At 35.6% G+C, this 108,101-nt stretch overlaps 18 protein-coding genes and 1 long non-coding RNA gene across 31 annotated transcripts; 14 read left to right on the top strand and 5 right to left on the bottom strand.

Annotated features, from left to right (window-relative positions):
- The first annotated feature begins 743 nt into the window (after positions 1-743).
- On the top strand, positions 744-2,466 carry LOC104747444 (uncharacterized protein At4g02000-like). Its single transcript, XM_087489638.1, has one exon. The coding sequence runs from the start codon at positions 903-905 to the stop codon at positions 1,983-1,985; it is 1,083 nt and encodes a 360-aa protein (XP_087345764.1). The 5' UTR covers positions 744-902; the 3' UTR covers positions 1,986-2,466.
- Positions 2,467-3,175: 709 nt separating this feature from the next.
- Positions 3,176-6,123, top strand: LOC104747443 (arginine decarboxylase 1, chloroplastic). The gene has a single exon (XM_010469075.3). The coding sequence runs from the start codon at positions 3,817-3,819 to the stop codon at positions 5,941-5,943; it is 2,127 nt and encodes a 708-aa protein (XP_010467377.1). The 5' UTR covers positions 3,176-3,816; the 3' UTR covers positions 5,944-6,123.
- Positions 6,124-7,452: 1,329 nt separating this feature from the next.
- On the bottom strand, positions 7,453-9,384 carry LOC104748749 (uncharacterized). Its single transcript, XM_010470346.2, has 4 exons — positions 9,256-9,384; positions 8,869-9,034; positions 8,109-8,157; positions 7,453-7,921 (listed from the first exon to the last, which is right to left on the bottom strand). The coding sequence occupies exons 2-4, from the start codon at positions 9,009-9,011 to the stop codon at positions 7,661-7,663; spliced, it is 453 nt and encodes a 150-aa protein (XP_010468648.1). The 5' UTR covers positions 9,012-9,034; positions 9,256-9,384; the 3' UTR covers positions 7,453-7,660.
- A 6,350-nt stretch (positions 9,385-15,734) lies between these two features.
- Positions 15,735-24,326, top strand: LOC104748748 (zinc finger CCCH domain-containing protein 19). The gene is made up of 10 exons (XM_087488098.1): positions 15,735-17,981; positions 18,078-18,157; positions 19,280-19,464; positions 19,880-20,735; positions 20,817-20,944; positions 21,154-21,213; positions 21,314-21,364; positions 21,649-21,719; positions 21,904-22,055; positions 22,172-24,326. The coding sequence occupies exons 1-10, from the start codon at positions 16,012-16,014 to the stop codon at positions 23,995-23,997; spliced, it is 5,379 nt and encodes a 1,792-aa protein (XP_087344224.1). The 5' UTR covers positions 15,735-16,011; the 3' UTR covers positions 23,998-24,326.
- Positions 24,327-24,665: 339 nt separating this feature from the next.
- On the top strand, positions 24,666-25,061 carry LOC147927162 (putative F-box/kelch-repeat protein At3g24610). The gene has a single exon (XM_087487333.1). It carries the CDS (start codon positions 24,666-24,668, stop codon positions 25,059-25,061), a length of 396 nt encoding a protein of 131 aa, XP_087343459.1.
- An 803-nt stretch (positions 25,062-25,864) lies between these two features.
- On the top strand, positions 25,865-27,006 carry LOC147927161 (uncharacterized). Its single transcript, XM_087489637.1, has 4 exons — positions 25,865-26,081; positions 26,201-26,371; positions 26,467-26,629; positions 26,739-27,006. The coding sequence occupies exons 1-4, from the start codon at positions 25,941-25,943 to the stop codon at positions 26,861-26,863; spliced, it is 600 nt and encodes a 199-aa protein (XP_087345763.1). The 5' UTR covers positions 25,865-25,940; the 3' UTR covers positions 26,864-27,006.
- A 9,181-nt stretch (positions 27,007-36,187) lies between these two features.
- On the bottom strand, positions 36,188-37,950 carry LOC104747440 (B3 domain-containing protein REM14-like). Its single transcript, XM_010469073.3, has 5 exons — positions 37,816-37,950; positions 37,431-37,713; positions 37,187-37,299; positions 36,677-37,060; positions 36,188-36,594 (listed from the first exon to the last, which is right to left on the bottom strand). Exons 1-5 carry the CDS (start codon positions 37,867-37,869, stop codon positions 36,346-36,348), a joined length of 1,083 nt encoding a protein of 360 aa, XP_010467375.1. The 5' UTR covers positions 37,870-37,950; the 3' UTR covers positions 36,188-36,345.
- Positions 37,951-40,305: 2,355 nt separating this feature from the next.
- Positions 40,306-41,810, top strand: LOC147927160 (uncharacterized). Its single transcript, XM_087487331.1, has 6 exons — positions 40,306-40,444; positions 40,583-40,813; positions 41,069-41,194; positions 41,279-41,363; positions 41,459-41,591; positions 41,664-41,810. The coding sequence occupies exons 1-6, from the start codon at positions 40,306-40,308 to the stop codon at positions 41,808-41,810; spliced, it is 861 nt and encodes a 286-aa protein (XP_087343457.1).
- Positions 41,811-43,679: 1,869 nt separating this feature from the next.
- LOC147927159 (uncharacterized) lies at positions 43,680-44,592 on the bottom strand. Its single transcript, XR_015581531.1, has 3 exons — positions 44,398-44,592; positions 44,169-44,239; positions 43,680-43,857 (listed from the first exon to the last, which is right to left on the bottom strand). It is a non-coding gene; the product is annotated as an uncharacterized LOC147927159 (long non-coding RNA).
- Positions 44,593-46,446: 1,854 nt separating this feature from the next.
- On the top strand, positions 46,447-49,025 carry LOC104747439 (protein FMP32, mitochondrial-like). 3 transcript variants are annotated; one of them, XM_010469072.2, is made up of 7 exons: positions 46,447-46,880; positions 47,071-47,202; positions 47,303-47,362; positions 48,090-48,175; positions 48,307-48,363; positions 48,513-48,579; positions 48,672-49,025. In XM_010469072.2, exons 1-7 carry the CDS (start codon positions 46,701-46,703, stop codon positions 48,789-48,791), a joined length of 702 nt encoding a protein of 233 aa, XP_010467374.1. In that variant the 5' UTR covers positions 46,447-46,700; the 3' UTR covers positions 48,792-49,025. The 3 variants fall into 3 exon arrangements, 2 of the variants coding, with proteins under 2 accessions (XP_010467374.1, XP_087342954.1); XR_015581453.1 differs by lacking the exon at positions 48,672-49,025 and having other exon boundaries at positions 48,090-48,227; XM_087486828.1 differs by lacking the exons at positions 48,307-48,363; positions 48,513-48,579; positions 48,672-49,025 and having other exon boundaries at positions 48,124-48,208.
- Positions 49,026-49,643: 618 nt separating this feature from the next.
- On the top strand, positions 49,644-50,487 carry LOC109129158 (uncharacterized). The gene has a single exon (XM_019236812.2). The coding sequence runs from the start codon at positions 49,778-49,780 to the stop codon at positions 50,303-50,305; it is 528 nt and encodes a 175-aa protein (XP_019092357.1). The 5' UTR covers positions 49,644-49,777; the 3' UTR covers positions 50,306-50,487.
- Positions 50,488-50,756: 269 nt separating this feature from the next.
- Positions 50,757-55,179, top strand: LOC104748747 (DNA replication licensing factor MCM4). Of its 2 annotated transcripts, none has more exons than XM_087489629.1 (18): positions 50,757-50,897; positions 50,984-51,664; positions 51,751-51,879; positions 51,956-52,037; positions 52,119-52,251; positions 52,331-52,402; positions 52,498-52,620; positions 52,711-52,824; positions 52,914-53,126; positions 53,233-53,331; positions 53,456-53,616; positions 53,725-53,821; positions 53,914-54,075; positions 54,179-54,259; positions 54,346-54,424; positions 54,533-54,669; positions 54,782-54,841; positions 54,954-55,179. In XM_087489629.1, exons 1-18 carry the CDS (start codon positions 50,861-50,863, stop codon positions 55,026-55,028), a joined length of 2,535 nt encoding a protein of 844 aa, XP_087345755.1. In that variant the 5' UTR covers positions 50,757-50,860; the 3' UTR covers positions 55,029-55,179. The 2 variants fall into 2 exon arrangements, with proteins under 2 accessions (XP_087345755.1, XP_087345756.1); XM_087489630.1 differs by having other exon boundaries at positions 50,800-50,897; positions 54,179-54,263; positions 54,350-54,424.
- A 2,275-nt stretch (positions 55,180-57,454) lies between these two features.
- On the top strand, positions 57,455-60,476 carry LOC104747438 (purple acid phosphatase 10). The gene is made up of 8 exons (XM_010469071.3): positions 57,455-58,166; positions 58,611-58,811; positions 58,903-59,014; positions 59,106-59,335; positions 59,458-59,596; positions 59,692-59,912; positions 59,991-60,112; positions 60,200-60,476. The coding sequence occupies exons 1-8, from the start codon at positions 57,942-57,944 to the stop codon at positions 60,396-60,398; spliced, it is 1,449 nt and encodes a 482-aa protein (XP_010467373.1). The 5' UTR covers positions 57,455-57,941; the 3' UTR covers positions 60,399-60,476.
- Positions 60,477-62,171: 1,695 nt separating this feature from the next.
- Positions 62,172-65,201, top strand: LOC104747436 (external alternative NAD(P)H-ubiquinone oxidoreductase B4, mitochondrial). The gene is made up of 6 exons (XM_087489631.1): positions 62,172-62,619; positions 62,976-63,264; positions 63,364-63,815; positions 63,892-64,216; positions 64,333-64,593; positions 64,677-65,201. The coding sequence occupies exons 1-6, from the start codon at positions 62,531-62,533 to the stop codon at positions 65,004-65,006; spliced, it is 1,746 nt and encodes a 581-aa protein (XP_087345757.1). The 5' UTR covers positions 62,172-62,530; the 3' UTR covers positions 65,007-65,201.
- Positions 65,202-65,324: 123 nt separating this feature from the next.
- On the top strand, positions 65,325-69,135 carry LOC104747437 (uncharacterized). Of its 7 annotated transcripts, none has more exons than XM_019237421.2 (13): positions 65,325-65,681; positions 66,006-66,260; positions 66,376-66,485; positions 66,606-66,675; positions 66,783-66,933; positions 67,028-67,165; positions 67,425-67,564; positions 67,690-67,737; positions 67,836-67,946; positions 68,170-68,345; positions 68,448-68,569; positions 68,674-68,750; positions 68,855-69,135. In XM_019237421.2, exons 2-13 carry the CDS (start codon positions 66,066-66,068, stop codon positions 68,966-68,968), a joined length of 1,452 nt encoding a protein of 483 aa, XP_019092966.1. In that variant the 5' UTR covers positions 65,325-65,681; positions 66,006-66,065; the 3' UTR covers positions 68,969-69,135. The 7 variants fall into 7 exon arrangements, 6 of the variants coding, with proteins under 6 accessions (XP_019092966.1, XP_087345761.1, XP_087345759.1 ...); XR_015582975.1 differs by having other exon boundaries at positions 65,388-65,681; positions 67,832-67,946; XM_087489635.1 differs by having other exon boundaries at positions 65,388-65,681; positions 67,028-67,178.
- A 1,925-nt stretch (positions 69,136-71,060) lies between these two features.
- Positions 71,061-73,820, top strand: LOC104747433 (BEL1-like homeodomain protein 7). Of its 2 annotated transcripts, XM_010469062.3 has the most exons (6): positions 71,061-71,540; positions 71,666-71,722; positions 71,927-72,535; positions 72,612-72,991; positions 73,078-73,138; positions 73,229-73,820. In XM_010469062.3, exons 3-6 carry the CDS (start codon positions 71,978-71,980, stop codon positions 73,682-73,684), a joined length of 1,455 nt encoding a protein of 484 aa, XP_010467364.2. In that variant the 5' UTR covers positions 71,061-71,540; positions 71,666-71,722; positions 71,927-71,977; the 3' UTR covers positions 73,685-73,820. The 2 variants fall into 2 exon arrangements, with proteins under 2 accessions (XP_010467364.2, XP_010467366.2); XM_010469064.3 differs by lacking the exon at positions 71,666-71,722 and having other exon boundaries at positions 71,221-71,540.
- On the bottom strand, positions 73,728-78,859 carry LOC104747435 (protein CHROMATIN REMODELING 35). Of its 2 annotated transcripts, XM_010469065.3 has the most exons (6): positions 78,038-78,859; positions 77,005-77,702; positions 76,700-76,870; positions 76,181-76,339; positions 74,109-75,865; positions 73,728-74,023 (listed from the first exon to the last, which is right to left on the bottom strand). In XM_010469065.3, the coding sequence occupies exons 1-6, from the start codon at positions 78,072-78,074 to the stop codon at positions 74,020-74,022; spliced, it is 2,826 nt and encodes a 941-aa protein (XP_010467367.2). In that variant the 5' UTR covers positions 78,075-78,859; the 3' UTR covers positions 73,728-74,019. The 2 variants fall into 2 exon arrangements, with proteins under 2 accessions (XP_010467367.2, XP_019092837.2); XM_019237292.2 differs by lacking the exon at positions 73,728-74,023 and having other exon boundaries at positions 74,105-75,865; positions 78,038-78,282.
- A 6,676-nt stretch (positions 78,860-85,535) lies between these two features.
- On the top strand, positions 85,536-88,596 carry LOC104747432 (uncharacterized). Of its 2 annotated transcripts, none has more exons than XM_010469060.3 (8): positions 85,536-85,740; positions 86,063-86,864; positions 86,957-87,097; positions 87,287-87,526; positions 87,640-87,728; positions 87,816-87,897; positions 87,998-88,096; positions 88,185-88,596. In XM_010469060.3, the coding sequence occupies exons 2-8, from the start codon at positions 86,064-86,066 to the stop codon at positions 88,245-88,247; spliced, it is 1,515 nt and encodes a 504-aa protein (XP_010467362.1). In that variant the 5' UTR covers positions 85,536-85,740; position 86,063; the 3' UTR covers positions 88,248-88,596. The 2 variants fall into 2 exon arrangements, with proteins under 2 accessions (XP_010467362.1, XP_010467363.1); XM_010469061.3 differs by having other exon boundaries at positions 85,590-85,740; positions 86,963-87,097.
- An 11,309-nt stretch (positions 88,597-99,905) lies between these two features.
- Positions 99,906-103,731, bottom strand: LOC104747431 (phosphatidylinositol/phosphatidylcholine transfer protein SFH7). Its single transcript, XM_010469059.3, has 13 exons — positions 103,460-103,731; positions 103,230-103,264; positions 102,888-103,131; positions 102,419-102,518; positions 102,037-102,303; positions 101,869-101,946; positions 101,646-101,797; positions 101,422-101,521; positions 101,238-101,330; positions 101,013-101,127; positions 100,532-100,899; positions 100,384-100,458; positions 99,906-100,277 (listed from the first exon to the last, which is right to left on the bottom strand). Exons 2-13 carry the CDS (start codon positions 103,246-103,248, stop codon positions 100,263-100,265), a joined length of 1,626 nt encoding a protein of 541 aa, XP_010467361.1. The 5' UTR covers positions 103,249-103,264; positions 103,460-103,731; the 3' UTR covers positions 99,906-100,262.
- Between the last annotated feature and the right edge of the window lie 4,370 nt (positions 103,732-108,101).

The raw sequence follows: 108,101 nt of genomic DNA, 5'->3' as shown, positions 1-108,101 counted from the left end.
AAATTCTCTTGGGAATGTCCTCTTTCACAGTCGAAGATCTTTTGCTCAAGTAGGATCCGTTTTTGAGGCTAAGATTAAAAGTTGGGATTGGGCTCATGAAAGCATGAGTAGTCTGCATTTTGATCATGTCACCTTTGCTGCTACGACTATGGATATAATCAAAGCTCTTCACAAACCTTGTCAATGGCCAGCGTTTACAAGTCACATTTCTCCTCTCCTGACTTTAGCCACTGATAAACCTCACTGGTTTATTCTCTTTGAACCAAAGAGATGCAACCTTGGTGCCTTTTTGATTGCTGACAGTGTCACGAATGACATCAGGTTAAGTTCTTATGTAGCCAGAGGCTCTCCTGTGTGGCTGAAAGGTTTCTTTGAAACTGAGACATGCTACATTGGAGAATCTTTCATCCTTAGATAGATATTTTGGGTTCTCACTATTCCAGTTTTCTATCTCTTATTTTGTAAGCTGGATAAGTATTTTTGCAATTTGTCTTTTTGAAGATATGAAAATCTAAAGTCATTGGTTTCTGGGTTTTTTTATGTGGTGATCATGCTTTTTGATCATCACCTTCCTTGGGCTTGTTTGCTAAGTTTCTTTTTGACTTCTCCATAATATCTTTCTTATCCCTTGTTTAAAATTATTATCTTTTCCTTTCCTTGCTACCAAGAAAGTTTATAAAATAATTATCGTTTAACACAAGACAAAGTTTTTGATTGAACCTTAAGCGGTGATTAATTTTATAAACTTTATCTCTTGGTTTTCTCCCATCTATCGTCATCCTTGATTTCTTCCTTATGGTGATATAGACTTTCCTTCCTCCTTATATATAGTAGTCCTCTGTGCCTTCTTCCCCTTACCTCTGTCTCTTTTCTTTTTTTCTATAATTGCTCTTGCTCCCATCATGGCTCATGAACTGTGGGATGACCTCCAATACATGGTTTTGGGTCGAGATGACCCAGAACTGCTCATACCACATACTGCTTACGCTGGAGTTATGGCTAGGAATCGAATAAGTCTGATTGGCAAACCCCTTAACTTGAACGATCAACCGCTAAAGCTTGTGATACAGGAACTACCACGACTATGGGGCTTAACTAAGAAAGTTCATGGACGTATACTGGATGATAGCTATGTGCAGTTTCGTTTTCAACAAGAAGAAGATATGGTTTCGGTGCTGAGACAACAACCATGGTTGGTTAATGATTGGTTCGTGGCGCTACAAAGGTGGGAAGACTTCCCAGGTGAGAAATTTCTGACGTATATAGACCTCTGGGTTCAGTTACATGGAATTTCCTTACCTTATGTTTCTGAGAGGACAGTCAGATACATCGCTAACACTTTAGGGGATGTTGTTGCACTTGACTTCAATGAAGACACTACACCTCAAATTGATTTTCTTAGGGTAAAAGTTCGAATTATCTTCACAAATAGGCTCCGTTTCTTTAGGAGGGTTAGGTTTCAGTCCGGGGAACGTGCTATGGTGGGTTTTGAATATGAAAAACTTACAAAAATCAGCAGAAACTGCAGCCGCATAAACCACCACTCTCGATCTTATCCTTTTCTGGCTCTGCTAGTTGTCCCTGCAGAAGATGATGAGGAACTTTTGGTTCCGGTGTGGGAGGAAGGACAACGGTCTCATACTCCTAGTCGAGGAACGGGTAACCGGAGTTCAGAAAGCTCGGATATATCTTCGTACTCACCTATCTCTCAACCTCCTCGTTACCCCTCTCCTTTACACAACGACTTCCAGACAGCTACAGAGCAACCTTTTCACAATATGGTGGCCACAAACCTTAAGGGTAAACAGGAGTCTACGGGATCCAACGTTGTCAGAGATTCCCATGTCAATCACCGTTTTGAAGTGGGAGAGAGCTCTAAGAGAAAGAAAGGCAAACAAATTGCCTCAGATCAGGAGAGGAATACTAGCCCTCGCAGGAAAGAGATGGGAGTCAAGTTTTACACGGTACCCTCAGAACCTCCTTGAATCTCTTATTTTGTTGACAACCATCAGAGATAGATGCTTCTGATCTCTGATTAGGCCTTCATACCTTTTGGTTGTTAAAAAACTAGAGAATAAAGTTCATTGTATGGATATAGGGCTGTTTGAATTTTTGGTTGTACATGAAGAAAGATAGATGTTTGAACAAAAAGGAAGCATGATGTTCTTCCGCTGACTACTTTTTGAAGACATTCGGCTACTAATTCTCTGAAAGATGCAGCTGTGATGAGTAAGATCCTATCATACTCCAAGCAAATGTTCGAAGCTCTAAGCTCAACTCTAATCTCAGATTGGATGTTTGGTCTTATTGAGAGAGATATGATGTCTGGTTTCTTAACATTTTGCATCGATTTGCATTGGAAGTTGAATGTCTTAGTACTTATGTTGTAATCTTCAGTTTAGTGTTTGATACAGTTTTAATTTCAAGTTGTTTGGTTTGTGGAGCTATCCACTCATGTATATTGTGCAACTTTCATCTTGTAACTTACTATGTTATATATAAAATGAAAGTTTAAGGAAAAAAAAAAAACCATATTACAAGATAATGGTTTAGAAAAACATACTATAAAGCTGATTATTTAGAGTATAAATGACATTTTAATTTACAAATCACTTTGCACCTATAAATAAATACTAATCTCACTCATATATATCTCAAAACCAATTCTGCAATTTTTTTTCTCCCAATCTCCATTAAACTTTTACTTATACTTTCTAAACATATCATAAATTCTAAAATCACTAAAGTTTTCAGTCTAAAACAAAACGTAATTTTCAAATAGTTAATTTAGTAATATTGTAGTCATGAAGTTTCATATTTGAAAATTACGTTTTGGTGGCTATGAAATTTTTTTTTTATTTTCTTTTTTGTTTGGGTCAAATATGATATATTTTTCTTAACAGAAAAAATTTCAATAAAAATACAAATAAAGGTTATTATTATTTTATTTTTAATAATAGTAATAATAACATTTATTTTTCTTTTAAAAAGGTTATAATTATTATTATTTTATTTTTAAATAGAGAAAATCACAAATATTTGGCTACAATATTTGGTCGGATGGATTGATCGGCAAGTACGAGATCAGCTCTTGGCGATTGGACAGTCGGGCGATCATCGGTATGAAGAGGCGTTTCAAGTGTGGCCACAAGCGTGTCTTTAGATTTCACTTATAGCTAAACTCTGTTTAAACTTTTAAAATGTTCAGTTAAAAACATTCAGCTAATATAATTAACATTAAATTAAAAAAAAAAAAGAATCACAAATAGGGCCCAAGCCCAAATCCAACCTCATCCGAATCTCTCCGCTTTCTCTCCCACCAACTCTCTCCTCTCCTATATAACGAAGCTTCCTCCCACATGCAATTCTAGCTTCATCCCTTCACCAATCTCTCCTTCTTTCACGACTCTCCCGAGAAAATTCCCATTCTCATTTTTTCCCGAGAAAATTCCCATTCTCATTTTGTTTCGTTGTTGAACTCAGATTTGGAAAATTCCTTTTTCTGTTTTAACCAAATTTTCAAAAAAAAAAAAAAGAAAAAAAACTTCCTTCTGAACGTTCATAGTGGGGAATTTCGGGTCGGGTCGGGTCGTAAAAGGCGGGTTTCACGGTGGTGATAGATTCACCTTCTGCTTCTTTTGAGGGGGTTAGCCCCGAGGCTCTTCGCCTCGGCGGGTTTCAAATTCCCCCAATTCCTTCTAACATTTTCACAGATTCATTTTTTTCTTTTCTGTCGAAAAAAATTTTGATTTCACAAAATTTTGTTTTACGAAACATTCATTTGTAACCGTTCGTTGAAGGAAGAAGAAGAAGAAGATGCCTGCTCTAGCATGTGTTGATACTCCCATCGATGCCTTCTCCGTTGATTGCTCCGGCGTCTTTGTTCCGTCGTCTACCACCGCCGCCGTTGTTGACGGTTCTTGCCATTGGTCACCGACGCTCTCCTCCTCGCTTTACCGTATCGACGGATGGGGTGCTCCGTATTTCTCAGCTAATACCTCGGGGAACATCTCCGTTCGTCCTCATGGCTCAAACACTTTGCCTCACCAAGACATCGATCTGATGAAGGTTGTGAAGAAGGTGACAGATCCGAAAACCTCCGGTGGTTTGGGATTACAGCTTCCGCTTATCGTTCGTTTCCCTGATGTTCTGAAGAATCGTCTCGAGTGTCTTCAGTCAGCGTTTGATTACGCGGTTCAGACTCAAGGCTATGGTTCTCATTACCAAGGTGTGTATCCTGTGAAATGTAATCAAGATCGGTTCGTTATCGAAGATATTGTTGAGTTCGGATCGAGTTTTCGATTCGGGTTGGAAGCTGGTTCGAAGCCTGAGATACTTCTTGCTATGAGTTGTTTGTGTAAAGGTAACCCTGATGCTTTTCTTGTGTGTAATGGTTTCAAAGACTCTGAGTATGTCTCGTTGGCTTTGTTTGGGAGGAAACTTGAGTTGAATACTGTGATTGTTCTTGAGCAAGAAGAAGAGCTTGATTTGGTTATTGATTTGAGTCAGAAGATGAACGTTAGGCCTGTGATTGGGTTAAGAGCTAAGCTGAGAACCAAGCATTCTGGTCATTTTGGGTCTACTTCTGGTGAGAAAGGCAAGTTTGGATTGACTACGATTCAGATTGTTCGTGTGGTTCAGAGGCTTCGTCAAGTTGGTATGCTTGATTGTCTCCAGCTTCTGCATTTTCACATTGGTTCACAGATCCCGTCAACGGCTTTGTTATCCGACGGTGTGGCTGAGGCTGCGCAGCTTTACTGTGAGCTTGTCCGTCTTGGTGCTCATATGAAAGTTATTGATATTGGTGGTGGATTGGGGATTGATTACGACGGGTCTAAATCAGGGGAGTCGGATCTCTCTGTTGCTTACACTCTTGAGGAGTATGCCGCAGCTGTTGTGGCGTCGGTGAGGTTTGTTTGTGATAAGAAATCTGTGAAGCATCCGGTGATATGCAGCGAGAGCGGTCGAGCCATTGTTTCACATCACTCGGTGTTGATCTTTGAAGCTGTTTCAGCTAGTAAACAACATGAAACCCCAACTGATGTTCAGTTTATGCTTGAAGGGTACTCTGAGGAAGTCCGAAATGATTACGAGAATCTTTATGGTGCTGCGATGCGTGGTGATCATGAAAGCTGCTTGCTTTATGTTGATCAGCTGAAGCAGAGATGTGTTGAAGGGTTCAAAGAAGGTTCATTGAGCATTGAACAGTTAGCTGGTGTTGATGGATTATGCGAGTGGGTGATTAAGGCAATTGGCGCATCGGATCCGGTTCTGTCTTACCATGTCAATCTATCGGTTTTCACTTCGATTCCTGATTTCTGGGGGATTGATCAGCTGTTTCCTATAGTTCCAATCCATAAACTTGATCAAAGGCCCGTGGCGAGAGGGATCCTATCAGATTTGACCTGTGACAGTGATGGAAAGATCAACAAGTTCATAGGCGGAGAATCGAGCTTGCCATTGCACGAGCTGGACAACAATGGCTGCAGCGGGGGTAAGTACTATTTGGGAATGTTCCTGGGCGGGGCATATGAGGAAGCTCTCGGTGGAGTCCACAATCTGTTTGGTGGACCAAGTGTAGTCCGAGTCTTGCAGAGCGATGGACCTCACGGATTCGCAGTGACACGTGCTGTGATGGGCCAGTCCTCTGCAGATGTCCTCAGAGCGATGCAGCACGAGCCTGAGCTCATGTTTCAGACTCTTAAACACCGAGCCGAGGAGCAGAGGAACAACAACAAAGCTGGTAGTGATAAGGGAAACGACAAACTAGTAGCCGCAACGTGTCTTGCTCGTTCATTCAACAACATGCCTTATCTTTCCATGGAAACGTCCACAGACGCTCTCACCGCAGCGATCGACAACCTCGGTGTTTATTACCAGGACGAAGCTGCAGCTGGTGGCGACGGCAAGGGCAAGGATGAGAAATGGGCTTATTTCGGTTGATTGAGACTTGAGAGAGAGACTTGGCATCCTCTTGTCTTTTATCTTCACCGTACGATTCTAGTTCTTATTTGTCTGTAAAATTCAGTTTTTAAGTTTAAGTTGTTTCCTTGTAATAATGAGACAAACTCTTAACAAATTTTAATAATATTATCATCGACCACTATATTAACAATTAACAAACCATGTCAATGAGCAAAATTTAAGTCATTTTCCTAAAAAAATGGGATAATGCATTTGGACCATTGGAGAGCTTTTAGAATAAAAACAAAGATGTGAAGACTACTGAGACGAGACAATTTGGGAATTGCCAAGTAAACGTGACGACGCCGGACCAAGAGTAAAAGTGAAGGATGTGGTTGTTAGCCGTAGAATGTGACACCACAAACACTCACACACACACGCACATGGACACATAGAATAGGATTCTTATTTTGTGGCTCTCCTCCATTTGAGTTTTTGGGAGGACAATTTTGGACCTTCCGTGAAAAAGAGGCATATTTTGATACTAAAACTTTGAAGGTTCGGATTTTGTGGTTATATTATGGATCACGTCTCCATGTGCACATCTACTTCGGTTATACAGTAAAACCTCTATAAATTAATAATATTGGGACCATGAAAATGAAAATCTATTAATTTATAGAGGTTTTAATTTATCGATTTATTAATTTATAGAGAGAATTTCCTAATTTGGTAAAACAAAAAAATAAGATTTAATTGTTATAAATAATATTTTTATAAAATCAATTACAAAGAAAATAACAATTATCATGTTTTGAATATAACGCTTAAAGATGTTTATATAGTAAGAAAATTAAAAATGAACTCTAATAAAAATTAATATGTACATATATAAATATATATAGATAGTTTTATATAATTAATAATTTATATTATTGATGGGACCATATATTTATAAAGAATTTTCAAAAAAATTATTATCTTATTATATTATCGAACTGTGTCCAAAATTATACTAGTCCCAACTTGAGACTTGAAAAAATTATTAACTTATAGAGATTATTAATTAATCGAGTATTAATTTATAGAGGTTCTATTGTATATAGATTTTTTCCAACATTTGAAAAATCTAATTTATGATCTCTTGTGGACTAGTTTCCATTTTATTAGGAGATTTTTATTATTATTTTAGTAGTTCCTTTTATTAGAGGATTTTTTTTCTATTTTATTTATTCCCTATATTAGAAGATTCTCATCATTCCCCCATATTATATAAAAATTTAAATATTTTTCTCCTAAAAAACGATACACACTTGTTATTTTCATTGTTGTCAAACATTTATACCATCAATGTTTTTTCTTGTTGTTAATGTTTGAACAACAAGAAAAACATAGACTATATGTATCTTGATGACAATGAAAATAACATTAACACAAGATTTTTTTAACATATTAAGTCTGTATAAAATAATACAAAGAAAGTGGACTCAACGAAAATATGAAAAGTGGAGAAGAAGCTTCGTCAATTACAAGAAGGACAAAAACTCATAATTAAAAGATAATTAAAATTAAGATATTGAGTAATTGTTACATGACTATGAATTTTGGGTCAAACATTTCGACATAGTTTTTTAGAGAGAAAAGTGATTAAGCATACATTTAATCTTAGATGTGGAGAAACAACATAAACGTAAAAATTAAAAAAAAAAAAAAAACAAGAAAAGATAGAACAAAAGAACTAGCCAACTAGAGATCACTAGGTGAGGTTTCCACGACCGCCTGAGCCTCCGCAACCACGACCACCTGAGCCTCCGCAACCACGACCACCTCGGCCTCCACCACCAAGACCTCTTCGGGCTCCACCACCAAGACCTCTTCGGGCTCCACCACCACGACCTCTTCGGCTACTACTTGCACGAGTTAGGAAAGTATACTGTTTTGGATCTATCCACGAGTATGCCTCAGCCTCCTCATTGTCGCTATCTCGGTCAGAGAGTACTTCATCAAGTGTCATTGGCTTTGTAACAAAATAAACATGCAGGTTTTTTGGTTAGTGACTATAAAACGGAGACAACATGGACACAACTAACCAATATTCAAAATTGAATGGGACCAATTAAGTATATAAAAAAAGTTCATGGGAAATATCATAAATTGCAAGTCAAAGAATATTCAAAAGAAGTTGGTAAAGGAACTCGAATCACCTGACCGGTGTGAGAGTGATAGAATTGGCGTCTAGGAAGAGGTAAGTGGCTGCAAAAACATTTTTACCCGGTTAATATATAAATGCAGTTCATAAGATTGTAAAATAAAATAACAGCATGTATGATTAGAACATTTCCATGACCGTGGGTGGACACCTAAGGCAAGATTCAAAATGGGAACCCTAGATTTATTAGCTTTTGAACAAAACTTCAAAGAAAGAAAAAAAATACAAAAACTAATGATAAATAGATATATGAAGATTGATGATTAAATATTGAAATGTAATATAATAGTGTTATAAGGGATATAATATTTTTTTTTGTCTATACCACTATACCAAAAATAACAAATAAAGACATTTAAGATTGTGTTATCTATAAATGATTTGTTTATTCAAATACATCGAATCTAATAACTGTAAAGTTTTAAAAATATAAATAAAATGAATTATGGAAATTGTATCTTAAATAAAATAAAAATGAGATTTTTAGAAGAAGATTTTTTTTTTTCAAGATTAAAAATAAAAAGGGAAAAATTGATATTCAATAAGAAACAATGTTAAAACGAAGAAAGAGCAATATATTAGACTAGGCTACCCTAAAACAAATTTTAGAAAATCATTCTTGGAGTCAAAACCATAGAGACCCATAATATACAAAATTTTGAACAATATAGAGACATGAAATTGAGGATCTAAAGTTCAGTTTCAAAAGCGGGGTTTTTAGAACACCATAATCCCACATCTATAAATCAACAAACCTTGTAGTCTTTGCTCGCTTAGCAGGGGTGACCTTAGCTTCTGCTGTGACCGTGGTGATAGGAGGGGCGACCGCAGCTTCTGTTGTGACCATAATGGTGGTAGGGATGACCTCAGCTTCTGTTGTGATCGTAAGGGGATCCATTATAATCACAAAAGACGTTGTATCTACAAGATAAATATTTTTAATTTATATTATTATATCTGAAAATGAGAAATCAAGATGTAAGAGGGAAATTAAAATTGAATATAATATTGTATTATTATGATGAAATTTTAAAAATAAAATGAACAAATGAAACGAACTCATGCTACGTACGTTAATGTGGACGCTATATTTGCTAATGTAACATGAAATTGTGAATAGATGTGCATAAATAAGTTGTGACCTGATTGGTAAGAGTAGATGCACCGGAGAACAGAGAGATACTCTCTGAAAGCTTAGGAGGAGGAGGAGGAGTCAAAAATTCTCCCTTTTTTATTTTATTTTTTAGGTTTCTCACCAACTTTTGTTATCTACACATCAAAGCATAGCTCACCTTATATATACAAATTTATTTGTTATATAAGGTATTCAAATATTCAAAAATAAAAGTAATCTATATAAGTTAACAATGTTTTGGATCTATGACTAATAATATTTTTTGGAAAATATGTAAGTTAGATTCGTCGAACCGATGAGTCAGATATGTTGGATCTAGATGGCTTAAAAGAGAGCATTTCAACTTTAAGGAGCATAGAGAGCTTTGTCATCTGTAAACTACAAGGTTGTGCCTTTAGATAGTATGCTACTAGAAAGAAAAATAAAAATAAAGCGTACAAAAACCACTCTCACTTGATACGGAGGCATCCTTATTGATGAGGGCGAGTTAGGTCCTAAAAGAACAACATTTATTAAAAACAGAAATGAGACTTAGCTTTGTTTTCTTGAACATTATTTGTTTCTCAAGTCATACTGAAAATAAGCCCATACAATTAGTCAAATTAAGAATCTAATGCTCAAGAAAGAGAGTGTCAAGTACTTATGGAGATTAAGATTAATGTTTGAGTAAACTAAGTAGAGTTTAAGGCGTAGAGACATTGACACATTTCGAAAAGCATGTATGCCCAGATTGACATGAGCCATGCCAAAAGTAATGGTCAGATGGATGATAAACGGAACAAGAATCTAGTTAGACATCGTATGTCATGTATGGCCGTGTGGGGGAGACACAAATGTATGTAACATAAGAAAAGTATCGTCCTCCCCTTTTCTAGATCCATCAAAGGGATATTTACAGTAAATACTTGAGGGAAACTTTTATATTATAGTATTGAGGACCGTTCGATATTCGGATCAATTTGTCCAAGCTAGTTATTGGATCCTGAGCAATTGACTACATAATGCTTTTGGAGTACAAAAGATGACTTGTAACTCTGGCACTGCTTGCCGCTTATTAACACGTCACATACTCAAAATCTCTCACATCTATCAAGATATAGTGCAGTTAGCATTCATAACCTAAAGCATATACATGTTAACTACAATGTAACATCTTTCTGTACCACTGTTTTGGTCGGTTCCACATAAAGCATATACATGTTAATAACAGCTATTTTGAATGATTAAAAAAACAAATTTTTATTATTTACTAATAAGTGTTTTCAATGATAATATTAGAAAGAAATAAATTAAACTGTTTTAGTGTTTTTTAAATAGTTCAACAGTTTATAAGAAATAAACTATACTCGATTTCGCTTAGGGCTTCCATATTGGCTGACTTTGAGATAAAACGACTATGTTGAATTAAAGTCGATTTCGCTAGGGCAGCAATCAAACTATTAAAAAATTTCCTAATTTAATGTGTACATTATTTAATAGTTTCAAACGGATTTAGGAAGGCGTGAGATGAGTTATAAAAGTGAGCGGCGGTACAAATAGTAATAATATATTCTCCCTAGTTTAAATTAAGTGTCCTGTAAAGTTTTTGCACACATATTATGAAAATAAACAAATTTTATGGTTTACCCCCTTTATTAATATATACTTTACAAACTTTCTCATTGGTCAATATACATTATTTTTTAACTTTTTATCAAAAAAAAATTAATGTTATATTATAAAATAAAATAAGTTCACAAATAACACTTAATTTAAAATGAAAGAAATATAACATTTTTTATTTTGGTACTATTTATGATACCCCGGTTTGCGAAGAAGTTTAAAAAAATTGATTTGACCACCTATGTCACCAAAGTGCAATTATATTTTTGGTCAAAGGTCCTGAGAGAACTCCAGAGTAAATCGTGTTTATGCTGAAGTACTTTCAGGAAATTGTTGAAGACAATTTTTGATAGTGAAGTGAAGACAAAACACAGAAAAAGATCAAGTGGTGATTTGTAGAGTCGGTAAACAAATTTTTAAAACCTCTCTGATGTGGCAAAGCGACCGTAGGATATGGATGGATCCATAGGTCGGGAGTGGGTGTGAGACCCACTAAGCGAGATGGACCCATGGTCCGGGAATGGACATGAGTTCCACTAAGCAAGGTGGCAGTTGGATAGGTTACACTATTTAAATATTTTTTTGTATTTTTCCAACTATTGCTATTTAGACCCTACTTAATATTATTTAGTTGTCATTATAACATTTCTTATACTTGTTGTCATTATAATATTTCTTATATTTGACCACAATATTAAAAACCCATTTGCATAATCAAAATTCAAAAGGCTTTTTAAAGGTTTTTCTTTTTGTTGACTTAAAATTTATATTGTAATTGAGGCAAAATGAATTTACATATTTTCTTCTATTTCATGAACATTGACCAAAATAGGAATCCAATATTTCTGTAAATATTTATTCCCTTCAGATTTTTTTCTAAATATAAATAATTGACCAACCTAAAGATTTATGGTATATAATAGTGTAATTTTTATTATATTATTATCACATCCTACTATATTAATTGGGAAGTACAAATATAAAACTAACCTTAAAATGGGTAAAAAATTACATTCAATTGCCATTAGAAAATTTTAATTAAGCTTAACTAATTAATTAAATAAATATAATTAATTTTTTTTTTAAAAACACTCACAGATAAAATATAAAATATCTAGAAAAATATATTTTCTCTCTCCAATAAATTATGGACGAAATTACTAAATATTTTTTTTTTAAAATAAATAAACCAATCAGAATTTTAAAAACTAAGATTTTATATCCAAATATACAATATAATTTGTTTTTAATAACTAAATTTCGAAAATTTTGTTAAAATTTCAAAATATGATTCTCCTATCATCTTTATTTTATTTTATTTACAAATTGTTTGGAATTTTTATATAATATTTATGATTAATAAAGTACAGAATTTTTTCTGCATTTGTTGTGATTTGAATTTTTAAAAAACGAAAATATATTAATTAATCTATGAAAAATGTATGTTTTGCTTTCTACATTGGCGGGATGGTAAAACTAAATTTATATAGATGATATTAATAATTTTTATTTGCTCACAATTATAATATTAAAATTACTACTTTATATTTCACAAAATAATGAATCAAATACAAGAAACAAACAATATAAAACTGCAATATAAGTTAATAAAAAAATAGACTAATTGATTTACAGAACAATTAAAAATAAATATTATCTCAAAAAATTTTTTTTTAAAAATATGTAACAATAAATTTTATTATTATATTAGAAATTTTTTAAAAAATGTTGACCCGTGCTTAAAGGACGGGGTATCTCCTAGTGATTTGTAATTGAGCAGGCAATTTTTTGGTAAAAAATATATTACTTTCTCTCTCTTTTTCGTATTTTCCTTAATTATATGTTCAATCCTAAAATTTGTAATTCTCTTGCTACACTTAGGCCGTGGCTAATTCGGTTTTTGTTTTGTTTTTATGTCTGCATACTTATTATCATACTAATATTAAAAGAGTGCACATTATAATAAAGTAACATATAAGAATTTTATTAGGTGTAGAAAAAATCCAAAAAAAAAGAAATCATTGTGAGTATATATGTCTTAAAATCAGATATATTAATCTCACTATCAAACATTCTCTTCAAATTTCATCCTACTACCAGTGTAACCAAATAATTTTACAATAGTTTATGGGCTTCAAATATGTATACTTAGAAACAAAATCTTTCTAAAAAGTATTTCACTATTTTCTTCAAATTTGTTTACAGAATTTAAAACAATATTTGTTTGTTTTTGTCAACCACATGTTGATTAAAATAAACTTTCGTGGTTGATTACCCAAACACGAGGAAAAGAGTTTACAAAATTCAAAACGAATCTAAATGTGAGAAGATGAAATTAAAATATTTCTCTCCGATCCAAATATGTATGCCTAATAAAAATGACAAATCATAAAAAAAAAAATTCTAGATATGCTTTTAGAAATAATCAATCTTTTATCTAAATATGAAATAATAAAATACAAAAAAGTTAGTACATTTTGAGGATCGTAAAATTAAGTGTATAACATCATGTACTATTCAATAAATTGTAGTCTTACCATAACTTAACAGAAAATAATACATAAATATTAATATATATTTTTAACCATAACTTTTAAAATAACAAGCTTTGTATACAACTTTCACAAGGAGCTTTTATTATATACTAGAATTTGTACCCGCGCAAGCGCGGGATTTTAATTTAAATATTTTTATATTAATATAAATTCTAGAGCTCGAATATAATTATATAAAGTTTCGAGGGTAAATCTTTATAAATATATGTCATGTGGTAATATTAGGAAAAATAAACGACATTGATGACTACTTCAAGATCTTTTATCATTAAGAGAGTTTATTTCTTATTCATATATTTCATTAAAAGTATTTTTAAAGGCTTTGATGTTGATAGATTGTTGATCTAATTGTATATATTATTTATGATTAGATGTTGATACTAACATAATATTATCCTGTATAAATTTGAATATACCGAATCTCATAAATACTGCTTAAAGGTAAAATATAATATCATATCGTTATAACATCTTTATCGAGCTTGCTTTACCCATCGAAATAATTGCATCGTACCATAAACAACCAATTCATGAAAGTGCATATGTTATCCCACTTTCCATGATTATATGACCAAACTGTTAAACCTGACTTAGGATCTAATAATCTATTTAATAATATATATCATTTATTTTTCTACAAACTCATTCGTTTCACACAATTAATGAGATGCTAGAGATTTTAATTTAGTCATGAGTCATTGTGTATTCCCTATTATCTTTTCAAGTTTTACTAATTCATTTTCAAACACTTTTAACTTTAATTATTTTGTCATTATTGATGATGCACTCCTTTTGACATCTACTTTTTTCCACCTTCTATTGGATCACATATAACACATATTAGACTGTAAAATATTTTTCAAGATATATTATAACTATTTTCTCTTTAATTACTATCTTTCAATACTTAAATTTGGATTAGAAGAAATTGATTCAATTACGAAACATCAAATTTTTTTTCCTTTTTGATCATGTTATAAAATAATATTTCACTTTTAATTTTATTTTTCCTATTTAAAAATTTATAAATACAATTACAGAATTTTTTTTAATTCTTCCATAATTTTAAATTTTACTTCCATTCTACAACTCAATAATACACAGTTACATAATTTTTTTTATTCTATCATAAATTTAAAATTTACTTCCATTCTAAAACTCAATAATACATTTATAATTTTAATTATGATCAGTTTAATAGACAATTTTAATTATATTATTACCACTAATAAAAAATTATAGTATTGTTTTCTTATTTTTACATTTTATTTATTTTACTAATTATATTTTTTATTTAAACTTTCTATTAATTATAATTAACATAAATATGCTCTAAATGAATATTTTAAATTTATTTTAAAGTAAAAAAAAATGCTTAGGTGATATATAATTACAAGATCAATGGAGATTCTAATCATACTTCTTGTCTTCTTGCTAAGAACATATTTTATTTGTCTCTTATAATTATGTGTCTTAACCATATGATGCACGTATATGTAAAAGAACTAAGCATAAACGATAAATGAAAAGTTAGGTACGAATAGGTAATAATATTATTTCAAATTCAGTATTTTATTTCATATATATCGGGTATATGCTCTATTCTTTTCTTTCGTTTCTAATTTTTATGGTTGAATAATAAAATTAGAGTTGCATTTACACCGCTGAACTTTGGATGAATGAAATACTATCAGGTTGAATCCACATGATTTAAAAGTAGTGTTGGACTTACAGATTTCGGATGAAATAGTATTGGGCTTATAGACTTTGAATTAAATCTAGTAGATCAGTTTGTCATTTGTATAATTGTTGAAAGGCCATATTAAAATCTGTAAGGCCCACAAAAATTAAAGAGAATATAACTGACATGGCAGCACCAGAAGTGAATAAAGTGAACTTTATATATATATATTTTGTATAAAACTTTCATTACACCACCTAGATTGTTGATTAACTATTTTTCTTACCTATTTACAAATTAATGAGAGTTACCTAGTTAGATGCTAAAAAAAAAAATTAATATAATTTTTTATAAAAGGCATTTTTAATAAACTCTCGTTTAATAATGCTTTTCAAAAAATCATGTTTACGACGAAAATTAACCTTAAATATTTAGAGATGCATTTGACACCCAAAAAAAAAAATGGAAACAAAATTGATAACGTGATGTTGCTAGAAGAAAAAAAAAAAAAAACAAAAAAAAAAAAAAACATGAAACATATTAACCGACTTGAATCGAACACGGGACTCAATGGAATAATAGACACGTCTAAGCTGAACCAACTGACCTACATGGAACAACTGTAATTTAAAGAGTATAAACAATTATATATCAATATGTCTGATGAAATAGCTGCACCTGGTAATGTTCTTGTCCTCTCTCCTCTCCCACCTCTTTCAGTCTTTTGTTAAAAAATTAAAAAAAAAAAAAAAACAGTTTTGATCCATTTTATCACCGAAAACAAAATCATCCTCAAAACCCTAAGCTTCAAAAGCTTTCAGATCTTTCTAGGGTTTTCTCGATTTTGTTCTTAATTTGTGAAATTTTTAATTTTTATGGACGAGTGTTGTATCCTGCGAAGAAGCTGATCCCTTTTTCTCGCCTCATGGATTCTGACTCGCCGAGAGCTTCTCTTGAGTCGGTTAAGGATGATTCTGAATGTGCTCATGTTTCCAACGAACCTAATCTCGAGGGAACGTGCGTTTTTGGTGATTCGTCTGTTGGTGGCGAAGGAGTTAGGGATGTGAATTCGTCCGCCGCTGCGTCGGAGCTCGTGCCTCCGGAGCCTGTCTCGGCGGATGGGAATGGAGAAGGTGCGGGTTTGAATTCCGTACCTGAGATCAGTGATGTGGTTGAAGGGGGAGCTCCTGTTGATGTCGTCGTTTCCTCGGAGCTGTCTCCAGTGGTAGGTGGAGGAGGAGAAGAAATTGCAGCTTTTGATGTTCAGGAGATGGATTCGGTTGGTGGTGAAGCTACGGCGGTGGAACTTTCTTCGGTGGTTGCTGAAGGAGGAGATGAGGAAGGTGCGGCTTCAATCGTCAAAAGAGGGGATTTTTCGGCTGAAGGTAGTGATTCACAAGGTAATTTTGCAGGAGATAGGCTTGAGGAAAACAAAGAAGTTTCCATGGAAGAAGAACCTCCATCACATGAGCTTTCAGGTTATGAGGTAAACGGAGTTGATTCTCTGAATGCTGAGGTAAAGAGAGAGGAAGGTGCACAGGTAGTTTGTGGAGGCGTTGCTGGTGAGGATAGTAGTCAGGTGATAGAGAGTGAGTTAGGGGAGAATACAGAGTCCGAAAAGGAAAAGGTAGATTTGATGGAGGAGGAAACTGCAGCGCAAGCTGCCTCCTTGGTTAATGACATAGAAATTCCTGATGATAAAGAGGTAGCTTGCGTCGCTGGGTTTACGGAAATTCCCTCTCAAGATACTGTGTTAGATGATTCAGTAGGGAACTCAGGAAGTGAATTTGTAGAGGAAGAGCCTGTGAAAGAGGAGTTACAAATAGGGGAAGGAGCTAAGGATCTGACAGATGGAGATGCAAAAGAAGGTGTGGATGGCATAGACGATGCAATGGACATACAGGTATTGAAGAAATCAGAGGAGGAAGAAAAGCTTGATGGTGCTGCTGTATCGGAGATTGAAACTAATCCCCAAGAGGTGGATGATGTGGCTACGGTGGTGTCTGAAAAAACTGCGGTTCCAGCGGATATATCATCAGCTGTTGTTACTCAGTTTGCTGGGGAAACAAGTAATGATAAGGAAATTATAAAGAATGATGTTAAAGAAGATGCTGAGAACGATTCAGAAGCTGATATGTCACTGGAAATACATGTACCAGAGGCTGCAGAAGAAGTAGAAACAGATGTTAAGTATGGTGATGGGATAGAGAAAGAAGGCGATGGGTTAGGTGGTGCGGGAAAAGCAGGGCAGACAGTTGATTTGGACGAATCTCGAGAAGAAAACCAAGAACTATCTCAGGAAGTGGCTAAAGTAGATGAAACGAAGATTTCTGAAGTGTCAGAAGAAACAGAGCCAATGATTGGAGATGCGGATAAGGAGAAAGATGACGACATGACTGATTTGGCAGAGGATGTGGAAACCCATGGAGACTCCTCAGTAGCTGATATTGAGCAGGGAAGGGAAGATCATGAAGATATGGGACTTACAGAGATGACAGAGACACAGGAGGAAACTGCTATGGGTAAAGTAGACGGAACAAAAATTGCTGAAGTGTCAGAAGAAACAGAGACAAGGATTGAAGATGGGGATCAGGGGAAAGATGATGTGATGACTGATGTGGCGGAGGATGTGGTAACACATGGAGACTCCTCACTAGCTGATATTGAAGAGGGGAAGAAAAATCATGAAGATATTACAGAGACACAGGAGGAAAGTGTTACGGCTGAGATGGGTGATGAAGATCCTGAGGATGTTGATGAAGAAAATAAGAGTGCTGGAGGAAAGAGGAAGCGGGGGAGAAATACAAAGACAGTAAAAGGGACGGGAAAGAAGAAAGAAGAAGATGTTTGTTTCATGTGCTTTGATGGGGGTGATCTTGTCCTTTGTGACCGCAGGTGAACTTGTAATTTCTGTGACTTTACAGTTGGTCCCTTCCCCTTAACAGATGATAATTTTTGTTGTTTTGAATGTATGATATTGTTGGCTTGCAGGGGATGCCCAAAAGCTTACCACCCATCCTGTGTAGATCGAGATGAGGCTTTCTTCCAGTCAAAGGGTAAATGGAACTGTGGTAAGTTTTTTCTGCTATGCTCTCATTAAGTGTCTGCTTGAATTAAATCTAGTTTGGAACAACATGATACATCATCTGCTAAGCACATATTTTATTTCAGTAGTGTATGTAGTGGTGAATACTTATGTAGTGGTGAATACTTTTTAGTTTTTACCATAGATATATATAGTGTCTTTTAACATTGCATATGTTTTTTGAACCTTTAGTTGAAAGTTATGTCAAAGCTTTTTCTATTGCTTTGCACGCCATCTTTATTTCGTGTTGTTCCTTATTGATTCTTACTTTAGTCTCAGGCCTGTTGTACCACTGTCCAATGCTACACTGGCAATGACAGTTTTTGGACTGTTTGTGAAATGGATAAGTCTGATTACTATCAAGGCTATGCTAACCCTTTTTTTGTGTACAGTCATGACTGTTTCCACAAGAACTTGTCAACGGTAGCTTTTAGTTGATTCTCCGTTGTTCAACGTAAATACCAAGTAGCAGCAGTGGGATCTGCTGTGTCATTTATTTAGTATATAAACTCTGAATTGTAAATTCACTGGCATTGATGCTTTTATATACTTTGGTAGTTTCTGTCCTTGACTATTGGTTTGGCGTGGTGACACCATCCAATTTTTTCATACTATAAATATACACCATTTAAACTTGGTAATATAAGATTGTGATATAATGAGAAAGATTGATTCTTAGCTATCTTCTAGGCACCATTTAATGGTTCTCTCTAAGCTATTTTTGTGCTGCACCGATTTGTAGATGATTCTTGCATTTAGCGAATCATAATTATTTTTGGTACATATGGTAATAAATTACACAAACTAATGAGATGCAGGAGCCCAAAAACACTGTAGAGCCTCTTAGTATAATACTACTGTCCCTCCTACTTTAGAAGACATGTTTCAAACTTTCAAGATAGTACACAGTTTGAAGGTCCCCCAAGTTTCTTCAAACTAGAATTAATTGGCACTCTGCTTCGGTTATGCTGTATTTTCAGTTTCTCTCTGTGCATGGTCATATTTTTCTCTGGTTACCTCTCTCTGTGTATGTATGTATTCTGTGAGCTTTCATCATTTTCATGTCTTTCTTGTAGAACCTTACATGATTTTTCATTTTTGTGAATAGGATGGCACCTGTGTAGCAAATGTGAGAAAGCTGCAACCTACTTGTGTTATACATGCATGTTTTCATTATGCAAGGGCTGCGCCAAGGATGCTGTCTTCTTTTGCATCAGAGGTAATAAGGGTTTGTGTGAGACATGCATGGAGACAGTCAAGTTGATAGAAAGAAAAGAACAAGAAAAGGAGCCGGTATGCCTGACATACTCTTGTAGTTTTTTGCTTACCGAAGTTTTCTTCTTTTCTTGTGATAATGAGCTGATAAACTGATCATGTTGCAGTACCTCGTGATCTTATTTTTCCTGTTTCTCTCATAAAACATGTTGTGTACTAAGCATAAAAAGTCTGATGATCAGCCTTCTATTGTTTCTCTTTTCTCCGTTACGATTGCTCTATAGCATGATGCACATGTTTATGAACTTTCAACCTGCCTGACGCATGATAAGCTTACATTTCTTTGTTTTCACTTTGTAATGTCACTAACTGATTATGACTTTGGTCAGTGTCCCACGCTGGATAGTTGATTTTCACTTCTGCCTTAGTTTCCACTTGTCAAATGACGGTGTTCTTTTCTGATCTCTCCCTTATGTCGTTTTGTCTCTTACAGGCGCAGTTAGATTTTGATGACAAGACCAGCTGGGAATATCTCTTTAAGGATTACTGGATTGATTTGAAAACCCAGCTATCTTTAAGTCCGGAGGAACTTGATCAGGCTAAGAGCCCACGGAAGGGACATGAGTCCAATGCTAGCAAACAGGGAACAGCCAGCGAGGCTGACTATGTTACAGATGGAGGATCAGATTCAGATAGTTCTCCAAAAAAGAGGAAGACAAGGAGTCGATCAAAGTCTGGTTCACCAGCCAATAAGAATTTTTCAGGTGAAGAGTGGGCTTCCAAGGAACTTTTGGATGTGATCGTGCATATGAGACGTGGTGACAGATCTTTCGTACCTGAGTCAGAAGTACAGAATCTCCTGCTGGCCTATATAAAAAGATACAATCTTCGTGATCCTCGTCGTAAGAGCCAGGTTATCTGTGACTCCAGGCTTCAGAATTTGTTCGGAAAAACACATGTTGGGCACTTTGAGATGTTAAATCTCCTTGATTCTCATTTGCTTAAAAAAGAGCAAAATCAGTCGGATGATATTCAAAGTGACATTGCTGATACAGAAGAGCCCAATCATGTGGATGTTGATGAAAACTCTGACCATCCAATGAAAAGTGGGAAGGATAAGAAACGTAAAACACGCAAAAAAAGTGTCAGGAAAGGACGTCAATCTAATCTTGATGATTTTGCTGCTGTTGATTTGCACAACATTAATTTGATATACTTAAGGCGGAGCTTGGTGGAAGATCTACTTGAAGATTCTGCAGCCTTTGAAGAAAAAGTAGCTAGTGCATTTGTTAGGTTAAGGATATCTGGAAATCAAAAGCAAGATATATATCGACTGGTTCAAGTTGTTGGTATGTTTAGTTTTTATTTGACAGATTATTTCTATGGTTAATACAATGGTTGACTAAGTTCTCTTTTGGTTTAAAACACAGGCACAAGCAAAGCTCCTGAACCCTATAAAGTTGGGAAAAAAACAACAGACTTTGTTCTTGAGATACTAAACTTGGACAAAACTGAAGTGGTATCCATTGACATTATATCAAATCAAGATTTCACTGAGGTGACGTATATCCGATGTCCTTTTCTTGTCAGTGGAATTGAGAGAACACGTTCTTAATTTTGGTCCTTATATAGTATTTTCTATTGCACGTGCATATGTTGACAAGCCATAGAGGCTTGGTTGCTGTTGTCACTATTTTCTGAGCGATCTTCTCCTGATTGTTCAAGATGCTATATGTTTGACCTATAACTTCCATTTAATAATTTCAGGATGAATGTAAGCGTCTAAAGCAGAGCATAAAATGTGGATTAATCAACAGGCTGACAGTGGTATGCTTCAAATTACTTGAAGTCTTACGTTTGATTATGTCTAATATCTGTGGACCAGGGTGCTTTTGCATTTTTGGTATTCTAATGTCAATTTTTATAGGGTGGTATACAAGAAAAGGCCATTGCACTGCAGGAAGTGAGAGTAAAAAACGTAAGTTGCTTTTTTCCTGCTGACAGTATTTCCTGTCTCTAATACTCCTTCTGTTCATAAATTATATGTTTGGTGATTGAGCTTACTGGATTGGGAGATGGAAAATAACTGCATAATCTTTCTAGGGAATGTGCATCATTCTAGTTCTTTCGTCTCTCTGGGATTTTGGGTTTTCAGGTTTCTTAATAATGCAAAATCATGATAGTATTTGAATAATGTAGCTAAAAGATAAAAATATATGCATGACTGCTTCAGTATTGAAAGTTGTTACTTGGTGAATGCAGTTGCTGGAAGCAGAGATCCTACGTTTCAGCCATTTGCGTGATCGTGCTAGTGACATGGGCCGCAGAAAAGAATATCCTTATCTGTTGAAATTTACAAGTTCTTGTTAAAAATAATGATTGCCATACTTTTGAAATGCTCCACTCTGTGCATGTTTTTGTACTTCACGGAAAGAAAATTGAATCTATTTGTAGTGGTGGAAAAGCATATAATTTCTTTTGTCGTATTCACTTGCGTTATTTCTTAACTATGGTTACGCTACGAGAATGCGTGGAGAAACTGCAACTGTTAAAATCTCCAGAGGAACGGCAGCGCAGGCTAGAAGAAATTCCAGAAATACATGCTGATCCCAAAATGGATCCAGATTGTGAATCGGAAGATGAAGATGAAAAAGAAGAAATGGAAAAAGGTTTATTTATGATTCAAGTTTTTATTTGCAATTAATCTGAAATTTGAAGTTTGTTTAATCTTTTGTTTGGTATATCTCCTAATGTCTTTGATGTTTGTTTGTTTTAATGCATCTAGAGAAACAACTGAGGCCGCGAAGCAGTAGCTTTAACAAAAGAGGAAGGGATCCAATATCTCCACGAAAGGGAGGATTTAGTTCCAATGAATCATGGACTGGCACAAGTAACTACTCAAAAACAAGTGCAAATCGTGAACTAAGCAGAAGTTATTCGGGTAGAGGTTCTAATGGTAGAGGGGATTATCTTGGTAGTTCTGACGACATGGTTAGTGAAAATATGTGGCCATCAGCTAGAGAAAGAGAAGTGCAACCATCTTTAGGCTCTGAGAAGCCAAGATCTGTTTCAATTCCTGAAACTACTCCTAGAAGTTCTCGTGCTGTTGCGCCACCGGAATTATCTCCTAGGATTGCGCCTGAAATTCCAACGGCACCCCCTGCTGTTGTTCAGCAGCCTGTTTCCAAGTCAAATGAGTCAGAGAAAATATGGCATTACAAGGACCCTTCTGGTAAAGTTCAAGGACCTTTTTCGATGGCGCAGCTCCGTAAATGGAACAACACTGGGTACTTCCCTGCTAAGTTGGAAATCTGGAAAGCGAAAGAGTCACCGTTGGACTCTATTCTCCTGACTGATGCATTAGCTGGACTATTTCAGAAGCAAGCCCAGGCGGTGAATAATAGCTATACGAAAACTCAGGTAGCAGCTTATTCTGGTCAATCAAGCCAATCTGATTCCAATTTAGGTTCTACTGCTAGGACTGCTCCAACCATTGAGATTCCTAGCAATTCCCAAGATACTTGGAGTCAAGGTGGTAGTCTTCCATCCCCTACTCCAAATCAAATCACTACTCCAACAGCAAAAAGGCGAAATTTTGAGAGCAGATGGTCTCCAACCAAGCATTCTCCACAGTCACCTAATCAGTTGATGAATTATGCGGTAGCACAATCTGGACAGAGTCAAGCTTCTAGGATAGATATCCCTGTGGTTGTAAATTCTGCTGGTGCTCTACAACCTCAAACGTACCCTATTCCAGCATCAGACTCGATTAACGCTTCTGTTATTCGCCCTGCGGCTCTTCCATCTCCAACACCAGGAGGTGGAAAGCAAAGCTGGGGGAGCATGCAGACAGATCATAGAGGAAGTGATGCTCTCTCTTCTCAGAATAGTTCTACGTCTTATGGCACCACAATTCCTAGTGTTCTTCCGTCACAGAGTCAACCAGGCTTTCCTCCATCTGATTCTTGGAAGGTTGCAGCTCCAAGCCAGCCGAATCCACAGGCTCAAACTCACTGGGGTATGAACATGGTGAACAACCAAAACTCAGGACAACATCAGGCTCCAGCAAACCAGAATAGCAGCTGGGGTCAAGGGACCGTAAATCCAAACATGGGATGGGTTGGTCCTGCTCAAGCTGGAGTGAATGTAAACTGGGCTGGATCTTCTGTTCCGTCGACTGGTCAGGGAATCCCTAATTCTGGCTGGGGCGGGCCTGTCCAAGGACAACCACAAGCTTATCCAAACCCAGGGTGGGGTGTTACAGCTGTCCCGCAAGCTCAAGCTCAATCACAAGCTCAAGTTCAAGCACCAGTGAGTACCACGGGCACGGGATGGATTCAACCAGGTCAAGGGATGCAGTCTGGGAACAACAATCAAAATTGGGGAACACAACATCAGATGGCGATCCCAAGCGGTGGGTCAGGAGGGAACCAAGCCGGTTACTGGGGAAACCAACAGAACCAGAATGGAGATTCTGGGTATGGTTGGAACAGGCAGTCAAGTGGAAGTGGTGGGCAGAACAACAACTTCAAGGGGCAAAGAGTGTGCAAATTCTTCCGTGAAAATGGACATTGTAGGAAAGGAGCATCCTGCAATTACCTCCACAACTAAAAAAAAAGCTTCTCTCTCTGCTTTTGGATGATGTCTACATCCTTCAAAAAAAAAAAGCAGCTTTTAGGCGTTTTTAGCCCATATAGTTTTTTTTTTATGCACTACAGTCTTTTGTTGGGAGCCTTTAACTCAGAAGTAGCTAACATGTTTTTCTTTATTTTTGGGGGTTTAGGGCTTTGTAGTATTTAAATATTTGTGATAGTGAATGATGATGATAGTTTATATCCTCTTGCATATAATATTTGCTAGGCCAAACAATATGATGTATGTATATACTCGAAGTCTCTTTCTTTTGAGCAGAGCTTCTATCGGTACTATTTTTTTATTCACTCATACATGTTTCATTATTCAACCAACTAAGCCATAAAACTCCACAAAATGTTTATACAATCAAATCTCTACAAATTAATACCCAATAAATAAATAAACAGGATAAAATAAAATAAATTCTTGTTTCAAGTATATTTAATTATTTAGTATAAAAGTTAACAAAATTAGACAAAAATAGTAGTGTATAGCAAATTTTTCTTAGAACCCCTATATATTATATATGGTTCCATTAACATTATAAATTTACATATATATATATATAATATAATATATAATATTTTGTTTTAGTGTTTACTCTTTCATTCATAAAACAAAATATTATACTTGTGATACAATTAATGGGATGTTTGTTTTGGTGTGAGGCTGACAAGTTGAAGAGTCATGAGTCGGAGGGCATGGTTTGGACAAAAGTGAAGGGCTTGAAAACACTGTGGAGGAATGTCTCCGGTTATGATTCGCGTCGTACAACGTTACCTTTTGATGGAGAGATTGAGGATTTGCCCACTTCGTATACGTTCGAGGCCGGTGTTAGCAAATTGAGCAACTTTGGTGGAAACATTGTGGTGTTCTGGGATATTGTTGTGGTTGGTCTTAACGAGGGTTTGGAGATTTCTTTGGAGAGACGTGAGCCGGGCAAGATTTGGGGGAAGATTGAGTGGTCCGAAGCCGTCATGACAACTGATCCTCTCTTATATAGCCCCGAGGTTTTACATTCGGTTCCCGTTAATGTTTGAAAGAAATGGATCCTCACTTGTGTTTAGGTGCATTTTATTGTATAAATCAAACTGGCCATATGAGAGAGATGTTGTATGCTACTATGCTCTTTTCTTTGATCTCCGAACTATACATCTTTGTGCTTCATATGAAGATCTTTTAAGAGGCATGCATCACTCATATGAGAGAGATGGTATGATCTTATCTTTCAACTCCAAACTATATATCTTTGTGCTTCATTTGAAAATATTTAATAAGATGAGTTGAAAATAGTGCAAACAGTTATTTAATTTTCTCGTATCATTTTTTTTTTTCTTTTACAAGCTAGGCTAAGCAACTATAAAATAAATCAAGGGCCATTTTATGCTTTGACGGTTTTATTACACTCTCTTCCCAATCTCTGTTTTCTTTGCAATTTCTCTCAAAACCTCTAATTCAAATGTTTGTCATGTTCCTCATGAGTCATGGGTTCTCATTTGGTTATGCAATTCATGTTTATGGACAACTTGAAAGCCTATCACTTTTAGTGTTTCTGTGGATTCTCTTGCTCGCTTGTTTGTCAACTTGTGTCATTTGCCACCTACACATCTTGCCATGTTCTTCGTTTCACTTGCTCCTCATTTACTCCCTTTATTTTTATAATTTTGTTGGTTTAATTTCATGTCCCTTATGTAGTAAATGAGAAGCTGTGAGAGACAGAAAATGAGAACTCAAAAAATAGCCCAATGTTCAAGTCCATTACAAAGCCCAACATATGAAAACCCCAATGAGAGAAATCAAACCTGTCGTCTTCTTATGAAACCCTCTTCACGCACTCAACACTCTGATTCCCCCAATCTGTGTCTCCTCCATAATTTAGAGCGTTTTTGACTTGATTGATTTCACTTACCGTCTAACCGATGGCCTTGTCGAAGCGTCTGGCTCTGTTAGGGGCTCAATCCGCACTTTCTGTAGCTAAACCTCGAGGTCATGGCTCATCTTACAACTTGATTCATTGTCGCCAAGTTTCTAAGGTCACTAAACAATCTAAAAGTTCTCAGGTAACACATACCTAGTTCGCTAGTTCGCAAGTTTCAGACAGAACCTTGAAACTCTTGTGCGGTTTGATCATACGCTGATTAATGCTTCCCAACTCTGTATCTAATTCCTATTTTTGAAGGCTGTTGATGATTCTAAACTCGAGATAGAAAAATTACAAGGCAGAAGCTCCATGTTGCATGACAAGAACAGGTCTGGTTGTGACCATCTCAACATTACTGACTTATTAACCTATCGGAAATTAAGAAAGAACTCTCTCTTACTTGAAATGTTCTTCAGCAATCATGGCCGGGTATAGCTTGATTCCTTTACTCATAAACTTTAATCTTACACTCTTTTCACTGCCGTAATTATGACTTTTGTTTTAGTGGTTTCATATATATGCAGCACCGTTACGTTTTTAGAGTTCAATTAGAAACTGTAAATGAGAAAGAGTTTAGCATATTCAGCCTACCTGCAATTTTCTGCATGTCAATAATCATAGCCGCCATTATTTCACACGAGTTGGATTTACAAGAAGCCAGACGCACTCATGAACTTAACCAAATAGGTAACTTCAAGAAACCCATATATTAATTTTGTTTTTTCTTGGCTAAATAGAAAATGGTAAAAACAAAAAAAACAGTGATGATTGTTCCATAATCTCTTATATATGCTAGTCGAGGAAAAAGACTTGAGATACAAGCAACTGGAAAAGCAGAACGAAGAGACCCGTCAGTCGCTCATCCTCCTACAAGACTTCATGGAGAAGCACTTCCCGGGATCTTTTCCGACATCGGCCTGATCGATCTTACTACGTGTGTTTCTCTTTCTCAAACTACATTGCATTTGTGTCTTCTTGTTTCTAATAAACAATCTTCTTTTTATGTTTTAAACAATTAGTAGTTATTATTCATATATGTAATTCTGCCGAGTTTTTCCAATAAATTTCCGACATTTCGCTCTAGGAATTTGATTAATTTCTTGCATTTTCATTGATAATTATCCACAACTTAGTTTCTTATTATAGGATTGTTTAACATGTTTTGTGGGTTGTTAATTGTGATGAATGTTAGTTTGTGTGTCGTAATTAACTTCCCAGAAAAATAAAATATGCATGAATGTTAGGATGAGTGTGCATGTGTTCAACAAGATCAAGTTAAGACCAGTTGAGTTCTAACGATGCGAGACTTATTAAGGCTCATCAGTGCAGGATTTTAAGAAGGGAATGTGTATTTAATTAGTTTCTTAAAATGACCATCTCTTATATTTTCTTATTATGTTTTGGATTGTTAGACTATCGCTTTATGCTTTGTATCGTCCAGTTGAAACACTCTTTTTTTTTTTTTTTTTTTTTTTTTTTTTCTAAAAGGTTAATATCATTTATATGAAGAGTTTGTTACATCAAAGATGAGACCAAAAGCGTTCTCGTTATCCAAAAAAAATAAAAAACAACAGAACGTTTAAGAAAGGAAGTTAGATCCAGTGCGACATGAGGTTCCTGAAATTTTTCCGGGTCTTTCTTGCCGTGATGGAGTTCTTTGTCTGACGATCAATCATCTTGAAGATGTCTTGCGGAGGTATGGTGACCTGGTTGTGGAGGAGGTTGTTTCTCTGCCTCCAAATGTTATAGATGATTCCTTGAGCTAATAGCAAGCGCAGGGTGGAAGGGGAGTTTGGGGAGCTGTCCTTTGCCCAATCTAGTAGAGAAAACCAGTTACTGAACTGAGATCTAGGTAAACGGAGCCTCTGCATCACCGTGTTCCAAATGACCTCTGCGAAATTGCAGTGCAGAAAGAGATGATCACGCGTTTCAGTGTGCAAAGAGCACAAATAGCAGGTATCCGGAACTTGCATACCCCAGGAGGCAAGACGGGACAGCGTTGGTAGTCTATCCAGATTTGCGATCCAGAAATTGAAGGCGTGCTTTGGGATAGCTCCTTTAAACCATACCAGCTTTGCCCAGTCCTTCTCATTTTCTCTTGGTCGTAAAACCTCCCATGTCTTGGTAGATGAGAAATTACCTATGGGAACGCCATCAATCAACCAAGTGAAAGAATCCTCAACCGTAGAAGAGGAGGGAAGCTCCATAGTAGATAGGTGAACTAGAAGTGACAGAGCCTGGTCGGATCTGGGATTTGCAATGTTCCAACCGTCACGGTGACATGAATCACTTACTCGGGCATTTCTGTTTATTCGCAGCAGGCTTGGGCCTTCATCACCAAGGTAGGTTATGAGCGGGCCAAGAGGGGTCCAATTATCAAACCAGAACCAGGTCTGCTTCCCATTTCCAACATGACAACCAATAAACTGACGAGCCAAACCTCGGAGCTTAAGCAAGCTTTTCCAGAGCCACGAATCACTTGCTTTACTCTTTGAAACCCAGAAACTACAATGAGTGAGACGGTGGTGATAAACCTGCCAGGCGACCCAGAGCGATCCACTGTTTGAGAATAACAGCCAGATGTACTTAAGACAGAGCGTGGTATTCCAGACCGAGAACCTTCTTAGGCCTAAGCCCCCTTCATTCTTAGGGAGGCAGACAGTAGACCATGCAATACGAGCACTATTGTGACCATCCACATTACCTGACCACAGAAATTTTGAGCAGAGTGACTCGATCTTTTTGATACATCCTTTTGGAAGCATGAACGTGGAGATCCAGAAATTGACAGTTCCATTAATCACTGAGGATATTAGGAGGGCTCGACCTGCGAACGAAAGAGACTTGATGGCCCAACCTTTAAACTTGCTAATGATCTTCTCCAAGAGGGGAGAGTATTCACTTATTTTTAGCTTCCTGGACATGAGCGGTAGCCCTAGGTATCTAACTGGGAGAGATCCAACCGGGAAGCCATACTCTGAGATTTCATAGATCCCTTGAGGCGAAAGTCCTGCAAAGAACAGCTCAGTCTTCTCTCTATTCATGTTTAGCCCTGACCAACTAGCAAAGTCATCAAGAGTTTCACAGATCCCATGGAGTGAAGAGCTACTACCGTAAAAAAATATCATCACGTCGTCAGCAAACATGAGATGAGAGATTTCAAGTTCTGCGGTTCGAGGGTGGTAAGAGATATAACCGGAGGCGAATCTCGATGAAAGGAGTTTGGAGAAAACCTCCATAACCAGGTCAAAGAGATATGGGGAGAGTGGGTCACCCTGCCTCAAACCTCTAGTGCTCTTGAAGTATCCATCAGTCTGACCATTTACCGACACTGAGAAAGAGGGGGTGCACAAGCATTCTTTTATCCAACCAATAAACCTCGGTGGCAACCCAATAGCTGTAAGAGAAGCCAAGATAAAATCCCATCTGACTGAGTCAAAAGCCTTTCTTAGGTCCACTTTCAGCATAGCTCTAGGAGATATATTTTTCCTGTTGTATCCTTGGACTATCTCTGAAGCAAGCAGAACATTTTCTGACAACTGTCTTCCTTCCAAGAAAGCAGACTGGGAGAGCGAGATCACAGATGGCAGTAAAGACTTGAGACGCGAAGCTATCAGGTTCGAGATTACCTTGTAGAGGGTATTAAGGCATGAAATAGGCCTGAAGTCAGAAGCTCGCGATGCATTTGGGATTTTAGGGATCAAAACCAAATTTGTGGCATTCCATTGCTTTAGGAGTGAGCCGGATGTGAAGAATTCTGACACAGCCGCAGTGACCTCAGCACCAACTATACTCCAACAGCTTGTGAAAAATTCTGCAGAATAGCCATCAGGTCCACTAGTCTTGTTTTTTGGGAGGGAAAAGAAAGCAAACTTTATTTCCTCATCAGAAAAATCTTTGTCAAAGTGAAGACGTTGACTCTCAGTACATTGAAAATTCAAGAGATTTGAGATATCCTCCTGAGTGAAGAGAGATTGAGACGAGTCACCTCCAAGGAGCCTGGCATAGTAGTCAACACAATGAGCCTGGATACCTTGCTGTGTATCAAAGGTCTCGCCTGATTCGTCCACCAGGTTATGAATGTGATTCCTCGCTTGACGCAGGGATGTCATCCTGTGGAAGTAAGCGGTATTTTGATCCCCCTCTTGAAGCCAGTTTATGCTTGATCTCTGCTGAAAGAATCTTTCCTCAGCTTGCGATAAGATCTCCCATTTGCGGATGGCTTCAAGCTCTCTGCTTGCATTCTGGTCTGAAGGGTTAGATAACATCTCCTCTTGTGCGCTAGTAACTTCAAGGAGAGCTTCCTGAACCCTCTTTTCCAAATCTGAGAAGTTTTCTCTACTGAAATCTCTGATAATCTTCTTTAGCGCTTGAAGTTTTGCAGAGACACGAAACATTTCAGAGCCGACCACATTTATGGAAAACCAGGAGCTACACATCAGATGTATAAAGTCTGGGGTCTTGAGGAGGAAGTTGTAGAACATGAAGGGCTTTTTCCTCCTAGGCTGGGCCGAGTTCAGGGATATAGCGCCTGGTGAATGATCAGAGAACTCAGGGGCGCCAAAGAAACCTGTGGACAGGGGAAAAACATTGTGCCATTCTTCATTTACCAGGGCTCTATCAATTTTCTTAGCCACTGGGTCTGTCAATCTCTTATTCCACCATGTGTAGGTACAGCCTCGAAACGTCAGATCAGATAGCGAAGCTTCAAGGAGGGACTCAGATAGAGACCTCATTGGAAGGTCCATGTTCTGGTTGATCCTAGTAGAGTGCTCTGATGCCAAGATGATTTGGTTGAAGTCGCCTATTACTGCCCATGCTTTACCCTGAACCGCTGGGCTTGTAGCTAGATGGACAATCTCGCTCCATAGGAGAGTTCTGGTTTGATGGTCATTTGCAGCATAGACAAAAGAAACAATGAATTTTACCGGGTTGTCTGGAAACTGAACCTCACAGGTTATCATTTGGAGAGACTTGAACAAGATCACCACCTTAACACTCGGATGCCAAAGCACCCATATCTTTCCTAGATCAGAGAAAAGATAATTTTCCTCAAAAAACCAACCTGGAAGAAGCGAGTTTACAAACTTTGCCATCTTCACTTTCTTTACCCGAGTCTCTACTAAACTACCAAAAAGAGGCTGGTTTCTATAATACCACCTTTTAAAGCCGGTCCTATGTGATTGCTTATTAAAACCACGGACATTCCAACAAAAAATGTCTATTGACATGGATAAAAAAATTTAGTGGGTTTTGGGGCCAATCCCCCTGTAGCTTCTCCGATCTTTCTTCGAAACTACCTGCAGATACTCATGCTCGTCTTCAGATGGGAACCCTTCCTCATCATCGACTGCAAAAGCCCCTTCATCACTAGATATGGCATCAGAGGAGTCAGCTTCGGCCTCAGACAGTTCGCCCTCCTCTCTTGCTTGAGAGGTGCTCAGAGCGATCCGATTTGGTTTCTTACTGGACTCGCCCAGTTGGGAAACAGTGGTTTGTGTTGGGTTGTCAAGGAGGACTTGCTTGTCAGCCAGGGACTTTGTGGTTTCGAGCTGAATCAAATCAGTGACAGAATTCGGCTCCTTTGTCCCACTATTTCCAGTAGAAGAATTTTGCTTTGGCATCCTTGTGCTCAGCGGTTTACGGACACCATTTCCTTTTACTCTTGGACAGGAAGCCGAGGCATGCTTAGTGGACTTGCAGTTATTGCACGTTACAGGTGCGGACCTACAGCGCTTCACAGTGTGACCAACTTCTTTGCAATGAGAACAAATAGGTGGCATCCACGGACTAGAGACTCTTACACGGGCAATATCACCCGTGTCAAACTGCACGTTTACTGCCTCGGGTAAAGGCTTCCTTGGATCAATCAAAGTGAAGACCTTTGCAACTTCAAGGTTCGTTTTATTTTCAGTGGAAGGGTGGAGGAATTGGGGGTCTCCTACCAGTCCGGCAATGCGCTCAAGCCCATCCTCGTGAAAGAATTGCAAAGGCACATCGCGAAGCTCTAACCAGATAGGAGCCGACGTTAATTCTGGCTTAACTGGAACCATACCCGGCTGCCAGTCATCGACAAACATGGTTTGTCCTTCAACTTGCCAAAGCCTCTGGTTTACAACTCTTCTACGCATCTGAGGATTTGGGATACGAAAGAGAAAAACATTTCCTTCAAGCTTTGATACCGCAATGTCTTTAAACCTTGGGCTCCAAATACCATTTACGATGGTATGGATAAGCGCTTGGGGGGGGGGGGGGGGGGGGGGGATCCGCGTAAAATTGGCCTATGATGAAAGCCTCCCAGGATAAGCGCTTGGGGGGGGGGGGGGGGGGGGGGGATCCGCGTAAAATTGGCCTATGATGAAAGCCTCCCAAGACTTCATGTTCTTCTCAATGATTGAGTTTGGTATCTTTACACAAGCCTCACCTGAAGGCAAGGTAAAAGCTTCTCCTTTTTTGGAGAGCCTTTTGGAGGAACTCTTGAACAGACCCGCCCAATTATCTCGTCCAACAGGAGTGGGGGCTTCAATCAGAGTGGTATGATTGAGGCCAACTTCCGCCGGAGGTGTAACAGTCCGTGACTCAGAGACCGCAACCTTCTCTCTTGCCTGAGCTGGCGAGGGCAGGGCAGTATCCTTTGGAGATTCTTTGGCTAAGCTAACCGAGGCGGCAGTAGCTAGGGTGATTTGACCTTGCGCGGCGTTGACAGATCCCGGATCCGAATGCGGAAGCTGCGTCTGGGCGATGGCTGAGCCACTGATGGGGACAGTAGCTGAGGCATTTGGCGGTTTGGTTACATTATCCGGGGACCCAGTAGTCACTGAAACTGTTTGTGCTCCCAGATCTGGAACCACTGGAGGAGTAACGGCTGAGTCTGGGACGGTTGCCGAGGCTGAGGCGTTAGGCTTTGAGGTAGGAGAGTCCTGAGGACACGAGGAGGACTGGTTCTTTCCAGGCGGCGAAGAAGCGGACACCCGAGAAGAAGATCCCGACGGCGAGTGACATCCTGAAGCTGTCTTTTTAGATTTCTTTGATTTTGTCTTCCCCATAAGGAGGGGAGGGCCTGAGAGAGGAAAAGGGGGGGAGTTCCGACGCCGTGAGAGACGCCGGAGGTGGGAGGAAAAGGTCGCCAATGTTCTCCCTTAGAGAAGAGAGAGAAGAGAGGAAAAAATCCACAACAGACTCGCCGATGAAATATTTTGTCAGTTGAAACACTCTTTGTTGTTCGTTTCTTTTATAATGACAAATGAAGACGATTTTAGAATTTTCTGAATTATGATTGTTAGAAGGTGGAGTTTTATAAGTTCGGGTTGTTACAAGGTGTGTCTTAAGCTTAAGCGCCGGCTGAGTTGTTTCGGATGATTGGGACTCCCCAAACTTGTTGTTTAGCATTAGCATGTAATGTCGTTATCTACATGTTGCTTAGTGAATTATAGGTTTGGCTGTTTGGGTATTTGGGTCGGATTTGGATTCGGGTCGAGTTTTTCGGGTTCAAAAGTTTAAGATCTGTTTGGATATTTTAAAATTTTTGGTTGGATTCTGTTTGGATCAGAACTTACCCAAAAATCTGAAACTTAAAAATTTTGTATCCATATCTACTAAATTATTTGAAAATATCAAAATTTCTTACGAGTACTTTTACATTAATTTACCTAAAAATAATCCAAATATATCCAAAATATTTGAACACACTCATAATATTTTGGGTACCTAACTTATTATAATTACAAATATTAGTAACATATTATATTTTTTTATTATGCACTCAAACTTAGTATCCATTAATTTGGATATTTTAAAATTCCAGGTTTAGATTCGGTTCAGGTTTTCGAGTATTTTAATAATCAATATATAATTATTTAAGCATTTTTTTTTTCAACCATTGGGCCACAACTGGCCGATCCATTAACCAAATTCCTATATTCGTAAGAAACGGAATTCGATCCCTGGTGTGATGGTGTCTTCTACAAAAAGACTTAGTTCATGCCACTGCATTAAAGTCACTTCACATTTAAGCATTGTTCTTAGAAGTTTAACCCTACGTACAATCATGTGACATATTACAAAAAATACCATTGCATTTTAATTAATTTAATAACTAACAAAACAAAAGCTTATATTGATTTATAAAATAAGAAAATAATATTTTCAAAATTATTTAACGGATTTCATTTATTATTTCAGAAATCTTAACATTTAAAAAATTAAGATTAAATATTTGCATCCCTAAATCGTATAACAATGACATATATATATATTTTAAAACTAAGATACAATATTGCTTATATTTTTAAACTAGAAAATATTATATCTAATTTATTAAATAGTTTTTTGCACTGCACATTGACGCAATGACATCTTATTAAATTGTAAAGAACCATAAATGTTATATTGTACTCCCTCTGTATCATAATAGATGATGTTTTAGGATTTTTACATGAATCAAGAAAAACATTTATTATTTAACAATAAGTGTATTATTTATTTTTAATAATATATTTTTATAATTATTAACCAATAATATTTCATCAAACTCTTAAATTTTCATTTAATGATTCTTGAACTTTGCAATTTCTTAGTATTAATTGATAAAAGTATATAGAAAATCATCTATTCTGATACAAAATAAAATCCTACAACATCATCTATTCTGATACAGAGGAAGTATTACAAACCAATAAATATCTTTGCACAAAAAAAAATGCACTATCGGTCTCAAACATAGAATTTTGCTTCCACGAGAAACTTGACTTAATTCAGATTTATATTAGATATTTAGATTAATTTCTGCTGAATACAAATTTGTAAATAGATTTTATTAAGACTTTCAAAAAAGAATAATTACTTTCAGAAATAATTTGTGAATAAACTGTGTGGTTCTGATTAGCTTTGAGATAGTTCAGAAGGAATACCAAATCCATGCAAAGATGATAACTTGGGTTTGAGAGGTGCGAAGCTTATTACAAAAGCATGTGCACTATATCGCAGTTCGTTCGGTTCGAAATAATTGCCAACCTTTACCCTAACGTGATCCAGTGCTCTTATAATGTACAAACAATTTCAACTTGGTCTCTAACATCACTTTGGACTTGGGAGCAAAACTTAAGAACAGAGCTTCTGCTGCTTCCCAAACCAGCTCCAGGGTGGTCGCCTCTCTTATCATAACGCCACTAGCGTCGCAGAACTCTTTCCAGCCTCCTAACAATCTCTTTCTATTACATTCCTCGTCAAACATAGATTCGTAGATTACTTCAGCCCATAATTATCCAACATCCTCATCTTACATGCCTTCTTTAATGTCATTCAGGTATTCACTTTTGCGAAAGGTAGCGGAAGATACTGCAACAAAGATGACTCAGAATTAATAAAACTGTGAAACAGACAACTAATGGCTTGGTCATGAAACTAACCAGTTTACATAATCTTATGTTGTAAGGTGTAACCGTTACTATCATGAATCGGTTTTAGGATGGTGAAGATGAAGCTTTCTATATCAATCTACCTTCTTTTCCTTTCTTACTGAGCATTCCTGCGAAATACTCTCGTCTTGGCTGCTCTCTTCATCGCATTCCGATTCTGTGGAAAGAGAGAGAGAATCTACTTCATAAGCTTCCTTCTGGTCTTTGGAAAACAACGTAGAACCAGAGTCCTCATTGATCACTTTGAGAATGAGAAATCTCCAGCTCAATGTAATGTCTTAAATGTCTGTTTCATTTTTTACTTCTTTTAAAAGACACTCTAAAATACTATTCATTAAATAACATTAAAAATTAATTATACAAAAAATTTAGACACTCAACAAAATAAAAATGACCAATGGAGATGATCTAAAAGGGAGATATCATGGCCAATGTGGCAATGTCTCCCAGAAAATACTCAAAATGTGAAGCAGCATGAGGAGTTTGGACTCTAAAAGAGGAACACGGGGATCTTCTCGAGGGTGCACAAGTCTTTGCTTTCAACGAGGGAAGAGAATAGGTTGGGCGTAACAAGTACGTAGGAAAGGGAAATGAGAATCTCAATGAGCTGCAAAGCGAGCATGAACAACATCGAAACTGTAGTTCTTCCTCTCCAGATACTTGAGCTCTTCATGGAGTACTGAGAAGAGACCAGTCTGGCATGGGCGCTCTTTAGTTGCTCAACCATAGTCCTGCAGTTAACCGAAACCAAACCTCTCAGAGTTTGGACTCTTATTGGGCTTCAACTAAACTTGATGACAGCTTATCTTAAATAGAGTATGCATCCAAAGAGTTACAAGTAGCCACCAGAATGTCTAAATATATCGTCACAACAAAAACAACTTACAGTGACTTCTTCACACAAAAATAGCATTTTAGAATTGGACAATGTCACTTGTTAAAACATTGATTTAGGCAACTCCAGGTACATTTTCAGTTGGTCTCTGGTTACACTTTGGAACAAAACTTAAGAACAGAGCTTCTGTCTGCTCCCCAAACCAGCTCCAGGATGATTGATTCTCCAATCTTCACACCGCTAGCATTGCAAACCTCTTTCCAACCTCCTGTCAATCTCATTCTTTTACGTTCCACCTCAAAACCCATATTGGTAGACCACTTCACGCCGTGTTTATCCAAGAAACTCATCTTCTTTGCCTTTTGTAATCCATTCACCTTTGTGAAAGGTATTGGAAGCGTCTGAGAGAGAGAGATACAAACGAGGGGAAGATAAGGATGAAGAATTGATAAAGAAACTTAATGGTTTGGTGATGAGACTAACCAGTTTAGATTCTCTGATGTTGTAAGGCGTAAGGGTTACTGTCACAAAACGGTTTTGAGATTCTGAAGAAGAAGCTTTCCATATCGATCTACTCTTCACTACATTACCTTCTGATAAGCAATCTTCTTCTTCTTCTATCTCTCCAGGGGATATACGTAAACCAAGAGTTCCACCTCTTTGGATCAGTTTGAAAGTTAAGAAATCTCCAGCTCTGAGTCCATTAGCTTGACAAAAACTTCTCCATCCTCCTCTGATGTAAGTAGTTCCGCATGATTTCTTCCGTTTCAAACTTACAGTCCATGATCTGCCCTTTTCCCTCATCAGAATTTTCTCTCCACATCTTGTGTCTAGACCATTTGCTCTCACAAAACTCATTGGAAGAGTCTGATAATTTCATTACAAAATACAAAGATGAGTTTGATCTAATTCAGACCCTAAAACAAGATACAAACCTATTATAATAGTTTCTTTTGGTGTTAAAAAAATTAAAGAGTTAGCCACAAAATATACCAGTGAGTCATAGCGTAGATTTGAAGGCGTGACATTAGCCACAAAACAAGATAGATCTAGTGAAGACTCTGATTTTTCCTTTTTCCTTTGAATCTTCCCTGAAAAAGAAGAGACTACATCCAACTAGTATTAGACTAAACAAGAGACTCTCTATCTTTTCATATAATAATTACGGATTCATATTCCAGTATATGAGCACATCTCTTCAATATATCAGTTAGAGAGGCAAATGAACACAACTCACCGAGATTGTTCTGGTTGTGTAAAGAAGACACATATTGAATCTGACAACAACTAGGTCCCAACACTGTCACGTGAAAACACATGTCTCTCTCTTGTTTGAAAACAAGGATGTCGCCGATTCGAAGATCATGTGCGAGAGCAAACTCCTTCCAACCGTTTGAGAGTCTCTGGCCATCTACTTTCACTTTCCAGGTTATTTTGGATGCGTCTGATCTTAACTCTGCCGTCTTCTTCTGCTCATTTCTTCCTTCTATATTCTTTAAGAAGAAAGCCACAGGAATTGTCTGAAATAACATGCAAATTCATAACCGGACACATTATTCTCAATGAGCTTCTCAGAAAGACAGATACAGAGAAGAAGGGAAAGAGTGAGAGAGAAAGATTACCAAGTGGCTGTGAAAGCCAGGAAGAAGAGGCTTGAAGAAATGTTGGTTCGCCATTATCAAAGCTTCTAAATCTCTCTCAGACTTCACACTGCAATCTCAAAGGGGTAAAGAGTGTAGTAAACACAAAATAATAAACATGTCAAGACTTATTTTAATTTATTTTTAACGAGACTCTTTGGTTTCCCACTAGTGAACACTCCTTGGAACCCGAGAGCTTTAAAGAAAAGAAAAAACATCTAGTAATGATTAACTTTGTTTGAAAACATAATACTATTTATTGTTAAGTTTTTTTGGCGAGATTTACTCATATGTTATTTATTTTAGGTAATACTGTACTCATTTCGTTTCAAAATATAAGATATTTTAGCTAAAAGCATACATAATAAGGTATGTCTATTTTAAAAAAATTTATCCAATTATAAACAAGACTGCATAAAAAAAATTATATATATATATATATATAAATAATTTAAAAGTTACCTAGAAAATTGAAAACATATATACTAGTATTTTTGCAGCAATTTTTTGCTCAAAAATACTTTTTGGAAACTTATAGAATTAAATGCAATTGCATTAAACTTTTATTTAATATTTTTTCAAAGAAAATGTTAATGAAATTGAGGATTTAAATCGTAAAATGATTCTAACAGAATTAATATATAAAATGAATTGAAGACCATTGATTTCACTTACTTTAAAAATCCTAAATTCGGAATCAAAATAGAAACAAATTAAATAATTTAATGAGGTATATCGGATCATAATTAATCATTCCATATCCCAACAAATTATTAAGGAAAATATTATCAATGTTTTCAAAACCTACTATAAAGCTAAGAACACGAATATTACCTATCATCAAAGTTTGAACTTGCTAACCAAGAAATCTATTAACTGCTAACATTTATCACATTTCTCTACATATCACTATAAATAGATCAAAGTCCTTTCATCTCATCTCACATCTTACCAAAGCAAAATCGCTTTGTTTTAACATTTCATCTCAATTTTTTAAAAAATCTTCTTATAATTATCATAGTTATCATTTGTTTTTTTTATAAGATTTACAGTTAAAACCTCTCATATTTTCAAAATATCAATATATGAATTAAATTTATATAATTTGTAACTCATTTATTATTTGCTTTCTATTTTTTTATAATTTATATGATTTGTACAATTTGGAAGAAAAAACAAACTGGTTTTTGTTGAATTCTTTTTGCTTTCTTTTTTTTTTAGCAATTTTATTTCTTTTCCTTTTGTTTTAAAGATATCTTTGATTGAAACTTATATTTCTGAAATTTCAAATATGAGAAATATTCAAACTTTTTTAAGAATTCTAAGTATTATAAATATTTAAATTTTAAAAATATTTAAACTTTATAAGAAGCGCCAACCTTATAAAATATTAATGGTTACAATCTTAATAAATATCATACTAACTCAATCTAATATTTATAATAATAAATAATAAATATTAAAAATTAAAATGATATAGTGCGAGTTAATATATCTCGGGACGGGGTTATATGGCGGGACGGGTTTAGTCGATATTTATATAATTTTTAAAATATCATTAGTTTGGTGTTACACGGCTAAAACATCATTTCATTATTTTGTTAACACTATCTATATTAGAGAAATAGACTTATCTAATTAAGTTGATTAAATCAATCTATACTATTAAAAGGGAAGCACTATTTGTTAAGTAGAAAAAGAAGGGAAAAAGTAGGACATGAAATACCCTTCATAATATAACAAACCATATAAAAAGAAAAGGATAGGCAAGTAATTTTATTGCCAAACAATGTGGATCTTAATGCAACCCGGTTTTTATATGTTCGGATCATGTTTTGTCTGTATGGATTGAGGAAAGCTTTCCCAGTTACCAAACATGTAATTTAATTGCCCGTAAGTTGGACCAAATATGTAATTTTCCAAAAACAAACATACTACAATTAACAAAAATTAATTATACCGATCAATGTCCCCATAATCATGCTCACGCAAATTAAAACATATATAGGAAATCGTATCATGATATGTAATTGATACAAAAAAATAAATTAATCATGAAAGAATTCCATAATCTACGATTGAAATGCAAGTACGTAATTAAACGGGGACATTAAGCACTCAAGCATTTACAGAAAATTACAGCAGTTATACAAAATTTAAAAAATTCCAAGTATCTTAAAATGAGTAATTGGAAAGTTAATTGTGATTATTTCCTTATTCTAAGGATTTTAACAATAATAATGGTATGACAATTGCTAGAACACCTAAACATATGCGTTTAATCTACAATCAGTGCCGAGAATAACTGTGTTTAACTAACAATTCGCCATCTATTACCATATTTCTGTTTGATAATGTATTACTCTAGGTCTATTCTAAATAAATGGGTCTCGAACTATAAATAGATGGCTATGCGATTATCAGTATAGCATACAACAATATACTCCATATACATTCGGGCCTTAAACAAAAATGGCTGCAAATAATGGAATCAGGAGCCTCACCAACATTAAGCCTTTCAAGACGACTTGGAAGATTCAAGTGCGGATTATTCATTCGTGGAGGCAGTGTACTAATTTCACCGGAGAAACCTTAGAAATGATCTTAGCAGGTAAGCTTATATTCATATATATTAATCCTTTATCTATATATTTATAATTGTTTCACACATTGATGATTAGTCTGATTAACCAAGTTACTATGTGATTGTAGGGAACTCTCATCCATGCGACTATAAAAAAATATCAAGTTAACAAGTTCCACAAAATGATTGTGGATGGGGAGTGGAGATTTATGGAGAATTTCCAGTTGAATAAATCGATGGGAAAGTTTAGGGCAACAAACCATGTTTTCAAGATGTCCCTCACTAACACAACAATCATTACTCGATCTCCTTCACTCTCAAATGATTGGTATTTGGATCTGCAGAGCTTTGAAACCATTACAGCTGATGATGGTATCAGTGAGAACATCTTAATTGGTATGTTAGCTTAAAATCAATTTATTCATAATGTTATCTAAGTATTCCACTATATGCTTTAAGCTTTTTATCCCCATGTTCTTGGTCAAGTTGTGAACATTGGTACAATCAAAACAAGTGAAAGCAATGGAAAGATTTATAAGAGATTGAATGTTGATCTCCAGGACACAAGGTAAATCAAAATTTCAATCATAATATATAAGTGTTTTTGGTAACACAAAAAGTATATTAGAAGCTTATGTTTTCATTCCTCAGTGATAACCGTTTGTCCTGTACCTTATGGGGGAGATATGCTGATAGTCATGTGGGCTGCTTGTGAGAACGCAGCCAACAATATGGTTACGTGCTTGCTACGACTGGCGAAGATCAATATGTTCAATGGTAATAAAATTTGAGAGTTATATCTTTCCACATTAATAGTATAGATTAAAATAGAAATTAATTAATTGACTATTAATTCTGCAGGTGAAAGAACCATAGCAATTGCCTATGATATGTCTTTGTTAATGGTTAATTCCGACTATCCTGGTGTCCTCGATTTTGTCACGAGGTAAGTTATGTAAATTAGTTTTTTACATTAGTGCCTATTGTAGAAAAACATTACGTAAAAATGTCTAAACATATTGAACCATACCATTACTTTAGGTTGTCAAATGACGGAATATCAATCTCCGTCATACAACCAAGGGCTGTTGAAGCGAAAGCTGCTGATAAGAAAGTCGACTATTTTGATCGACTTGAGAGGAAAACCATTTCAGAGCTATTGGTTTCTACTGAGGTAAACTATTTGCCCTATAAATATGTTAATATCATAATAGATTATATAACTTATTATTAATTTTAAGAATAGGAGGGGATGTTTCTGATCGAGGGAACTATCTTTAACATAGATATAGATTTCGGCTGGTATTACTTCACCTGTCTGAAGTGCGATAAGACTGCAACCATGGTTCCGAAGAAAGAAAGCGATCCTCCAAGCAAGGTAAAGGATTTATAGTCTTCAACCAAATTACTATCAAATTTTCCTTCAATTCCCTCTAAAAGATTAAAAACAATTAAATTTACACCAACAAATAAAAATAGTTTCAAAAAGAAAATTAAAAAAAAATATATATAGAAACAATCCCGTACGTAAGTGCGGGTCTGAATCTAGTATTATGTAAAAAATAAATTATATTGCGGTATTATATGGTTTAAACTATAAAATTAACAATTATTATACAACTATAACATATTTAACAAACAAAAACAACTTATAATTTAAATGTTTAATTACAAATAACTTGCTTCGCAGTGTACCGTAGGTCCTAATCTAGTCTTATGTTATGAAACAAGCAAAAATCTCTAAAACATCATATATTATGAAATGGATGAAGTATTACTAGAACCATACAAATTTTTTTTTTATTACTAGGATATTTCAGGTATTTTCAAAATACCCAGCGTGCTCGTGTTTTATGTTACAGGAAAAAACTTAATTACAAAGATACCATTGCCACGTCAGACGCTACGTCAAAAATCGCTAACGTGTATTAAATAACTCATCAGTAACGCGTTACTGAGGTAATGACGGCTGAGGTATGGTATGTTGCGGCTAATTTATGGAAAAAAAAATTTGAGTAAGAGTGAACGGCTGACTTAGAGCATAACTCAGCCAAGTGTTACGGCTGACTTAATGAAATCTAGTTGAGTTATACCATAACTCAGCCTCCCTTACGGCTGAGTTATAATCTGATGGTTGAGTTGTAAAAATTTTGGCTGAGTTAACACTACGACACGGTTGAATTATCATTTTGAATCTGGCTGAGTTATGAACAACGGCTGACTTATGAGATGTGGTTATGGCTGAGTTATGATTAAGTTTTATAACTCAGCCGCCATGAGCTGACTTATCGTAAAACTCGGCCATTTTACGGCTGACTTAGTAGAGAAAAATTAGTTACTAGAATATAATTCATTTACGGCTGACTTATTTAACAATACGCTTGAGTTACAAATTTTCAGTTGAGTTATGACATTAAGCGCCTGAATTTTGCAGCCATCTTTTTGCTTTTTAATTACTGTAATATTATTTATATTGCGGCTGAGTTATAATTTTGTTTGATGGCTGATTTAATTAGGCTGATTTACATGTTCGTTTGTTGGCTGACTTGCCACTTCGGACGCATCATCCATGTCAGCATTCCATGTCATCATCTTCTCTGAAAATACGAAACGTCGTTCCTTCGACTATTGTTCTTTAACTGGTTAGGAAGTGTTTTTCACCTTGTTATCCCCTTCTTTTTCTCCTTGTTCTTCACTTCTTAATTACACTCATTCTTATTAATTTTTCTCATTCTTCTTCATTTTCTTTCATGGATTCAGTTCCGGTAATTGTTGTTTCCGGTAATTGGGTGTAGAGTTGTGCAGATAGATGCAGAAACAACACACGACAAGCTTGTCAAGCTTGTTCTTGATGACTATGGATTGAACAAGTTAAGCCATGAGCTAAAAGCTTGTTCTCGATGTAAACAAGTTGGGCACAATGCGAAAACTTGTCCGATGTGGTATTGTTGTAATACATTTGTTTTATTTTGTGTAATAACTCAGGCGTCAAGCATTATAACTCAGCCGTCATATTAATCGACGAGACCTTTTGTTTTCCGCTTTCAGATTATTTATTGTGACGACTCAGCCACAAAGCATTATAACTCAGCCGTCATATGAATCGACGAGACCTTTCGTTTTCTCATAAATACTATAAGTCAGCCGTCAAATAATATAAATCAATTGTTTGCTTTTAGATTATTTCTTGTGATAACTCAGCCGTCATATGAATCGACGAGACCTTTCGTTTTCCCGTAAATACTATAACTCAGTCGTCAAGTTTTTTTTTTGGGTTGTGAACAGTAAACAATGGTCTATCGTTACCAAGATGAATGATTAACTGGAAGAAGAAACAAATAATCATAACACATCTGGTCCATGAGCATATACTCGGTTGGAGAGTCTTCAATTTCTTCTTTCTCTAGTCTCTGACTTGTGGCTTCCTTGGGGCTTCAAAACTATGATAATAGACAAAATTGAATAGACAAAACTGAAGAGCACTTATTTATATTGGTCATTCTTATAGCAAGATGTCTATTTCTAACAAAATGGTCTATCGCTAACAGATAGTCCATGGCAAATAAATATTCCATAGCTTATAATGGTCTATCGGTTAGCGACTGGTCCATCAGCCTAAAAAGTCCATCAGATAAACATGTCTACTTCTAACTGTTGTCCATCACTACCAAATGGTCCATCGATCACAAGATTCATGACTTATTTGAAGATGAAACATATAATCAGAACTCATTGGTCTATGAACACATACCCAGTTGGAGAGACTTCAATCTTGTCTTCTTCTACTCTCTGACTTGTGGCTACCTGTTAGGTTTTGGATCTCTGAATACACAGAATGTAGTAGACAAAATTAAACATATGTCATTAACATGTCTACTTCTAATAGATGGTCCATCACAACCAAATGGTCCATCGACTATCCAATGGTCCATCAATAACATAAACCTTAAATCTTAGAAAAGTTAAGACAAAAAACATACACAAGCTCGGGGAGGGTCTCTGGAACTAGACCACTGTGTTGGTCATCTACGGAGGGGGTAAAGGGGATTAGACAGACGTGGTGGACAACTGAACTTGGTTAAGAATTTTGCTATTAGAACGGTTGTCCATTATATGTTGTCGTCGGCAGTGGGACGGAAAGAGGAGCGATAATGAAAGTGAGAGATATTGAGGATAAAGTGATGTTAGCAAGAGAGAGATAGAGATTGCAGAAGGTGAAAGATCGATGGTTACAAGGGAAGAGAGAGATGGTTTCTCTCTATTTTCGAGATAAAAGGGAGAAAAATATCAATGGGAAGGAAAAAATTCTTTAATTGGTCTGACAACTTTAGGTGAACTCCCAAATATCTTGAAGAAAAAAAATTCTTATATTAATATTAATTCATTTTGTTTATTCACACATTATATGCAGGGCAGTTTAGTCAATTTATCTACCCCCATGTGGTAGATCGAAAAAGATGTTTTATTTTGTGGTAGAAATGGAAAGTTTTAAAGCAAATGTGGTAAAATTAATAAAATTCCCAAAATTAAATCCACTTGTCCCATCCCTCTCGACTCTCTCTCTCTCTCATTCGCTTGCTTTTTTTATTCTGGGTGTTTTTTTTTTTTAAAAGGGTTTTCTAGGTTGTTGTTATTGAGATCTCCGATGAGCATGTCTAGGCGTCTGGCTTTGCTCAGTCCGCGCTTTCGGTCGCTAGACCTCGAGGTCTTAGCTCCTCTTATCGTCATCCAGTCTTGTACTGCCAAATTTCCGAGTTCACTAAAGATACAAATCATATATATATTTGTCAATAGTTTGGTTTTTGCTTAAAATAGTGCTTATATGTGATTATTACATTTGGTTTTTGCTTAAAATAGTGCTTATATGTCAATACATTTGGTTTTTGTTTCAGCTTTTTCTTAAGCTTAAACCAGGTTAAAGAACATTTGAAGCATCATCAGTATAATTCTTGGCGCCCGCTTCTACTCCGTATAGCACCGCCTAGAAAACCGTTTTGACCGCATAAAATTGTAGTATCATCATTTTAGTGTATTTTTTAAATTTTAATTGCATAAATATAAAATTTATAAGGTTTATTTCTATAAACATAATTATAAATGTTTAAAATATTATTTAAAATGAATTGAAATAATTTTTTATTTAATTTTTGTTTTTGATTTAATATTTTTATTATTCTTATACATATTTTGTATAATTATATATATATATATATACATATATAATATCATGTATATAATAGTTTATAGTGTAAACGTCTAAACCGCCTAAAACCGTCTAAATTCCGATTAGGCGTTAGGCGTTGTATCACCGTCTAGTTAACACGTAGCGCTTTGAACACTGGTATATATACTTTATATATTCGTTGAGTAATCGATGCCATAAAAAATAAACAATTAATTCGATTCGTTTATGGCATTGGTTACTCACTTACTCAACAAAGTAAGAGAGGGAATGGATGGTACGTACGTAGTAATTGGTCATGCGATAACCAAATGTTTCACGGTGGATCGTTTAGATCTCATGCATAACGAGAGCTTGAGTGACAGTCACCATATGAACAATGAGGACGTTTGACTTGCATATTTATTCAATCTCTTGTAATTATTCCTTTAGAATTGTCTCTTCAATTTGTTTACTTTTTTTTTGTTTCCTTGAAATGGTAAATTTATTAATCAACAAAAAGAAAAGTAATTACAAAAGATTTGGTAGATGGTTTTAAAAGCAGAAAAAGATGGAGAAACAACAAAATCATGAGCTTGTGAAGAAGTATCGCTCGCTATTCAGTAGTAGTATTAGGGAAAAATGTCATTGGGTCGGAAACAGAGTTCAATTGCTGACGTGTCATATTCAGACTACTGACGTGTCATATTCAGACTACTGACGTGGCATGTCAAGCTTGTCAAGGCTTGCTTACGTGACATGATATGATGACGTGTTACAATATCGCTATTACCAATTAGAAGGGAAAAAAAAAAAAAGAACTTTGCCCGCACGTAAATGGGGTGGGTTTGTGAACTTGTGATTTGGTATGTCTAAAGACTCTAAAGAAACTGATCAAGGGTAAATATGTCATTAAATACCAAAACCATTGAGAAGAGAAAGAAATCAATCTATCAAACCCAGAGAAGTAGAAGAAGAACCCTTTAGTCGTCCTCAAATCCTATCTCTCTCGATTCTCCGATTACCAAACCACCGTCTCCTCCGTCCCAAATCTGTAACGCGATTAGGTGTATTTGAGCCCGTTGTTTTCTGAGTTCTCCGGTTATTCAATTTTTCTGATCGATGACATTGTCCAAGCGTTTGGCTCTATTGGGAGCTCAATCCGCGATTTCTCTCGCTAAACCTCGAGGTCTCGGCTCCTCCCTCGGATTGATTGATCGTCGTCCGTTCCCGTACCGTTCATTTTCCGAACTCACGAAAGCTAACGGGAGACGTGCCTTTCTCGTTGATACATTGGCTCTGGTGATTTTTCATCTGTTTTCATTCTCTCTATGTAGCCTAGATCTAGAACTTTACATGAATTTGTACTAGTAATAAGCGTTTTGGAATCTCTAGTGTGTTAAGTTGCTCCAGGAGAGAGCAATGAATTGAATAATTATAGTTAGTTTCCTTGGGTCTATTTTGATGTTTTCATTTTTCTTGGTGGTGAAAGGTGAGGAGTCTTGAAGCTCAAGGTGTTCCATCAAAGCAAGCTGAGGCGATAACTTCTGCTATCACTGAGGTTTTGAATGATAGTTTGGAAAATGTCTCTGAGTCCTTCGTGTCAAAAGCAGAAATGCAGAAGGTGATATAGTTTCAATTACTGTTCTTTTAATTTGTGGTAGCCTACTGTATGAGTTAATGTAAAACTCACTTTTTCTTACTTGTGACTTGCGTGTTTGCAGATTGAAATGATTCAAGATTCAAATCTGTCAAAATTTAAATCTGAAGTAAAAAGTTCTCAGGTAACGTCGACAGCTGTAATAGTTTGATCTTACATCCATTAGTGTGTTTGTTTTTGATTACTAGTGGTTCAGAACCTTGAAAACCTCGTCGCTGTTTTGTGGGTTTATGTGCAAAAGTTTATGTTCTGTAAAAAAAAAAAAACCTTCTTGAGTTGTGCTGCGTTTACTAATCTCATATACAATGGTCTTAGTTACATTGTTGTTTAGGATTTTTACCCTGGGCTGCTCATTAGTACATACATATCCTGGAGTGTGGTATTTGCATTTAAAGTTATTCATCTTCTGCATCTTTGTTATGCTCTCTTTATGCCCGTTATGGATATGGATTAGTTTGAGAGGTTTTGTTACTTAGAAAGTAGAAAATTTAAGGTTCTTCTTGGGTTATATTGTGGAGGAGTTCAGGACGATAACACATAGAAAAGCTGTGTTTTTTTCTCTGAGTAATTTAGTTTTATGTAGGAAGAAGGTCTGTGTAGTGTTTCTTTCGAACTCTTTTTGTTGCAGCCGTTTATGAGTTGGAGTCTTAGGCATGTGTAGCGAGAATACTCAGTAAAAATGTGTTTGATTGCATCCCATTATACTGTACTTTTTCATGTCATGTTGTGTTAAACTATGTAGCACCAACATCTACTGTAAACATTTTATGCACAATAGCATTGTCTGTGCTTCCCTGTACCACAAAGTAAAAAGGATTTATGATTCCAACTCTTCTCCATTCTTTGTAAAGGAGCATCATTTTACCGTATTGCAACGTGAGACAGAAAAATTGAGAGGCGATATAGAGAAGATGCGAAGTGAGCTCCGTATTGCAACGTGAGACAGAAAAATTGAGAGGCGATATAGAGAAGATGCGAAGTGAGCTAAGGTTTGTGACCATAGTTCCCCTTGTAATATGCTTTTAACCAATCTGAAACCAAGACGTAAAGACCTCTCACTTGAAACAGGTACGAAATTGATAAGGTCACAGCTGGACAACGCTTGGATTTGAATCTTGAAAGAGGGTAAGAAAGCTCTAAATTTTGCATTGTACTCTCTTTCTATGAACATTTACCAAACGTAGCTATCTGCAAATGGAGGCATATGATGTGATTTTTAAGGCTCGACTCTAGAGTATTTGGTAATCTGGTTTTGGCTGTTTTGTTACTGGCAGTCGAATACGTGACGAGCTAGCTAATCAGAATACCGAAACAACAAACCTCACAAACAAGCTTGACAGGGTATATAGCAATAGTTTCCTTTACTCATGAACTTTTCACTATACGCTGAAACTTACGAAGATGAGAAGACATAACATGTTTTGCTTTTGCAGGAGATTCATGCGTTGAGAGCTCAGTTAGAAGCTTCAAAGTACGAGGTCATCAAATATTGCATAGGTACACTTGTGTCGATATCAGCAGTGGGACTTGCCGTTCTTCGTATCATGATTTAGGACGATCCCAATACTCAACAGTCAACAGTGCCCTGTGCTTACAGTCAACACATTGGGAACTTGTCATTTTTTTTACTTGAAACCCACCAATATGCCTTATTATTGTTTCTGGCGATCAGAGAATGTTATTGTTTCTGTGATCGAGTTTGCCATCATCCTTACTAGGACAGGCTATGAAATTTGCACCGAGAATTATGTCAATCCAAGGATTATTGATTTCTTCCATTTGCATCATTTAGTTTTCTAACGTCTGTCTAATATGATATATGCTTATGTTAGTGTAACACAATGCTACAGAAAGTGTGAAAAGTAGTTGTCGGAAGTGTTTTTGTTAGTTTCCATGGGTAAACCCATAAATTCAATTCTCCAAATTGTATAAACAATCAAAGATTTAGAGGGTAAAAAGAAAGTAAAACTGGTTGAAGATTTCTGAGCCAAAGAACAACACTTGCAAGAGTCCTCAGGCACAACGCAAACAAATGATTAGCAACATTGTAAATTTCGTAATGAAAATTGTCTAATGCTTCCTCTTGTCAAAGCGTAATTATGAGTTTCAAGAGAGTGTTATGCAAACAAACATATGGTCGGTCAGTAGGAGGAGGATACAGACGGCAAGACCGCAAGAGAGATTTTTTAAAAACTACATCTCGTTAAGAGTTTCTACAAGAGAACTGTATGACGTTTTCTTTGGTTATAAACAGCTCGCATGGTCAGTAAGAGGATACAGACGGCAAGACCGCAAGAGAGACTTTCATTAAACTACATATCGTTATGAGTTTATACAAGAGAACTTCATGACGTTTCTTATTATGTTACAAACAGCACGCATGTATAGTAAGAGGATTCGGAACGGCTATATATATCTTCCTCTTCTTCCTCAAGAGTCAAAAAAAAAAATAAATAAAAAAAAAATAAGTTGAAATTGAAACAAACAGAGTCTGTAACAAACTTTCTCCGGCGAATATCAATTCACAAAGAGGCTGAAAATGGCGAATCAGGAAAAAGAAGATCTCGTCCTCGATCTCCCGAAGTTCCTCAATCCCTCCGCCGTCGAGAGTTTCTCCGATGACATCATCTCCTCGGACGTTTTGCGCTCTGTGATTCCGCCTCCTCGCACGCTCACGTCGGAGACTGACACTGATGATGTCGTGGCGGATGCTTTAGTTCCCGTCGATGGTCACGTAACTGAAGAAGACGATGATGGTGTTGTTGTTCGCATTCTTGATGATTCGTTTTGTCGCCAGCGGATGGTGTCTTTTGGTGAAGGTTCGCGTTACTCTATCGGAGATTGTATCAATCACGATGGTGATACTGATGATGAAGATGACTATAATGATCTTGATGATGAAGATGACTATGATGATCTTGATGATGAGCTTGTTCCAAGGAGCGTGAGCAAGAAGCTTAAAAGACAGAGGATGCGGAAATTGGGGAAGAGATGTTCGTCGTATTCACAGTTGAAACCTGGGTGTGTTCGTGGCAAGCATGGGTTTGGCATCAATTTCAGATGCTGACTGATCGGTTCGATTTCTTGAAAAAATTTCATCAATGAAACGGTTTAGATTTCTCATGTTTTTTTTTGTGTAATTGGTAGCGTTGGATCTTTACTCATTGATTTGTTCTTGGATAGTTCAGTTTCTGCAATCTTGTAAAAATCGATCTTTAGGTTGTGCTACATGAATTGTATCACCTCTTTCTTTTGTAGAAGAATCAATGAAGAACAGTTAACATCAACTAACACTCTTTAGTCCATGAACAGTTTCTTCAACCAACACTCTTTAGTTCATTTGTGGATTGAATCTCTCACTAAACACTCTTTTTAGTCCATGAAGATTTGGGAATCTCTTACTCAACTAACAACACTACTTTGTCTCAGAAAAAAAATAATTCCCGGTTAAAAGATTCGGGGATCAATAGGCCTTCTAGACACAATAAATTAGAGGCCCATTAAAAGCCCATGTAATAATGGCGCCAAAATCGAGTGAAGTGTCCCGCCTAATTCATCTCTACTCACTAAGAAGCGCCGAAAGAAACCTCTCACTCCGTCTCTCTCAATTTCCCGATCAGCCATGGCTTCCGACTCTTCTCCCGGCAACCCCAACGACGGTACTAGCTCTATTCCTCTCTCTCTCTCTCTATCTCTCTTTAATTCTGAAATTGTTTTATGATTTTGACGAATCTCACTACTTCAGGTCCTTCTTCTCCCGGAGAAAATGCTTCAAGCCCTATCGGAAACACTTACTCTTCCCCCGCCGCTCTCCGCCGTCTCCACCGAGGAAGGTCCTCTACACCCACGCAGTTCGCTACTCCTCCACCACGTGTCCCCTCATCCAATTCCACTCCTCCGACATCTCGTCCTTCCGCCGCCAGATCTAAAGGAAGAAAAGTTCGCGGCAGCGGAGGTGGCGGTGGCGGCGGTGGAGACCCAGGGACACCATCGTATGCTGACGAACCTATGCCTTCTTCAGATGACGGTGAAGACGACGGCGCCGACGATGCTACTCCGACTTTCGTTTGGGGTACTAACATCAGTGTGCAGGATGTTAAATCTGCGATTGAATTGTTCGTTAAGCATTTTAGAGAAGCTAGAGAGAACAGTGATGATTTGTTTAGAGAAGGGAAGTATATGGCTTCCATACGCAAAGTGATTGAAATTGAAGGAGAGTGGATTGATGTTGATGCCTTTGATGTGTTTGATTATGATCCTGATTTGTACAACAAGATGGTTAGGTATCCTTTGGAAGTTCTCGCCATTTTCGATATTGTGCTGATGGATATTGTTTCCACGATTAATCCTTTGTTCGAGAAACATGTTCAAGTGAGGATTTTTAACCTCAGGTCATCTACTTCCATGAGAAATCTCAATCCATCTGGTTAGTATAGTTCAATTTTTTTGTTTCTTGGTTTCCTGTAGTGGCTAGCTTAGCTTATGTTTGGATGTGTGGTTTTGGTTTGTTAGATATCGAGAAGATGATCTCTTTGAAAGGTATGATTATTCGGAGTAGCTCTATCATTCCTGAAATCAGGGAAGCTGTGTTTAGGTGCCTTGTTTGTGGATACTTCTCTGACCCCATCATCGTTGATAGAGGTAATTTAAATCACTTGGACTTATCGTTTTCTGTATGTATCTGCATAGTGTCTCCTAATGTTTGTTTGATTGTTAGGCAAAATAAGCGAGCCTCCAACTTGCTTGAAACAAGAGTGCATGGCCAAGAACTCCATGACACTAGTGCACAACAGATGCAGGTAAGTTCTAGCCATATAATTTGTCATTTTGTCTGATTCTTTTTATAATCCTGTTACTTACCTTCATCATTTGTGAATCAGGTTTGCCGATAAGCAGATTGTGAGGCTTCAGGAAACGCCTGATGAGATTCCAGAAGGAGGAACACCTCACACAGTTAGCCTGTTACTGCATGATAAGCTAGTTGATAATGGAAAGCCTGGTGATAGAATTGAGGTAAGTGCAGTAATTTTATGAGGGTAGTATATGTGTTACTATGATTCTGGTTGACAAACAAAGCTTGTTATCTGGACAGGTCACTGGAATTTACAGAGCAATGACTGTCCGAGTGGGGCCTGCTCACAGGACTGTGAAATCTGTGTTTAAGGCATGTCATCTTATTTTTCTTCTGATATTAATTCCTGTTTATTCTTATTACGTTCTGACATTATCATTATGCTTTCTTATGAACGTTGAGTACAGACCTACATCGATTGCCTTCACATAAAGAAAGCAAGTAAGTTAAGAATGTCTGCTGAGGATCCTATGGATGTTGACAATAGTCTGCGTAGAGTCGATGAAGATGTCGAGTTAGATGAGGAGAAGGTTCGTCATCTTTTCAACTAGATAGATGTTTTTTTCTGTAACTTATTCCTTCGCCCTTCCATTCCAACCAAGTTTCATGTTAATTTTCAGCTGAGGAAGTTTCAGGAACTCTCTAAACAACCAGATATATATGAGAGACTTAGTAGATCACTAGCACCAAACATCTGGGAGTTGGATGATGTTAAAAAGGGTCTTCTGTGCCAGGTAATGTAACGCTTTTGATATTTGATTATGGTTTAGCAAAGTCCAAACAACATTGGTTCCTTTTAATGAGACAAATTCTAATCGTGAAGCTTTTTGGAGGGAATGCTTTGAACTTGGCATCTGGTGCTAATTTTCGTGGTGACATTAACATCTTGCTTGTTGGTGACCCTGGTACAAGCAAGTCCCAGCTGCTCCAGTACATTCATAAGCTTTCACCCCGTGGAATTTATACAAGTGGGCGAGGTAGCTCAGCTGTTGGTTTGACAGCTTATGTAGCTAAAGATCCTGAGACAGGAGAAACTGTATGTTAATCTTGTCTTCAATCTTTTTGTACTCAGCTGGCTTTTTCGTTGCATCTTCAGTGTCTTCTTAAACATGAACTTTTAACGTGAATGCTACATTGTTTAGGTTTTGGAGAGTGGAGCTCTTGTTCTTAGTGACCGAGGTATCTGTTGCATTGATGAATTTGACAAAATGTCTGACAGTGCGAGGAGCATGCTTCATGAGGTTTGTTGCTTTATCTTTCTTATCCTTGCTCAAAGTCGTAGCTTACAGTGTCTAGGTGCCCCTTGTTAATGTGGTATCTAGTACATATAGATTGCATTACTGATAAACATCGTTTCTCTGTCAGGTGATGGAACAGCAGACTGTTTCAATAGCAAAGGCTGGTATTATTGCATCTCTAAATGCCAGAACCTCTGTGTTGGCTTGTGCAAATCCTAGTGGCTCACGCTATAATCCCCGGCTTTCTGTTATTGAGAATATTCACCTTCCTCCAACCTTGCTTTCTAGGTATGCTGCAATACTTCAAACAAAGTGACATTATTTTTCTGAAGTCAAATTATTCCCTCATCTTCATCACCGTTGGTTTTACTAATTTTATCTTATTTTGCTTCTTAGATTCGATTTGATCTACTTGATTCTTGACAAGCCCGATGAGCAGACTGACCGAAGGCTTGCGAAGCATATTGTGGCCCTACATTTTGAGAATGCCGAGGTCTTCTTATATTATATCTTATGATATGTTGTCAGATATTTGTGTTTTGCTTTTATCTTACTTCATTGGTATCATTTTGTGTCAATCTGCAGAGTGCTCAGGAGGAAGCTATAGATATTACTACTCTGACAACGTACGTTAGCTATGCCCGCAAGAACATTCATCCCAAACTATCAGATGAAGCTGCAGAGGAGTTGACCCGAGGATATGTTGAGCTGAGAAAAGCAGGGAAGTTTGCCGGTAGTAGCAAAAAGGTGTGCCCTCAGAAACTTCAATATGTTTTCTATGTTGTAGCCAAAGCTCATAAAAATGCTATGATTAGTCTAACGCCTTAAAAATCTCTGAATTTTGGCACAGGTCATAACAGCAACTCCTAGGCAGATTGAAAGTTTGATCAGACTTAGTGAGGCCTTGGCTCGGATGCGCTTCTCCGAATGGGTTAGTTAAACACTCGTATTAAGTCTTTGATGCAATTTCCTTTAATCGTTATAAACCAACTGAAACGGTTCTTGCGATGTATAAAGGTAGAAAAACATGACGTGGACGAGGCATTTCGACTTCTCAGAGTTGCAATGCAGCAATCAGCAACCGATCACGCCACAGGTAATTTCTTCACAGTAACTTTCAAACCCATTATATGGTCATGAGGATAAAATATTAGCATTCAATACCAACTCTAACAATAAAACACCTGTAATTATTTTGGTGAAGGGACCATTGACATGGACTTGATAAATACTGGAGTGTCAGCAAGTGAGAGAATGAGACGTGATATCTTTGTGTCGTCAATTCGAGACATAGCTCTTGAGAAGATGCAAATAGGAGGATCATCAATGCGCTTATCCGAGGTATTCATGCTTTGATCCTTTATTTTCCTTATTTGCTATATCCCCCAAAGCAAATAAATCATTCTACTTTTAGTGAAACAATTCTAAGTACCAATGGTGAAATATTGTGCAGTTACTGGAAGAACTGAAGAAGCATAGAGGCAACATAAGCACCGAAATCCATCTTCATGATGTGAGTCGTCATCATTAAGAAAATATTTTTGCTGCATATCAAAAGTTTTGATCTTTTCATTAAAGGACAGAGGAACTAACAAAGTATTTGTTCTTGTGACGCATTAAAACAGGTAAGGAAGGCAGTCGCAACGCTAGCCAGTGAAGGATTTCTGGTAGCTGAAGGTGATAGGATCAAGAGAGTATAATCACAGATTCATGAAGAAAACTTTGGAAATTTAAGTAGGCATTATTAATAGGATACCCATCTCTGCCCATCTTTTAACTATTTGTGAATTTGTAATGAGATTTAACTTTTAAAAGATAATCTATCTAATACATTTTGAATGTTTCTTTATATATATTTTATCTTTAATTACTTATTAATTATCAGAAACTCTTAACTTCTAACTAGTAAATTATAAGTACATATGAAAAATAACATGCTATTGGAATTGCTCTCCATAGGAGTTAAACAAAGAGTATTATTGTTCATACTCATCCAAAAAGTAACCCCAAACCATTGTGTTTGCTCCCATTTGCTATTTTTTTATTTTCCCTCATTTTTGGTCATTAGTTAAAAAGTAATATTGTGAAAGGCTAAAATATTAATTTTTTCTATTATTGAAAGTAAATATTGCAAAATATTTGACACATGAAAAATGACAATTCTCATAAATACCACTTCAGTTACCTTTATTAATTTTATTTTTAAAAATATCACTTAAATATTTTTTACACCACTAAACTAAAACTAAACCTAATTTAAACATTATAAGCTAAACTCTAAATCCCAAACACTAAATTCTACTAACCTAAACTCAAAAGCTAATAATTCATAACCCTTGAAAATCAATTTATGTTTGTGGTATTTTCGAAAAACCAAAAATGTTGGTACAACATAAAACTAACCGTGATAATTTATGAAACAAAACTTGAAAATATGATATTTCCAGGAATTTCTCGTGAAAAAAAACACAAGAAAAATCATAGCCTTGGTGTATGTGATTCTCTTGAACATGAGCATAGACAATGCTAGGTTTATTAACGATAGAAGAAATACATTGCTTCTAACTTAACTAGTCTTGTATCCCCCTAAACTGAATTGATCGAGTTAGCTATATTTTCGTATGATATCATACTTTTTTTTTTGTTTTTTTTGGAAAAGCGATTTATAATCATTTTCAAAGTTTGGGCATTGCAATTACAAACTTTTTGGCATGAAAAGTTGGATTGTACAAAAGAAGAAAGTTAGTTAAAAGATTGAAACTGGGTCCACGTATCGAACATTATTGGATTTAGATAGATATGGTATGGTCTAAATGAGAAGTGATCATTCGTCAAAAAAAGGTGAATAAGAAAGAAAAATAAAGGTGAACGATTCGATTGGTCTCAACTTTTTTCGTCTCTTATTCGTTGAGGACGTGGAACTCGTTGCTCCTTACCTCTCTTAGTGCTTTCATCTCTCTCACTAAACCTAGTCTTCTTATTAAGTCAACTATATAGGTTGTATATTTTGATACTGCCTAGGCAAATGATTCGGTTTGTCACTGATACTGATAGATGATCAACCCCAAAGCACATGTATATAGATTAAAAATTAAAAGAAATTGTTTATCTAACAAAACGGATCGGATCACGAATACTACAATTTCTTTTGAAGTTTCTAGTTGACAAAAACAAATAGTATAACTAACTAATAAAAAGAAACTTTTAAGAGGTTTGAAAATGTTATTCATGAATAATATATGTTAATAATTACACATATTGTTGGTTTATTTGATATGATACTATTGATAGAAAAACAACTGTTAATAATAAAGATAAATTTGTAAAATGATAGAATTACCCCCACTGTTTGCTACCATAAACACTTGTGAAACAAACTTTTGATTTGGAGCTATTCAAACGTTATAGAGTATTACATAAAAAGGATTTTCGAAAATGGTGTCTAATGCGAAAATGGTGCCTAATGCGATCATTACCATCCACATATGTGACATTTATATGGATGTCTATTTCGTTAATTACGCGTACTATTATTTTTCTTTTCTTTTTTGCAAAATTTTCTGAATCAATCATACTGCACAATCGTTGTGGGAATGGAATAGATCCTTTATCATTTGTCCAGCAATAAGCATATGCCTTGGTTGACGACCTAAGCCTATTGAAGCATATCTTTTTTTTCTTTAAGCATATCATTAATTATTATTAGTTTAAAGATAGATTGCGACTGGTTTATTTTAGTTTTAATGCTTAGAAAAAAAATTGATATGGATGTACTAAGAAAAATACTCATATTTATTTATCAAAAGAAAAAAAATAACTCTTATTTCTAATTTAGACCTAATGAAAAAACAATAATACATCCAATACCCATATAATATAGTAATATACGATTGACAAATAGTACAAAAAAAAATTAGATCTTATTGGTCATTCACTTATAGTTATACATTCCAATATAGGTGTACATTTCAACAAATTTACACAAAATAAAATTGTAGTAAGAGACTAGATTCAATGGAACTTGGTGGGATAGTACTCGAATTAAATTTTCTTGTCCCTCCACAAAAGCAGAAAATGAAAATAACACTTGCGTAGACTTAATAAGAGAGAGCGTGGGTTCAAAACTGAATGTGCACCCAGTGATTTTAGTCAGACTTTTACGCCACACTACTTCTTTTTGTCCTTCTAAACGGCATGATATTTTTACATTCTTGAAACAAAATGCCAAAATCAAGAAGTTGACGTCAAAAAAAAGAAAAGAAAGTTGACTAAAAATACAAAATACAGAATTAAAGAAAATAAAACACAAGACAACAAAAGAGGAAGCATAGATTCGTGTGTCACGCACCAGACGATTTATATCATTAAATATAAAATCTTCCAACCGATCGTTCGTTTTGAATCGTTTCGTTCGTCTAAAGATACATTTTTTTTTTGTTTTTTTTTGGGTCAAACAATACAAAGTTAAGGATATGTTCATAGAATAATACCTTTTTTCCCAACGAAACAGTGTTGGCGACACGCCTCCACTAACGAATATTCCGTTCCTTCTCAATCCCCCTTCATACATTTCCCGTCTCTTCCTTTTATAAGGTTTCATTTTCCCCTTCTTTATGGGAAAAAATAAAAAAGAAAAATCTGAGAAAAACATGGATCGTGTCGGAAAATTAGATTTCTTTTCCTATGTTCTTGTTCTGTGTTTTGTCTTCAACAGCTTAGTGTTGCTTTGTAATGGAGGCATCACCAGTAGTTTTGTCAGAAAATTGGAGAAAACCATTGATATGCCTCTTGATAGCGATGTTTTTCGTGTTCCATGTGGATACAATGCTCCTCAACAGGTTTCACCATTTTCTTTCTTATCATATATATATATTTCTAAAATCAGTAGTCATTTTTATTTGTTGTGGGTTCTGCTTATAATGATTTAAAGTTTGAAGCTTTTTGGTGGGTTTTAGTTACCTTTTCAATATAATATTAGGTTTCTCTAATATCATCAATCTTTTTAACTCAGTTTTGTTGTGGGTTCTGTTTATAATTATTAAATTTTTGAAGCTTTTTTTGTTAGTTACCACCTCTAGAAGTGGTGGTTGGTGGTGTTTTTTTAGTTTAATATTAGGTTTCACTTTTTCTTTTGTTCTATTGGCAAAAAGCTCTTATTTGGAACAATTCGGATTTGTATCATTGCTTATTGGAAGTTTTATAAAAGATATGTACATTTTTTTGTTTTGTTTCTTATTTGTGATCTTAATGGGTGTTTTTTTTTTTTATTTGGGGGCAAAAAGGTGCATATAACACAAGGAGATGTAGAAGGGAAGGCAGTGATAGTGTCTTGGGTGACACAAGAAGCTAAAGGATCTAACAAAGTCGTTTACTGGAAAGAGAATAGCTCCAAAAAGCACAAAGCCTATGGCAAAACCAATACTTACAAGTATTACAATTATACTTCCGGTTATATCCATCATTGCCCCATCAGAAACTTAGAGGTTCATCATCATCATCACCATCATCATCATTGTCATAACATATGCTATTGTTTGTTGTTGTTATCTGATGTTGTGGTCCTCTGTTTTGCAGTATGACTCCAAGTACTATTACGTAGTAGGTGTGGGAGAAACAGAGCGTATGTTCTGGTTCTTCACTCCTCCTGAGATTGGTCCTGATGTTCCCTACACATTTGGTCTTATTGGTACTGTCTGTCATCATGGTTTTAACAAAAAGGCTATTTATTGTCCTCTGGCCTGGACTTGATCTTGTCATGCAAATTGTTGTTTTTGCAGGGGATCTTGGGCAAAGTTTTGACTCAAACATAACCTTAACACATTATGAGAATAACCCAACTACAGGGCAAGCGGTTTTGTTTGTCGGGGATATCTCATACGCTGATAATTATCCATATCATGACAACAGGAGATGGGACAGTTGGGGAAGATTTGCTGAAAGAAGCACAGCATATCAACCTTGGATTTGGACCACTGGAAACCATGAACTTGATTTTGCCCCCGAAATTGTAAGGCTTCTTCTTTCTTTTTGCCTTTAGGCTTAAAAAAATGCTATAAGATCATTTAGTTAGACTAGGCATTACATGGACTAGACTGAGATTGAGATGGATTGTTGTTATGCAATGTGTAGGGGGAAAACAGACCGTTTAAGCCATTCAAGCATAGGTACCGTACTCCTTACAGATCATCAGGCAGCACAGAACCATTCTGGTACTCGATTAAGAGAGGACCGGCTTACATAATCGTGCTAGCTTCATATTCAGCATATGGCAAGGCATCTTAAACATATTTGAGCCTTTTCGTGTGATATCATTAAACCAAGAGTAAGAGAATCTGAAATATTCTTATCTTTCTTGGACGACAGGAAAATACACGCCGCAATACCAATGGCTCGAAGAAGAGTTCCCAAAGGTTAACAGGTCCGAAACTCCGTGGTTGATCGTTCTTATGCATTCACCATGGTACAACAGCTACGATTATCATTACATGGAAGGCGAAACCATGAGGGTGATGTATGAGGCATGGTTTATCAAGTACAAAGTAGATGTTGTTTTTGCAGGTCATGTCCACGCCTACGAAAGATCAGTAAGATCAATAACTTTTGGCTCATCATGTTTCTTTTAAACTATAGATGCTGAGAAATGTGAGCTATTGTGAAACCAGGAACGTGTATCAAACATAGCTTATAATGTAGTTAACGGCATTTGCACTCCAGTCAAAGATCAATCAGCTCCGGTTTATATCACCATTGGTGATGGAGGAAATATCGAAGGATTGGCCACTAAGTAAGCTAAACTATCAAACATATCTGCCCAGTGAACACAAGTTTCTAGTAGAGACTAAAGATGAGATTGAATGGTGTTTTTTTGTAGAATGACTGAGCCTCAGCCTAAGTACTCTGCCTTCAGAGAAGCGAGCTTCGGGCACGCGATATTCTCGATAAAGAACAGGACACATGCACGCTATGGATGGCATAGGAACCAAGATGGTTACGCCGTGGAGGGTGACAGAATGTGGTTTTATAATAGATTCTGGCATCCCATTGATGATTCTCCTACTTATGATTCTTGAGAACCAAAGAATCTGATTTGTTGTATCTCTATGATTCAATAACCATTAATAAATGCAATGTGAGTGAGTTTGTGTGCCTCTACTTGTTTAAGACCAAACGTACGTTAATCACACACAAAAATTTAGTAGAAGAGTATAGGTGAGAATGAGTTCCGTTCGTTCAGTAGAGTTGTGCTTTTTCACCTTATCTTATTCACACAACTTTGGTTCTAATAGTTATGTTTAATTAATCTTTTATTTTTAGAAGTTGTATATTTTTATTATAATTATTGGTTGATAAGTTTTCACTCAAGATGATAGTTTTTGTTATTTTAAAATTTTTGTATCAAAAACTTGCATTTACTTATTATAATATTTTGTTTGATATTCTCATTTAGGATTTAAAATCACTTCGTCATAATATTTTTATTAGTAATATATATATCAATAAATGTTATGATATTTGTTACATTTTACTATAATTGTTTATAAAATATCTTATACTTATAATAAAGTATATACAAATAAATTTACAAGGTTGCCTCGATTCATTATGACTTTTCATTTTTTAACTAAGAGTTAAATATTTTTGCCATAATATTTTTTATTATAAATTTTTATTTTGATGATTGTGTTTTTTTAACTCACAGTTACATATGTTTAATATTTATATAGTTTTATAAGTTTGGATATTTAATTTAATTTTACTTGAAATACTTTCTCGCAACATCACAGAGGCCTGGATCTTAGTATTTATATTATCCAACCGCTGGTGAATATATTTTTTGCACATAGTTGGTACATTTAATTTAAGACTAAGTATTACCGGCGCTATAGCGCAATTCTTTTTAAAAAATGATATAAAATGTTAAGTTCTTAAACGATATTAATGTATGGTGTTTATACGGTTCAAATTACTATTTTAAATCTAATATTGATAGTAAATTGGACAAAAATATATTCTAATCATCTGCCATTTCTTATCTGACTCGGCGATATATTTGAGATCACAACCTGAAATCTATCACTCAGCGATAGGAAGGGAGGAAGAATAAGAGAGAATGAAACAAGTTAACCTAGAAGCTTCATCTGCGTCAGCTTCCAACAACAACAAGACAAAGGAGAATGATAATGGGCCGAAGGCGAAGTCAAAATCCATTTAAGCAAATGTGGAAACCATGACACCTGAGCCCATTAAGACTTCTGAGCCCATTAAGAAGAATTTAAACCCAAAAAAAAAAGGAAGCTACCGTGAAGTTTACTAAAAGCAAAAGCAACTACAACTGTCTAGTCAAGACATTGTGCTGACCTAAGAGGTTCAAATGTCTAGACTTTAGAGAATGATGATACTCATTAACCTAATTCAATATCTATGAAAAAGATTAAAGGAACAATAATATAATTGCCAAGGTAAGGAGAAAATAATAAAAAAGTCATGAACTTTTCTTCTTCGTTTATGCATTGATTATCAAGTTTTCTTCAACTTCGCAAATAAAATTTGGGTATCGTATCATCCGTTGAAAAAAATTGGGTACCATCACAACAAACTGAATACAGCATTAAAGAGAAATTATGAGATTTTAAACTTTTTTTTTTTTTGTCAACAAAAAATCAACTCAAACGAGTCAATTGGGTGGAAAATTGTTTACAAACAAAACATGGTGTAAAGATTTTAAACTTTTAATATTCTAACCTTTTTTTGACAAATAACTTGCAATTAAAAAATAACAAGCAACTCTACCCAAATATTTGGTGTTGTCTATTTCTTTGTGAATATATATGTCCAGAGAACACGGAACATAATGTCGTTTGATGTCTCGAGTTTTCGAGAAAAGTCAAACCCTAAAAAAATCTGCTCTTTATTTACTTTTTTTTTTTTTTGTTTTCCAATAATAAGAGTATTAATAAATGATATATTCCAAAATTTACTTGGGCGTTACTCCAAATTTTCCTAATACCTCGCTGTCTTTTCTTTTTCTTTTTCTTTTTAATTTGTTTTGTGTGCACCGGCGGCCTCTCACATACCCTAAAGTAGCTTGATAGTTTCCATATTGCATATTCACATTCTTCGCAGCCTCTCTTACAAAACTCTCTCAGCTTTGTTTTGGATCTGAGCGAGAGAGGTTGAAAAACTATTTGCCGAATCATCTAACATGAGTTTCCATAGCTTTTACAAGAGAGCTTTTAGCTTGTTCAAGGCTTACCCTTCTGCTTCCAAGCTTCTTGTTGTCAGCACCTTCAGGTCTCTCCTTATTTTTGCTTTAGATCTGGTTCACCATTCTACACATCTTCTTTTTAATTCTTCTTTCAGCTATATATTTTCTTAATTTTCTCATCCTCCCTTCATATTATTAGTCTTGTGATATTTTTGACCTCTCTCTTATATGCATGAATGAATCCGATTTTTCGTTTTTTTTTTATTGTGATGCATGACAATGAATACCAGCTTCATACTTTTTTTTTCTTTTCAGTTCAAATCCATGTGTTTTGGTAACGTACTTCATTAGATTCGGTTTTAAACAAGTCTTAGAACCTCTAATCATTATTTAAGTTTATGTCTGTATCCTCTTTCTGATCTTTATGTATTTTTTTGTGCAGCGGTGGTGGTGTACTGGTGTATTCGGACTCGAGTCCATTGAGACGTTTATTACACGCAGACGCAACTCTTGATGAAAATGGCCAACCAATAAGGAAGAAGAAGGTGGTCGTTCTCGGGAGTGGATGGAGCGGCTACAGCTTCTTGAGTTACTTGAACAACCCTAACTATGATGTTCAAATTGTCTCTCCTCGTAACTTTTTCCTCTTCACTCCTCTCTTGCCAAGTGTTACCAATGGCACTGTTGAAGCTCGTAGCATTGTTGAACCCATTCGTGGTCTTATGCGCAAGGTCACCATCTAACCCTTGCAGCCTCTCATCTTATTAATTATTATTATTATTATTCAAGTTTTTGAGATTTTCATAATATTCTGTTCCTAAACATTTCAGAAAGGATTTGAGTACACAGAAGCAGAGTGTGTCAAGATTGATGCATCGAACAAGAAAATCCACTGCCGGTCCAAGGATGGGTCAAGTCTTAAGGGCACGGCTGAGTTTGACATGGATTATGACATTTTAGTCATAGCTGTTGGAGCTAAGCCTAACACATTCAACACCCCTGGAGTTGAGGAACATGCCTTTTTCCTCAAAGAAGCGGAGGATGCTCTTAACATCCGTCATTCAGTCATCGACTGTTTCGAGAGAGCCTCTCTTCCGAATCTAACTGAAGAAGAGAGGAAAAAGATTCTGCATTTTGTTGTGGTTGGTGGTGGACCAACTGGGGTCGAGTTCTCAGCTGAGCTTCATGATTTCTTAGTCGATGATGTGGCTAAGATATACCCAAAGGTCCAAGAGTTCACAAGAATCACTCTTCTTGAAGCAGGCGACCACATTCTCAACATGTAAGTTTCCACTCAAGCTTCTATAAACTGCTGCTTTTTCTTTGTAAGAATGTTTTGGCTCTATTTTCCTATACAGGTTTGACAAGAGGATCACTGCTTTTGCCGAGGAAAAGTTCCAAAGAGACGGTATTGATTTGAAGACAGGGTCAATGGTTGTGGGAGTGACTGCGGATGAGATATCCACAAAGGAAAGAGAAACTGGCAAAGTTGTCTCTGAACCTTATGGTATGGTTGTGTGGTCAACAGGAATTGGTTCACGTCCTGTCATCAGAGACTTTATGCAGCAGATTGGTCAGGGGCAGAGGCGTGTGTTGGCAACTGATGAATGGCTTAGAGTGGAGGGTTGCGACAGTGTGTATGCTTTAGGTGATACTGCAACGATCAACCAACGCAGAGTCATGGTACCATCTCAACACACCCATATGTATATATATTATTATATACACGTTTCCCTTGTGACAAAACCTTGTGAGATGAAGACTGACTGTGTGTTGTCCTAATGTTGTTGAACAAACAGGAAGATATAGCTGCGATTTTCAGCAAAGCAGACAAGGGAAATACAGGAACATTGAACAAGAAAGATTTCAATGGTGTGGTGAAAGACATTTGCCAGAGGTACCCTCAGGTGGAGCTTTACTTGAAGAAGAATAAACTGAAGAACATTGCACACTTGCTCAAGAGTGCAAATGGTGAGGACACACAAGTAAATATCGAAAAGTTTAAGCAAGCCCTCTCTGAAGTGGATTCGCAGATGAAGAACCTTCCAGCAACTGCACAGGTAAGCAAATAATTCCACAACATGGAATGAATTCAATCCAAGAGAGAGATGTTGATTAATGAGATATATATAACTGCATGCAGGTAGCATCACAACAAGGGAAGTACCTCGCAAAGTGCTTTAACCGAATGGAGAAGTGTGAGAAGAAGCCAGAGGGGCCGTTGAGGTTCAGAGGAGAGGGTCGACACAGGTTCCAACCATTCAGGTACAAACATTTTGGATCGTTTGCTCCGCTGGGAGGGGAACAGACAGCAGCTGAACTGCCAGGGGATTGGGTCTCCATAGGACACAGCAGCCAGTGGCTCTGGTACTCTGTCTACGCCAGCAAACTGGTGAGCTGGCGCACGAGGATGCTCGTTATCTCTGACTGGACTAGACGCTTTGTCTTTGGCCGTGACTCCAGCAGCATCTAATCTTGAGCAAAATTCTCTTTCCCCTCCCCCCATTTTTTGTTATTTTTAGTTCTACGTACGGTCATTCTTGTCTTTTTTATCAACTCAAAAACCGAAATCAGAGGGAATTTTGGATCTATCTATATACCCTCTCAAGTCTTTATGTATGTTTTTTTTTTAACATTTAGTTCCTTAATAACCGACGAGATCACACTACACAACCACTTCCTTGTTCCTCTTCCCTTTCTCTGTTTGTGTGGCGGCTATATGATATTCCAATGTACAAGATGCTGATTTGGATCAATTTGAAAATAAAGGATTTTTGACCGTTGGACTATTGGACCTTTCATTATTAGATGGCCATTAGGCGTTTAATAAGGCCCAACCATTCGACTCATCACTATACTTACTCCATCGCTAGGGATTTCATCTACAATTTTATGCCCTCTGGATGATCAACAACAATCAGGGACGTTGTTATCAACCTTTGCTTAAGCCAAGAAGATGAATCTAATCTAACGAGCATGAGAAGAACATTCTCTGGCCCATTGCTATGCACACTAAATTCCTTTACTCCATCCTCGTTTTGCCGATGAAGGATTACCTCAACTTATCTAGGAGATCTGACTATGGACCAGCCGTTGGTGAAGATTTGAGTTTGTCGTCTCTCTTGCTTAACATTTCCTCCATCACTGGGTACTTTTATAACTTCATCTCCTTCTACTCTCAAGGCTATCACTTAGTTTTTCTGCCTAGTAGTACATTATATAGAGGTTTTACCGTGATAAAAAAAAAAAAAAAAAAAAAAAAAAAAAAAAAAAAAAAACTGAACTGATGCACTTGGTAAATCAATGGGCTTTTTCTGTTATTTTCATAAAATAGAGGGTTTTATTTGTAATAAATTCGCTATCTTTCGGTTATTTTAGTTTTCTGCATTTTGTAAAATTTCAACATTTCTTCGTCGACCTGCAGAGTTTGATTTTTGTTTGAATAAAATGATGATTTCGTTCTGCTGATCAGTTGATCTACCGGAAGGCAAGGTAGATATTGCTCGGGAAGATTTGATAAAAAAAAAAAAAAATGGAGGTAAAACACGGATCAGCAGAGGTAGAGATCGGCGAGAAAGATGAAGCGAAGAAGAAGAAGAAGAAGGATCTCGAGTTTTTGAGCTGTATGATGCAGCCGACAACATCGGAATCAGATCCACAGTACGTCGGAATCCGCCGGCTTCTTCTCCATCGGAAAGCTGAATCTGGTGCTATCTCTCGCCGTTATGTGAGAGACCTCTCTTCTCATCACATTTTGCTTGCTTGTGTTTATATTATACAATTGACTGATTCATTCTAATTTTCTAAAAAGATGCTTTGGTTGGTTGCTTTAATTTTGAAAGGATTGGAGATGCAATGGGAAAGGATATGTTGCGTATCGTAATTTCATTAGTAGACCTAGGAAATGGGAGAATCAGCGAACGCCTAGTCTCTTAAGTAGTCCAGGGAACAGGTTCTATCTTTAGCCCTTGTGTACTTGTTTCCAGCATACATACCGTTTCTGTGTTTTCTGCGGATTTATGTGTCCCAGTATAATTCTGACATCAGGGTAATTTACTGGTTGATGCTTCAGTGGTCGATGGTTACCTTCTACGGGTCCTCTCTCCCATCAGTTTGAAGCTGAAAGCTTTACTTCTAGTAGGGTTAGTAGAGTTCATCCATTCTTTACCACTTATTGCATTCCTAGTTTAGACTTTAAGATCATTGGAATTACCAAAATAGATCACTGGAGTTCGTGTTTGTTTGCTAGGATTTACGGAGTGTCAATCAGGTTTCAAGTCGCAGAGCGAGTTTTAGCTCGAGTTTGAGTGATGGTGATAGTTCATATCGTCGTGGTGGTGTTGAACATGCTTATTCTTTTGTTGGAATGCATTCCATCTTCGATCAATGCAAATCTTCTGGTATTTTTTATTATTTTTTGTTGGTTTTGTGTTTTATGACTCAGTTTGTGTTTTTTTTTAGTTCTGAGAGTGAGTCTGTTTAACTATTATGCAGTTACTGTTCTCAAGTTTGGCCATATGAGTTCGGATCTACTTGCGTATGGAGCATCAGATGGAAGCTTGACAGTTTGCAGTCTCTCGGAAGAGCCTTCTGTCCTCAAGCAGTTGACAGGACACTCGAAAGATGTCACAGGTTAGATTGACTGGTATTGTTTCTTTTCTTTCTTTCTCTGTATTGGAAAGATCTGTCTGCTATCCTGAACTTGCTCTTCGAAACTCTTAGAATATGATGCATACTACTTACTTAACATGCTTTGTTAGGGGTAAGATTTGAGTGGCAAGTGTAAAAGAAATCGATAGAGCTTAAGGGTTTATGGATGATATTTATTTTAAATCCTATGTCAAATATTAATTCAAGCATCTTACTTTATAGTTTCTTCAAATACCTTCAGATTTTGACTTCTCGTCAAACAATCAATACATCGCGTCGTCATCGCTTGATAAGACAATACGAGTATGGGAGTTGTCAAGAGGCGTTTGTATTAGAGTTATATATGGAATCTCCCCACAGTTTTGTATCCGTTTCCACCCTGTAAGTTGCTATCTTTTTGTCATCTGTTTATTATTCTCTTGTTGCAACTTGTTGGTTTTGATAGTGAATATCTTCTCATATACTGAGTGAGGAAATTATTGGTTTTCTCTTGCTTGTTTCAACAGGTCAATAATAATTTCCTCTCCGCTGGCAATGCAAACAAGGAACTCACGGTACTACTCGTCGTAGCTAAGTATATTGGTGTATTGCTTTTGTGTTTTTCAATTGTTTACTTATCTAATGCTTTACATCTCTCTGCTTGACAAGGTAGGTGTTTAATTTCAGCACTGGGAGAATTATAAAAAAATTGATGTTCGACGATGAGGTGACATCTATGGACCATGATCACACTGGCCAAATCATTTTCTGTGGGGATGGGCAGGTAACTATTCTCTGTACTGATGTCAAAAGATATAAACTAGGGAGATGGTCTGATATATTTACAGTTACACATGTTGTGGTCAAGACTGACATCAAGTTTTGCATTGTTCGGTATGCTACAAGCCTACAACGGGTTACATGGTGCTTTTGACATTTATTAACTAGATGAAGATTTCTGTGGCATTTTTACCTTAGTTTTACGAGGTAGTTAATAATAATTGCAGGGAACGGTGTATTCAGTGAGCATGGATTCACATACAGGTTCATTATCCCGGTCTCATCGCCATCGTACTAATCACAAATCCCCTGTCACAACTGTGAAGTACCGAAGCTTCTCCCTACTGGCATCAGGTCCTGTTCTGCTCACATGTACTCAGGACGGAAACTTGTGTTTCTTTAGGTTCAGCAACAGAACTTCTACTTTTGTTTCTGCATTTGCTCTCTTTATTTTTCCTTATAAATCCTTATGATTGATTGTTCTGCTTTTGCGTTGGTGATGCAGTGTTGCCCTTCAGATAAAAGGTTATCTAACTTTGCGTTGCTCCCTCAAACTAGCCCCGCGAATACACAGAATCCAAGCATCGTTTTGCCCGCTATTATCCCTAGAGAAAGGAGAATACATAGGTTTGAATTTCAGTCCTTCATTCACCTATTTTACTGGTAATAGTAGATGCTTAGGCCTTTTTAAAACTCCTAGTCATGTGCTCTGCGTTTCTTCGTGTTTACAGTTGCTGGGAGCGAAGACTCGAATGTCTACTTCTATGATCTAACCAAACCGAAGCACACGTGTGTAAACAAGCTACAGGTTAGATAATATCTTCTTTTCTTTAATTTTTTCTGAAACATTTGTGTATGGATTATAAATTATAAGAGACCCAACTCACGAGTTGTGAGAATTGGATACTGCAGGGTCACAGGTTTCCAGTCATGTGTGTTGCGTGGAACCATGGAGAGGACTTGTTGGCCTCGTCTGATTTCTACGGTGTTGTTATTGTATGGAAAAGAGCAAAGAAAAGCTCATAAGGTTTGTCTATAATATTTATAAATGAATCTTAAAACCCGCCATTTTTTGCCACAAAGGCTTTGGGGTTTTGCTTCATCTCTCTGTATTGCTAATCACAAACTGTGTCAATTTAGTTTTAAGTTTGTTTTCTTTTCCATCTCTTATAAATTATAAGGTTCTCTGGCAATCCTATGCACATATTCAGTAGCTTAAATGTAGGGTTGGGACAGGCATGTCCATAAAAAGTGAACAACTCTTTGGATCTGTAAGTAAAGATCAAGACAGTAATTGACTCCCGATGTTGGCTTAATTTTAAACCAAACTAATTTGAGATAAGGATTTCCGGCATAAGTGAAGAAGAGCTCTCACTAAATCTTGGCTTAATTTTAAACCAAACTAATTTGAGATGAGGCATAAAGGTCTACTAAGTAGAACTGCACTTTTTGAGATTTCTTCGACAAAAAGGGTTAGCCTAACGAAGATTCGTCTTTAAGTGTAATCCGGTTGAACTACCAATGGAATGGTTATGATCAAAATGAATTTGAAGTAAGGTTAGTAATCCCACATCACTTAATTACTTCTCATCCGACGAGACGACAATTCTGTCTTTTGTCTGTGTATTAATTTACTAACTAAAAGTCTAAAAGCAATACAATCTCAAATTCAACGTAAGTACTAACTACGAAGTAGGGGAATTAACCAAATCTCCCGGCTTCATGACTTATTCGATTGTTGTCTCTGTAGATCTTCCATTATTATTTTTGTTTATTACTTTTTTTTTTTTTTGAAAGTAATAATATGGGTTGGTTGGTCGTATATATTAAGTCACTCTTCCCTATCCACTGACTCGACTCTGTCCATTGTCAAAGTCTCTCTGTCTCTCTCTGCTTCTGCCATCTCTGTCCCAATTCAGACATTTTTCCCTTCTTTCCTTTGCCACCCATCAATTCACGTTCTTCTCTTACTCACCCCAAATGATTTATTCACTTGAATTATTTTGTTTTCTTCTTTTAATTTTGACGTCTTTATTCTCGGTTTTTTTTTAATCTCGAAATTTGCAAAATATTTTTTCAGTAAAAAGACTACTATTTTTACCCCAAAAAAAAAAAAAAAAACTCAACTGTGTGTATTTCGTAAAAAATCTTTTTGCTTTTCTTTTCTATTATGGATTGGTCTCTCCATTCATAATATATACACTTATGTTAATTCGAGTTTTGCATCAATACTGCTGTGGTTTAATGTGTACCACGTCCTACATTCTCTATATAAAGTTACAAACCTTTCACTGTGATGATAGTAAGACAAGGTAGTACGACCATTTTTCTAATCACACTAACATTGCTCACCACAAATGTTTTTTTTTTTAACTAGAGTTACATATATCTCTTACCATAATTTCTTGTCATTTTCATACCACCTTATACCACAAATCAGACTTACAAAATGTCTTGGAGTTGGCATTTACTCATTTTGTTTCCGCTTCTTAAAACTGTAAAATGGACCTAGTCTCATACAGAAGAAAGTAAAAGTTTCATTCATCCATGACAAGATATGGACCTACACTCAGTGAGAAAGAAAGTAAAAGTTTTAAACAGAAGAGAAACATTGTGGAAAGAAAAGGTATTAGTCCGTAAATACCTAAAAAATCTGTGGGCACAATAGGACAAAGCTGAGTGGGCAATTAATTCATAAGAATATGTGTTTTATTGTTCTCATTTTACATTTTTTCTTACAAAAATAGTTGTATATGCAAATGCAACTATATAGTATGGCATGTGGACCATGGCACAAAGTTTTCAAATGTTGAAAAAATGAACTTTAAAGACAAAGAAGAAGAAACTGTAAAAAGCTTACCCAAAAAAGTGAAATTATTTTTATTTTGAATAAAAAGGTGTTGAAAAAAATACATCCGTGTGTAAACTTTGGCACGTTGTCTTAAGGCTACACAAATTATTCCCACTCTAATAAAGATGAAGAGACTACTAAAGTCTACAAAAAAAAAATATATATATATATATATATTTGGTTTACAAATCGGACAATGAAATATTTTAAAATTGCATAGCACCCAAAACTTGATATGAAAATGTATTTTGTCTTATCTCCAAAACTATGCTTGATGAACACAAATCATCTCAGAAGACTTAGGAATATCTTTACTTTTAGTAACCAATTAGGAATAAATATCATATTTTCAACCCAAACAAAAATTATTAATAAAAAAAAAACACAGAAAATAATTTGTATGGTGGTTATAGGCTTAGCTCCATTCATATTTTATTGCAGCAAACAAAAACAAAAGGCCACAGAGACGAAAGAGACAGAGAGAGAGAGACATTAGGGTTTAGTATTAGGTTTTAGAGATGGGGTTTATAGATCTACCAACTGGTTGTTAAGAACAGAAGCTCCTTAAACTTAATTTTATTCTTTAAACGTTTTTTTTTTTTTTTGTTATCTTTAACCAAAAGACTTTACTCCAAGAAACAAGAAGAAGCAAGTTCAAGAACCAACCAGCTTTAAAGAGATCATCCATTATCTTCTACTCTACCTCAAAAAGGGAAACTTAGAAGCTCTTGAATCTTTTTGGTGGAGGTAAAAGCATTTTATATTCTCAAAAATTTTGATTTTGGGGGGGAGATAAGGATTTGTTTGTCAATTTTGTGTTCTTGGGATCATCATTCAAAAAAAAAACAATTTTATTCTTGTTCCTTTTTCAGTTTGAGATTTCATAGTGTGTCTCCTTTAACACCCACAAGCCAGCTTATGGTTTCCTGGTAATTTTTTAATCTATCCTTTCTTTCTCATTTTTAAATTCTTAAGTTCATGCAGAGAGATAGATTCACATGTTTCTTGTATACTCCTTGTTCATTGGTTCAATTTCTAAAAAATCAATTATTTTTCCTTGTTTAATTAAAGATTTTATAACATAATGTGAAAGTAAAAGAGCTTACTGTTGAATGTGTTTTATTTTGAAACAGAACAATCCTTGTTTGATGGTGATGATCTGATATCATAAGAAGAAGGAGACAATGGCAACTTATTACAGAAGTGGCTCAAGTGAGATTTATTCCAGACCAGAATATGCTCCTGGAAACGCAATGATCTACACAAATTCTTTCTCAGAGACGTTTCCTAGAGAATCAACTAACAATGATGTCTCACCTTCAAAAGAGATTCAAGTACTGTCAAGTTTTGGTGGAGCTTCACAAATGGTGGAGGTTCAAGATTCTGGTTCTTGGAGAGATCAAGAAGACAATGACAGGAGTTGTTTCCCAGTGATGATGCGTCTTGGTCTCAGCTCGCAGATTGAGACATCCAGAAGCAATAATAATAACAACGAGTATGCAACACAGGTTGCTTCAGGCTTTACTCGAACCATTCACAACTCAAAGTATCTCAAGGCTGCTCAACAGCTTCTTGATGAAGCTGTTAATGTTAAGAAAGCTCTGAAGCAGTTTCAGCCAGAGGGAGACAAGATTAGTGAAGAAAAAGAGAAGATTCTTCAGACGAATATTGCTGAAATCCCTCAAGCAGAGAGACAAGAACTGCAGAGCAAGTTGTCGAAACTTCTTTCGATATTAGACGAGGTAATCCTCTAATATCATATCCTCTATGGTCTGAACTTATTTCTCTTTGTAACATAAATTGCTGTTTTGTTTAAAGGTGGATAGAAAATACAAGCAGTATTACCATCAGATGCAGATAGTTGTGTCATCTTTCGATGTAATAGCTGGATGTGGAGCAGCCAAACCGTACACGGCCCTCGCGCTTCAGACCATCTCAAGGCATTTCCGTTGCTTAAGGGATGCGATATCCGGACAAATCTTGGTGATAAGGAAAAGTTTAGGAGGGGAACATGATGGATCAGATGGGAGAGGAGTAGGGATAAGCAGATTAAGGAATGTTGATCAACAGGTAAGGCAACAAAGAGCATTGCAGCGGTTAGGTGTGATGCAACCTCACACTTGGCGGCCTCAACGCGGTTTACCTGATTCCTCTGTTTTGGTTCTCCGTGCTTGGCTATTCGAGCATTTCCTCCACCCGTAAGTCTCTCTACTACTACACTTGTGAATTTCTTGATTGATCACAAGAGATTCTGACCAGTTGTGTTTTAAAACACTGAACTTAGTTATCCAAAGGATTCAGACAAGATCATGCTCGCTAGACAAACGGGGTTGAGCCGAGGCCAGGTATTGTTGTACTGTTAGCTTTTGTGTCATTGAATGCTTTTCTTTTTGTTGTGTTCATTTTTCATTGTTTCGTTTGATGACTGTTGAAAGGTGTCGAACTGGTTCATAAATGCGCGTGTGCGTCTCTGGAAACCAATGGTGGAGGAGATGTACAAGGAGGAATTCACAGAAGCATTGGAGGAGAATGATCCCAACCTGTCTTCTGAAAACACACCAGAGATCACCGAGATTCAAGAGCAGCAAACTGAGTCTAGTTCCAACAACGGCCATGCATCTGGTGTGGCAAGCAGCAGCATGGGACAAAGCACGGTGGCTCCTGGTGGTGACAGGTTCATGATGGTGACTGACATGACAAGGAATGGTAGTGGTGGGATGTCTTTAACGTTGGGGATTCAAAATTCCGACGCACGTGGCGATGTTCCTATGTCTGGTGGGATAGATAATTACGAGAATAACATCTCCGGAACCAATTTCCAGTACTTAAACTCTCGCAACCACCAGCACCGGCTTGGCTCTTCAAATTTGTTGCATGACTTTGTAGCTTGATGAGGAGAATAGAAAGGTGTAGAAATGTATTCTTTTGTGAAGGTAAACCAGAAAATGATTTTGTAGATTAATGAGAAAACATGATGAGATGATGAACACAATCTGAGACTGAATACAATTTGCTCTTCCTGGTTAACATAATAGATTAATTATAAAGTCAGAGGCCAATACAGGCATATGAGATAAAAGGTTTGACATTGAAACGAAGCTTGAAGCTGCACTTAAACTGCTAACAAACTTTCAAGAAATTCACAAGAGTCCATCCGAAGTTTATCTTATTGACAGGTTTCTAAAACCTAAGCATGTCCAAAACCGGAAGAAGTTTCTGTCTGAGTTTACCTGAAAGGGAAGCATTAAGAAAGTTCAATAACAGAGAAATGTGAGTTAAAGAGTTATGTGTGGAGCTGATCTAAACTGATTTTACCTTTTGTAGAGAACTCTTATGTCTTCTCTCAAGGCAGGACTTTCAAGGAACTTATCACCAGCTTCATCCACATCGATAGTCTCTACCTCAAAGTTTCGGTAGCCGCAGTACTCGTTCCACTCGAACCACATCTTTGAGATAACTTCCTTTTTGAAGCAAGTGTTGTGATCCTCTTCCTCAGGTGATGACCCAGCAATCAATCTGTATGCATGCACCATCTTCTTTTGTCCAGGTCGAAACGCTCGCCCAATAGCTTGGCGGGTCACAGAAGGGTTTAGCGGAACATCCAATATTAGTATGCGAGATGCTCCAACAAGCGAGATACCTTCTCCACATGCTTTTATCGAACCAAAGAAGATTTTGGCGTCTGGCGAATTGTTAAAATTTTCCATTGAACGCTCACGATCCTCAGATTTGTTCTCGCCTGTAAGAACAAAAACTTCTCTCCCTTCTTTCCATCCCTTAGCTACAGCAGCTAGTCTTTCAAGAAACTTAAGTGGAATGAGATACTGGCTGAACACCAAGAGCTTTTCACCAGCTGAGTCGCACAGGTTTATCAAGTTAAGGAAGAACTTTGCTTTGACGCCTTCATTCACATCTAGCTTCTCTAGCATTTTGTCCATAGTATCATCACCGACATTATCAGACTTGTCAGAGAAATTTTTCAGCTTCGGGTGAAGGTAAATTGCACTTCCCACAGCAGCAACCTTAAATTTTCTCTTCTCATGCCTTAACTTCTTCACTTCGTTCAACTGCCTTGGAGACAGATTAAGAACCACAGTGAAATCAGCAAGTCCAGGAAGCTCATCTAAGAAATCTCCTTTATAGTAATGAAGCACCTTCTTGGTCATCTCCCGCAAATCTTGGATTACGGCAATTTTCACCTTGAAATCCTCGCACTTCTGCAGGGTGTGTTCCACAGTTTCATTGAACACTGAAGCCATGTCTGAATTGCTGTTTCCAGTAAGTCTCCCCTTGACACCAGATGGAGCACGACTCAATATCCTCTTCACAACAGATTTGGAGGTATCCAATTTGAGAAACTTGGGTCGAACAAGGTTGAGAATGTTGAAAACCTCCTTTACATGGTTCTGATAAAGCGTTCCTGAGAGGACAACTTTTCTTGGTGTTTGGACTTGCGCAAGGGACTGCACTATATTAGTGTCTTCATTCCTTGGAGTGTGTCCTTCATCCAAAATGAGGATCGAAGGTGCTTTGAGCAATATCTCCTGGCAAGAGCGTGAATCGCTACTTGAATCATCACACACAATAGTTGAGAACTGCTTGTACCCGAGAAATAAGATACTCTTCCTCTCCAACCACTGTTTTAAAATAGCCAGCTGCTGTGCACGGTTATCTGCTTTAGCACTATAGAAATCAAGCAGCGGTATGTCCTCAACTTGCCATCTCACGAACTCTCTTTTCCAAGTAGACAGAATTCCCTTCGGAAGTACAACCAGTGGCTTAGCCTGAGGATACTTTGCAAGAAAGCTCTGCATAAAACTGATAATCATGAAGGTTTTTCCAGAACCTGGAGCATGAGCCATGATACAACCACCAGGATCGTCTGCCACTAAATTGCTGCAAAGGAACTGGAATCCCTCAACTTGGTGAGGCTTCATTTTGTTAGCATGCAGTTGATGAGCAGACAGTCCACCTATCATCAGCCCTTCTTCAGATAACTTAAGTTCAACATCAGACTCACCAAATCTTTTATTCCTGGTTTCAGAAGCATATGTTCTCGTGTTCCTTTTTGCCTACAATAATATCATTATAGGAAAAAAATTTATTAGAAGCTCCACCAGTATTTACTAGGGATAAAAGTTTTGCGCTAAGCAGCCACATCGAGTTTGACAATATACCAATAGACCATTATGGACAATAAAGTTTACATGACAGTTGGATGAGCAAAATTCAGAAGCACAGTCATTATGGAGGTAATGGAAATAGAAAACATGTATGAAGAAGTCCTACCGCTACTGTATTCTGCCAACAAAATTTCGAGCACTACGAAACATACTTTCCATCAAAGCACAAATTAGCTTCGTATCAGAAAAGGAAAGGATACTTACTTTAGTGAATTGCACATCGATTATATCTAATATACTTTTCTCAATAACTCCACAGACACGGCAAACAGAACCCATATCGTCCTTTAGAATAAACGAGTGTTCACAGTCTTCCACTACATCTGCCTTTGGTTCCTTTTGTGAAGTCTCCCCGGCTACATCCTGCACGTTTATTGTAATCTCAATGAACAAAGCAAGAAAAGTGGGAAATAAAACATTAAAGTTAAGGAGCTAAGCTCTAACATGAGCTTTCTACTAAATATCTCAGATGCAAGAAATCTAAAATTAAGAGAGAACAGTCTCAGTACTAACAGGAACAACTGCACAGTTGCAGTAGGGAAACAATTTATGCAAACGTAGAGTCCATACTGATCGGTTTGTCAAAATTTAAATCCTTGTGATGAATTTCTATTTTTCGTTAATATATTGGACAACAAGATGAATTTCAATCTTCTCTCGGAGAAAAAGCAAAGGATTGAAATTTCAGAGTTCCATCTTAACAAAATCTTCAGACATATATACCTTGGAACACACTATTGACATGGCCATTTCATTCCAGATATCACCAAGATCCTCATCTCCTGATTTAGACTCATTATCACTGTCATCCTCCTCAACGCCCACGTAGACACCTTTATCATTAACCATACCATTTTCTATGGAAAGAACTTTGTCTGTACTTGTTTGTCCCTCCTGTGAAAATCACAAGTAAACAAAAAAATCAACCTTCTCTTATGGCTAGTTTGTAAATACAGGTGACATTAATTTGTAACCTTTAATCAAGTCTAAACGCAGAACCAGATAGCTTGACCAAAAAAGGAACTTACCACCATGTCCTCGATGGCAGAAGGCATCTCCATGCCCTTGAAGGCAGAAGGCATCTCAATGCGCTTGATGGCAGAAGGCATCTCCATGCCATTGAAGGCAGAAGGCATCTCAATGCGCTTGATGGCAGAAGACATCTCCAAGCCCCTCCCTAAATTGACCTCCTCGAAATTGAGTTGCGGTGTTACTGGTGTCACATCCCCTTGATTCATCTGATGCAGCACAAGACTTGACTGAAACTGATACTTAGGCCTCGGACTCACGCAGCCCTCATCATCAGAATCAAGATTCACAATATCGGATGAAGGAACCACACAGAGAGCTTTACTTGAAACATCAGTATCATCATCATCATCATCATCTAAATTGATGACATCGGCTTCCACAACCTGTTGATTTTCCAACTCAATCGTCTGATTCTTACCTCCTCCAAATTCAGTATCCGCTAGAGATGGGTATAACCAGATACATTGCTTAACCAATTCCATCCTCAGATCAGCTATCTCTTGTAGCTCTTTCGTAACACTCCCAAATCTACCACCTTCTAAAGCTTCAAGCATGTTGCTAACAGCAAATGGCTGAGAATAATCAATAACTTTGGATGAGCTCTTAACCCGCTTTGCTTCAGGTGTAACAGACCCAACATGGACTCCATCATCAACTTGATTCAGCTTCCTTTTACGCACATTCTTATAGTACCCTGTCATAAAAAAATCCAAACAAGCCACACACACATACATTACTCTCCAAATGAACAACACAGTTAAAAAAGTCAACCAATTGGTAATTTCACACAAACCCTAATTTACATTCAATCACAACAGACCCAAAGATGAGACAAGGAACAAGACGTCAGCAAGAGTCTAAACACCCAAACAACCAACATTGCAAAGATCTTCGTAATCTCCCAGAATAAACACAAAATCAGGTCTGGGAACGACATGCATATAAGGAAGTGACACTAAAATCATACAAAAGAACCTAACTTTTTAAGCTGAGAACATTCATATACAGTGAGAGTGGAGGGAGAGATACCGTTAGAGTAAGCTTGATCGGAGTGGAGAATCTCCATTAAAGCAGTAAAGGTTGGAAATTTCGAGGTGAATTTGAAGGAAGATGAACAAGAATCTAAGATGAGAGAACGAACGAAGCAAAAAGCTGGGTTTTTTTTGGTTTGTTTGGGTTTGCCTCGCTCGCTCGCTCGCTCGTGCTTCGAAGCTGACTTGGGAAGTTGTAGCGATTTTGATTGTCTGTGACCAGATTTTTAATTAATCTGAAACAAATGTCTAAACCAAATTGCGACCGAGTTAAGAGATAAACCGGTTCAACTCTTAACTTTTATGGGAAACAAATATTTTGCATAAAAAGCCTTTGCGTTTACTGCTCATTCGAATTAACACCTGTACTTTTTTGGATGTGCATAACAAACCTCCAAGGCATCCGTTGGTGCCACTGCTCTCTACCATCTAAGATCAAGGCTCGATATCGCAGGGATTCAAGACTTATGACTGACCCTTTTTTAAAAAAATTTGCTACTATTTTTTTTAATATATGTAGAGATTATTTTTGTTTTTCTTAATTGAAATTTTTTTGAAAAATATAATTTGATGTTGATTTTTTTTTTTTAATTGATACATAGGTTTTTTCATTTTGTAATTGATACATGTATGAACAACTTTGTTTTTAGAGATTTAAACATTCTACAATTCTTGTCTAAAACATCAAAAAAATTATAATCAAATAAAAGCTTGATCTAAGGATGCATATTTTGTAACAAAGAGTTTTTTGGTTGAATAAATTTTATATTCATTCAAAAAAAAAGCTTAAGTATTTAGATATATACATACTTAAGCTTCTCAATTAAATACTATGAAACACTAATATTTTATTTTATCAAGAATTACAGCTTGGCTAACTCTTTAATCATATATATAAAAGTAGAGTTTCAGTCTCTCCTTATTGGTCCACTTGGCAATGCAATTTTAACAAAACAAAATTATATTAAAACACAAATTTAAAACAATTAATTTTCACATTTAACTCACATAATATAAAACTGAAATCTTTATACCTTCTCCCTATAAATTATGCATTAACTTTATTTCTCCACTAAGTTGTATTAATCAATTGTATTAAAACAAAACAATAAATTAGAATTGTAATTCTCATTTTTCTAAATGTAATTTTTCATCATTTCTCTTCCTATAAATACTCATTATCTTATTCTCTTAGTCTATCACTCTTTCATTCTCTCATCTTCTTCCACTACTCTCAAATCTCTTTTTTTGTTTTGTTTTGTATTTTTTTTTGTTATTGTTGTTGTATGGGTTATAAAAAATCAAATCAAATATCATTGTAAAAGCTTAGTTTTAGAGTTTGTATGATATGTATATCTTATATATTTATTTTAATCTTTTAAAATGTTTATCTCCATTTTCTATTTTATATTAACATCTTATAAGTCATTATTTTCATACATCAATATTCACGACACAATAAGATCATAAAGTTAAAATGATCCATATGTAATTATCTATTATGTCTCTGGTTATCTTACACATTCATGTATCATTTTAAATAATTTATAAAGATCAGTATAATATTTAAAGATCAATATAATTATCCATTTATCCATTTATAAAGACTATTTTGTTTTGTGATCCAATTGTTAAATCTGCAGAGATCAATATAATATATATTTTTTTTTTATGATTTGAGGTTTTTGAAAACAAAAAGAACATAATTAAACAATTGGTTTTTTGTGTCTTTAATCAAAATTAAAAATGATCCAAAAAACAAAACATATTCAACTAGAACTTAAATATAAAAATAAAATATCATTTTAAAAATATCATTTCACTAAATTCTCTAATGATGAAACCATTAGTATGAAATCTAGCACTATAAATTAAATTGATGAGTAAAAACCAAAAAAAAATATAAGTTATCCTTGGGATTTTTAAAATTATTGAGATTGAAGAATTCATATAATTTTATAAGAAAACTAATTTAGTTTGTCACTTAAAAAGTAATATTTTTGATTTTGAAATATTATGTGTAAGTGTTGAGTTTATATCAACAAACAACCAAATCATGTGAATTTTGATTCAGCCACTTGGTATTCCTTTTATTTTAGGTTATAAAAAATTAAAATATTTATTTATAATTAAAGACATGTAACTCCATTTAACTCAAATGTAACTCCTATCCAATAATTGTACATTAATTCATTCCTCCTACTAACTTATTATCTTTCAAGAGAAATTATTTTTGGTTAAATTTTAATATTTTTTATTTATTTTGGTTGGCTAAACTTATATTTATATTTTGGTTGGCTAAATTAATATATTTCTCATGTAAAATTATTGTTTATAATATATTTCTCATTTCAAAGTTTAAAGCAATATCATATATATAAAAGTAGAGTTTTAGTCTCTCCTTATTGGTCCACTTGGCAATGCAATTTTAACAAAAAAAAACTTATATTAAAACACAAATTTAAAAACAATTAATTTTCACATTTAACTCATATAATATAAAACTGAAATCTTTATAGCTTCTCCCTATAAATTATGCATTAACTTTATTTCTCCACTAAGTTGAATTAATCAATTGTATTAAAACAAAACAATAAATTAGAATTGTAACTCTCATTTTTCTAAATATAATTTTTCATCATTTCTCTTCCTATAAATACTCATTATCTTATTCTCTTAGTCTATCACTCTTTCATTCTCTCATCTTCTTCCACTACTCTCAAATCTCTTTTTTGTTTTGTTTTGTTTTGTTTTTTTTTGTTATTGTTGTTGTATGGGTTATAAAAAATCAAATCAAATATCATTGTAAAAGCTTAGTTTTAGAGTTTGTATGATATGTATATCTTATATATTTATTTTAATCTTTTAAAATGTTTATCTCCATTTTCTATTTTATATTAACATCTTATAAGTCATTATTTTCATACTTCCTTACAATATTCACCACACAATAAGATCATAAAGTTGAAATGATCCATATGTAATTATCTATTATGTCTCTGGTTATCTCACATATTCATGTATCATTTTTAATAATTTATAGAGTTTCACTCTCCTTATTGGTCCACTTGGCAATGCAGTTTTAACAAAAAAAAAAATTTATATTAAAACACAAATTTAAAAACAATTAATTTCACATTTAACTCACATAATATAAAACTGAAATCTTTATAGCTTCTCCTTATAAAGTAAAATACTTAGGTTCACCCCTAGGGGTGAACTTCTCCATTCACCCCCTCTTCTCTCAGCCAATCAGAATCTTCCATCTAATATTTTATTTAAAAAATAAATCAAAACTAAATTAAAAAGCAAACTAAATAAGGAAACAAATTCTGCATACTTTTAATTAAGGAAAGATAAATATTGGCTTGGTTTAGATTTTTAAAATTAGAATAAAATTATTTATCGGTTTGGGTTTACAAATGAAGTGGTTAGAGTTTAGATTTTACAATTCAAACGTAATTATATGTCGGTTTGGATTTACAAATGAGCTGGTTAGGGTTTAGATTTTACAATTATAACGAAATTATATGTCGGTTTGGGTTCACAAATGAGATGGTTAGGGTTTAGATTTTACAAGTAGAACAAAATTATATGTCGGTTTGGGTTCACAAATGAGATGTTAGGGTTTAGATTTCACAATTCAAACGAACTTATATGTCGGTTTGGGTTCACAAATGAGATGGTTAGGGTTTAGATTTTAAAAGTAGAACAAAATTATATGTCGGTTTGGGTTCACAAATGAGATGTTAGGGTTTAGATTTCACAATTCAAACGAAATTATATGTCGGTTTGGGTTCACAAATGAGATGGTTAGAGTTTAGATTTTACAAGTAGAACGAAATTATATATCGGTTTGGGTTCACAAATGAGATGGTTAGGGTTTAGATTTTATATATGTCGGTTTGGGTTTATTAAAGAGCGGTTTAAGATTTTTAATTTTATAATAATATATACAGATTTTATTTTCTTATTTTATAAGGGGTGAGTGGAGAGGTTCACCCCTAGGGGTGAACCCAAGTATTGTTCCCCTATAAATTATGCATTAACTTTATTTCTCCACTAAGTTGAATTAATCAATTATATTAAAACAAAACAATAAATTAGAATTGTAACTCTCATTTTTCTAAATGTAATTTTTCATCATTTCTCTTTCTATAAATAATCATTATCTTGTTCTCTTAGTCTATCACTCTTTCATTCTCTCATCTTCTTCCACTACTCTCAAATCTCTTTTTTGTTTTGTTTTGTTTTGTTTTGTTTTGTTTTGTATTTTTTTTGTTGTTGTTGTTGTATGGGTTATAAAAAATCAAATCAAATATCATTGTAAAAGCTTAGTTTTAGAGTTTGTATGATATGTATATCTTATATATTTATTTTAATCTTTTAAAATGTTTATCACCATTTTCTATTTTATATTAACACTTATAAGTCATTATTTTCATACTTCCTTACAATATTCACCACACAATAAGATCATGAAGTTGAAATGATCCATATGTAATTATTTATTATGTCTCTGGTTATCTCACATATTCATGTATCATTTTTAATAATTTATAAAGATCAATATAATATTTAAAGATCAATATAATTATCCATTTATCCATTTATAAAGACTATTTTGTTTTGTGATCCAATTGATAAATCTGCAGAGATCAATATAATATATATATATATATATATTTTTTTTTTTATGATTTGAGGTTTTTGAAAACAAAAAGAACATAATTAAACAATTAGTTTTTTGTGTCTTTAATCAAAATAAAAAATGATCCAAAAAACAAATCATATTCAACTGGAACTTAAATATAAAAATAAAATATAATTTTAAAAATATCATTTCACTAAATTCTCTAAAGATGAAACCATTAGTATGAAATCTAGCACTATAAAATTAAATTGATGAATAAAAACCAAAAAAAAATATAAGTTATCCTTGGGATTTTTAAAATTATTGAGATTGAAGAATTCATATAACTTTATAAGAAAACTAATTTAGTTTGTCACTTAAAAAGTAATATTTTTATTTTGAATTATTATGTGTAAGTGTTGAGTTTATATCAACAAACAACCAAATCATGTGAATTTTGATTCAGCCACTTGGTATTATTTATTTTATGTTATAAAAAAATTAAAATATTTATTTATAATTAAAGACATGTAACTCCATTTAACTCAAATGTAACTCCTATCCAGTAATTGTACATTAATTCATTCCTCTTACTAACTTATTATCTTTCAAGAGAAATTATTTTTCGTTAAATTTTAATATTTTTTAATTATTTTGGTTGGCTAAACTTATATTCATATTTTGGTTGGCTAAATTAATATATTTCTCACGTAAAATTATTGTTTATAATATATTTCTCATTTCAAAGTTTAAAGCAATATATCATATATATAAAAGTAAGGTTTTGGTCTCTCCTTATTGGTTGATTTTTATTTAATGTTTTCTATTTTTTTTTTTTTTGCTTTCTAATTTCTTTAAACAATATTTAAGACCCAATAAACCCAAAACATTTAACTCACACATTAAAATAAAATTATAACTGAAAATAAAATAAATTATGCATTAATCACTTTAAAGGCATAAGAGGTCAAAAATAACTTCTATCCAATAATTCCACACATTCCTCCCACAAATAATATATATATATATATATGTTCAATATTATATTTAAATATCAAAGAATTTTTTAGTTAGCTAAACTTATAGTCACATATATACAATATATATACATAAGAATCTATATTACTTATTAACACCATAATTCGACCCATTATTTGCTTAACTCAAAATTGGTTTCAAAGCCAACTAAAGAAAAACATAAACGATCTTATTGATATTAGACCAAAACATGGACATACAAACATAATCACTTACACGGAAAATAATTACTTTTAAAAAATAACTTATTATTGCAACATCAACGTATGAAGGGTTTACATAAGCAGTTAATCAGAAATCTAAAATACAATAAATGTATTAGGAACAATATCAGTCAATGATAAGATTGGATCTTCAAAAGCAAGAAACAACATCCTCATAATTCATAAAAAATAAACGCAACAATTGTACACATCTAAACGAAATGATATAAACATATAGTGTATTAATACAAGTGACTGCGAAGCCCATATATGCCTAATTAAAACGAAATAATACAAAAGAGAAAAAGAAATAGACCAAAAAAACAAAAAAGTGTCAACTACACCACAAGCCACGCGTTGCGTGGGGAAGCACCTAGTAGATATAATTAAGATAGACATCTTCCTTTTATGTTAGCTCTTCAATTTCTTTAATATGACTCTAGAATTTTTTTTAATAAGAAGTTCATTTAGTTTTATTTTTGACAACTTCTAAATATTAGAATATGAATACCAACATTCATAAATTTATTCAACTATCTTCCTCTTTGTCTCCGTATTTTTCTAAACTAATATTCTACAGCTTTATTAAACTATCTCCATTTGATATTGAACAAAACCTCAATCTTTTTCATATATAAAAAATTAATTCTTTAGGGATAAAGTTGCAACTCTTCTACAATATTAACAATTTCTTGATCAGTGCTGCAACTCTTCACACTATTGATAAAATTGTAACGCGTAAACCATATGTCCATACATTCATGATTTACGCCAAGAGGAAAAAGTGACTCTTTGATTCACTCCTGATGCCCTTTTGTCTTTTGGTGATGCATTTATTTTATTGGGACATGTTCTAAACTTCTCTAAATTTCTTAGGTAAATATTGAAATTGCTTATGATATAAAAAAGAAAGAATAAAAGACATAGAAGATGTTTCATATTCCTTTTAATTTAGTTTTGTAATTTGATTTTAATGAGAACAAATAGGTGGCACTCTCTCTACTGCTGACGTGTCACTCAAATGGAGAGAGTTAGCCATCTTTTATCTTATAGATTAACCATAGTCCAAATATATAACCCAACGTTTGATATTTTATTGTCTTTCACCGACTTATATCATGATTGTCTGTTGTTATTGTCCTTATAAAAACCACAAAATATGCATAATCTATATATAATAGCAATCCAAATAAATACCAATAAAAGTTGTGTTGTGTTTTTTCAATAGGAACTTTTGGATAATTGTTCAAAAAAATATGTAAAAAAGTTAAATTGTATATTTTACAAAATTTGTGATTGTTCATTGTAACAATTGTTTTTTTTTAAGTTGCAAACTATTCAGTGTAGAGCTGTGTTTATTCAAAGATTTGTATTTTTTGAAATCTATATATATTTGTCTTTTTGAACTGTTTTCATTTTTTTCCATGATACAAAATAATATAAAATTTCAATCTCAATCATTTTTACAGGTTTTAAATTATTTTCTAGCATTCATTTTTTTTTAAAGTAAAAAATTCATCCAATTTTTTATTTAACTAAAGATTTTTGGAATGATAATTTTAATTTATAACTTTTAGTTAATTAATTTTAAGGGATATAAAAATTTAATAAAAATATCTAAATTGTGGAAGCGGACATCACTAATTAGAGATCCAGAACCCGACCCGGAATGATGTGAGGTCCAATCGTTGGGTATTTTTACAATTAGTGATGTAAAAGTAGTGATGTCGCTAGTGAGCAAGAGGGAGGCGATAGGGTAAATTGATCGATGCAGTTGCTCCTCAACAACTAGGGTGACTCGCACTTTGGAAACACATTTTCAATCGGGTAATTTCCTATCTCCTACTATTGTATTTCTACATCTGTTCTCTACGAACGAGGAAGATTTTGTTGAATTTTTTTTCCGTTTTGATGTACCCTAAAATTCCCACGAATCTTCGTTATTCTGGTAGTTTTGTGGCTTAATTCCTCCGGCGATACTTAATTTGAAGGCACGCCCACAAAAATTTCTGCAAAAAATTCGATTGAAATACAGTTCTCTTAACGTTTGGTGAAATTGTGGTGTTTGCTGAGGTTTTTGATTTGAATAGTCGTCTTAATACACTATTATACATTTCAATTTCTTTCTTGTGTTTTTATTTTTGTTCAGGATGGAGAACACTGTAATCACCATACCTGATGATTCTCCAGAAGCACCAGTGAGATATCAAGGAGAAGAGTACCGTAATTACCTTAGTGGTAGAAGCAGAAGAGCAGTCCTCGAAACTGGGGAAGACCGTGAAAGTTGTGATACGCTAACTCGCTCGGGAGGCACTTCTTGCTTAAGGAGGAGACCAGCGGTTGACAAGGATAAAGGGATATCCATCTCCGCTGCTGATCCATGCGGGGCTCGTCGTGCAGAGGTTTATAATCTAAATCAACTCAATGGACATGGACATGCTCATGTTGCTGCATCTCAAGACATAAATAGTAGTAATAAGGGTAAAGAAAAAGCAGAAGATTGTGGCTCTGTTTCTAATAGAGAAACAATTGACCTCTCCACTGACAGACAACAAAACAGAGGCACTAAGAGGAGATTGGTTAGACAAGCTGCTGATGTGCATGAAACCGCCGGTGTGGTTGAAAGAGATACAAGACAACAACGACGGCGGAGAAATGGATTTACTACTACTTCTTCAAGGGCTTCAAATGAGCCACAAGTTTCATCTCCTGGGGAACCATTTAATAATTCAAGGCCACCACGAATTCAGAACCATCAAAGACGCAACAACACTCAACAAGTCTTGGAAATTCAAGATTCATCCCCTCAAGTACGGGCCTTCCGGGGTTCTACACATATTCAAAACGGTGTATCTGATGTGAATGTAAGACAAATAGAAGCAGATGAGGTTTTGGCCCGTGAATTGCAAGAACAGCTGTACCAAGAAGAGAGGTTGATCAGACATGAGCAGGTACATCTCCGACCTCCCTTTCTTTGGATGTCTTCTTTTTGTCCATCCTTTTTATCTATCAACTAAGGTTCTTATTTCGACTTGATACGCAGGAACAGATGGATTTAAACTTAGCCAGGTTGTTGGAACTAGTAGAGAATTCTCTCCCTGCTTCTTCTAGTCCTTCTAGGTTGGAACTAGTAGAGAATTCTCTCCGTGCTTCTTCTACTCGCAATACCCCAAACTCTAGTACCGTAAGTGATGGACAAAGAAACTTTCCTGTGTGGGGCGTTTTTTAATCTGGTTCTTTCGATTTGCTGTGTTCAGAGCCGAGACTAAACATTATCAAACATTGATGACTTCTTTTCAAAATTTGCACTTGCCTTTAGGCTCATTTTGAATATCTTACCCGCTTTTTTAATGCCAATGAATATAAATTACAGATTGCAGCAAACCCTGGTGGGAGAAGTTGCCTGGAAGCACGACTACAACAACATTCTTCAAGGAGGCGATTGAATCCTCCACAGGCTCGTCCTCCTGTTAGATCACCACCACGGGGTCGAGGTCATCGTTTAGGTCTTGCACCTGATCTTTTAGACAGAGCTATGAGTTTAGGTCTTGCACCTGATCTTTTAGACAGAGCTATCAATCTCAGTTTTCCAGATGATTCGAGCTTTTACGCGGTACCCTTTTGTCGCTGATGTTTTGTCGCTGATTCGAGCTTATATCCCTAATGTCGCTGATGTTTTATTAAGTACCAAAGCTAATAATCCTTTACCCCTTTTAAATGTAGCAGAGATTGGATTTTTTGGAGGGAATAGAGAATGCTATTGAACACACCATTAACAGTAGGAATCTTCTTCATATGGATCGTGACTTTAACGAGTATGGTATCTTGTATATTTGTCTCCTTATTTTACTATGATTATTCAATAAGTGAAGCTTGAATCCTTTAAATCATTTTTGATGCAGAGCTCTTGATGAAAACAACCATCATCGACATGGCGGCGCTTCTACTCAACGCATTAATGACTTACCAGAGTCTACAGTTCAGGTAAGCTAAAAGGTTCACTTGTACAATCCAGTTTTTCATATCGAAATTTTGTTTACTAAAAGCTTTCTCTCTGGTGTTATATGTCTGTAATAATATACAGACTGATAAGTTCGAAGAAACTTGTGTTATTTGTCTGGAAACACCGACGATCGGAGAGACCATACGCCATCTCCTCTGTTTGCACAAATTCCATAAAGATGTAAGGTTCTTCTTACTGATTCGAATCTAAACCCCCTCATTAGATGTAAGAAATTCGAAAATCAAACCATTGTTTATGAACTGTGCAGTGTATTGATCCGTGGCTAGGACGGAGTAAAGCATGTCCGCTTTGCAAATCCTCAGTTACTTGACAAGGTTTTCAAAACTCACCGGAGAATGTAACAAATTTACCGTTCCAAACCGGTGGATCTCACATTCTTCGCCATCGAATTTGATGAACTCATGAAACGGTTTTTTTGCACTACCGAGGAAGTAATTTTGTATCGCTGTGAATATTTTGTCGGGTTTAAATGTTGGAAAAAAGATGGCTAGCTACACGAAGTATTGGTGAATGCATGGTTACACATGCCAAGTATACTATTGTATATTCAACTACACAGAGTATATGTATTACATGACCACATGCATGAACTATATGATGTTATGCGGTCAACATCATAGACATATAATCCAGTACATCGGTCAATTGACTTCGGCAAAGACCGGCGTTGACTCCAGCGTTGACCAACACTTAAAATAAAAATTCTAAATTAAAAAAAAATTATTATAGTAAATTATTTATGGGTTTTCATGATTAAAAGACATTTTCTATTCAATATCCAAATATTTTTTATATATCTCTAATATATTCATCTTATAATTAATTACTTTTTATTTTTCAAGCTAAAGTAAATAGTTAAATAAAAATCATTTATAATTATTTTCAAGATATAAAAATTCATTTATAATAATCTTCAAAATATAAAATCATTTATATTTATGTTCAAGATATAAAAATTTCTAATTATTTTCAAGATATATATATATATATATATATATATATATATATATATAAATCTCTCATAATCAGATTATTTAATTACTACAAAATCAATAAAATCAAATTCAACTACTTTCATTAGAAAATAATATGCAAAAGATTGAGTATATGACTCTTTACTCTAAATTTTGCATGGTAATTGTTATAAAAAAATTTAGACACTCTTTTCTTTAAAATTTACATACTCAAAATAACATATAAACAACAAAAAGTTAACAATATTTACTTTTAACATATGAACATTTTCATTTTTACTCTCTTTTACACAATTACAATATGTTAAATTAATTTTTAGAAATTTTTTTTCAAGTTTGGGTTCTCTATATTACATTTAGGATATATTTAGGAAATATATTAAAAATATCTTTAGATATTGAATTAACATATAAACAACAACAAAAAATTCACAATATCTATTTTTAACATATGAACATTTTCATTTTTACCCTCTTTTACACAATTACAATATGTTAAATTAATTTTTAGAAATTTTTTTAAGGTTTGGGTTCTCTATTTTACATTTAAGATATATTTAGGAAATATATAAAAAATATTTAGATATTGAATAGAATATTTTTTAATTAATAAAAACCATAAATGATTTAATATAATAACTTATTATTTTTTATTTTTTATTTTTTATTTTAGAAATTTTTTTTTGGTCAACGCCGGAGTCAACACTAGTTTTCACCGGAATTAATCAATCAGTATACCAGATTGTATGTCTATGGTGTTGAACACATGACGTCATATAGCTCATGCATGTGGCCATGTAATACATATACTTTGTTTAGTTGAATATACAATAGTATAATTGGTATGTGTGACCATGTATTCACCTATACTTTATGTAGCTAGCCATCTTTTTTCCTTAAATGTTTCTAGCTGAGAACTGTTAAAAGTTAGTTGGTCTTAATATTTTCGCTTTAGTTTTTTGTTTCTGGTCTCGGTTAAACCTATACTTTTTAAAAATATCCATTTAGTTGCACAAGGCTTCAAAGTATATAAAACCAGAGTGATGAGAGAAAGATGAAGATTATGGATCTGAAAAATTAAGAAATTATAAACGAGAAGAAAAAATTAAAAAGAAATTAGAAAAGTGAGGTTTGTCTAGAGATGTGGTTGGTTGGTATGATATTTTTGATTTTTTTAGTTGAGTAATTGTTGTGTGCCTAAAAGAATTAGTTAGAAGGGAGTTTGGTTTAGTTAAATGGTGTTTTTGAAAATATTCATTTAAAATAGTTAAAAGAAAGTATGAAAATGTATTGCCCTGTTTTATTCTCCTATTTTTTTTGTTAGTGGTTGGTTCATGCTAGTGATACTGTTGTTTTCTCTATATAGCTAAGTATTGTCACCTAATTTATAGATCCTTACAACCGACTTAATAGCTTAACTAAAAGTAATATTGCCAAAACCAAGTTCTAAATAGAAAAGGAAACATAATATTTGTATAAGAACTAAAACCTTCTCAATCCTTCTTCTTCCTTCTATGATACATAATGCCAAAGCGTGTATCACCTTTCCTCTTCAGATTTGGCACCTTTGCGTTGACGCAAGTGGTGCTGGCTATGTCTTCTTCCTCTGGAGCATAAGAACTGTCCTAGCTTTTGGATTTATCTTCAACATCTAATTGACCAAACGCTTCAATATAACCCCTGTCACGGTCACCGCCTCACCGTCACCGTCTTCCTCAGAAGACTGAAGATGCAGCATTTGAACAAGTGGATGAACTACTTCAGAAGGACAGAGCAATGGTACAAGAACAAAATATCAAGATATCTATGTCGGTCATTAACAAAAGAAGGATCCAGAAGTGGGAAACTTTACAAAGGATTAGAAGGCAATAGAGGCTTCTAGAAGGTCAAAGAGCTTCATGTTTACAATGGGAATGTAAACATGAAGAAAGAGGTTCCTTTTTTTTTTTTTTTTTTTTTTGGACAAACAAGACTTTCATTCACTTAAAACCTCATAAGAGGGAAGTTCATACAACTAAAAGTTAAGAAAATACAAAGCAAATAAAGATAGTGGTTCCATGAGTTTTCCAAGAAGGTGCTGAGCTTTGAGAAGTCTGTAGTGCTTGAAGAATCTGTTGGGACCATAGCGGAATCGACCATGAAGACAGGCTTCGCGAGTTCCTTGACCAACAAGTGGTCATAGACGGCTCGAGCAATATATGCAACTGAGCTTTTAGAGGAGTGCTCCACAGGGGATACACAAGGTAGGGTTCTCGTCACTAAGAGAAGGCTCAAGAACAATCATTCAAGGTTTTCCACATTTTTAAGACCAAATCTCAAGACTGTTGGTGAAGCTATAAAAAGGGATCGCAAGTGATATGTGTAGGACAGTAACAGAGCAGGTAGGTCCTCCCTCACATGAAGCCATCGGCCATGGAAGTTAAGGAATTCTACACAAAGCTTGTAGTCTGTTCTACACTTCAAAGATAATACAAACCCAAGCTTAATCTCTAGTGGTGATAGGTGGGGAGTCACTACAAGAAAACATTGATTTGCCGACTACAAAAACAGTCACTAAACAGTCGCAAACTACTTAGTTACGACTGATTGGCGACTGACTTACGTAGTCGCTAAACAGTGCGTCGCTAAAATAATCAGTCGCCAAATAGTCGACACGGAGCTACTAATTGGCGACTGATAATTGTGGTCGTTCTTCCCTCGCCAAACAGTCGCGAAAGTTGCGACTGAATTTGCAACTCTTTAGCGACTGATCTGGTTACTCATTTGCGACTGTTTTGGTTACTGATTTGTGTATGTTTCGGTGATTGTTTTACGACTGTTTAATTATCATGTTTTTTTTTTAATTCTGGTAAAAATGAATTATTTGATTTTGTAATACCAAAACTGATTATGAAAACTATAACTAAAACATAACAAACATGAAATTAAACAAAGACATAAGTTTCAACATACATCCAACAGAAGTTCCAAAAAACATCCAAACAACCATTCTAAGAGTACAAGTCGCAAATATTACAAAAAATTTTAAGGTCATGAGGGAAGGAGGGATAGTGAAACAATTCGGAGGCAGAGAGTCTCAAGCTTGGTTCTCTGCAAATATAATTTATCTTATCAATAAGACAACATATATAGATGCTCTATTGAAATAGAAATAGACATCGGTGTGTACAGGTATATGTACAAGAGCTATCTCTATATAAAAGAGATAAACACACTGGGGAAAAAAACTTAAAACTTACTTGTGCAAGCATTTCAATAGAAAGTCTTTAGCCTTTGGTGAGAGGTCTTCTGGAATTGGAGGATGAGCTTTTGTTTAACCAATATGAAGGACAGCGGCAAACTGGAAGCAAAAATTCTTAGTTCTTCTTAGGTTCATATGAGTTAATTCTTAACTCTTTCAAAAATTCTTAGTTCTAAAATATAAGGCAGTTTTATATGCATCAACAATATTGAAATGTATCTTCACCCAATGAATCTGTTTACCTGCTGCTAATACTGCTCGCTACAGACACAGACACATTCACATGTTGAACTGGAAAGAGGAAAGTACCTTAATATCTCTATGCATGATCCCATTCTTGTGAAGATACTCCAAACCAAGCAAAATTTGCTAAGTGTACATTATAATTACCTATCAGAAAAGTTCAAACACAACATTCATCAACATTCAGTTATAGTGAGAAACTTACAGGCTCAGGAAAAGATCCAAACTTTTCCAACAAAGAAGATATTGATCCACCAGGAACAAATTCCATCAAAATATTCAAGGAATCACTCTCTCTTACAGTAACCAAGTATCTCTACAAACAAAAACAAGATAAATAGTGAGAAGAATACAAGACAAATCAATTGTAAATAAATAAAAAAAACTAAATGGATTCGCCTACTTTCAACAATGTTTGGATGTGAAAGATTCTTAAGAAGTTGTACTTCTTCCTCAAGCTCTCGGATACGATCCTATGAAAAACCCAAAAAAAAAATAGTTCCTCAACCACTTAGGGAAACACAAACTGTTACCAAAATTGGGAACAAATTTTAGACAAAAAAAAAAGGAAAATTTTGCCGTAACTCTCACCTGAGTCTTCTCCTTTGAAGCACTGCTAGGAGCAATTAAAACCTAAATCCCAAAAACAATCGCGAATCAGTAGAACAGATCATAAAATTATAGCTAAGAATTTTGAAAACCCACTTGTTTAATTGCAAGAAGCTCGCCGGAATCAAGGTTCATTCCCATGTAAACCCTCCCAAAAGCACAACACCGGAACCAAGAAGTTGTTATTGATACAAGGAGGTTTCTCGATTGAGAGGAATTTAGATCTAGGGTTTTGAGGTTTCGTCTGAAATAATTCGCCGTTTTGTCTCGAAGAAGAAGAAATAATTGAGAAAAGAAATGAGAGATTAGGTTTTGTTCGGAGAAGAAAACGAATAAGAATTGGGCTTTCGCCATTTTGTTACGGCCCAAATTTTGTTAAAGCCCAAATTAAATAAAGCAGTCGCTAAATAGTACCTTTTTAGTCGCAACTTTTAGCGACTGTCAAATTGGTCTCAAAATTAGTCGCAAATTGGCGACTACACTGCGACATTATGCATTAGTCTCAAATTAGCGTCTACTAGGCGACTGTTTTATTTTAGTAGCCATTCAGTAGCAAAACAATCACAATTCAGTCGCTAAATTTAGCGACTGTGTTTTAAGTCGCAACTTGCTGTCGGCAATTCCATGTTTTCTTGTAGTGAGTGGGTTCAAGGGTTATAGGCAGCGGGTTCAACAATTCAGTCGGTTAAGGTTCAAACATATAGCTACACATTGCAAACATCTGACCAGAGCTAATAAAATGTCCTCAACGCATAAATCTATCAAACCATTCTAAAGACGCCAATGTTCTGTTACCGAGGAGCCCTAGACTTGACCAAACAGAAGTATGGGTACTAAAGAGGGTGAGCTTGATATAAACTTACCGACCTCGGATCTGGGTCGGTTCATGCTCGGTTCAAGGCCAGGAAAAGGGGCAATGGCTTGATATGCATCATAACAGATAATAATCACGGTTCCACAAAGCTGCAACCTTAGACTTATACCCAGTGACAAAAGGAGTGCAATATCCATATGGTTATGAGGATTGATTAACCTAGTCTTCCCTAAAGATAGAGTTTCTATGACCGAATGGGAGACCTTTCTCTCCATTATCAAGTAAACACGAATCTGAGAAAAGCTAAGCAGAGCAGTTGAAAGTTCAGACCTGGATATGGGCCACAGAGGTGTTAATGGGCCACAAGGATAATTGAGGTCCATCCTAGTAAACCCTAGGGTTAGTACAGTTGGGAGAAGGGAGCAAGAGTCGCCGCCGTTTTGAAGGATCGGAGTGGCGTGCAGCGATGAGGCATCTTGTTGGGCTATCCGCCAGCTTATAAGCTCGCCGTGTGCCGTCGGCGTTCCCACTGGAGAAAGCACATCTGATGGTCCAAGAGAAGCTCTTGCCATCAACGAAATCCGGTGGGAAGGGGACAGTGGTGGTGCCGATGCTAGTCCAGATCTAGAGCCAAAGGATGTAGTGATGAATTCTTGCTCAGATGTATGAGATGAGAACCGGCTGGACTGTTTTGAAACTTCTGAAATAGGATTCACGAGCGGATATGCATCCGAGATCTGGTTCAGATCGGAGCTTGTAGAGTACCGATTAACTCTTCCGTCGGTAAAGTAACCCTTGGAACAGAAGAGTTCTTGGAGAATTTCGTGTGGATTTTTAGGGAAGGAGAGATTAGAGATAGAGAAAAGGAACATAGCAAAGCTTATGTAAATAGCAGAAGGGTTAAAGAGATCTGTCACCCCCGACGCCGGCAACCAGAGGTCTCACCGGCGCCGGAAGGCATGTTTGAGAAAGGGGTATCGATTCCCGTGCCTGGGAGCTTATTCGTTATTTTCTTTTTTTACTTCTTTTTTTATTGAAGAAATAGGTTCCTAAACTTTAATGAAAAAGGAAATTATCGAAATTCCTATTAGAAATAGAATAGGCAGTTTTCTCCCTTTCTCTCCCTCTCTCTATCATAACAATATCGACAATAGCAAAAACATAGAGAAGAGGCGTGACTTGAAGAAGGAGATTAGGGGTTTTTGGTTTAATTAGATTAAACCAAGATTTAATTAAACCAAAATCAATTAAAATCCATTCTTTTGGTTTACTCAACATATCTCAAACTTTATTCACAGAACATGGATGTTACAATATTGGGGACTGCTCCGCTCCTTTGGCGGAACTATGGGGTGTGTACAATGGTCTACGGATTGCTTGGGATAGTGGTTTATGTAGGGTGGAGTTGGAATTGGATTTCGAAGTTGGTTGTTGGTTTTTTACGGTAAGGGATTAGCGAGGCTCATCCGCTGGCCATCCTGGTACGCTTGTGCCATGGCTTCTTCTCAAGGGACTGGTTAGTCCGGGTTCACCACGTGTATAGGAAGGTAAACCGTCTATTTGGTGGGTTAACTACCTATTTGTATTCTTTGATTTTAGGTCTTCATTCTTTTGATTCATATCCCGATGTAGTTCATTCGATTATGTTGGAGGATTCTGGTGAAATGGCCATTCCTAGAGTTGTTCACTTGTAATTCTTTGTAGTTCATTTTAATACAGTAAGGGAGACGGTTGTTTCCCTTTTTCCACAAAAAAAAAATTAATATTTCTTTCTTTTTTCTTTTTTTTAGGACCTAATGATGGTCAATTGGTGACAGCTTGTCCTGTGGGAAGATTGTTAAAGGGTGAGGACCAGGGTTCGAGGAACGCCTGGCGCACTAATAACCTACTGGTGGATTGGGATATCCACAGTGATGGGTTAGGATCGATGCCCTGCAGGGCCAGCTTGGAGTTCGTTTGGGACAGCTAGCGGGGGGCTAGCAGGGTCCACGGATGGTCCGTTGGGACAGCTAGCGGGGGGCTAGTGGCGTCCGCGGGACAGGTTGTCATATAAAAATTGATTTTTATGTAACAACCCGTCCCGTGGACTCCACTAGCCCCCGCTAGCTGCCCCAACGTACCGTCTGTGGACCCTGCTAGCCCCCGCTAGCCATCCCAACGGACCCCACCAACTTGTCATGTGGGAAGGTTGTTAAAGGGTGAGGACCAGGGTTCGAGGAACGCCTGGCGCACCAATAACCTACTGGTGGATTAGGATATCCACAGTGATGGGTTAGGATCGATGCCCTGCAGGGCCAGCTTGGGGTCCGTTGGGATGGCTAGTGGGGGGGCTAGCAGGGTCCACGGACGGTCCGTTGGGGCAGCTAGCGGGGGGCTAGTGGGGTCCACAGGACGGGTTGTTACAGGTCGTAGTTGAATTATGTCGATAAAGTGTCTTGATAAGATGACTTCAGATTGATTAAGTGTGTTTTTGATTTTTAAAAACCCTTTTAAATCTCTTGTAAATCCGTTGAAAACTTTAATGAAGTGTGTTTCTTTAACAGATGGCATCCAATGATTTTGAAGCCCTTGCACTACCGAAAAGCATATATGTTATGGGTTTTGAACCAATTGGTGGAGCAACCATATGTCAACATTCGGACTTAAACCTAGTTGACAAGGTTAAAAGTGTATTAGGAAAAGAATCTTTCAAGACGCTTCAAGCTTCCTTCATTGGGCCTATTGTAATACCCGCGAACCAAAACTCTGCGTTTTGGGGGTGGGTGTCGATCGATACCAAGGTGGTGTCGGTCGACACTAATTTTTGTCTGGTTCGACCAATTCGATTTAATTATCGATTTGGGACGGTTTGAGAGATGGTGGCCGTGGTTTGATTCGAGATTGGAAGCTAGGTCCACTGGGGAAAACCTTAATTTCACAACCTTTTGCCAAGTAGAGTACTGATTTTGATGGCTGTCCGAGATTGACGGAGAGATTTGCGGTGTAGAGAGCATCTCCATTGCGTGAAAGGTTAGCGGGAACAGACGGTGGCCCTGAATTGAATCAAATCTAGAAACTAGGTCCACTGATGAAAACCCTATTTTCTCAAACAATTTCCAAGATGAAGAAAGAGTGAGACAGCCTCCCGAGTTTTGCAAAGAAATTTGTTGAGCAAAGAGCATCTCCGGTGAGTGAGAGATCAACGGGAGCCGATAATGGTTGTGGTTTGGTTTGGAGACGCAAGTTAAGAAGGATTGAAAAAGGTTATAACTAATAGAAGTGGATCTAGGATGAATAAGTATTGAATCGATGAGATCCCAACGTCGGCGAGCAACAACACCGCCGGCGCCGAATATTTTAGTTGGAAGGGGCTTCTCGATAATCGTGTCTAGGAGCTTTCTATATTTAATCGTGATGTTTACCTAAATAAGGGAACAACCACATGAGATGGATTGTTCGATTAAGGTGTTGACGTGTTCTCCCGCTACCTCCCGCAAACGCAGCGTTTGCGGGTGGTAGCGGTTGCTAGCGATTGGAACCAATCACACAAAATGCTCCCAATCGCTCATAATCGCTTCCAACCGCTTCAAACCACTGAATTCCAAAAGCTGCTTCCTGCAAGCGTTTGCGGTTGCGGGTGATTGCGGTTGGAATTTTTTTTTTTTTGTAAAAAAACTTAAAAGAAATCAATGATAATGAAATTTTTTTTTTGTTATATCTTCTATCTAACCATTTTACTCATTAAGGATAGGAGAAAATGAAGTACGGATACGATTGTAGAGATTATAAAATAAACAATTAGAAGAAAATAATATTCCAATTAACAATAACCCGGAAAACTTGATGTAAATTTAATGGCACATCGCATATAAGTTCAAAAAAATCTAAATAAATATAATATTTCATCAGACATTTAAAAAAATAAAATTATTTGTGAAAAATATTAAAACAAATCACCAGTGACTCTTCTCAAGTCTCACTTGACCATTCCTACCGATGCTACTACTGACCAACGATCTAAGAGGGAATAAGTATTTCAATATGAAATTTATTTGTTTTTTGAATAATTATTTTAGTATTTTTTAATAAATTTTAATTATAAATCAAGTTTAATAAAAATTTTGGTGTTTTTAAACATCTATATATTATCTATCACATTTATTATGTTCCAACCGCTATTGCACCCGCTGATCAACCAGTCGTAAAATTCCCGCAAACACACCAATTTTAAACCGCTAAACCAGTCGTTCAAAACGCTTAATAACGCTTGAAACCGCAATCGCCCGCTTCCGCAGTCTCCCGCAACCGCAACTGAACCGCAACGTTTGAACCAGTCAGACCCTAAAAGTATATCTCTCTCTATATGTGCTAGCATTTCCTATGATTTCATATCTTCATATTATGTTGATCAAATAATTATATAGTGGATGGTGATCGTATTAGCACGATTGTGCATTACGGTCTAAAAGAATACATGCAAGATTAAAAAATAAAATAAAATAAAATGCATATCAGTTCTTTTCTCATTGTTTACGAAATTCTATACACGGGATTTTTGTGTTGGCCTTGGTGTCTCAGTCACATACAAGAAGCTTCAGACGAAAAATAGTGAGTGTGTGTGAGACAATAAATTAATATTTATTTCATTAATATTGATTTGGGTTTGATAGATAAGGATGATTAGGGTTGTAAATTGGTCTGTCCATGTCCAAATGGGTATGACCAATTGGACACATACATTTTATGGTTATTTATGGTAAAGGCTCAAATACACCCATACCCAAATATGTCCAAACCAAATAGGACCATGACCAATTGGTCTGTCCATTGGTTGTAGATTGAACCAAAATTTAAAACTCATAATTTACTAAAGGTTCATAAACTCATAATTATAAAGTTTCATAAACTCATAATTATAAAAGTTCATAAATTCATAATTGGATTAAAAGAGGGGAGAGATAGAAACTCTAATTTCGTGTTTTTGACAAAATGAAAAAAAAAATTTCTCCCAAATTTTACAATCCCTAATTTTGAAAAATTATTGGACAGCCCATGTCCAAATTAGTTTGGACCATTTATTAATGGGCTAAAATGGTTTTAGGTCCATTTGACCATTTCAAATTTGGTTATGACCATAACCGGTCCAATTTAATTTGGACCTGGACAGCCCATGGTCTCTGAGCCCAATTGAGATCTCTAAGGATGATCATTGATGGATTCACAATGTTTAATTAGCATTAGTGCTAAGTGATTGGTTAACCAATTCTTAATTTGTGCATGGTATCAATCCTATTTGTGCTAAGTAATTTAACCCGGGCATTTTCGGTATTACATTTTGGATTCCAAACTCGAGAAATAAAGCTAATGAAACAAGTTTATTGTATAGCTAGACCAGGAATTTCTTTATGTTGCTCAAAGATAGAGATGCAAGCTTGGACTACTGGAGAGATCCTATTTTTGTGAAGATAAATAGATTATTTGCAACGGACATGTGAGTTAGCTTTGTTTCTTGACATATGTAGCGATATTCAAAGAATCCTTCTTGAGCATGTGTTGTTTAGCATCGTTGATAGGAAGTTCATCGGTAGAAAAAACAGATATGGTCAAATAGGATTTTCTTATCTGAATTCTCTCTTTCATTACTAAATATCCATGCACTTAATTATCCATCAATTCAACGACCATTTAAAATGACAGATCTTACTCACGTTGGACCAGTTTCCCATAATCCAATACAAAACACAGTTCTACACCATGAAATACAAACATCTTCATAAGTTTTAAAACAAAAGCAAACACTATCGGAAAAAAATTCGCGCACACACTACTCCTTAGAATGCATATCTCTATACGTGTTTTTGAAAGACAATCCTCCTTTGTTTTCTCTATTTAGTCTCTTACTCGTGCGTCAACCACAACCGAAATCTGTTTATTGTGCACTCGCCTAGCTAGCTCTTGAACTCAAAATTTAGTTATAAAGAACCTCTTCTTAATTTGTCTCACGAAAAAATTCTCATCCGAGCTCTCAAGTCACAAAGTTTCTATATATATCTTTCAGTACTAGAAATGAAAAATGATTCCATGAACAATTCTGTTGGATATAAACTATTTCGTCAAGGACATTACGCAATAGATAATCAACAATTCATCATCCTTACATTATCCATTACTCTGCACGAGATTATAATTCACGTATAAATTTAACATAAAAGAAAAAATTGCAAATAACACCCAATATAAGCACTCTAAATTGCAAGGGAACACCCAAAACAAACCTCTTGTGGCAAAATCCACTACTTGTTAAGTAAAAGAAAAGAAGTTATATACAAAACAGGACCGATGGGAGAGTTTATTTTCACTAAAATAATGCATTTATATATCTCATCTGTGTGAGAATCACATAGAAACACTCTTGCTTCTCATCTGAAATTGTGGTGGGAGATCATATAACCATTGTTCGCTGATTTAGAACATGCAAAACTGGAAAAATAATAATAAGAAAATGATTAGGGACATAGACAAAGAATGTTGGAAACTAATTAAGCATAAAGTATTAACAAAAAGTTTTGTAAATGATTGGTCTCACCAGTCTCTTCTTCTTCTTTTTCTTCTCAATATATGAAAGAATCCCCTTCTGGTTAGCGATCGTTTCATCCAAAGCCTAAGCCGGAACACATAACGTAATCGTTACTACATATTCGAGTAATTAGGTTGAGGTTATATGTAGATCTTACCTTTTTGGTTTCAGATAACTCATGCTCAAGCACTTGAACTCGGTTAACAGCGGCCTGAAGTTTATCCTCTTTCTCTAAAATATCATCTGCTGATTTCGAGTCAAGGGACTTGTACTTTTCTTCAAGCTCGGCCATTCGTTTCACCATAATTAGGTACTCGGAGTTTGAGACTGGTGGTGCTGGAGATTGATCTTCGTTCGGTTTAGATATTTGTGATTGCTCGTGGTAAACTGAGTTTCCGAATAATGCAGCCTCTGTGAGCTTCTTTGGAACGTCTTTAGATAGCCGGAGCATTGCAACAATTCCCATCACAAAAGCGATAACCCCTCCCACAAGAAAGCTATCATCTTTGTTTTGTGGCCCCTTGCCTACGTAACAGTGTATGAGGAGTAAATAACTCTTGAGGCTTGAGTATTAATGTGAGTATATATATATATATATATATATATATATATATATATATATATATATATAAATGTACCTCTTTTTGGGGTCCTTAAATGAGGTTTTGGAGGCAAAGACACTGCCATGAACTTGTCAATGTGTTTCTCACACACATTCTCTTCGATGGTTTTCATCTTGTTTCTCTCTAGAGGCTACGAATTTGATGTATAGAAGAGTCTTAGATCCATATTTTATGAGAATTATAAGTAGAAAGAAAAGAACACGAAGGCTTTTTGTATTGTTGACAAAGTTCTTAGCTTACTTCAAAGACCATTGATATTGTTGTCCCTTCTACTACAAGCTTATCTTCCTCCTCTGAAATAGTCGAGAACCTAGCTTCGGGGGTCTTATCCATCTACTTCCCATAAGAAAACACTTGTGTTTAGTAAGAGACTCAAAACAGGCTTAATATAGAATAGAAAATGTTAATTAAGCTCAAAGTTAACCTTAAGAAGCTCAGGATCATTCCACGGGCCTTTATCAGATCGCATACAGCCTCCTTTGCCTTCACAAGTGCAACGGCCGCCAAAGAAATGTGGCAACTCGCTAACACATCAAAGGAGTACAACGAGGACTTTTGAGCAATAAGTATTGTATTTGTAGGATGATACCTAATAAAGAAGAAAAAAATCGATATATAATTAAATGAGTTAAAGAGTAGTAATCTTACCTAGCGTCAATGGCTTCAAGTAATTTGCTCTGGTATTTGTTCCCAAGAACATGAATCTTTGATGTCGTCTTTGGATCAAGAAAAGATTTAACTGGCCCCCACAAGAGCCGGAATCCAGGACCCGCATTGATGATAAACATTCTGTGAAGAGTCTACCAAGAAAAAATTATTTAGAACTTTTGTTAACACTTCAAAATTGACAAGTCCATTTGTGAATAGCTACCTCAGGATAGTTGTCGTTATCGATCTTGAGAAGGCGTTGAAGAAGTTCTCTCGCGGATTTGTTGAAGTTCTTAAGTCCCTAATATTTGAAAAAAATGCAACATGCTTTTAAATATTCAAACCACCTTTCGCATTTCAAAAGAAGAAACAACATAAAAATGTAACTAACCACGCCTTGCACATCAAAAATGGTCGTGCTTTGATCAATGTGCTTATTGGCTGCGGCTGAGCAAGAAGGGAACTTGATCTTGAACATCTTCTCAAACTCTTTCACATGGTATCTCTCGTACCGGTCCATCGTAGTCACTTGCAATAGCTTGTTTGCGTCGATTTGGCCTAACCTCTCAATGTAAACCGGTCTGCCTTCTTTGTCCACTCCATGATAGCCTTGAGGATAATGCTTGAGTACTTCATCGATCTCTTCAAACTCAAAATCCTTCATTATCAGAGAAGACAAACCAAACAGAAAATTGTTAATTGAAAAGTATTTTTATAATATTTACTCGGTATGAGATGTTCCAAGATTTTGGGAAAAAAAAAAAAAGATTTACTTCAATGATCGTGTCGGCTCCGAAATCCTTCCTCCATTGAAGCATGTCACTCCACATTTGCTTTGCTTTCTCAATGTCAAATTTTCTCGCCTTTAAGTATCTATCAAAAGATCAAAAGATCCGTAATTAAGATAACTGTCCCAATAATCATAAAATTACAAAAATTATTGGCAATGAAAGACAGAATGAGTAATAAAAAAATCCTAATTAAAATGTGATATTAAACTTAACCTAATAAAAATGTCATTATTTCGGTATATTTGAGTAATTAAAACTGCTGATCTTGCATTTGGCTAACAATTTTAGATTCACTATAACAAAATATCGAACAATATTAATGTGTTAGTTTTTTTCGTTAAACTATTGACTTGAAAACCATATATTAGTTGACTTCATGCGTCAACTATATTATTCATAACACATCGCAATATTTGGCCTAATTGGAATAACCAAGGAAAAAATGAATAACCTGAGCATCATATGAAGATCGTCATGTTTGGAGGGTAAAAGGTCGTCGTAGGCAAGAACTTCACGGAACGCGTCAAGAGACTGACGATCCTCTGCGTTGATGTTGTCAACGGACACGATTCTGCTGCTGCTCCTCCGAGTCTTCTTCTTGAACGAGTTCTTGAATCTGTTTGATGCACTTATCGCTTTTTTTTTAAGCGAGCCCATCTTCACTATCTTCCTCCCATCCTCTGAAGTCTCCAAATCTAAACCGCACATGATTATTTTGCATTAACATTTAGACAGGACAAACAAAAAAAAATTGTATTATTGACAAGGCAAATGCATTGTTGACTTCTATAACCTTGTTTGGTGTCAGCCATGGTTTTGATGAAACACCTACAAGACGATTAAGATGGTTCCAAATAAGTATTGGCCAGATTATTCATACAATTGTGTAATGAAACACCCAATCGCACAATGAAGTTCATCATATTGATCCCGGAGAAGGGTAGATGGTGACAGATCAAGAAAAAGAGAATCCAAAATAAGAATTAATCAAGATTTAGAAAATATATTTTTTCTTGTTCTTACCTTATTGGGGATGTGTGCTTGAGGGGGGAAGGTGGAAGATGGTAATGGCGAGGATCATCTGAAACTAATCAAGACATGTAAAAAATTACTTGATATGTTCTTTCTAACAAGCTATTGATTAGGTCCAAAAGATTTTTTCGTTTTTACAATTGGTTCATTTTCTTAATGTATGGAAATGGACATGGACATGTGTGCGATATAATATTAAAATTTATGAAAATCGAAGCATAGCTGGACAGTAAATGCTAAATAATTGTAAAGTGTATGACGCCAATTTGGACTAAGTGCAACCCACCACTTACACTTACATAATTAAACTTACTTTACAACCAAATTAAATGCTATATAGTAGTATTAAGAATGTGCAAAATATCTGAGATCCAAGAGCTGACTAGATCCATCTAAAAAATAGAGTATTCGGAGCTTTCTAATCCAGATCCAATTATTTAAATTCAAAGGTCATGCAGGGTACTTGAATCCGATATGGATTTGGTTTTGTAAAAGTTATATGTGTGTTTAAAATAGATAGTATATTTTTTTAAAAATAATATCGAAATAAGCTATATACATATAATTTTGGTGACAATGTTTGAAAATGAACAGATAAATATGTCTTAAAATATTTTTCATAAAGTAATTTGAGGTATTTCACATGAAAATTTATTAAATATTTTTTTTTTAAATATATAAATAAGGAATTATTTTAAGAATTATTATTTTTTAATTATTTATGCAGATCTTCAGACCTGCCGATATTAGCAAATTCATCTCCAAATTACTTCACATATCCGAAATATGGTTCCCAAAATTTCAGAGTATATGATCTGTGGCCACCCCTGTTATATATGGATCTTCTCCCACATTTCACATTATTTCCTATAGATTACTGAGACTAAACCGTATTTAGTAGTAAACTTCTGAGTCAAAGTTAAATGGATTTTGAAAAAAAAAAACAGTTTTTTTTTTTTAAATTGTGAAAAAATGAATCACATTTTTCGAATAGGATTTTTGAGATCCTTTGGATAATTAAATATGTCATTTTTGATCTTGAGCCATTGTCAGCATCCGAAGACAACTTGCTTCTATGTGTGTGAAATAAGGCTAGTGACTGTCTAAATTTTTATGAGACTTTTGCTCCAGTAACTATATAACTATATTAATATCCACATCATATTATTTCAAATGGACGTACAAAAAGTTACTCGGAGCAATCGAAAACTTCTAAAACGTACAAAAATTTGAACATATGAATGAGTAGACAAAATTATTTGCAAAAGATATACAACTTGAAATAAACAGATATAACTTTGTAAACGCAAGTATAGAAGCCATTTTATAAAAAAAGAAATTATTTTATAAAAAGTTACAACGAAAAGATATGGTTGGCTATATATGATATTTTCTATTTTTCAAAAAAAGAAAGACGCCAGTTAGACAAAAATATGCCAGCGAATTGGTTTAACAAAAGCACAACTATAGATGACATTTTTTATGTTTTTCAAAACTAAAAATACAAATTATTTTACGAAATGCTGCGACAAAAATATGCGACTGTAGATAGAATTTATTTAGTTCGAGTTTTTTTAAAATAAAAATAAAAGTTATTATAAAGAGATGATAATTATTTTATTTGGGTTTTATTGGAGGGTGGCATCTCACCAGGGTGATTTGAAAAAACATTTTCAGCTACTATAGATTTTATGATCGCTCTGGAAAGATAGAAACAAAAATATTTTTCAAGAGGTAGAGGTAGAGCCATCAGATATCATTGATTAGGCTTTGTGCGACAAATTATTATGGGATGAGGGGCACTTCTTCTCGGAGAATTTGTCGGAACCCTCTATATTAAGGGTTGTCCATGATCATTTACATGGTTGTCAGATTGATGGATCTTAGAAAGTTGCAGACGTGAATTCAGGTTTGGGTTGGTGGTGATGTAACACTGATGACTAGACCTTATTCTTAGGAGAAAAGTTATTCGTTAGAGCCCTTCCCCCCTTCATTTGGAGTTTGAAGCTTTGTTGTAGGCTATGGAGTGTATCCTTTATGAAGGTTTGACCTGCTAGAGTTTCGAAACAGATTGTGTGGAACTTCTCGCGATGGTGTGGAATCCTGAAGATTGACCGGTGTTTTCTAACCTCTTGGATGACTTCAGTTTGCTCAAGGCTTCCTTCCCATTCTTACCCTGTCTAGGATTCCACATGTGTCAAATTTGAAAGGGATTATCTCGCTCGATATGCGAGATTTCTTCTCTTAGAAATTTGATTTATAAACTTTTTCTCTCCGGTTTGGACAACCAACACTAGATTTTCCTTTTAATGAATGTTTGGTTGAAAAAAAATTATTTTAGAAAAATTGACGACAAAAAACGCAACCGTGTTGGTGTTGGGTTTCGACGACTTAAAGGCCGTAGGAAAGCCCGACATGGAGTGAAAGTTAATCCTGTTAATGGGCCTAACGCGAGCCCAGGAAGAGAATTCGATTGAGACTCTGAGTCAAACCGGGGATAAAGTCGAGAGATTATGGGCGAGATCGTAGGAAAAGATTCGGGAGAAGTTAGAGTTCGTTTAGTTTAAATATTCGAAGTTCGTAAGGAAAAGGGACACATGTAACTTTCACTAAGCACATTAAGCGAAATCAATATAAATCCAGTTCGTCATTCTTCTTTGTTCATATCGATTTCAACTGAAAGTCTGCCCAGATCCTCTTTCTCATTCGAATACATTTAGTTGTTGTTTCTCATATCAACAAACCATTAGTGACATTTTTTCAGATTATTATTATTGTATATATTATTATTAATTATCACGGTTCACTGGTTATTTAGAGCTCCTAAATAATTGGTAATTGTCAAGCGATTAAGTATGAACGATTTGGAAAAAAATCATTGATGAAGGTGCTTATATAAAATATTATTTAAAACCTATATAATTATGTTGTTTTCGATAATTTTAATGATAATTCTTATAAGCACAACTCTATCAATATCATATAACTATTCTATATAATTTTTGATAATAATAAAAAAAAAACATTGGCAAAAACTAAAAGAAAATTTTAACCAAAATTTAAATTAAAAATCAATTTCATCATTGGTTGTCTAAGAATAGAGTTATTACATTGGTAATATCTATACTATAGATTATATGTTGAAATTAAAACAAAAAAGATGATAATTATAGTTATAAACTGTGTTTACTTAATGTAGAAGTATTATTAAAACATTGATCAACTTTGGATCAGTGGCGGAGTCAGAGGGTTAGCGTGGGGTCAATTGACCCCCATTAATTTACAAAAAAAAAAAAAACCAACATGTACTTTTAGAAGAAAAATCAGAAAATAGTTAAAAATATGCTTATGGACCTCCACAAAAAAAAATTATATAGATTTTGATCATATACATAAATATCGAAATTATTGTTTCCTTAAATTGTTTACGCAAAACTATTTACTCTTTTTGAATTTTATTGCAGATGCTTGTTTCGATTCTGTTTGGATACGAGAGTATGAAAAATAACTTTGAACAGTTAATACATGATCCGAACAGAATTAATCCAGGGCATATAGGATCCGTGCATTTTTATTATCAAATTTACTTTAATGTCTCTCTTGTATTGTATGCTTTTTATTTTATTCAGAGTCATTTTATGTCATATATTTCAGGATTCATTTTACCTTATAAATAATGCTTCCCTTTTAATAGTATAGATTGATCAACTTTGGATCAGTGGCGGAGGCAGAGGGTTAGCGTGATTAATTTACAAAAAAAAAAAAACCAACATGTACTTTTAGAAGAAAAATCAGAAAATAGTTAAAAATATGCTTATGGACCTCCACAAAAAAAAAATTATATAGATTTTGATTATTAGATAAAATTTGACCCCTAATATATACATGTGGAGTTCGCCCTAGCCGCTGCTTTCCATGGCACAACCCCCGAGAAACCTCGGTGCCGCTGTTCTGTCACCACCATCCTCTCCTCTGTTACAAAACCTTGATCTGGACTGATTGTGAATCCACCGGAGGTTCGATAGTTCGCCAAGCTACTCCGGACATGCGACAGCTTCATCTCCCCTTCGCCCCCTCAGCTCAATCGGTGGGTCGTCTTGCCTAGGTGATTCTCTTGAGCCCCAACCTTTCGGTGATAAATATGAGTCCTTAGGGCGCCCTGCGCGCCTTGCTTTCCGCCTCTCTTACCGGTCTCCCTCGAAGTCAATCCCTTCACCTCCTTTCCCCTTGGGTCCATACCCGCTCACCATGTGTTCTACTTGGTTGAGGTTAGTAGAGAGCTTTGTTTTGACATTGGAACTGAGCGAGATTGTGTCGGTAAAAGCTTCCACCTTAACCTCTATGGCTTTGCTTGATTCCTCCTAGGTTCAACCATAGAACAACCTAGTCTCCCAATCCCCATCAACCGCCATTAGGATGTAAGCCCGAGTTTGTCTCTCTTCCACAATGTACTATCGGCTACAAGCTTTATGTGGGACTTCTTAACCTCCATGGCCGAGAGCTTCATGTGAGGGAGGACCCACCTGCTTTGTTACGTTTTTGCACATTTTATTTACAACTCCCAATAGCTTCGTCTACTGTCATATTTGAGCCAGAACATGTATCAATCCGTGACCAATTGGTCATGAATATT

The sequence above is a fragment of the Camelina sativa genome, chromosome 15, assembly GCF_030686135.1.
Source record: "Camelina sativa cultivar CO46 ecotype springtype chromosome 15, ASM3068613v1".
NCBI lineage: Eukaryota > Viridiplantae > Streptophyta > Magnoliopsida > Brassicales > Brassicaceae > Camelina > Camelina sativa.
The sequence above is the reverse complement of the archived record's forward strand: the minus strand, read 5'-3'. Positions and strand labels throughout refer to the sequence as shown.

Bases quoted from the DNA above. Each gene is read 5' to 3' on its own strand.
- LOC104747431 (XM_010469059.3), bottom strand. The intron at 102,519-102,887 runs GTTATTCATTTT...ATCTTTTGATAG, and splicing joins GATCTTCATATGATGCTCAG to ATACTTAAAGGCGAGAAAAT. The intron at 101,798-101,868 runs GTAGCTATTCAC...TTTTCTTGGTAG, and splicing joins ATAACGACAACTATCCTGAG to ACTCTTCACAGAATGTTTAT.
- LOC104747444 (XM_087489638.1), top strand. From the start codon at position 903: ATGGCTCATGAACTGTGGGATGACCTCCAATACATGGTTTTGGGTCGA.
- LOC109129158 (XM_019236812.2), top strand. From the start codon at position 49,778: ATGGCGAATCAGGAAAAAGAAGATCTCGTCCTCGATCTCCCGAAGTTC.
- LOC104748749 (XM_010470346.2), bottom strand. From the start codon at position 9,011: ATGGATCCCCTTACGATCACAACAGAAGCTGAGGTCATCCCTACCACC. The intron at 8,158-8,868 runs GTTTGTTGATTT...ATGTTTTTGCAG, and splicing joins AAGCGAGCAAAGACTACAAG to CCACTTACCTCTTCCTAGAC. The intron at 7,922-8,108 runs GTGATTCGAGTT...TTTGTTACAAAG, and splicing joins ATCACTCTCACACCGGTCAG to CCAATGACACTTGATGAAGT.
- LOC147927160 (XM_087487331.1), top strand. From the start codon at position 40,306: ATGGCTGCAAATAATGGAATCAGGAGCCTCACCAACATTAAGCCTTTC. The intron at 41,364-41,458 runs GTAAGTTATGTA...CCATTACTTTAG, and splicing joins GTCCTCGATTTTGTCACGAG to GTTGTCAAATGACGGAATAT. The intron at 41,592-41,663 runs GTAAACTATTTG...TTTTAAGAATAG, and splicing joins AGCTATTGGTTTCTACTGAG to GAGGGGATGTTTCTGATCGA.
- LOC104747433 (XM_010469062.3), top strand. From the start codon at position 71,978: ATGGCAACTTATTACAGAAGTGGCTCAAGTGAGATTTATTCCAGACCA. The intron at 72,536-72,611 runs GTAATCCTCTAA...TTTTGTTTAAAG, and splicing joins TTCTTTCGATATTAGACGAG to GTGGATAGAAAATACAAGCA. The intron at 72,992-73,077 runs GTAAGTCTCTCT...CACTGAACTTAG, and splicing joins TTCGAGCATTTCCTCCACCC to TTATCCAAAGGATTCAGACA.
- LOC104748747 (XM_087489629.1), top strand. From the start codon at position 50,861: ATGGCTTCCGACTCTTCTCCCGGCAACCCCAACGACG. The intron at 52,038-52,118 runs GTAAGTTCTAGC...TTTGTGAATCAG, and splicing joins CTAGTGCACAACAGATGCAG to GTTTGCCGATAAGCAGATTG. The intron at 53,127-53,232 runs GTATGTTAATCT...TACATTGTTTAG, and splicing joins ATCCTGAGACAGGAGAAACT to GTTTTGGAGAGTGGAGCTCT.
- LOC104747437 (XM_019237421.2), top strand. From the start codon at position 66,066: ATGGAGGTAAAACACGGATCAGCAGAGGTAGAGATCGGCGAGAAAGAT. The intron at 66,261-66,375 runs GTGAGAGACCTC...TAATTTTGAAAG, and splicing joins GTGCTATCTCTCGCCGTTAT to GATTGGAGATGCAATGGGAA. The intron at 66,676-66,782 runs GTTAGTAGAGTT...TTTGTTTGCTAG, and splicing joins AAAGCTTTACTTCTAGTAGG to GATTTACGGAGTGTCAATCA.
- LOC147927162 (XM_087487333.1), top strand. From the start codon at position 24,666: ATGGGATGTTTGTTTTGGTGTGAGGCTGACAAGTTGAAGAGTCATGAG.
- LOC104747438 (XM_010469071.3), top strand. From the start codon at position 57,942: ATGGGAAAAAATAAAAAAGAAAAATCTGAGAAAAACATGGATCGTGTC. The intron at 58,167-58,610 runs GTTTCACCATTT...GGGGGCAAAAAG, and splicing joins GATACAATGCTCCTCAACAG to GTGCATATAACACAAGGAGA. The intron at 60,113-60,199 runs GTAAGCTAAACT...GTTTTTTTGTAG, and splicing joins ATCGAAGGATTGGCCACTAA to AATGACTGAGCCTCAGCCTA.
- LOC104747436 (XM_087489631.1), top strand. From the start codon at position 62,531: ATGAGTTTCCATAGCTTTTACAAGAGAGCTTTTAGCTTGTTCAAGGCT. The intron at 63,265-63,363 runs GTCACCATCTAA...TAAACATTTCAG, and splicing joins TTCGTGGTCTTATGCGCAAG to AAAGGATTTGAGTACACAGA. The intron at 64,217-64,332 runs GTACCATCTCAA...TTGAACAAACAG, and splicing joins TCAACCAACGCAGAGTCATG to GAAGATATAGCTGCGATTTT.
- LOC147927161 (XM_087489637.1), top strand. From the start codon at position 25,941: ATGGCCTTGTCGAAGCGTCTGGCTCTGTTAGGGGCTCAATCCGCACTT. The intron at 26,082-26,200 runs GTAACACATACC...CTATTTTTGAAG, and splicing joins AACAATCTAAAAGTTCTCAG to GCTGTTGATGATTCTAAACT. The intron at 26,630-26,738 runs GTAACTTCAAGA...TATATATGCTAG, and splicing joins TCATGAACTTAACCAAATAG to TCGAGGAAAAAGACTTGAGA.
- LOC104748748 (XM_087488098.1), top strand. From the start codon at position 16,012: ATGGATTCTGACTCGCCGAGAGCTTCTCTTGAGTCGGTTAAGGATGAT. The intron at 20,736-20,816 runs GTATGTTTAGTT...TTTAAAACACAG, and splicing joins TCGACTGGTTCAAGTTGTTG to GCACAAGCAAAGCTCCTGAA. The intron at 21,720-21,903 runs ATATCCTTATCT...AACTATGGTTAC, and splicing joins GACATGGGCCGCAGAAAAGA to GCTACGAGAATGCGTGGAGA.
- LOC104747435 (XM_010469065.3), bottom strand. From the start codon at position 78,074: ATGGAGATTCTCCACTCCGATCAAGCTTACTCTAACG. The intron at 76,871-77,004 runs GTAAGTTCCTTT...TGATTTTCACAG, and splicing joins CTGCCATCGAGGACATGGTG to GAGGGACAAACAAGTACAGA. The intron at 75,866-76,180 runs GTAAGTATCCTT...ATATTATTGTAG, and splicing joins TCGATGTGCAATTCACTAAA to GCAAAAAGGAACACGAGAAC.
- LOC104747432 (XM_010469060.3), top strand. From the start codon at position 86,064: ATGGAGAACACTGTAATCACCATACCTGATGATTCTCCAGAAGCACCA. The intron at 86,865-86,956 runs GTACATCTCCGA...CTTGATACGCAG, and splicing joins GGTTGATCAGACATGAGCAG to GAACAGATGGATTTAAACTT. The intron at 87,098-87,286 runs GTAAGTGATGGA...TATAAATTACAG, and splicing joins ATACCCCAAACTCTAGTACC to ATTGCAGCAAACCCTGGTGG.
- LOC104747440 (XM_010469073.3), bottom strand. From the start codon at position 37,869: ATGGCGAACCAACATTTCTTCAAGCCTCTTCTTCCTGGCTTTCACAGC. The intron at 37,300-37,430 runs GTGAGTTGTGTT...AGTTGGATGTAG, and splicing joins ACACAACCAGAACAATCTCG to TCTCTTCTTTTTCAGGGAAG. The intron at 36,595-36,676 runs GTTAGTCTCATC...TCTCTCTCTCAG, and splicing joins ACATCAGAGAATCTAAACTG to ACGCTTCCAATACCTTTCAC.
- LOC104747443 (XM_010469075.3), top strand. From the start codon at position 3,817: ATGCCTGCTCTAGCATGTGTTGATACTCCCATCGATGCCTTCTCCGTT.
- LOC104747439 (XM_010469072.2), top strand. From the start codon at position 46,701: ATGACATTGTCCAAGCGTTTGGCTCTATTGGGAGCTCAATCCGCGATT. The intron at 46,881-47,070 runs GTGATTTTTCAT...TGGTGGTGAAAG, and splicing joins TCGTTGATACATTGGCTCTG to GTGAGGAGTCTTGAAGCTCA. The intron at 47,203-47,302 runs GTGATATAGTTT...GCGTGTTTGCAG, and splicing joins CAAAAGCAGAAATGCAGAAG to ATTGAAATGATTCAAGATTC.